General features: G+C 39.0%; 1 protein-coding gene across 2 annotated transcripts; it reads right to left on the bottom strand.

Moving 5' to 3' along the window:
- Window positions 1-290: 290 nt before the first annotated feature.
- On the bottom strand, window positions 291-62157 carry LOC121387845 (tubulin delta chain-like). Of its 2 annotated transcripts, XM_041519074.1 has the most exons (13): window positions 62065-62157; window positions 60303-60449; window positions 52349-52450; window positions 51908-51960; window positions 44953-45031; window positions 41736-41794; window positions 39897-40038; window positions 36293-36448; window positions 18181-18276; window positions 6116-6188; window positions 4491-4632; window positions 2024-2184; window positions 291-1324 (listed from the first exon to the last, which is right to left on the bottom strand). In XM_041519074.1, exons 3-13 carry the CDS (start codon window positions 52423-52425, stop codon window positions 1253-1255), a joined length of 1110 nt encoding a protein of 369 aa, XP_041375008.1. In that variant the 5' UTR covers window positions 52426-52450; window positions 60303-60449; window positions 62065-62157; the 3' UTR covers window positions 291-1252. The 2 variants fall into 2 exon arrangements, with proteins under 2 accessions (XP_041375008.1, XP_041375006.1); XM_041519072.1 differs by lacking the exons at window positions 60303-60449; window positions 62065-62157 and adding an exon at window positions 55289-55635.
- Between the last annotated feature and the right edge of the window lie 59739 nt (window positions 62158-121896).

The following is a 121896-nucleotide window of genomic DNA, read 5'->3' as shown; positions in this document are numbered from 1 at the left end:
TATAACAGACTTCCCTAAGATATAGTGTCATTACAGTGATGTCACTCAGGAATGTAACCGGCCTCGGTGGCGTCGTGGTTAGGCCATCGGTCCACGATCCCAGTTGAGGTATGGGATTTTTAATCCAGATACCCGACTCCCAAACACTGAGCGAGTGCTCCGCGGGTAGGTGTAAACCACTTGCACCAACCAGTGATCTATAACTGGTTCAACAAAGGCCATGGTTTGTGCTATCCTGCCTGTGGGAAATGCAAATAAAAGATCCCTTGCTGCTAATCAGAAAGAGTAGCCCATGTAGTGGCGACAGCGGGTTTCCTCTCAAAATCTGTGTGGTCTGACGCCATATAACCATAAATAAAATGTATTGAGTGTGTCGTTAAATAAAACATTTCTTTCTTTCTTTCTCAGGGATGTAGACTGATTTACATACCAACAAATGATTTTTACACTCAACCGTTTTGTAATTTTATAATAATGTATTTCAAATTTCTTCTCACTGTGGTGTACAATGAATTGTATTCTCGAACAACTATTAACTGATAACAATAATAAAATAGAGCAATTGTTTGAATTAATAATCGACCATGACATTAACAAAGCATTGGTTTTTAAACTACGGTGAGCGTGTTAAGATTTACTGCTGTTGGAAATTTGTGCCATAATTGTACACATGAATTTCAAATTGTTTTTGGCAAGTGATTTATGTTTTGTACATCTGAATCATTTTTAAAATAACATTTTCGTTCCCTGAAGCATATTGTGCAGGTTGCGAGTTTGTTTTCGCAGAGTTTGGGGTAATCAGTGCTGACATTTCATCAACATTAATGCCGTGAATAATTCAGGAATATTTTCTTTTTAGGCTTTCTGAGGAGTCTACGTTATAACTCCTAACAAAATTGTCTTCGTTGCTTTCAAACTGGTCCAAAGCAGCAAGCATATCAATATCTGATTCATCACTCTAACTTTCCCAGTCAACATGAAAATTACCACAATATTTTTAACCGACGTCCGACATTGTTGTTCATAAACAAACCTGTGTATATGAATACATGTATATGAATACATGTGACGTTGGTAACACCTGAAAATTTGCTAGCGGTATAACGATGGTTTTACCACCTGAAATTTTATTAGAGATCCAATCAGATTGGTTCTTACAAATATGTTGAATTAAAATAATGTATATAATAAAGTTTATAGTTATTGCACATGTCAAAAAGTCATTATAATTAATAAGACAGATAAATTAATATCAAGGAGACAAGGCCGTCTGGTACTCATCGATGGTTGACTGTAGAGTTTCAAATGATTCATCAAACATTTCCTGAAAAACAAAAAAAATTATTGTTTACATTTCGTAAACTATAGACGAAATTAATATCCGTAGATATTCGGCATTTAAAAAAAAAAAAATGTTTTTAAAAAACCAGAACATATTCTTCTGTTGTAAGGTGTCGACACTGTGGTAAGGGGGCAGGACATAGCCCAGTGGCAGAGCACTCGCTTGACGCACGGTCATAAAGTCTTAGAGAGGAAACTGCTACATTTTGCCATTAGCTGCTAGGGATCTTTTATGTACACCATCCCACAGACAGGATAGCACATACCACGACCTTCAATATACAACCCAGCAATTAAGAAAATATCCAGAGCAAAAAAAAACTATGGCATTGAAAACAGAAAGGAATAGAGTCGAAGGCAAAAAAAAGTGCTGTGAAGAATTAAAAACTCTACGGTAATTTCTACAGCATTGCTGGTTGCCATGGGTAATTGCAGCTTTTATTATACCAGTTGTGGTGCACTGGCTCGAATGAAAGAAAGATATGTTTTGTTTAATGACGCACTCGACACATTTTTATTTACTGTTATATGGCGTCAGACATATGGGGGAAGGACCACATAGATATCGAGAGAGGAAACTTGCTGTTGCCACCTCATGGTGACTCAAACGAGAAATAGCCCAATGGGCTGTGTGCATCTAAACTTTGTGTATGGTACATTATGAGAAATATTCTATAGCTACCTGAGTAAGGCCGTATCTCCAATACCAGTGTAGATACGCCCCCGCGTCATACATAATCTTCGACTTCTTTATAACAGTGTCCAGATGTTCCACACAACACCCATAGTTGGCTGCTATGGTAACGGATGACGAATCTCTGGTACTGGTCATGTTACTTGTGGCTGAATTTAGAAGAAAAAAAATACAACAGTGATCATACTATGACTTTGGACAGGTATTTTTTGTGACCGTGTAAAGATTTTCTACGATAATCCACATAATCTAATATGGTAATAATGAAGTGGTTTGATGAGAACTTCCAGTCCATTATGTTGTTATATTAATTAGGAATTTTTTTTTTATTATCAACCAATTTTCTATTTCTATAACCTACGTCGAAATTCCACTATTTTCCAAGACCCAAGTCAAAATTTTACAACTCATGACCCAGCTCAAAAAATAATCATCAACCAATTTTCTATTTCTATGACCTAAGTCAAAATCCATGATTTTACAAAAAAAGTAAAGTTTGTTTTATTTAATGACGCCACTAGAGCACATTGATTTTTTTATCTTATCATCGGCTATTGGACGTGAAACATATGGTCATTCTGACACTGGTTTTTTAGAGGAAACCCGCTGTCGCCACATAGGCTACTCTTTTACGACAGGCAGCAAGGGATCTTTTATTTGCGCTTCTCACAGGCAGGATAGCACAAACCATGGAATTTGTTGAACCAGTTATGGATCACTGGTCGGTGCAAGTGGTTTCCACCTACCCATTGAGCCTTGCGGACCCCTCACTCAGGGTTTGGAGTCGGTATCTGGATTAAAAATCCCATGCCTCGACTGGGATCCGAACCCAGTACCTACCAGCCTGTAGACCGATGGCCTAACCATGATTTTACAAGACCCAAGTCAAAATTTCATGACTTTTCATGACCCAGCTCAAAAAATAATCATCAAACAATTTTCTCTTTCTATGACCTAAATCAAAATTCCATTACTTTTCAAGACCCAAGTCAAAATTACAATGTTCAGACCAGTACAATCAAAAGGTATAAATGCAGCTAGGGAGAGGTCAGTATAGAGTCCAAATACAAAAACAATTTACTGTAAACAATATTATATTACAATGTTTTTTGGGGGGGGGATTTCAGGAATGCACACCTTAATGCGTGTTCATGACCTGTAAAATGTTTACTAACAACCACACACTTAAACTGGAAAATAATACACACATGTTGCAACTTGAGGTTTGGCACGAATGACATGCACACATTTTTCCTCCTGGTTTACCAGGGCTATCTTTAGCTATGTAGAAAATTTCGCCAAATTATCTATTAAATGCCAAAAATTGCAGAAACCCAATGCCCAAATATTTTCAATAAAATATCAATTATACACGCACTTCACCAAATTAAAATAAAATTCGCCAGTTTGTGTTTAAAATAAGCAAATGGTGAATTTGGCAAGAGGCACAGCTAGCCCTGTTTACAGGATATACGAACCTGTCCATACGTCCACTGGGAATGGATTCCACCTCACACGGGATATACGAACCTGTCCATACGTCCACTGGGAATGGATTCCACCTCACAGGGGATATACGAACCTGTCCATACGTCCACTGGGAATGGATTCCACCTCACACGGGATATACGAACCTGTCCATACGTCCACTGGGAATGGATTCCACCTCACAGGGGATATACGAACCTGTCCATACGTCCACTGGGAATGGATTCCACCTCACACGGGATATACGAACCTGTCCATACGTCCACTGGGAATGGATTCCACCTCACACGGGATATACGAACCTGTCCATACGTCCACTGGGAATGGATTCCACCTCACACGGGATATACGAACCTGTCCATACGTCCACTGGGAATGGATTCCACCTCACACGGGATATACGAACCTGTCCATACGTCCACTGGGAATGGATTCCACCTCACACTGGGAATGGATTCCACCTCACACGGGATATACGAACCTGTCCATACGTCCACTGGGAATGGATTTCGGGATATACACCTGTCATACACGGGATTCCACCTATACGAACCTGTCCATACGTCCACTGGGAATGGATTCCACCTCACACGGGATATACGAACCTGTCCATACGTCCACTGGGAATGGATTCCACCTCACACGGGATATACGAACCTGTCCATACGTCCACTGGGAATGGATTCCACCTCACAGAGGATATACGAACCTGTCCATACGTCCACTGGGAATGGATTCCCTCACACGGGATATACGAACCTGTCCATACGTCCACTGGGAATGGATTCCACCTCACACGGGATATACGAACCTGTCCATACGTCCACTGGGAATGGATTCCACCTCACACGGGATATACGAACCTGTCCATACATCCACTGGGAATGGATTCCACCTCACACGGGATATACGAACCTGTCCATACGTCCACTGGGAATGGATTCCACCTCACACGGGATATACGAACCTGTCCATACGTCCACTGGGAATGGATTCCACCTCACACAGTTGTACGCTGTCTGAATTTTACTTTTCAGCTTCGGTTGTATTCTGTTGATAGAACTGCTGTCTTGTCCTCTGGCAACCATGACATTGGCAAGACTGCTGAACTTTTAGTTATTAAGAAACGTGTTCTATAATCATGGTAATTAATAATTATACTACAAAAGGGGTACATGTTAAACAAAAGCTGATGGGGAAATGGCAGATATGTGGATAGCCACAAAAGACAAGTACCTGTCTTAGTTGAAGAGACAAGGACTGGGATGTGGAGGTGGACAGAAAAGAAGTTGAAAGATAGGAAGAGTTGCCAGATCAAGAAGAAATAAGATGGAATTCAAAGGAGAGAAAGGCAAGAGGGAAGTGGGATAAAAAAGAAGAAAAGTATTCCATAATCATGGTAATTACATGTATACTACAACATAATGTTAAACTTTGCTTATTTGCAAGGAAGGAAATGTTTTATTTAACGTCACACTCAACACATTTTATTTACGGTTATATGGCGTCAGACATATGGTTATGGGCCATACGGATATTGAGAGGAAACCCACTGTGGCCAATTCATGGGCTATTCTTTTCGATTAGCAGCAAATGATCTTTTATATGCACCATCCCATAGACAGGAAAGTACATATCACAGACTTTGTTGCACCAGTTGTGGAGCACTGGCTGGAATGAGAAATAGCCCAATGGGTCCACCGACGGGGATCAATCCAAGAAAAACACTTACCACCCCCCCCCCCCCAGTTAAAAAGAAAACAATTCAGGTGGGCGGTTTCAACCTCCGAAACCCAAGGCTGCACACATGCCTACATAATCAGAAAAATAACATTGAAAACAGACATATTATTCACCTGCTAATTATCAGAATGATCTCTGCTATTAGAATTTCTTTTCAGCATAATGGTGTGTGGAATACTTCCAAAAACATCGAATTTTTAAAGCAAATGTTCATTTGTCAATAGTCCAAGCTATAGCTAACATAACAGCACAAGACTGGATAAAGCTATTTTTAGCACACAATAACCCACATTGCAAGCCAAACTGAAAATCGGATCACTCCAAGACTTCATTTCGGTGACTATACTTTGGTCGATTCCTGATGTGGTCATTGATTTAATATATAAAGTGTGAAAAGCATTTGTTCAACTTTTTCTTTGGCTGAAGTAGCTCCTCTCCCCTCACCCATCTCTCTCCCATCACCCATCTCTCTCTCCCCTCACCCATCTCTCTCTCCCCTCACCCATCTCTCTCTCTCTCTCTCTCTCTCTCACCCAGCTCTCTCCCCTCACCCATCTCTCTCTCCTCACCCATCTCTCTCTCTCTTGACAATTTCAAAACTTATCTTGCATATCATACTTGATTTTTTTTTTTTTTTTAACATACATGTAGTTTAGCTTAGCAAACACAACTGGGTGTAGAAAATTACGCTAAAAAACCCCAAAGCAGTTGACAGGTCTGAACTGCTTGGGATGGGAAAAAACAAAAGTGACCAGTTCTACAACCCATTAAACCTCAATAGAGCACTCTACCCCCCTAAATCCCCCGCTTCCCCCTACCCCCCACACACCCTCAAGTTCACAAGGATACCAGTTTCCCATGCTCATCATATCGCCTCAGTCTGTATAGTGTTTCTTTTAGTAATTCCTCCCACGACGTCTTCCTGCAAAATAAAACGAGAATTATCACAGAATGCTGCTGGTTATTCCAATATATACTGTACATAAAAGTAGGGGAACTCTAATAAGAATTTACAATTGCCAACATTGTAAGGTATTAGCTGTTGGGAATGGTTATATGATAATAGTGAATTAATTCGGCAAACATTGCAACCGGTAGTTCAGTATTACTGTAGGTTTTATGACCACGAAAGATCTTGAAGGACAACTGGGGTCAGAAGTGAAATTTGAAATTTGAAGTTTTTTTATCAGTAGTGGGTGATATCACCACAATGTGTCAGACATTCATTCAGTCAACGAGGCATACTGCGTATGAGAGTCTCAATGGCTATTTGAGGGAGTTCTGCTAACGTGGTCAGCAGTCTTTGACGTTGATGCACACGTCTCCCTATCAGGTCCCAGACATGTTCAGTGGGGGAAAGGTCTGGGCTCATTGCTAGCCATGGCATTCGATAGATGTTGTGCTGCTGGAGGTGAGCATTGACAATTTGTGCATGGTGAGCATGGGCATTGTCATCCTGAAAAACAAAACGTCGACCCACACGCCTAGCAAACAGGACGACAAAGGGTGTCAGTATGTTGTCCCGGTAGTACTGCCCAGTGACCCTTCCTTGTACAATATGGAGGGGGGTTTTGTCAGTCATAGTGATACCACCCCACACTATAACCGATCAACCGCCAAATCTGTCATGAAATCGCATTGTGACATTGGCATGCTGTTCATTCCGTCGTCTCCAGACCCCACCACGCCTGTCAAGGAAGTCCAAAGTGAATAGAGACTCATCTGAAAACATGATACGTGACCAGTGACGAATACACCAGTTCTGACGCTCCCTACACCATTCACATCTGTGGGCAATTTGACAATTTGTCAAGGTAGGCACAACCCGGGGCCGTCGAGCATGAAGATGGGTTGCATGAAGATGATTTCTAATCGTCTGACCCGTAACTCGGACACCAGTAGCATGATGAAGGTTTACAACAATTTCATTTGCCTTTTAAGCTTGATTTCTTAGAGCCTGGTTATGGATGAATCGATCCTGTACTAATGTTGTTGCCCTGGGACGACCTGAACGAGGTCAATCGTCAACATTTTGGGTTTGTTGGTACCTTTTCCAGTCTGCTAATCACTGACTTTGAAACATTGAAGGTGTTGGCCATTTCACGCTGACATCTGCCCGTTTGCAGCATGCCCGTAGACGCTCATTGCATTGCATACGCATCACAAATTTAAACAATAAAAATAACTAAAAACAAAACAGTAACAACAATGAAAAAGATTGACAGAAATAATGTTCCACAGTGATTAATCGACCTTCCTGGAAATTGTCAAAATCGTGAATGACATCCCACACACGTGTATGGGGCAACTGCATGATGCACATGCAAACTATGCAATGTGTTTCGATGTGTTGATAAACAGACGTGAATGTTCTTTTCTAGGATGTCTGTGGTCAAAATGTATGTTCGGTCTATTAATAGTTGATATTAACATGAGGTTCCCCTACTTTTATTGAAGAGTATATTTTATAAGAAACTATAACGAGTAAGACATATGGGAAATACTTGGTATTGTAGTCCAAACTGAATTCAATGTTATCGTCGAAATGTGGGAATGAATGTCAGAGGGGTAGGATGTAGCCCAGTGGTAAAGCACTCACTCGATGCACGGTCGGTTTGGGATAGATCCCAGTCAGTAGGCACACTGAGCTATTTCTCGTTTCAACCAGTGCACCACTACTGTTGTATCAATGGCTGTGGTATGTGTTACCCTGTCTGTGAGATGGTGCACATAAAAGATCCAGTACTAGTAATGGAAAAATGTAGCAGTTTTCCTCTCAAAGATATAGTCAGCATTACCAAAGGTTTGATATCCAATAGCCAATGATCACTAAATCAATGTGCTCTAGTGGTGTCGTTAAACAAAACAAACAGCTATCTTACTGACTTTATGGGGCGGGATGTAGCCCAGTGGTAAGCACTCACTTGATGCACGGTCGGTTTGGGATCGATCCCTGTCAGTGGGCCCACTGGGCTATTTCTCACTCCAGTCAGTGCTCCACGACTGTTGTAACAAAGGCTGTGGTATGTACTATCCTGTCTGTGGGCCCACTGGCCTATTTCTCACTCCAGTCAGTGCTCCACGACTGTTGTAACAAAGGCTGTGGTATGTACTATCCTGTCTGTGGGCCCACTGGCCTATTTCTCACTCCAGTCAGTGTTCCACGACTGTTGTAACAAAGGCTGTGGTATGTACTATCCTGTCTGTGGGCCCACTGGCCTATTTCTCACTCCTGTGGCCTATTTCTCAGTCAGTGCTCCACGACTGTTGTAACAAAGGCTGTGGTATGTACTATCCTGTCTGTGGGCCCACTGGGCTATTTCTCACTTCAGTCAGTGTTCCACGACTGTTGTAACAAAGGCTGTGGTATGTACTATCCTGTCTGTGGTCCCACTGGGCTATTTCTCATTCCAGTCAGTGCTCCACGACTGTTGTAACAAAGGCTGTGGTATGTACTATCCTGTCTGTGGTCCCACTGGGCTATTTTTCACTCCAGCCAGTGCTCCACGACTGTTGTAACAAAGGCTGTGGTATGTACTATTCTGTCTGTGGGATGGTGCATATGAAAGATGTCTTGCTGATAATCTAAAAGAGTAGCCCATGAAGTGACGACAGAAGGTTTCCTCTCTCAGTATCTATGTGGTCCTTAACCATGTCCAACGCCATATAAATAGAAATGTGTTGAGTTGTTAACTAAAACATTTCCTTCCTTCTATGGATGGGTTTCTTGTTGCAGTCATTCCTCCATGTTGAGTGTTGTTGAGATTCATTCCAACAATACAAACCGAAGAGTTGTGTAATTATGGGTGTAGGGGGCAGTGTTTTTTGTCATTTCTTGACATGGAAGGAAGAAATGTTTTATATATAATGATGCACTAGACACATTTTCATTGATGGTTACATGATGTCAGACCTGTGGTTGAGGACCACACAGATAATGAGAGAGGAAACCCGCTGTCACCAGTCTTGTAGGCGATGTCAACAATTTACCATTTAGGCCAATGTGTCTTGTCAAATTAGATATTCAGTATTAAAAAAACACAAAAACTATGGTAATGAAAACATAAATATTCAGAGTGCTATTAAAGACTGTTGAGAGTGATTCAGAATGACAGCTGTTGAGAATGGATATTGGTACGCAGCCAGGCAGAACATGCAGTACATTATTATCTGTCTACAGTGAAACCTACAACACATTGATTTATTATTCATCGGCTATTGGATTTGTTAATTTTGACATAATATAATCTTAGAGAGGAAAATGAGCTACTTTTATTTTAAATTAGCAGCAAGGCATCTTTTATATGCACCATCCAACAAACAGGACAGTAAAAGTGACTATTTGGATCTTGTTGAAGAAGAGGAAATGTTTCATTTAACACAATGAACTTGTACTTTTTATTGATCATCATATGGTGCCTGAGATACAGAGCCGGTTTAAGGATCCACGGGGCCTGTAGCACAAATAACAGCGGGGCCCACTACCCAGGATATATATTTTGCAACCCCCTTGGGATGAGGGGAAAAATTACCTGGGGAAAATAAATATACACATTACCATAGGGCCCCCTTAAGCATGGGTCCCGTAGCACATACAGATAATGAGAGAGAAAACCAGCTGCTATCACTCCATAAACTACTCGTTTTGATTAGCAGCAAGGCATCTTTTATATGCATCATCCAACAATCAGGATAGTAAAAGTGACTATTTGGATCTTGTAGAAGAGGACAAAATGTTTCATTTAGCATGATAAACTTGACACATTTTTATTTATCATTATATGGTGTCTGATATGTGCTTAAGGACCACACAGATAATGAGAGAGGATATCCATTATCATCACTCCATGGGCTACTCTTCAATTAGCAGCAAGTGATCTTTTATGTGCATCATTCCACAGACAGGGTAGCACATACCACAACCTTTGTTCCACTATCTGGAATGAGAAATAGCCCAGTGGGTCCACCAGTCGGGATTAATGCTAGATTGAGGTAAGTGCTTTACCACAGGGAACGAAGGAAATGTTTTATTTAACGATGCACTCAACACATTTTATTTATGGTTATATGGCGTCAGACATATGGCTAAGGACCTCACAGATATTGAGAGAGAAGGAAGGAAATGTTTTATTTAACGATGCACTCAACACATTTTATTTATGGTTATATGGCGCCAGACATATGGCTAAGGACCACACATATTGAGAGAGAAGGAAGGAAGGAAGTGTTTCATTTAACGATGCACTCAACACATTTTATTTATGGTTATATGGCGTCAGACATATGGTTAAGGACCATACAGATATTGAGAGAGAAGGAAGGAAATGTTTTATTTAACGATGCACTCAACACATTTTATTTATGGTTATATGGCGCCAGACATATGGCTAAGGACCTCACAGATATTGAGAGAGAAGGAAGGAAGGAAGTGTTTTATTTAACGATGCACTCAACACATTTTATTTATGGTTATATGGCGTCAGACATATGGTTAAGGACCACACAGATATTGAGAGAGAAGGAAGGAAATGTTTTATTTAACGATGCACTCAACACATTTTATTTATGGTTATATGGCTTCAGACATATGGTTAAGTACAACACAGATATTGAGAGAGAGAGAAAGAAGGAAATGTTTTATATAACAATACACTCAACACATTTTATTTATGGTTATATGGCGTCAGACATATGGCTAAGTACAAGACAGATATTGAGAGAGAAGGAAGGAAATGTTTTATTTAACAATACACTCAACACATTTTATTTATGGTTATATGGCATCAGATATATGGTTAAGTACAACACAGATATTGAGAGAGAAGGAAGAAAGGAAGTGTTTTATTTAACGATGCACTCAACACATTTTATTTATGGTTATATGGCGCCAGACATATGGCTAAGGACCTCACAGATATTGAGAGAAAAGGAAGAAAGGAAGTGTTTTATTTAACGATGCACTCAACACATTTTATTTATGGTTATATGGCGTCAGACATATGGTTAAGTACAACACAGATATTGAGAGAGAGAGAAAGAAGGAAATGTTTTATTTAACAATACACTCAACACATTTTATTTACGGTTATATGGCGTCAGACATATGGTTAAGTACAAGACAGATATTGAGAGAGAAGGAAGGAAATGTTTTATTTAACAATGCACTCAACACATTTTATTTACGGTTATATGGCATCAGACATATGGCTAAGTACAAGACAGATATTGAGAGAGAAGGAAGGAAATGTTTTATTTAACAATACACTCAACACATTTTATTTACGGTTATATGGCATCAGACATATGGTTAAGTACAACACAGATATTGAGAGAGAGAGAAAGAAGGAAATGTTTTATTTAACGATGCACTCGACACATTTTATTTATGGTTATATGGCATCAGACATATGGCTAAGTACAAGACAGATATTGAGAGAGAAGGAAGGAAATGTTTTATTTAACAATACACTCAACACATTTTATTTATGGTTATATGGCATCAGATATATGGTTAAGTACAACACAGATATTGAGAGAGAAGGAAGAAAGGAAGTGTTTTATTTAACGATGCACTCAACACATTTTATTTATGGTTATATGGCGTCAGACATATGGTTAAGTACAACACAGATATTGAGAGAGAGAGAAAGAAGGAAATGTTTTATTTAACAATACACTCAACACATTTTATTTACGGTTATATGGCGTCAGACATATGGTTAAGTACAAGACAGATATTGAGAGAGAAGGAAGGAAATGTTTTATTTAACAATGCACTCAACACATTTTATTTACGGTTATATGGCATCAGACATATGGCTAAGTACAAGACAGATATTGAGAGAGAAGGAAGGAAATGTTTTATTTAACAATACACTCAACACATTTTATTTACGGTTATATGGCATCAGACATATGGTTAAGTACAACACAGATATTGAGAGAGACAGAAAGAAGGAAATGTTTTATTTAACGATGCACTCGACACATTTTATTTATGGTTATATGGCATCAGACATATGGCTAAGTACAAGACAGATATTGAGAGAGAAGGAAGGAAATGTTTTATTTAACAATACACTCAACACATTTTATTTATGGTTATATGGCATCAGATATATGGTTAAGTACAACACAGATATTGAGAGAGAAGGAAGAAAGGAAGTGTTTTATTTAACGATGCACTCAACACATTTTATTTATGGTTATATGGCGCCAGACATATGGCTAAGGACCTCACAGATATTGAGAGAGAAGGAAGAAAGGAAGTGTTTTATTTAACGATGCACTCAACACATTTTATTTATGGTTATATGGCATCAGACATATGGTTAAAGACCACACAGATATTGAGAGAGAGAGAAAGAAGGAAATGTTTTATTTAACAATACACTCAACACATTTTATTTATGGTTATATGGCGTCAGACATATGGTTAAGGACCACACATATATTGAGAGAGAGAGAAAGAATGAAATGTTTTATTTAACAATACACTCAACACATTTTATTTACGGTTATATGGCGTCAGACATATGGTTAAGGACCACACATATATTGAGAGAGAAGGAAGGAAATGTTTTATTTAACAACGCATTCAACACATTTTATTTATGGTTATATGGCATCAGACATATGGTTAAGGACCACACAGATATTGAAAGAGAAGGAAGGAAATGTTTTATTTAACAATACACTCAACACATTTTACGGTTATATGGCATCAGACATATGGTTAAGTACAACACAGATATTGAGAGAGAGAGAAAGAAGGAAATGTTTTATTTAACAATACACTCAACACATTTTATTTACGGTTATATGGCGTCAGACATATGGTTAAGTACAACACAGATATTGAGAGAGAGAGAAAGAAGGAAATGTTTTATTTAACAATGCACTCAACACATTTTATTTACGGTTATATGGCATCAGACATATGGCTAAGTACAAGACAGATATTGAGAGAGAAGGAAGGAAATGTTTTATTTAACAATACACTCAACACATTTTATTTACGGTTATATGGCATCAGACATATGGTTAAGTACAACACAGATATTGAGAGAGAGAGAAAGAAGGAAATGTTTTATTTAACGATGCACTCGACACATTTTATTTATGGTTATATGGCATCAGACATATGGCTAAGTACAAGACAGATATTGAGAGAGAAGGAAGGAAATGTTTTATTTAACAATACACTCAACACATTTTATTTATGGTTATATGGCATCAGATATATGGTTAAGTACAACACAGATATTGAGAGAGAAGGAAGAAAGGAAGTGTTTTATTTAACGATGCACTCAACACATTTTATTTATGGTTATATGGCGTCAGACATATGGTTAAGTACAACACAGATATTGAGAGAGAGAGAAAGAAGGAAATGTTTTATTTAACAATACACTCAACACATTTTATTTACGGTTATATGGCGTCAGACATATGGTTAAGTACAAGACAGATATTGAGAGAGAAGGAAGGAAATGTTTTATTTAACAATGCACTCAACACATTTTATTTACGGTTATATGGCATCAGACATATGGCTAAGTACAAGACAGATATTGAGAGAGAAGGAAGGAAATGTTTTATTTAACAATACACTCAACACATTTTATTTACGGTTATATGGCATCAGACATATGGTTAAGTACAACACAGATATTGAGAGAGAGAGAAAGAAGGAAATGTTTTATTTAACGATGCACTCGACACATTTTATTTATGGTTATATGGCATCAGACATATGGCTAAGTACAAGACAGATATTGAGAGAGAAGGAAGGAAATGTTTTATTTAACAATACTCTCAACACATTTTATTTATGGTTATATGGCATCAGATATATGGTTAAGTACAACACAGATATTGAGAGAGAAGGAAGAAAGGAAGTGTTTTATTTAACGATGCACTCAACACATTTTATTTATGGTTATATGGCGCCAGACATATGGCTAAGGACCTCACAGATATTGAGAGAGAAGGAAGAAAGGAAGTGTTTTATTTAACGATGCACTCAACACATTTTATTTATGGTTATATGGCGTCAGACATATGGTTAAAGACCACACAGATATTGAGAGAGAGAGAAAGAAGGAAATGTTTTATTTAACAATACACTCAACACATTTTATTTATGGTTATATGGCGTCAGACATATGGTTAAGTACAACACAGATATTGAGAGAGAGAGAAAGAAGGAAATGTTTTATTTAACAATACACTCAACACATTTTATTTACGGTTATATGGCGTCAGACATATGGTTAAGGACCACACATATATTGAGAGAGAAGGAAGGAAATGTTTTATTTAACAACGCATTCAACACATTTTATTTATGGTTATATGGCATCAGACATATGGTTAAGGACCACACAGATATTGAAAGAGAAGGAAGGAAATGTTTTATTTAACAATACACTCAACACATTTTACGGTTATATGGCATCAGACATATGGTTAAGTACAACACAGATATTGAGAGAGAGAGAAAGAAGGAAATGTTTTATTTAACAATACACTCAACACATTTTATTTACGGTTATATGGCGTCAGACATATGGTTAAGTACAAGACAGATATTGAGAGAGAAGGAAGGAAATGTTTTATTTAACAATGCACTCAACACATTTTATTTACGGTTATATGGCATCAGACATATGGTTAAGTACCACACAGACATTGAGAGAGGAAACCCGCTGTCACCACTACATGGGCTACTCTTTTTGATTAGCAGCAAGGGTTATTTTATATGCACCATCCCACATACAGGGTAGTACATACCACGGTCTTTGATATACCAGTCGTGGTGCACTGGCTAGAATGAGAACTAGCGAGCGCATTAACACTAGTTTACATCTCACCCCCAAATACCAGATGGATGCATTTTTAAATAATGAGCCATAAGATAAAAGGTATCTAATGAACATGAGTGTAGTATTGTTTTGTGTGGGTTTTTTTTATGTATTCTCTTTTTTTTTTTACATTAATACCTAGATTTCCATTCCTGCCTAAGATAAAATACCTATCACCACTGCATTTTTTATACATTAATACCTAGATTTCCATTCCTGCCTAAGATAAAATACCTATCACCACTGCATTTTTTATACATTAATACCTAGATTTCCATTCCTGCCTAAGATAAAATACCTATCACCACTGCATTTTTTATACATTAATACCTAGATTTCCATTCCTGCCTAAGATAAAATACCTATCACCACTGCATTTTTTATACATTAATACCTAGATTTCCATTCCTGCCTAAGATAAAATACCTATCACCACTGCATTTTTTATACATTAATACCTAGATTTCCATTCCTGCCTAAGATAAAATACCTATCACCACTGCATTTTTTATACATTAATACCTAGATTTCCATTCCTGCCTAAGATAAAATACCTATCACCACTGCATTTTTTATACATTAATACCTAGATTTCCATTCCTGCCTAAGATAAAATACCTATCACCACTGCATTTTTTATACATTAATACCTAGATTTCCATTCCTGCCTAAGATAAAATACCTATCACCACTGCATTTTTTATACATTAATACCTAGATTTCCATTCCTGCCTAAGATAAAATACCTATCACCACTGCATTTTTTATACATTAATACCTAGATTTCCATTCCTGCCTAAGATAAAATACCTATCACCACTGCATTTTTTATACATTAATACCTAGATTTCCATTCCTGCCTAAGATAAAATACCTATCACCACTGCATTTTTTATACATTAATACCTAGATTTCCATTCCTGCCTAAGATAAAATACCTATCACCACTGCATTTTTTATACATTAATACCTAGATTTCCATTCCTGCCTAAGATAAAATACCTATCACCACTGCATTTTTTATACATTAATACCTAGATTTCCATTCCTGCCTAAGATAAAATACCTATCACCACTGCATTTTTTATACATTAATACCTAGATTTCCATTCCTGCCTAAGATAAAATACCTATCACCACTGCATTTTTTATACATTAATACCTAGATTTCCATTCCTGCCTAAGATAAAATACCTATCACCACTGCATTTTTTATACATTAATACCTAGATTTCCATTCCTGCCTAAGATAAAATACCTATCACCACTGCATTTTTATTTTACCTACATTAATACCTAGATTTCCATTCCTGCCTAAGATAAAATACCTATCACCACTGCATTTTTTATACATTAATACACCTAGATTTCCATTCCTGCCTAAGATAAAATACCTATCACCACTGCATTTTTTATACATTAATACCTAGATTTCCATTCCTGCCTAAGATAAAATACCTATCACCACTGCATTTTTTATACATTAATACCTAGATTTCCATTCCTGCCTAAGATAAAATACCTATCACCACTGCATTTTTTATACATTAATACCTAGATTTCCATTCCTGCCTAAGATAAAATACCTATCACCACTGCATTTTTTATACATTAATACCTAGATTTCCATTCCTGCCTAAGATAAAATACCTATCACCACTGCATTTTTTATACATTAATACCTAGATTTCCATTCCTGCCTAAGATAAAATACCTATCACCACTGCATTTTTTATACATTAATACCTAGATTTCCATTCCTGCCTAAGATAAAATACCTATCACCACTGCATTTTTTATACATTAATACCTAGATTTCCATTCCTGCCTAAGATAAAATACCTATCACCACTGCATTTTTTATACATTAATACCTAGATTTCCATTCCTGCCTAAGATAAAATACCTATCACCACTGCATTTTTTATACATTAATACCTAGATTTCCATTCCTGCCTCAAGATAAAATACCTATCACCACTGCATTTTTTATACATTAATACCTAGATTTCCATTCCTGCCTAAGATAAAATACCTATCACCACTGCATTTTTTATACATTAATACCTAGATTTCCATTCCTGCCTAAGATAAAATACCTATCACCACTGCATTTTTTATACATTAATACCTAGATTTCCATTCCTGCCTAAGATAAAATACCTATCACCACTGCATTTTTTATACATTAATACCTAGATTTCCATTCCTGCCTAAGATAAAATACCTATCACCACTGCATTTTTTATACATTAATACCTAGATTTCCATTCCTGCCTAAGATAAAATACCTATCACCACTGCATTTTTTATACATTAATACCTAGATTTCCATTCCTGCCTAAGATACCTAAAATACCTATCACCACTGCATTTTTTATACATTAATACCTAGATTTCCATTCCTGCCTAAGATAAAATACCTATCATACTGCATTTTTATTAATACCTAGATTTCCATTCCTGCCTAAGATAAAATACCTATCACCACTGCATTTTTTATACATTAATACCTAGATTTCCATTCCTGCCTAAGATAAAATACCTATCACCACATTTTTTATACACTGCATTTTTTATCACCACATTAATACCTAGATTTCCATTCCTGCCTAAGATAAAATACCTATCACCACTGCATTTTTTATACATTAATACCTAGATTTCCATTCCTGCCTAAGATAAAATACCTATCACCACTGCATTTTTTATACATTAATACCTAGATTTCCATTCCTGCCTAAGATAAAATACCTATCACCACTGCATTTTTTATACATTAATACCTAGATTTCCATTCCTGCCTAAGATAAAATACCTATCACCACTGCATTTTTTATACATTAATACCTAGATTTCCATTCCTGCCTAAGATAAAATACCTATCACCACTGCATTTTTTATACATTAATACCTAGATTTCCATTCCTGCCTAAGATAAAATACCTATCACCACTGCATTTTTTATTGGCCCCGAAATTTCTTTTTTGCTTTACACACTGTATTTTCAATGTGCTGAAAATAAAGACTAAAAAACAAAACACCTACTTCTTGCTGTGGTGAAGAAGGTGTATGAATTTGTGAGCAGGCATTGGACAGACCGCACGTAGGAGTTCAAACGGTTCCTGGCCTGAACTGTAACCACTGTGAAGGAAAAGAAAGAAATGTTTTATTTAACGACGCACTCAACACATTTTATTTACGGTTATATGGCGTCAGACATATGGTTACGGTCCACACCGATATGGAGAGAGGAAACCTGCTGTTGCCACTTCATGGGCTACTCTTTTCGATTAGCAGCAAGGGATCTTTTATATGCACCAAAACGCAGACAGGGTAGTACATATCACGGCCTTTGATATACCAGTCGTGGTGCACTGGCTGGAACGAGAAATAGCCCAATGGGCCCACCGATGGAAATCAATCCCATACTGACCACGCATCGAGTGAGCGCTGTACCAGTGGGCTACATCAAGCCCACACTGCCAAGAAAAACAAAAATTAGCATTCATTAACATGTACCGACACAATAGAGCTTAACAATAATTGGGGGGTTGGGGTGGGGCAGGATATTCATATTTACAAAATAAGACTTAACTGCAACATTTGACCATTTGTTTTCACTAGCCGTTGGGTATGGCAATAGTACTTATTTACTAGCCCCCATTGAATATCACTAGCCATGGGAGTGGGGCTACCATAATCTAGAAGCCCTGGCTGAAACATATACAGTGATGTAACAAAAGAAGTGATATCTCCTAGTAGAATATCGCAGGAGATATCACAAATTATAGTACCAGCGATATCTCCTAAGAGAATATTGCAGGAGATATCACAAATTATAGTACCAGCGATATCTCCTAAGAGAATATCGCAAATTATAGTACCAGCGATATCTCCTAAGAGAATATCGCAAATTATAGTACCAGCGATATCTCCTAAGAGAATATCGCAAATTATAGTACCAGCGATATCTCCTAAGAGAATATCACAAATTATAGTGCCAGCGATATCTGCTACAAAAGCCTTTAATGGATGATAAAGTAAACTAGCGTTATACACCTTAATTCCAGTGCAGAACATGGATGCCAAATCATGCCACACATTCTCATATCTCAATAATTGAACTGGCTGCAAGCATATGGCAAAATGACATAATAAGCATCATTAAATGAGAGTTCTTCCTTGTATGGGTATACAAGAGTGTTCTTCCTTGTATGGGTATACAAGAGTGTTCTTCCTTGTATGGGTATACAAGTGTGTTCTTCCTTGTATGGGTATACAAGTGTGTTCTTCCTTGTATGGGTATACAAGAGTGTTCTTCCTTGTATGGGTATACAAGTGTGTTCTTCCTTGTATGGGTATACAAGAGTGTTCTTCCTTGTATGGGTATACAAGAGTGTTCTTCCTTGTATGGGTATACAAGTGTGTTCTTCCTTGTATGGGTATACAAGAGTGTTCTTCCTTGTATGGGTATACAAGTGTGTTCTTCCTTGTATGGGTATACAAGAGTGTTCTTCCTTGTATGGGTATACAAGTATGTGTTCTTCCTTGTATGGGTATACAAGTGTGTTCTTCCTTGTATGGGTATACAAGAGTGTTCTTCCTTGTATGGGTATACAAGAGTGTTCTTCCTTGTATGGGTATACAAGAGTGTTCTTCCTTGTATGGGTATACAAGAGTGTTCTTCCTTGTATGGGTATACAAGTGTGTTCTTCCTTGTATGGGTATACAAGAGTGTTCTTCCTTGTATGGGTATACAAGAGTGTTCTTCCTTGTATGGGTATACAAGAGTGTTCTTCCTTGTATGGGTATACAAGAGTGTTCTTCCTTGTATGGGTATACAAGTGTGTTCTTCCTTGTATGGGTATACAAGAGTGTTCTTCCTTGTATGGGTATACAAGAGTGTTCTTCCTTGTATGGGTATACAAGTGTGTTCTTCCTTGTATGGGTATACAAGAGTGTTCTTCCTTGTATGGGTATACAAGAGTGTTCTTCCTTGTATGGGTATACAAGAGTGTTCTTCCTTGTATGGGTATACAAGAGTGTTCTTCCTTGTATGGGTATACAAGTGTGTTCTTCCTTGTATGGGTATACAAGAGTGTTCTTCCTTGTATGGGTATACAAGAGTGTTCTTCCTTGTATGGGTATACAAGAGTGTTCTTCCTTGTATGGGTATACAAGAGTGTATCTTCCTTGTATGGGTATACAAGAGTGTTCTTCCTTGTATGGGTATACAAGAGTGTTCTTCCTTGTATGGGTATACAAGAGTGTTCTTCCTTGTATGGGTATACAAGAGTGTTCTTCCTTGTATGGGTATACAAGAGTGTTCTTCCTTGTATGGGTATACAAGAGTGTTCTTCCTTGTATGGGTATACAAGAGTGTTCTTCCTTGTATGGGTATACAAGAGTGTTCTTCCTTGTATGGGTATACAAGAGTGTTCTTCCTTGTATGGGTATACAAGAGTGTTCTTCCTTGTATGGGTATACAAGAGTGTTCTTCCTTGTATGGGTATACAAGAGTGTTCTTCCTTGTATGGGTATACAAGAGTGTTCTTCCTTGTATGGGTATACAAGAGTGTTCTTCCTTGTATGGGTATACAAGAGTGTTCTTCCTTGTATGGGTATACAAGAGTGTTCTTCCTTGTATGGGTATACAAGAGTGTTCTTCCTTGTATGGGTATACAAGAGTGTTCTTCCTTGTATGGGTATACAAGAGTGTTCTTCCTTGTATGGGTATACAAGAGTGTTCTTCCTTGTATGGGTATACAAGAGTGTTCTTCCTTGTATGGGTATACAAGAGTGTTCTTCCTTGTATGGGTATACAACAAGTGTTCTTCCTTGTATGGGTTACAAGTGTGTTCTTCCTTGTATGGGTATACAAGAGTGTTCTTCCTTGTATGGGTATATGTTCTTCCTTGTATGGGTAGAGTGTTCTTCCTTGTATGGTATACAAGAGTATATACAAGAGTGTTCTTCCTTGTATGGGTATACAAGAGTGTTCTTCCTTGTATGGGTATACAAGAGTGTTCTTCCTTGTATGGGTATACAAGAGTGTTCTTCCTTGTATGGGTATACAAGAGTGTTCTTCCTTGTATGGGTATACAAGAGTGTTCTTCCTTGTATGGGTATACAAGAGTGTTCTTCCTTGTATGGGTATACAAGAGTGTTCTTCCTTGTATGGGTATACAAGAGTGTTCTTCCTTGTATGGGTATACAAGAGTGTTCTTCCTTGTATGGGTATACAAGAGTGTTCTTCCTTGTATGGGTATACAAGAGTGTTCTTCCTTGTATGGGTATACAAGAGTGTTCTTCCTTGTATGGGTATACAAGAGTGTTCTTCCTTGTATGGGTATACAAGAGTGTTCTTCCTTGTATGGGTATACAAGAGTGTTCTTCCTTGTATGGGAGTGTTCTTCCTTGTATGGGTATACAAGAGTGTTCTTCCTTGTATGGGTATACAAGAGTGTTCTTCCTTGTATGGGTATACAAGAGTGTTCTTCCTTGTATGGGTATACAAGAGTGTTCTTCCTTGTATGGGTATACAAGAGTGTTCTTCCTTGTATGGGTATACAAGAGTGTTCTTCCTTGTATGGGTATACAAGAGTGTTCTTCCTTGTATGGGTATACAAGAGTGTTCTTCCTTGTATGGGTATACAAGAGTGTTCTTCCTTGTATGGGTATACAAGAGTGTTCTTCCTTGTATGGGTATACAAGAGTGTTCTTCCTTGTATGGGTATACAATGGGTATACAAGTGTTCTTCCTTGTATGGGTATACAAGAGTGTTCTTCCTTGTATGGGTATACAAGAGTGTTCTTCCTTGTATGGGTATACAAGAGTGTTCTTCCTTGTATGGGTATACAAGAGTGTTCTTCCTTGTATGGGTATACAACAGTGTTCTTCCTTGTATGGGTATACAAGAGTGTTCTTCCTTGTATGGGTATACAAGAGTGTTCTTCCTTGTATGGGTATACAAGAGTGTTCTTCCTTGTATGGGTATACAAGAGTGTTCTTCCTTGTATGGGTATACAAGAGTGTTCTTCCTTGTATGGGTATACAAGAGTGTTCTTCCTTGTATGGGTATACAAGAGTGTTCTTCCTTGTATGGGTATACAAGAGTGTTCTTCCTTGTATGGGTATACAAGAGTGTTCTTCCTTGTATGGGTATACAAGAGTGTTCTTCCTTGTATGGGTATACAAGAGTGTTCTTCCTTGTATGGGTATACAAGAGTGTTCTTCCTTGTATGGGTATACAAGAGTGTTCTTCCTTGTATGGGTATACAAGAGTGTTCTTCCTTGTATGGGTATACAAGAGTGTTCTTCCTTGTATGGGTATACAAGAGTGTTCTTCCTTGTATGGGTATACAAGAGTGTTCTTCCTTGTATGGGTATACAAGAGTGTTCTTCCTTGTATGGGTATACAAGTGTGTTCTTCCTTGTATGGGTATACAAGAGTGTTCTTCCTTGTATGGGTATACAAGAGTGTTCTTCCTTGTATGGGTATACAAGAGTGTTCCTTACCAAGAGTGTTTGTATGGGTATACAAGAGTGTTCTTCCTTGTATGGGTATACAAGAGTGTTCTTCCTTGTATGGGTATACAAGAGTGTTCTTCCTTGTATGGGTATACAAGAGTGTTCTTCCTTGTATGGGTATACAAGAGTGTTCTTCCTTGTATGGGTATACAAGAGTGTTCTTCCTTGTATGGGTATACAAGAGTGTTCTTCCTTGTATGGGTATACAAGAGTGTTCTTCCTTGTATGGGTATACAAGAGTGTTCTTCCTTGTATGGGTATACAAGAGTGTTCTTCCTTGTATGGGTATACAAGAGTGTTCTTCCTTGTATGGGTATACAAGAGTGTTCTTCCTTGTATGGGTATACAAGAGTGTTCTTCCTTGTATGGGTATACAAGAGTGTTCTTCCTTGTATGGGTATACAAGAGTGTTCTTCCTTGTATGGGTATACAAGAGTGTTCTTCCTTGTATGGGTATACAAGAGTGTTCTTCCTTGTATGGGTATACAAGAGTGTTCTTCCTTGTATGGGTATACTTGTATGGGTATACAAGAGTGTTCTTCCTTGTATGGGTATACAAGAGTGTTCTTCCTTGTATGGGTATACAAGAGTGTTCTTCCTTGTATGGGTATACAAGAGTGTTCTTCCTTGTATGGGTATACAAGTGTGTTCTTCCTTGTATGGGTATACAAGTGTGTTCTTCCTTGTATGGGTATACAAGAGTGTTCTTCCTTGTATGGGTATACAAGAGTGTTCTTCCTTGTATGGGTATACAAGAGTGTTCTTCCTTGTATGGGTATACAAGTGTGTTCTTCCTTGTATGGGTATACAAGTGTGTTCTTCCTTGTATGGGTATACAAAGTGTTCTTCCTTGTATGGGTATGTGTTCTTCCTTGTATGGGTATACAAGAGTGTTCTTCCTTGTATGGGTATACAAGAGTGTTCTTCCTTGTATGGGTATACAAGTGTGTTCTTCCTTGTATGGGTATACAAGTAGTGTTCTTCCTTGTATGGGTATACAAGAGTGTTCTTCCTTGTATGGGTATACAAGAGTGTTCTTCCTTGTATGGGTATACAAGAGTGTTCTTCCTTGTATGGGTATACAAGTGTGTTCTTCCTTGTATGGGTATACAAGAGTGTTCTTCCTTGTATGGGTATACAAGAGTGTTCTTCCTTGTATGGGTATACAAGAGTGTTCTTCCTTGTATGGGTATACAGTGTTCTTCCTTGTATGGGTATACAAGAGTGTTCTTCCTTGTATGGGTATACAAGAGTGTTCTTCCTTGTATGGGTATACAAGAGTTCTTCCTTGTATGGGTATACAAGAGTGTTCTTCCTTGTATGGGTATACAGTGTGTTCTTCCTTGTATGGGTATGTGTTCTTCCTTGTATGGGTATACAAGAGTGTTCTTCCTTGTATGGGTATACAAGTGTGTTCTTCCTTGTATGGGTATACAAGTGTGTTCTTCCTTGTATGGGTATACAAGTGTGTTCTTCCTTGTATGGGTATACAAGAGTGTTCTTCCTTGTATGGGTATACAAGTGTGTTCTTCCTTGTATGGGTATACAAGAGTGTTCTTCCTTGTATGGGTATACAAGAGTGTTCTTCCTTGTATGGGTATACAAGAGTGTTCTTCCTTGTATGGGTATACAAGAGTGTTCTTCCTTGTATGGGTATACAAGAGTGTTCTTCCTTGTATGGGTATACAAGAGTGTTCTTCCTTGTATGGGTATACAAGAGTGTTCTTCCTTGTATGGGTATACAAGAGTGTTCTTCCTTGTATGGGTATACAAGAGTGTTCTTCCTTGTATGGGTATACAAGAGTGTTCTTCCTTGTATGGGTATACAAGAGTGTTCTTCCTTGTATGGGTATACAAGTGTGTTCTTCCTTGTATGGGTATACAAGTGTGTTCTTCCTTGTATGGGTATACAAGAGTGTTCTTCCTTGTATGGGTATACAAGAGTGTTCTTCCTTGTATGGGTATACAAGAGTGTTCTTCCTTGTATGGGTATTCAAGTTCTTTGAATGCACTCGAGCCCGTGCTAGAATACTTGTAGAGACCCTACTTGTAAGATGCTTCCCACTGATAAAATCGTTTAACAACTAAAATGACGGTACACACTAGACACAGGATCTTCTTTATAATGATATTAGTATCTGTATTTTCAATGTGTTTCTATTGTTCTAATCTTTGTAATCTTTGGATTTTGTCTCCCAATAATTTCCAGCAGGACGTAGCTCAGTGGTACAGCGCTCGGCTGATGCGATATCCATCTAGGATCAATTCCTATTGGTGGTTCCACTGGGCTATTTCTCATTCCAGCCAGTGCTCCACAACTGGTGTAACAAAGGCTGTGGTATGTACTATCCTGTCTGTGGGATGGTGCATATAAAAGATCCCTTGTTACTAATGAAAAAATGTAGCAGATTTACTCCCAAAGACTATGTCAAAATTACCACATTTGACATCCAATAGCCGATGATTAATAAATCAATGTGCTCTAGTGGTGTCGTTAAACAAAAACAAACTTCTTATTAAAACATCTGTGTTAGTTACATGTAGCAAAATCCTAACTCGTGACACTCACATTAACACATAGGTTACTGTTTTACAAGCAACGATTAAGGGATCTTTTATCTGCACTTTCACAAAGACAGGACAGCACTAACCACTAGAAACAAAAACTAAAGAAAGTTTGTCCTTCACCTACCATGTAGCCTCACTACAATTCGTGACAATATGTTCCGTAATATGTATGTATCTCTGCACATCTTCAGCACAACATTAATAGCAAGTCATCACCTGCACGTAACTTAAAACTATAATCTCCAGTATATTTTAACGTTTAAGCATTTAAAGACAAGATCACTAAAGAAGGAATTATTATGAAAAATATATTTTACAAATTCAGTTTCAGTTTGTGTTTTGAAATCTGGCAAATGACAGTTTTAAAGCCCAGCATATGGAATCCACAATAGGCTTTTCAAATGAATTTGCATATACATGTATAGTCAAACCTGATAAAGTGGACACCTCTATTAAATAGCTTGTTTTGTTTAACAACACAACTAGAGCACATTGATTACTAAATCATCGGCTATTGGATGTCAAACATTTGGTAATTCTGACAGTCTTAGATTTTGAAAACCTGCTGCATTTTTCCATTTATAGCAAGGGATCTTTTATATGCACTTTCCCACAGACAGGACAACACATACCATAGCCTTATATGTAACACTTATGAGGAACTGGTTGAGCTGGGGAAAATAAAAATAAATGGGTCCACTGAGGTGGTTCGATCCTATAACCCAAGCACCTTAGGCGAGTGCTCTACCGACTGATCTAAAGGCGGACGTAGCCCAGTGGTACAGCACTTGCTCGATGTGCGGTCAGTGTGGGATCGATCCCTGTCGGTGGGCCCATTGGGCTATTTCTCGTTCCAGCCAGTGCACCACAACTGGTATATCAAAGGCCATGGTATGTACTACCCTGTCTATGACATGGTGCATATAAAAGATCCCTTGCTGCTAATCGAAAAGATTAGCCCATGAAGTGGCGACAGCTGGTTTCCTCTCTTAATATCAGTGTGGTCCTTAACCATATGTCTGACATCATATAACCATAAATAAAATGTGTTTAGTGCGTCGTTAAATAAAACATTTCTTTCTTTGATCTAAAGGCTTTACTATTCTCTCAAATCAGCTAATATACATGTAGTACAAACTAAACTGTATAAAGCAGCCACCTGTGTTAAGAGACCATCTTACTATTTTCTCAAATCATCTAATATAGTACAAACTGAACTCTGTAAAGCAGCGACCTGTCTTAAAAGGCCATCTTACTATTTTCTCAAATCATCTAATATAGTACAAACTGAACTCTGTAAAGCAGCGACCTGTCTTAAAAGGCCATCTTCAGTATTCATTAACATAGGTGTGAGGGGGTGGGACATAGCCCAGTGGTAAAGTTTTCCCTTGCTTCTAATGGAAAAATGTAGCTGGTTTTCCTCTCTAATAGCCCAGTGGTAAAGATTTCCCTGGCTTCTAATGGAAAAATGTAGCTGGTTTTCCTCTCTAATAGCCCAGTGGTAAAGTTTTCCCTTGCTTCTAATGGAAAAATGTAGCTGGTTTTCCTCTCTAATAATTATATTATGTCAAAGTTACCAAAATGTTTGACATCCAATAGCTGACGATTAATAAATTAAATAATGTGCTCTAGTGGTGTTGTTAAACAAAACAAACATTAACTTTAAAAGAGGTTTGACTGTATACAGAAATTAAAATATTGGATGTTCCGTCTGGCTGCGTTACAATATCCATTCTAAACAGCTGTCATTTTGAATCACTCTCAACAGTCTTTGTACGACTGTGAATATTTATGTTTTCATTAACATATTTTTTTTTTTATATATATACTGAATATATAATTTAACATGAGGCTCATTGGCCTAAATGGTAAATTGTTGACATCATCTACAAGACTTATGGAATGAATGATACCCATCTTCCAGGGTGGGGTGGGGGGAAGGAGGGTCAGAATAACCAAATTTGTGATTTTGTTTCTGCATGAGTCGAGGACGCTTCCATCACATTTATTTGGAAATTAGGGGTGCAACGATACGGTCAAAACCGTATTGTGATATACTGTGATCCAACAAACCGTATTGCAATAAAGTTGATATTATTTAAATTAATATTTATGGGTTTCCTTAATGAAAGCAGAAGGGATAAACAGTTTAATGAACTTTATTAGTTTTTTTGTTTTGTTCAATGTTGTTGTTTTTATCCCACTGCCCCATTTACTTTTACTCCTTTCAATTCCATCTCATTTCTTCCTGATCTGGCAACTCAACTTCTGTCTTTCAACTTCTTTCACTGTTCACCTCCACATTCCAGCCCTTGTCTCTCCAACCTCTACAGGTGCTTGTCTCTTGTGGCTATCCATGCCACACACCTGCCATTCCCCATCAACTTTTAGCTGTGGGCTTAGTCTGGACCACTTTGGAGAGTGTTCAGTAGTTACTGCTGGCACCCCTACTACCAGCGGTCATTTGTCACACCAGCTTTAATAGCGGCAGAGAATGAGGATGCCAGGTGGGTGCAGGGAAGTAGACAGAGACTGCACCAGTGGAGGAAGTTAAAGGGACATTCCGGAGTTTGCTGTATTGTAAGATATTTCCAACTAACAAAATACCTCTACGATAAACTTACATATTAAATACATTTTCTGGCTTAGCATATCAGTGTCTGTATATTCAATGTGTTTCTGATCATCTTAATATCTGTAAGAAGCCCAAACTGGATTTTGTCTTCAAATAATTTGGTACGTACGAAAAAAAAAGTTTTTAGGAAATAAAATGAAATTCAACCTAGTACCAATATTAGAACGATCAGAAACACGTTTAATATACAGCCACTAATATTTTATGCAGAAAAATACATTTAATATGCAATTACAATCGTCAAAAAGTCTCTGTTAGTCGATAACATCTTAAAAATTGCAGTAAACTCAGGAATGTCCCTTTAAGACAGGCATGGGCGTATGGGGACTCTTTGATTTAGGGGGGCTGGAGGGGTTGATTTGCCAGAAATTTTACCCAGATAAAAACTGCCGTAATTTTTTCCACTGTTTTCCCACTGTTTTGCCCGAATTTGGGGGGGCAATTGTCCCCCCTGCCCCCCCGGGTCATACGCCCATGAAGACAGGTAGGCGATGGTGTGGACAGATTTATTAGGTTTAGTTTTTCATTCAAAATTACCTAATCCATATTTTTCATGAAGACAGTTAGCATATCTGCAACTTGAGGATTCAGTGTCGTCCCCAGCTGTACTGAATAAACTAGGATGCTACCAGGTGTGGCAGGAAGGAAGGAAGTGTTTTATTTAACGATGCACTCAACACATTTTATTTACAGTTATATGGCATCACACATATGGTTAAGAACCACACAGATACTGAGAAAGGAATAATAATAATAATAATGGAAAAACAATAACATAATGTATGTATAAACTGTAACATTTAAAAGGTGATCTTTGCCAAATAGTGCAACAAATAATCATCATGGTGGCATTTGCAGGGTTGAAAATTAACAGTTGCCCGGTCGCCGTGGCTACCTTTATTGGCTACGGGCGACAAAGAATTTTAGAAAGGTAGTCCGTTGGGCGACCATCGATTTTAGGGTCTGGCGAGTATGGTACCAGATAAAAAAGAAAAGACACTGAAACTGAATCGAATGTGACAAAATACACCGCCTCTGTGTTGGCGCGAACTACAGAAGCAGAAGACATGTTCTATATTTTGACAATGCCAGACTCAGCTTCTGTGGCTTTGGGCTGGGTCTTTCTGGAAATAGAGCTCAAAACGTATCGACGACATTGCATATATTTTTAAAATCTGGAAGTTGTCAGCTTATTGGAATGGACTGGATACGCCATAATTATCTAGTAGACCTACTGTTTGACCATTGTTATTCAATGTTATGGTAAAAAGGAACCATACATAATTAGCTTACATTATTCTAGGAAATAATCAAAATCTATCTTATAGTTTTAACTCACACTAACAACAGCACATGCATGCATATAAAAAATACCAATTACATTTTCCATTACTTCAGGTCTTATTCCAAAGGTTAGTTAATTGATTGTCGTCAATATTGCCAGGATTGCTAGAATTGTTATAAAATTTACTAGCCACTGGATCAGTAATCAGTAATCATGGCAGGAAATAAGAACAGATTAGATCTAAAGTGACACCAAGACTGACATGATGACATATCCGTCCACATACTACTGTAATAAACAATAAGTACGTTTTTATGCTTTGTAATATGATACATTGTATATTTTGGAAAAATGTTTTGTTTGGTTTTTCTTTTTGTCACAGATTTATTTTTCTTTCGATATTTATTTTATTAGTAGCCTACTAGCATTTACAATTTGTAGGAAGACAGCCACTCCCAAGGAAATGTCATCCCTCTGGCATCGCCACAAAAAGGACTGCCACCCCAGACTAGTTTATATACTAAACCATGCCCAGTTTTACCTCTATTCTCTTGTAATGCATAATTTATTTATTTTAATTCAGAGACAATGCAAGTCAAGCTGCATACCTGTACTGTTCTAGCATTTTGTCTTCACCCCTGTATTAAATGAGATTTAATATGTATAACTTAATGGTAATTTGTAAAGAAACATTTTTATTTATACTGAATTTCTTTTAAAAAAAAGTATTATTTGAGTTATGGGTTTAAAATGTTTTTATATGAATTTTAACTTTATTCATTATGAAGTTACATGCCAATTCATCAGTTTCGTTTTGAAGCAAACAGTCCATATACGATGAGCACATGGTTATTATTCAATAAAGAATATTCTAGTTTTTAATTTGGCTGTGCAGTTAAATTTGAAAGTGAAAACTGGAGGACTAGTTGAATTTAATTTTCAACCCTGGCATTTGTACGTTTTCGTCTTGAACATGGAATAATAAACAACAAAATATGAAAGAAAACCCCACTTTTGATCACATCAGCGAAAAAACCCAATTGTGTACATTTAATATAATGAAATAAATAATAAACCCCAATTGTGTACATTTAATATAATGAAATAAATAATAAACCCCATTGTGTACATTTAATATAATGAAATAAATAATAAACCCAATTGTGTACATTTAATATAATGAAATAAATAATAAACCCCCAATTGTGTACATTTAATATAATGAAATAAATAAAACCCCATTGTGTACATTTAATATAATGAAATAAATAATAAACCCAATTGTGTACATTTAATATAATGAAATAAATAATAAACCCAATTGTGTACATTTAATATAATGAAATAAATAATAAACCCAATTGTGTACATTTAATATAATGAAATAAATAATAAACCCAATTGTGTACATTTAATATAATGAAATAAATAATAAACCCCAATTGTGTACATTTAATATAATGAAATAAATAATAAACCCCATTGTGTACATTTAATATAATGAAATAAATAATAAACCCAATTGTGTACATTTAATATAATGAAATAAATAATAAACCCCAATTGTGTATTATATAATGCAATGTATCAATTGACATAAACGCCACGGATATAAATACTACCACCCCTCACCCTTAAAGTGAATCACAAAAAGTGGGTGTCAAGCTGCTCATTTCTGAGATAACGGTTAGCGTCTATGACTACCCTAGTTCCGCACAAAATTTGAGTACTTTTTTTTACAGGTACCCCATACATGTTCCAAGCACAAGGCTACTTGACACAGTGGTACTAGATGAAATAAAATTGCATACATTTTTAGCCCAGATGAAACTAATTTTTTTTACAACCAACACACTCACGTTTATAACCAATCACAGGACTCGTGGTGTTCACTTCTCTATCAAAAGTTGGGTGCACCTTGAACTTTGACCCAGCCGGAAGTTATTTGGTTTAGTACTACCTATATATACACTACTCTTTTCGATTAGCAGCAAGTGATCTTTTTTATGCACCATCCCATAGACAGGATAGTATATAGCACGGCCTTGGATGTACCAGTCGTGGAGCACTGGCTGGAGCGAGAAATAGCCCAATGGGCCCACCAACAGGGATCGATCCCAAACCAACCGCACATCCATTGAGCGCTTTACCACTGGGCTACATCTCGCCCCCTAAAAGGTATGAATCTTAACTCCCATATCGGTATATAAAGTACGAGCATTCAGTACTGTGTCCAGTAAAGTTTGCATCGAGCAGATGAAACATCACTGTACACCAGTATAGGGGTTTATTGTTGCAGCATTATTGGAAATGGTCTAGTAGGTATTACAGTTTAAATACTTTTCATTTTAACTTACTTTCGTGCTAATATCCAATTAAGGTTCAGGCACACTGTCCTGGGCACACACCTCAGCTATCTGGGCTTCTGTCCAGGACAGTGGGTTAGTTGTTAAGTGTTAGTGGTTAGTGAGAGAGAAGAGAGTGTAGTGGTCATACACCTACCCACTGAGTTGTTACAACTCACTCTGGGTGGGAGCCGGTACCAGGCTGTGAACCCTGTACCTACCAGCCTCATTTCCGATGGCTTAACCACGACGCCACCGAGGCCAATAGTTTAAATTTATTTCTCTATACATCTCTAGTCAACTTCACTCCTCCTCAGGCACAAACAGGGGACTCAACATTCATACACCATAATGACTTTTACATACTAGTACAGTGAACTCTCTTTATAACGGCCATGTTGGTGCTATACAGGTCTTGCTGTTATATCCAATTTGCTATTATAATGACTTTTACATACTAGTACAGTGAACTCTCTTTATAACGGCCATGTTGGTGCTATACAGGTCTTGCTGTTATATCCAATTTGTTATTATAATGACTTTTACATACTAGTACAGTGAACTCTCTTTATAACGGCCATGTTGGTGCTATACAGGTCTTGCTGTTATATCCAATTTGTTATTATAATGACTTTTACATACTAGTACAGTGAACTCTCTTTATAACGGCCATGTTGGTGCTATACAGGTCTTGCTGTTATATCCAATTTGCTATTATAATGACTTTTACATACTTGTACAGTGAACTCTCTTTATAACGGCCATGTTGGTGCTATACAGGTCTTGCTGTTATATCCAATTTGCTATTATAATGACTTTTACATACTAGTACAGTGAACTCTCTTTATAACGGCCATGTTGGTGCTATACAGGTCTTGCTGTTATATCCAATTTGCTATTATAATGACTTTTACATACTAGTACAGTGAACTCTCTTTATAACGGCCATGTTGGTGCTATACAGGTCTTGCTGTTATATCCAATTTGCTATTATAATGACTTTTACATACTAGTACAGTGAACTCTCTTTATAACGGCCATGTTGGTGCTATACAGGTCTTGCTGTTATATCCAATTTGCTATTATAATGACTTTTACATACTAGTACAGTGAACTCTCTTTATAACGGCCATGTTGGTGCTATACAGGTCTTGCTGTTATATCCAATTTGCTATTATAATGACTTTTACATACTAGTACAGTGAACTCTCTTTATAACGGCCATGTTGGTGCTATACAGGTCTTGCTGTTATATCCAATTTGCTATTATAATGACTTTTACATACTAGTACAGTGAACTCTCTTTATAACGGCCATGTTGGTGCTATACAGGTCTTGCTGTTATATCCAATTTGCTATTATAATGACTTTTACATACTAGTACAGTGAACTCTCTTTATAACGGCCATGTTGGTGCTATACAGGTCTTGCTGTTATATCCAATTTGCTATTATAATGACTTTTACATACTAGTACAGTGAACTCTCTTTATAACGGCCATGTTGGTGCTATACAGGTCTTGCTGTTATATCCAATTTGCTATTATAATGACTTTTACATACTAGTACAGTGAACTCTCTTTATAACGGCCATGTTGGTGCTATACAGGTCTTGCTGTTATATCCAATTTGCTATTATAATGACTTTTACATACTAGTACAGTGAACTCTCTTTATAACGGCCATGTTGGTGCTATACAGGTCTTGCTGTTATATCCAATTTGCTATTATAATGACTTTTACATACTAGTACAGTGAACTCTCTTTATAACGGCCATGTTGGTGCTATACAGGTCTTGCTGTTATATCCAATTTGCTATTATAATGACTTTTACATACTAGTACAGTGAACTCTCTTTATAACGGCCATGTTGGTGCTATACAGGTCTTGCTGTTATATCCAATTTGTTATTATAATGACTTTTACATACTAGTACAGTGAACTCTCTTTATAACGGCCATGTTGGTGCTATACAGGTCTTGCTGTTATATCCAATTTGCTATTATAATGACTTTTACATACTAGTACAGTGAACTCTCTTTATAACGGCCATGTTGGTGCTATACAGGTCTTGCTGTTATATCCAATTTGCTATTATAATGACTTTTACATACTAGTACAGTGAACTCTCTTTATAACGGCCATGTTGGTGCTATACAGGTCTTGCTGTTATATCCAATTTGCTATTATAATGACTTTTACATACTAGTACAGTGAACTCTCTTTATAACGGCCATGTTGGTGCTATACAGGTCTTGCTGTTATATCCAATTTGCTATTATAATGACTTTTACATACTAGTACAGTGAACTCTCTTTATAACGGCCATGTTGGTGCTATACAGGTCTTGCTGTTATATCCAATTTGTTATTATAATGACTTTTACATACTAGTACAGTGAACTCTCTTTATAACGGCCATGTTGGTGCTATACAGGTCTTGCTGTTATATCCAATTTGCTATTATAATGACTTTTACATACTAGTACAGTGAACTCTCTTTATAACGGCCATGTTGGTGCTATACAGGTCTTGCTGTTATATCCAATTTGCTATTATAATGACTTTTACATACTAGTACAGTGAACTCTCTTTATAACGGCCATGTTGGTGCTATACAGGTCTTGCTGTTATATCCAATTTGCTATTATAATGACTTTTACATACTAGTACAGTGAACTCTCTTTATAACGGCCATGTTGGTGCTATACAGGTCTTGCTGTTATATCCAATTTGCTATTATAATGACTTTTACATACTAGTACAGTGAACTCTCTTTATAACGGCCATGTTGGTGCTATACAGGTCTTGCTGTTATATCCAATTTGCTATTATAATGATTGTGAAGAGTTACAATGTAGCTCCCTAAGTTTGGCAACTAATTGTTAATTTTGTTGAATGTGCACATGCTGTATTAAACTTATTAAATTTGTGACAGAGAAACAAAATTGATTAAAATACCAAAAACCCAGATGCACGTTTGTTCCAAGTAAAAGTGTGTCGGAACCCGAATATTCCGTAATAATAAATACTGCTATAATGAGAGTTGACTGTATATGAAGACTATTCCATTTTAGCAATTCTGGAAGTAGAGAACAAATTTTGTTTTAATTGGCTTAATTCTCACATCAGGGCCCTGCCTCCCATTCCCCAGGGCAGGTCAGAATGACCAAATTCATAAATTGTGCCAAGGAAGCTTGCAACAAAATTAGTTTGGAATTGGTCAAGTAGTTTGAGAAAATATTTTTTTTAATTACTTAATTTTTCTCTTTTGTAAATTTATTTCTCTATGTGCCAAGGAAGCTTCCCACAAAATGTGGTTGGATTTTTTTTTTATTATTATTATTGAAAATATATCTTATTGCATAAACAACAAAAGGGTTGGGTACAAGTTTACCAACTTACTAGGCCCTCTCCTATATACATACACTATAATGGCGACAATTACGTAATTATAATATAATAGTAATGTATACATATACACATGTACAAATATATTTGAATAACAATCAAATTGAGGAAAAGAGGGTATTATGTACAACACGATTTTGAAAGAAACTAGAAACGAAACAAAGAAGCAGCTGTGCCTTCAAACCATTAGACTAGTTTAATCAGAACGATGTGTTTGTTTAATCAAATTTTGAACAGAAATAAAAACAAAAAACTTATTATAGAGATCACTTAAGGTATTTCAACCATACAAAATTCAAATTGGTCAAGTGGTTTTGGAGAAGAAATAAGTTTAAAATTTATTATAGAGATCACTTAAGGTATTTCAACCATACAAAATTCAAATTGGTCAAGTGGTTTTGGAGAAGAAATAAGTTTAAAATTTATTATAGAGATCACTTAAGGTATTTCAACCATACAAAATTCAAATTGGTCAAGTGGTTTTGGAGAAGAAATAAGTTTAAAATTTATTATAGAGATCACTTAAGGTATTTCAACCATACAAAATTCAAATTGGTCAAGTGGTTTTGGAGAAGAAATAAGTTTAAAATGTATTATAGAGATCACTTAAGGTATTTCAACCATACAAAATTCAAATTGGTCAAGTGGTTTTGGAGAAGAAATAAGTTTAAAATTTATTATAGAGATCACTTAAGGTATTTCAACCATACAAAATTCAAATTGGTCAAGTGGTTTTGGAGAAGAAATAAGTTTAAAACTTATTATAGAGATCACTTAAGGTATTTCAACCATACAAAATTCAAATTGGTCAAGTGGTTTTGGAGAAGAAATAAGTTTAAAACTTATTATAGAGATCACTTAAGGTATTTCAACCATACAAAATTCAAATTGGTCAAGTGGTTTTGGAGAAGAAATAAGTTTAAAACTTATTATAGAGATCACTTAAGGTATTTCAACCATACAAAATTCAAATTGGTCAAGTGGTTTTGGAGAAGAAATAAGTTTAAAATTTAGCCAGCTTTGATGGGATCTGACCCACTGTCGCCATCTCGATTAAAGGCAGAATGTACCCCACTGGTGAAGCACTCGCTTCATGCGCGGTCAGTCTGAGGATCGATTCCCATCGGTGGGCCTATTGGGCTATTTCTCACTCTAGCCAGTGCACCACGACTGGTAGATCAAAGGCCATGGTATGTGCTATCCTGTCTGTGGGATGGTGCATATAAAAGATCCCTTGCTACTAATGGAAAAATGTAGCGGGTTTCATCTCTATGGCTGTGTTAAAATGACCATATGTTTGACATCCAATAGCTGATGATTAATAAATCAATGTGCTATATATCTCGATTATTATGGTAATCTATCTCTCTGAAAACATCTTACCATTTGGAGAGGAGTGTGTCTGTCGGTAGAAAAACTCCACACAGACTGCCTGCTATGTGTCTGTTGACTGCCTCAAACGAAACACTGCGATCGGTTCCCTTCTCCAGTCGCTTCAACACCTCGTCATTGTACGAAACGATTACACCATCACAGTATCTGTAATTACATAAACAGAACATAAAGAACCTATGCTTAATATATTAATTCCTTCTTATCTATTCACGACTATAGTCGAGATACGAGCCTTTATAAAGCTTGTCACTGTATGAGATAACTACACCATCACAGTACCTGACATTACAAACATCTGGTAATTCTGACAAATAGTCCAGACGATTATTAATAAATCAATATGCTCTAGTGGTGTTATTCTTATCTATTCACGACTGTAGTCGAGATACGAGTCTTTATAAAGCTGTATGAGATAACTACACCATCACAGTACCTGACATTACAAACATCTGGTAATTCTGACAAATAGTCCAGACGATTATTAATAAATAAATATGCTCTAGTGGTGTTATTAAACAAAATAAACTTTAACTTTAACTTTATTTCCTAAATCGGACTATATTATGTTTAACGACATCACTAAATCAGACTATATTATGTTTAACGACATCACTAAATCGGACTATATTATGTTTAACGACATCACTAAATCGGACTATATTATGTTTAACGACATCACTAAATCGGACTATATTATGTTTAACGACATCACTAAATCAGACTATATTATGTTTAACGACATCACTAAATCGGACTATATTATGTTTAACGACATCACTAAATCGGACTATATTATGTTTAACGACATCACTAAATCGGACTATATTATGCTGTTTCAAGGGTGAATGGTGGTGTTTGTGCCTTAAAGTTCAACATTGTACAGTAAAGTTAAAGTCTGTTTAACGACATCACTAAATCGGACTATATTATGCTGTTTCAAGGGTGAATGGTGGTGTTTGTGCCTTAAAGTTCAGCATTGTACAGTAAAGTTAAAGTCTGTTTAACGACATCACTAAATCGGACTATATTATGCTGTTTCAAGGGTGAATGGTGGTGTTTGTGCCTTAAAGTTCAGCATTGTACAGTAAAGTTAAAGTCTGTTTAACGACATCACTAAATCGGACTATATTATGCTGTTTCAAGGGTGAATGGTGGTGTTTGTGCCTTAAAGTTCAACATTGTACAGTAAAGTTAAAGTCTGTTTAACGACATCACTAAATCGGACTATATTATGCTGTTTCAAGGGTGAATGGTGGTGTTTGTGCCTTAAAGTTCAGCATTGTACAGTAAAGTTAAAGTCTGTTTAACGACATCACTAAATCGGACTATATTATGCTGTTTCAAGGGTGAATGGTGGTGTTTGTGCCTTAAAGTTCAGCATTGTACAGTAAAGTTAAAGTCTGTTTAACGACATCACTAAATCGGACTATATTATGCTGTTTCAAGGGTGAATGGTGGTGTTTGTGCCTTAAAGTTCAGCATTGTACAGTAAAGTTAAAGTCTGTTTAACGACATCACTAAATCGGACTATATTATGCTGTTTCAAGGGTGAATGGTGGTGTTTGTGCCTTAAAGTTCAGCATTGTACAGTAAAGTTAAAGTCTGTTTAACGACATCACTAAATCGGACTATATTATGCTGTTTCAAGGGTGAATGGTGGTGTTTGTGCCTTAAAGTTCAGCATTGTACAGTAAAGTTAAAGTCTGTTTAACGACATCACTAAATCGGACTATATTATGCTGTTTCAAGGGTGAATGGTGGTGTTTGTGCCTTAAAGTTCAGCATTGTACAGTAAAGTTAAAGTCTGTTTAACGACATCACTAAATCGGACTATATTATGCTGTTTCAAGGGTGAATGGTGGTGTTTGTGCCTTAAAGTTCAGCATTGTACAGTAAAGTTAAAGTCTGTTTAACAACATCACTAGAAAACATTGATTAATTAATCATCGGTTATTGGATATCAAACATTTGGTAATTCTGACATGTAGTCTTCAGAAAAAACCTGCTACATTTTTTCCATTAGTAGCAACGGATCTTCTAAATACACTTTCCCATACACAGGAGAGCATAAACCAGGCTTCTGAAAATTGCTAGAATGATCGACTGTTTCGTTCACGTGTCACTCACACAAATCTAATTTTACGTAAAGTATATGAAGGAAGGAAATGTTTTATTTAATGACGCAGTCAACACATTTTATTTACGGTTATATGGCGTCATACATATGGTTAAGGACCACACAGATATTGAGAGAGGAAACCCACTGTCACCACTTCATGGGCTACTCTTTTCGATTAGCAACAAGGGATCTTTTATATGCGCCATCCCACAGACAGGTAGGACATACCACGGCCTTTGTTACACCAGTTGGGGAACACTGGCTGGAACGAGATATAGTCCAATGGGTCCACCGACAGGGATCGATCCTAGACCGACCGTGCATCAAGCAAACGCTTTACCACTGGGTTACGTCCCGCCTCTACGTAAAGTACTTACATAATTACATCATTCACATGGACATACGGGTTATGCAAAAGAGACATGAGTTACCTCAATTTGTTTCTGCTTACATACCATGGCCAGTAGTGAGTAAAGCTTGGCGGTATACCGTATATACCGTTTGGTATCGGTATCATGTCAATACCGATTTACCATACCAAGTAAATCTCAAAATACTGAGGTTAATTGTAGTGACTTAAAGTGAGTTTTACAACTGGCACCGTAAACTTTACAGCCGTTCCACAAATAAACTTTACGGTAGTCGTAAGTGCCCCTTTAATGATTAAAATCTTCTTGGCGAAGAAGTGCGAATTAGTTAAATAATAAATTGGTTACCGACTTTTTGGAACATCTTGGGTGTATTCATTGTTATTGGACATCAATTAAGTAACTTTGTCAGTTTATTTGCTAAGCGATAATTGCCAAATGCATAAGACATGAGTGTTATCTCCCGATTAAAATCTTCTTTGTGAGGAAGTGCGAATTAGTTAAATAATAAATTGGTTACCAACTTTTTGGAACATCTTGGGTGTATTCATTGGTATCGGACATCCATGAAGTAACTTTGTCAGTTTATTTGCAAAACGATAATTGCCAAATGCATAAGACATGAGAGTTATTTCGAATGCCAAATTTCATAAAAGGTATTTGGTATATTAGATCCATTTTTACATAAAAAGTTAGCATTGTTCTTAAAAAAGTATCAAATCATTATCTAACTGCCATTTGACATCGACATTAGTGGCTTACAATTGCCTCTTACCTATTGTATATTTTCACCGTAATTTATGACAATAGTAAGCTATGCTGCATCATGGAACGGGCTGGCGAACGTAGAAAAAAAATATCATAGTACAACAAATATAGTTTTAAGTACACATATTTTATTTTATTTTGTCATTAAAATGCTCCATCTTCCGTAATGACATAATGTTCAGCGTGAAATAGATGACAAACACGTAAACGTATGCTCGGTATATCAGCTAGTCACAGACATAAACGTACAATGTTTAAGTGCATATGTTAGCTGTGCAGTTACAGCAAACTTAGGGCCAATATTGCTTCGTGGAACAGGGCCCTGGTGTATACAAACCTCTGTAAGTGAGATAGAGTCAGTAGAGAATTGTAGTGTTGTAGTGGGCTCTCTCCGCTCGCAAACGGTGCTATAGCACAGGACAGGAGGTAGTTCATCGGGTATTCATCTCGCAGACATTCACACAGACGGGACCCTAATCCTGGAAATACACAGAGGTCCCAAACATCAGAGCAGAATGATCACGACAAACAAGCATTCTTTGAGAACTGCTGAAGCAATATACATCCCCTACTGGGCCCCACAAATTTCCTTTCAACTTATTTTTATATGCTTATATCCAATTGAGGTTCAAGCACGCTGTCCTGGACACACACCTCAGCTATCTGCGCTGTCTGTCCAGGACAGTGGGTTAGCTGTTAGTGTTTAGTAAGAGAGAAGAGGGTGTAGTGGTTACACTATCCATCGAGTCATTAAAACTCGCTCTGGGTGTGAGCCAGTACCGGGCTGCGAACCCTGTACCTACCAGCCTTATGTCCGATGACTTAATCACAACACCACTGAGGCCAGGGGTCCACAAATGTTAACTTTGACTTAGTTCAAGGGCCATAACTCTTGTCAAACATGGATGAATTCCAATGTTTGACAATTGCCAAATCCATAAGACATGAGAGTTATTTCGAATGCCAAATTTCATAAAAGGTATTTGGTATATATTAGATCCATAACTCTTGTCAAACATGGATGAATTCCATGTTTGACAGAGTTATGGCCCTTGAATAAATGCTCATAAAAGTCAAAATTGACTTCGCCCCCAACTCTGTGAAAAATGGTTATTTCGCCATGAAAGTCAAACTTGATTTGTAACTGTACATGATAAAGCTATATATAAATTTTCAGGAAAAATATGGACGGACGGACAGACAGACATTGATTAATTAATCATCAGCTACTGGATGTTAAACATTTGGTAATTCTGACTTGTAGTCATCAGAGGAATCACCCTACATTTTTCCATTAGCAGTAAGGAATCTTTTATATACACTTTCCCACATACAGGACAGCATATACCACGACCGTTGATCAGTTGTTGTGCATTGGTTGGAATGAGAAAAAAAACAATCAGTTGAATGGATCCACCAAGGTGGTTTGATCCTGCAGTGCAAAGCACCTCAAGCAAGCACGTAACCGACAGCTGTATCAGGTCCCCAACCAGCATTTAATTAAAAAAAGAAATTATCAATGTTGGGCTAGTAAATAACTACCATTACCATGCCTGATGGTTTGTGAAAATATTTTGGTCAATTGTTGCAGTTAAGTCTATTTTGTAAATTGAATATCCTGCCCCCACCCCAACCACACCAATGTTTGTGTTTTTAAGATCTATCTCCCTCTTTAGGTGATATATATATGATTATTATTAGTATTTAGTAAAATTGTATTAACTTATAGTAAAGTAGGGTTAGTGAATTTTTAATCGTGGCTAAAATATGCATTGTGGCACCTATTTTAAAAGAACTCATTTCTGCACAACCGAAGCATTGCAGTGGACTTGCCCCACTTACACTTGGAACTCAACTGCCCAATCCAAATATTATATTTCTTATAACAGAGTCTATTCCAGTTGATCCATTCAACTGATTGGGTTTTTTCTCATTCCAACTAGTGCACCACTGTGGTATGTGCTTTTCTGTCTGTGGGAAAGTGCATAAAAAAGATCCCTTGCTGCATTAAGAAAAATGTAGCTGGTTTCCTCTGATTACTGCATGTCAGAATTACCAAATGTTTGACATCCAATAGCCAATGATTAATCAATGTGCTCTAGTGGTTTTGTTAAACAAAATCAACTTTAAACTATTCCAGTTAGTTCTGAGCAACTAATGAAATTAATATTTTCACCTGAGCCGGTTCCTCCAGCTAAACTGTGCATCACTACCGTCCCAGTAAAACTGTCACACCTGATAGAAGAAAGGAAGGAAGAAATGTTTAACAACGCACTCAACACATTTTCTTTATTTATGGTTATATGGAGTCAGACTTTTAGGATATTAAACAAGCTTCCGTTTTGCAGCATGTTTATGTCCCCAGTGAAATAATTGTCAATTGTCATGAACTACAATGGGTTTACGATGTTACAGGATCAGGAAAGGAGGTAGTTTCTGTAATAGTGTAATTATTTTAAATAATATAATGTTACAGGATGGGTAGGTGAAATTCTGGGCTTCTAGAATTTTTATAAAATCCACTAGCCATGGGATCAGTGATCTAAAAACCTTACTAGCCACGATTAAAAATTCCCTAGCCCTACTTTACTTTAAATTGATACAATTTTACTAAATAATAGTAAAAATCAGATATGTCACCTAAAGTGGGAGATAAAAACACTAACATTGGGGGGTTGGAGTAGGGGCGGGATATTCATATTTATAAAATAGATTAACTGCAACATTTGACTTCTTTTTTTTTCACTAGCCGTCAGGCATGGCATTAGTAGTTATTTACTAGCCCAACATTGAATATCACTAGCCACAGGAGTGGGGCTACCATAATCAAGAAGCTCTGGAAATTGCAACTTTAATATTACAACTATTATGAGTCTTCAATGTTATAGGATGATATGAGGATATTGTAACTAATATCAGTAATTATTAAAGGTTTACAATGTTTTGGTATGAGTAAGTGAAACTGCAAGCTTAATACTACAAATTTACTACATTTTTGTTACATTCCCGTTGGTGAGAACATCATTCGTTATTTTTGGTAACACATACTTGTTTACACATGTATGTGTGTTAACAATTTCAAGACATACGATTGGCTGCTCCTAGGTGATGACCAGGTCACCAATGCCATACATCCAATGAAAAAACAGCATGATCGAAATTTATTACACTGTGACATATAGTTAAACTGACAATCATTTGTCTGTGATGCGTAAGTTAGCTACAAGTGCAAAGGCTGTAAATGACTTTTAGTCGAACAAAATGTTAAAATTTGCTTAAAACCTGGTTTTTGAGGATATGTAAGAAATATAATAATACATTTGTGTCAGTTAGATACCATTTATCTTACAACTCGTTGTTTAAAAACATATCACTCACTTTTGATCATTAGATACATTTTAAAACAACTTCTTGTAAGATAAATGGTATCTAACTCTATCTCTATATAAACACCACGTTGTGAGATAAATGGTATCTAACTCTATCTCTATATAAACAACACGTTGTAAGATAAATGGTATCTAACTCTATCTCTATATAAACAACTTCTTGTAAGATAAATGGTATCTAACTCTATCTCTATATAAACAACACGTTGTGAGATAAATGGTATCTAACTCTATCTCTATATAAACAACACGTTGTAAGATAAATGGTATCTAACTCTATCTCTATATAAACAACACGTTGTGAGATAAATGGTATCTAACTCTATCTCTATATAAACAACACGTTGTGAGATAAATGGTATCTAACTCTATCTCTATATAAACAACACGTTGTGAGATAAATGGTATCTAACTCTATCTCTATATAAACAACACGTTGTAAGATAAATGGTATCTAACTCTATCTCTATATAAACAACACGTTGTAAGATAAATGGTATCTAACTCTATCTCTATATAAACAACTTCTTGTAAGATAAATGGTATCTAACTCTATCTCTATATAAACAACACGTTGTGAGATAAATGGTATCTAACTCTATCTCTATATAAACAACTTCTTGTAAGATAAATGGTATCTAACTCTATCTCTATATAAACAACACGTTGTGAGATAAATGGTATCTAACTCTATCTCTATATAAACAACTTCTTGTAAGATAAATGGTATCTAACTCTATCTCTATATAAACAACACGTTGTGAGATAAATGGTATCTAACTCTATCTCTATATAAACAACTTCTTGTGAGATAAATGGTATCTAACTCTATCTCTATATAAACAACACGTTGTGAGATAAATGGTATCTAACTCTATCTCTATATAAACAACTTCTTGTAAGATAAATGGTATCTAACTCTATCTCTATATAAACAACACGTTGTAAGATAAATGGTATCTAACTCTATCTCTATATAAACAACTTCTTGTAAGATAAATGGTATCTAACTCTATCTCTATATAAACAACACGTTGTGAGATAAATGGTATCTAACTCTATCTCTATATAAACAACACGTTGTAAGATAAATGGTATCTAACTCTATCTCTATATAAACAACACGTTGTGAGATAAATGGTATCTAACTCTATCTCTATATAAACAACACGTTGTGAGATAAATGGTATCTAACTCTATCTCTATATAAACAACACGTGAGATAAATGGTATCTAACTCTATCTCTATATAAACAACACGTTGTAAGATAAATGGTATCTAACTCTATCTCTATATAAACAACACGTTGTAAGATAAATGGTATCTAACTCTATCTCTATATAAACAACTTCTTGTAAGATAAATGGTATCTAACTCTATCTCTATATAAACAACACGTTGTGAGATAAATGGTATCTAACTCTATCTCTATATAAACAACTTCTTGTAAGATAAATGGTATCTAACTCTATCTCTATATAAACAACACGTTGTGAGATAAATGGTATCTAACTCTATCTCTATATATAAACAACTTCTTGTAAGATAAATGGTATCTAACTCTATCTCTATATAAACAACACGTTGTGAGATAAATGGTATCTAACTCTATCTCTATATAAACAACTTCTTGTGAGATAAATGGTATCTAACTCTATCTCTATATAAACAACACGTTGTGAGATAAATGGTATCTAACTCTATCTCTATATAAACAACTTCTTGTAAGATAAATGGTATCTAACTCTATCTCTATATAAACAACACGTTGTGAGATAAATGGTATCTAACTCTATCTCTATATAAACAACTTCTTGTAAGATAAATGGTATCTAACTCTATCTCTATATAAACAACACGTTGTGAGATAAATGGTATCTAACTCTCTCTATATAAACAACTTCTTGTAAGATAAATGGTATCTAACTCTATCTCTATATACGATAGGGAGAAGTGAATTTCAACTTTAATACTAGCTAGTAACTACTATGAGTTTTCAATACCTCTCTACAACATGTCTAACTGCGTCGATGGTGTTTTCTACAAGTGTGTCATCTCCCTTGCTCTGCAAACCATAATAACCTGAAAATACATTAATTATAATGAATAAAGGAAAGGAATAATTGTTTGACAACACTGCAGCACATTTCAAATGACGACTATTAGAAAAGGAAAAGAATATTCGTTTAACGACACCTCAAAACATTAAAAAAGAAAATTAATATACCTGGTAGCTATTTGGTGTCTAATGTGGTTAATTAAAAACCAAATTGAAGTGGAAACCAGATGCTCCAACATAGGCAACTGATACTCAGCAATATCATTAAGAATAAAAATAACATGAAATGAAATTATAGGCAGCTATTACCAACTGCTATTAATATCATTTGCGCTTCTTTTTTTTCTGGGGTTTTTTATTGCCCCAGATCAATGTGACAATGTCACGATTGGGCAGCCTTGAATCATTGATACAGTATTTGTAACATATATAAAGATATTTTCACAGATATATATATATATTTTTAGTGATTTAAACGTATCTAATTATTTTGTTACTTGCGCTTGAGTAAGTTTTGATCTTAGGAGAAAACAAAGGAGAAGAAAAAACAAGAAAACAGAAGAAGCAATGAACCATTTGAGCTAAACAAGCTGATACTGAATCGATTTATACTATCCGATCAACTTTCGATTACTCAAGTGGTTATAATTATATACGCAAGGAAGGAAATGTTTTATTATACGCACTCAGCACATTTTATGTAGTTATATGGCATCAGACATATGGTTAAGGACCACACAGATACTGAGATGAAACCAGCTGTCGCCATTTCATGGGCTACTCTTTTCGATTAGCAGCAAGCGATCTTTTATATGCACTATTCCACAGACAGGATAGCACATACCATGGCTTTTGATATGCCAGTTGTGGGACACTGGCTGAAACAAGAAATAGCCCAATGGGCCCACTAACAGGGACAATTATATAAACACAAGAAGTAAAAAGTTAAAGGTTGTTTTTAAACGACACCACTAGAAAACATTGATTTATTCATCATCAGCTATTGGATGTCAAACATTTGGTTGTTTTGCCATATAGTCTCAGAGAGGAAACCCGTTACATTTTGCCATTATAGTAGCAAGCAGTATTTCTGCCAGAACGACATTTTTGGGTATGGCGTTATGGAATTGAATGCAACCACAGTTAGTAGGGGGTATGGGGGTCAGGGTTAAGATAAGGATACAGTAATAATAATCGTGTCAAAAGGTTAACTTAAAAAAAAAAAATCTGCAAAATGTTTGGGGTATGGTGCCATACCAGTTTTACCCTCTGGCAGAAACCCTGACAGGGGATATTTTATGTGCACCATCTCACAGACATGGCGTTGTCATGACGTTAGTGTCTCAGACTCTATTAGAATCTCGAGTCTAGACTAAAAGTTTTATAAGCACTAGGCCTGGTCATCACCTAGAATCAACCAGTCGTATGTCTTTAAATTGTTATCACACATATAAGGAAGGAAATGTTTTACTTAATGACACGCTCGACACATTTTATTTACGGTTATATGGTTAAGGACCACACAGATATTGAGGTAGGAAACCCGCTGTCACCACTTCATGGGCTACTCTTTTCGATTAGCAGCTAGGCATCTTTTATATGCACCATCCCACCGGTCGTGGTGCACTGGCTGAACTAGAAATAGCCCAAAGGGCCCACCGGGGATCGATCCCAAACCAACCACGCATCAGGTGAGCGCTTTACAACTGGGCTACAACCCACCCCACATAAGAGCCTGAGGTATTTGAATTATAAGTACCATGCAGTTATTGTTGTGTTCACCGGTTATTCGCTAATTTTAACTTTAATAATTATATAATATACAAACTCTGACAACAACATATTTGTATTATTACACCAATTCCATCTTCTAAACTGGAAGGAAGGAAATGTTTTATTTAACAATGCACTCAACACATTTTATTTATGATTATATGGCATCAGACATATGGTTAAGGACCACACAGATATTGAGAGAGGAAACCCGCTGTCGCCACTTCATGGGCTACTCTTTTCGATTAGCAGCAAGGGATCTTTTATATGCACCATCCTGCAGACAGATAACACATACCACGGCCTTTGATATGCCAGTCGTGGTGTACTGGCTGGAGCGAGAAATAGCCCAATAGGCCCACCGACGGGGATCGATCCCACACCAACCTTGCATCAAGCGAGCGCTTTACCACTGGGCTACGTCCCGCCCCCATCTAAACTGGAGGTACAGTTACAGCTAACATTTTCCCACACAGTCGATTATGGATTTTTATAATGGATCATCACAATGATGGAGCCAAACCGATCAATTTTCAGTTATAATTGATTATTGGAACATAATTTTTGAACAGCTCCAAATAATTATTTCCTCTCAAGTTTCGAATTTTTATCACAGCCTTTTTCATGGCTCTAAATGTCACTAACATTTTTATTCTGAACACATGGTTCTAAATGTCACTAACACATGGAGATCCTTTTAGCACAGTACAGTTACTGACAGCTCAAGGATTATAGATACCATATTTCCTCTAATAAAGGCCCGGGCACTTTTTCACTTCATAATGGTCACAGACCCGGTGCTTATTGGAGACCAGCACTTAGGCGTAGTAAAAAAAATGGTTTGGTTCCGGTTACCCGACCGTCCCTAGATTTTTTGTGCTGACCCTAAACTTTTTTTTTAGCCTCCCCCCCCCCACTCCTTTTTTTTTCACCTGTTTTATTTAATAATCCATTAATATAAATCCTAATTTTCGTCAACAACAACTGCAGAGAGATGCCACGAGATCTGTCAGTCCAAGATCTCGTTACCATAAGACCCGGAACACTTCGCGCAATTTTACTTCCGAAGAGTTCCAAATGAAAAGCTTCCGAGAGCCATTCGGAACTCCTCGTACATTTCCACGAAATATAAGCGTAGCGGAATGTGACGAGGTGTTCCGATTCCTTGAATGTCGTTTCATTTGAAATTGATTTAAATACATGTGTAATATTATTTGATTTAAATGAGCACATTTTTGACATTCTACTCTGTAAATGGAAGACGCCATTGACACCACATGCTCTCGGACGTGTTCTCGTACTCATTCGGAACTACTAGGAACTTGTGAATCCAATCTTCAAAATGTTACGCTAGTTTACTGTTAAAAAGCAGAATGATACAAATTTCCAGTCTATTTTGGTAGGGGAATTCCCTAAAACGTAATCGAACTTCTAGAAATACCGAGTTACGATTCAATGTTAAACATAAAGAGTAAACATGAAAATAGCCGATTATGCTGAAAAGATTACTTAAATTAAATATTTAGACATCAACTCTATCAATATTTTGCATTTGTTTGACAAATAACCCCTGTATTTATTATTAAATATGATGATATCCATGGCATTTGAAATGAACTGGTAGTACCCAAAACCTTAAGAATGACAACTCTTTTCACATTTAATAGCGTCTGCAGTGCTGTAGTTGTGAGGGGGTGTAACCATGTTGTGGATCAGACCTTTAAAAGCAAAAATACAAACCTGTTTTACCTCTTTGTCAACAGTGCAAAGATACTGTGCAGTGTCCTTATGGACGACCAAAAGGGAAACTGTTTTCCTGAAAATAGTTGTTTTCTTTTGATATCTCTGCTATGAGGATAGTTAGTATGGAGATCTTTTTGTTAACTTATTTTGTTAATTTTTATTGACATCTTCGTTGTGTTCATGATGTACATTTTGTTACTGCAATACTGGTAATGAAATAGGCCGGGAAGATCAGTGTTGTTGCTGTAGTTGTGAGGGTGTGTAACCAAGTTGTGGATCAGACCTTTGATATTAAAACTTTTTTCCAGTGAACAAATTATAATGTTATTTTAGTGTTATCGTAGTTTATAACCTTACCGTGTAGTATTAGACTTGGGTGGTGTTTACATTAATACCGATTGTGGTTTGACTAGGTTTCGACATGGGGTTGTGGTTTTTTTTATAGAAAATAATTAATGATTCTCATTAGAGTATGTATTGTCAGTTGCACTGTAACACGAAGAAAGAGCTTTTAATATATTAATCTGCTATACTATTCAGGAAATATTAGCTCGAAAATGGGTGGGAAAAAAATAAGAAGAAAAAAAGTTCTCCCTAACTACCTACCCTATTTGTTTTTGGCATGTAACAGGAACCAAACAATTTTTTTTACTTGGCCTTATTGAAGACCCGGCTTTTATTTTTTTCAAACAGATTTTAGAAATTATAGCTAAAAACTACAAACTTACAATTTTATTTATTTTTAAACTTTAATTTCGAACTGCAATAAAACTTTAAAATTCAACAAAACAATGAACAAATTAATATCATTTGTCCACGTAAAGTGCCTAAATTATGCCAGGGAGTAATCCGTTTTCGGCTGTCTTACCCAGTGTTTATTGGAGTCCAGGCTCCATATTCATAAACGTACTTAAGTGAATGTATGATACTTATCTATGTACTTTAAGTATGTATTTAAGTATCATACATTGACTTAAGTATGTTTATGAATACGGAGCCAATGGCCTAATTCACTAAACCCTCGCAACTTTGCGATGTCGCAGTGCAATGCTAAAAGACTTACAAAGAGGATGCTTTGTTGTCTAGCAGAGGCTAAGATAACTTTATAATTAGGCCCCTGGCATTTGTTTTGTTGCAAAGTGTTACAGACCCGGTGCTAATTAGAGGAAATACGGTATTCAGAAAGTAGCACTTAAAGTTATTTTAATCTCATTAACCCTGGCTTTGTGGTGAATTGTTTTGAGGTCAACGTGTGTGCACTTAATTTGGGTACGATTATTTTAAGCATCTGTATTTTGGGAATAACGTTTATCGCCTTAAATGTAATAGAATCTAAAACCCAGTTTGGCTACTTGTTATCCGAGATGAAATTAATAACAAATGTCTAATAGCTATCTGTGGTGATTTTGGGGAATTGTGGGTGGTCGTTCAAGCAGTGCACGGCTGTCAAAGATGTTTTGAGGAATTACACAAATGTACATGTAGCTGTACAAAAACATCAAACATAAGCCTGACCATATGAATGAAATCCTTACGGAATATTTCAATCAACTTTATTTTTCCTCTGAAAGCTTAAGATGGCATTTAACATGCTGGCACGATAGTCATGTTGTAAATAAATTAGTTTATTGAGCAATACTTGTTTGCACCATATGACCTAATAAAGTTTGTTTTGTTTAACAACACCACTAAATAATGATTTTTGTTAATCATAGACTATTGGATGTCAAACATTTGGTAATTTTAACATAGTCTAAGAGAGGAAACATGCAACATTTTTTCCATTAGTAGCAAGGGATCGTGAAATGGAACGAGAACAAGCCCAATAAACAAAATTTAATTTTAACAAAATTCAATGAAAATTTTAATTTAATTAATTTGTTTTTAATATGCAATGTGATTAACATTCACAGGTACAACTATAAACCACATTTGATTGAAGTAAATAGAAGGAAACATTTTATTTAACGATGCATCAATGCATTTTATTTACAGTTATATGACGTCAAAAATATGGTTAAGGACCACACAGATATTGAGAGAGGAAACCCACTGTCGCCACTTCATGACCTACTCTTTTCGATTGGGGGACCGGCCTCGGTGGCATCGTGGTTAGGCCATCGGTCTACAGGCTGGTAGGTACTGGGTTCGGATCCCAGTCGAGGCATGGGATTTTTAATCCAGATACCGACTCCAAACCCTGAGTGAGTGCTCCGCAAGGCTCAATGGGTAGGTGTAAACCACTTGCACCGACCAGTGATCCATAACTGGTTCAACAAAGGCCATGGTTTGTGTTATCCTGCCTGTGGGAAGCGCAAATAAAAGATCCCTTGCTGCTAATCGGAAGAGTAGCCCATATAGTGGCGACAGCGGGTTTCCTCTCAAAATCTGTGTGGTCCTTAACCATATGTCTGACGCCATATAACCGTAAATAAAATGTGTTGAGTGCGTCGTTAAATAAAACATTTCTTTCTTTCTTTCTTTTCGATTGGCAGCAAGGGATCTTTTATATGCATCATCCCACAGACAGGATAGTGCATACCACAGCTTTTGTTACACCCGTTTGAGGGCTTACCCTGTATATTGCCAAATTAGCCAACTGCTAATTTTGACATAAAATGGCTACAAAAATCAGACTTTGGCTAATAAAATATTCCTCAAATTAACCACATTTTAATGATTTTCAAGGAAATACTCTACATTTCCGAAAAATTGGCTAAACCAAAATGTGTTCCAGTGAGAGCCCTGCTGTTATAGAGCACTGGCTCGAAGGAGAAATAGCCCAATGGGCCCACCAATGAGAATCGATCCTAGGTCAATCACGCATCAGGCGAGCGCTGTACCACTGAGCTATGTCCCGGCCTGAGTAACCACACTGGACTGATATATGACATACAGTTTGAACCTTTAATATTGAAATAAACACAGAGGTTGATGCTGTTTTTGTCGTCATCGCCACTGGAAATGTAACACCAACATTATATATCTCACCTTTTTAATGTGCAAGGGACGGGATGTAGCCCAGTAGTAAAGCACTCATCTGATGCACAGTCGGTTTGGGATCAATCCCTATTGGATGGCCTATTGGGCTATTTCTCGTTCCAACCAGTGCACCACGACTGGTATACAAAAGGCTGTGGTATGTGTTATCATGTCTGTGGATGGTAAAAAAAAAAGATCCCTTGCTGAAATGTAGGTTTCCTCTGATGACTACATGTCAGAATTACCAATGGTTCTTGTGGTGTCGTTAAAGAAAACAAACTTCTTCTGTCGTTGCCGCCAACGGAAAATACCTACATTTATATTTTCGTATTTTTAATGTGCAAAGGTGAAACAAAAACTGTTTAATATGATAATACGTCAACAGTTTAGTGATCACGTACCCATCGCCCAATTCGAGCCTCTTCCTCGTTTTCCAGCTAAAACATTTTTCTTCCTTAAAAAAAAAAAGGAAAGGAATATTCAAACCTTCGTTACTTGCCGTTTAAGGGAAGCAATCACTATCGGTGGAGCACGGGGGGGGGCTGGGGGAGCTCTAAGTCCCTCACACATAATTCTGAATCAAAAATATTATCGGTTGTAAACCTTAAAGCAGAGATGAATTTTACTTGTAGAATGCAGGAAATTGCATTTCAGGACATTTAGTTTTCAATTGTTTAGGGGGAGCATACTCCTGAAACCCCTAGAAAATTGGCTTTGTGCCCTTGATCTTAGTCTCACACACACACACACACACACACACACTGTACAGTATACAATTTTCATATTGCTGTACAAGTACTGTACAATTTTCATATTTAACATATTATGGATTTAAAATTCACCTGACTCGGCTTCTTTGGTTTGCGATCAAACTGTGGACGACTTTTGGTTCACTGTCAACATGTACAGAACGCTGCATCTTCTCTGCATCTACAAACGTTGCACTGTAACAGGAATGAATGAATCATGTGAGTGAGCAACCACAGTGACATACCAGCATGTTAGGGTTAGTTTTTGGTTTTGGGTGAGGTTCCCTCTTTATACATGTATCAATATAATGGGGGGTGGTGGGTAACATGCGGAAATGTTTCCTTTTTCTTTTATTCATGTCCACATGTAATTATTCTACTAAAATTTGGTCTTTAGGTTGCATAGTACCAAAGAAGAGAGTACCGTGTCAAAGTTCGACGTGCACCGTCAAATATTTACGGAGTAAAAGCAGCTGTGGGTGTGATTGGTAGTAATATGTGACATTGATTATTTGTGCAAATTCTATTATCCATTGACAATAAATAAATACACTTTTATTTGTTATACAGTTGTTATGCAGTATATACCAGAGGTTGAAACTAATGCGGGGTACCCCCAAAAATGGAACTGCAATTTTCAGCAAAAATGACGGTTGCTATTAAAAACATAAATTAAATCTCTTAAATGATAAGTGACCCCCCATTTTCTTGCAGCTAGATTAGATGTGAGGTGCCACACTTTCTATTGCTGTACTTCCTGGGTGTGTTGAAACGCTGCTTATATCAGTTTTATTAGTAAACGTTAACATTATCGGCAATAGGAATTGATTTGGTCTAATGGAACCTATAGCATATATTCACTATATTATCATTATTTTATATTGTGTGCCATTTACTGTTATTTGACAGTCATAATTGCTTAATTAGGGTACACTCAGGCATGGGAGTTCATAATGACCTTGACCTTGGCATTAATTTACTGTGCACTGCTGAGAATAGAGTTTGAAAAAAAAGTCTGTGCTGACCAATTGGAGATTTTGGCCCATATTTTTTACTTAAAATATTTTAAAGCTTATTTATCCAAGGTGATGGACATGTCATATAACACTAATCTTATTTAGGATAATAAGTCTAGGCAAGATGAAATAAGCTATTGGTAATCATTTATTTTTAGTTAAAAAATAATGTTAGCTGATATTAGGTTAAGCTTTTAGATTTCCATCAACAATGTGTATTTGAATGCAATTGGCTCTGGAATGACTATATTTAAATAACCTGATTTCTGCTGTAATTTTAACATACTTTTTAGGTTGGTGAATTATGTTTTAGGCAAATATGGGAGTTTTTACAATTGTTTTTGTGAGTTTGGCAAAAACATTAAAATCTACAGAAGTGGGTTCTGTGTAGCCATTTTGCATTCTCTTCTTTATTTGTACACAAATATAAGCTTGGTAATGATAGCTTTAGGTCAGTTCATTAAATCTTGTCCATATATTCAGTGAGTTTTCTATAGTAAAAGGTATTTGAAGTATATACCAAGTACAAGAGCAATTTTGACACATTTGTTAATCTACCTAGGAGTGTGTTAGTATTATCTTCCATTATTACCACACTTGTAAAGCTATATTTTCCAATATTACTATGTAAATGATGTGTTACATTACAGATTGTAGTAATGCATACGATATAAATATTATATTCAGTTAAAACAGAAAATAATTAAAGAAAAATGACTTTCGCACTCTTTTGATGGATTGAATGTGCTTTTTTTATGACAAATAAAAAATAAAGATGTAAAACCCTAATGATAACTCTAGATATGATACATGTCTGTAAGCACCAATCACTGGAGATTATAAATAAAATATCAACAGATATATTGGTAGCTGTCAGTGGATTTAATAATGCATATATAAAAACCAACTAGGCTGATGGGTTTGAAAATATTGCATTCAGTGACTTGACATCCAAGTATAGTCCATACCTTGGGTGTTTACCCCACCATGATGTGTACCACATTAATTTACTACTATTTGTGGATGCAGTGGTGTTCATTTTAGATACCACATGTAATATGCTTTTTTTCTAGTGAAGTTCTTATCATATGCCCATTAAAGTCTTTCAAAACACAGGGTCACTGCAATAAATGAGTTTTAAGGTAATTATTTATTGGAAATGAGAGACTCTGACTATGCATGCACACACTACATATACAACTAAGCATACACAACCAACCCATAGTATGTATCTTCAAGAGTAGTATTTTTATTTATTATTTGTTTTAAATATGTTACATTGCATTTGTATACAACTTTGCATAACACTGATGCTTCCTAAGGTGTACATTAAATCAGGTTGCACTGTAGGAACAACACTTTCAATTATGTTATCACATCATATCAGAACACAGAAGATCCTGATAGTCATGAAAACACCCAATTGGACACTTTTTGAAAAATATATTTTGTTGATATAGGTTGCACAGTACCAAAGAAGAGAGTACCGTGTCAAAGTTCGACGTGCACCGTCAAATATTTACGGAGTAAAAGCAGCTGTGGGTGTGATTGGTAGTAATATGTGACATTGATTATTTGTGCAAATTCTATTATCCATTGACAATAAATAAATACACTTTTATTTGTTATACAGTTGTTATGCAGTATATACCAGAGGTTGAAACTAATGCGGGGTACCCCCAAAAATGGAACTGCAATTTTCAGCAAAAATGACGGTTGCTATTAAAAACATAAATTAAATCTCTTAAATGATACGTGACCCCCCCCATTTTCTTGCAGCTAGATTAGATGTGAGGTGCCACACTTTCTATTGCTGTACTTCCTGGGTGTGTTGAAACGCTGCTTATATCAGTTTTATTAGTAAACGTTAACATTATCGGCAATAGGAATTGATTTGGTCTAATGGAACCTTTAGACACGAGAGAAAGGCCGTGGGTCTCCAACAAAGAGGAGGAAATTACGCCCCAACGTACACAAAATCTGCACGACAACCGACTCAACTGGATAAAATTAAAACCTGTTTTCAGCTTTTTTATCCTGATTAGCAATTTTCCAAAAGCTGCGTCCGACTTGATTTCCGCATTGACCAACATGCAGGAATACCGTCGACATATTTTAGAACCTGTAACATGTACGCAAAGATACCAATTCCGTCGTGTCGCTAGACGTTTGTATTCGGATCAGTTCGTTCAATTCCGTAACATTTGTTGTTGGGTTGTTATTTTTTATTCGGAACTTCTCGGTTCAGAAAACCACGGACGAAGATTAAAAGTTTGGAATAAAATCGGCTACGGATCAGGCTGGTCGTAATATGTTGTTTCGTTTTGTTTTAGGATGTGGGTTTTTTGTGGGGGTTGTTGTTTTTTTTGTTTTTTGTGTGTCCAGGGGGGGGGGGGGGGGGGGGGGGGTATTTTTTTTTTTAGAGTACATTATTATTAATCATCGGCTATTGGATGTCAGACATTTGGTAATGCTGATGTGTATTCTTAGAGAGGAAACCCGCTATATTTTTCAGTTAATAGAAAGTGATCTTTTATATGCACATAAAAGATCCCTTGATGCTTTTATGTGCACTTTCCCTACAGACAGGACATCATACACCACGGCCTTTGATATACCAGTCGTGGTGCACTGGTTAGGACAGGAAAAACAATCAGAGAATGTTAAAAGTTTGTTTTGTTTGACTAGAGCTATAGCACATTGATTTAGTCATCATCGGCTATTGGATGTCAAACATTTTGACACATAGTCTTAATTAGAGAGGAAACCCGCTACATTTTTCCATTATTAGCAAGGGATATTTAATATGCACCATCCCACAGGCAGAATAGCACATACCACAGCCTTTGATATACCAGTCGTGGTGCACTGACTGGAACGAGAAATAGCCTAATGATACCACCGATGGGGATCGATCCCAAACCGATGCATTTGTCTTGCATTTTAAAATGTTATTGACTAGTTGTATATGAGTTAAAGGGACATTCCTTAGTTTGTTGCAAGTTGTAAGACGTTATTGGCTAACAGAGACTTTTTAACGATTGTAATTACATATCAAATATATTTTTTCTGCATAAAATATTAGTGGCTGTATATTAAACGTGTTCATGATCGTTCTAATATTTGTACTGGGTTAAATTTCATTTTATTTCCTAAAAAATATTTTTTCGAAGACAAAATCCAGTTTGAGCTTCTTACAAATATTAAGACGACCAGAAACACATTGAATATACAGACACTGATATTCTAAACAAGAAAATATATTTATTATGTAAGTTTAATCGTAGAAATATTTTATTAGTCGGAAACATCTTACAATGCAGCAAACTCGGGAATGTCCCTTTAAGACGTCACCCAATCTAATTAAAATTAGCTCCACTATTACATGTGGATCTAAAGACAGCCAGTTGGAGCTCATGTCCACCAATCAAAACCTTACTTGCAGAATCCTGCCAGTGATTTAAAACTAACAACACTGCGTAGTCCCCAATGTCCAGGTAACATTTCGTCTGTAAATAATAATTTAAATATTGACCAATCACACTTCGCCTTTTATAATGTTATTTGGGAGCATACAAATTCTAAAAATATCGGGCGAGTTTATTTTAGTGGCCGCAGTACAGCGAACCATACCAATACGTACGGGGTGGGTTATCAGTCTTCAGTTTTACATTACAAATTATTTATTTTATAAAATAAAACATGTTTTAAGGCATTCATAATTCACACGAAACATGTCGTATACCCTCAGGATAATTCGGAATGTTTTCAAATTATTTTTAAATCACTGGTAGGATTCTGCAAGTAAGGTTTTGATTGGTGGACATGAGCTCCAACTGGCTGTCTTTAGATCCACATGTAATAGTGGAGCTAATTTTAATTAGATTGGTAATAGTGGAGCTAATTTTAATTAGATTGGATGTCACCACCACCCCGAATTGCTGTTTCATTGTGTATAAACAGCGGCAAGAAAATATCAAAGTAGCAAAGTACTGGACCTGTGTTTTTAAAATTGCTTTAACCGGCCTCGGTACTGTCGTGGTTAAGCCATCGGACACAGTGTTCGCTCCAATAATTTGATCAGTTGAGGTCGCAGTCCAAAGAATTTTACCACTTTACAAAATTTTATTTGTATTGCAAAACGGTCCGAGTCCAAATCAGTTTTGTCATTATAGATTAATATTAGATTTGTATACAGATCTACATAATTAATATCCCTGTCCGATACGCCTGCCATGATATGCTAAATAGTCATATTTAGGAGATAACTATATGAAGTTTTTAGATTTGCTGGTGTTATTGTCTATTTGATGCCGCAAATGTAATTTTTGTCCACGAAATGTCGAAATTAATAAAGAAATCTCCTAAACGTGACACGAAGCTGGAACAATTGAAAGAAGGAAGGAAATGTTTTATTTAACGACGCACTCAGCACATTTTATTTACGGTAATATGGCGTCAGACATATGGTTAAGGACCACAAAGATATTGAGAGAGGAAACCCACTGTCGCCACTTCATAGGCTACTCTTTTCGATTAGCAGCAAGGGATCTTTTATATGCACCATCCCATAGACAGGATAGCACATACCACGGCCTTTGATGTACCAGTCGTGGTGCACTGGCTGGAGCGAGAAATAGCGCAATGGGCCCACTGACGGGGATCGATCCCCAAGCGAGCGCTGTACCACTGGGCTACGCTTCGCCCCCACCCACCCACCCCCACCCCCAACTGAAAGAGGAACTGAGCCCTGATTCTCCAGGTGTTCGTGTCTTATGCCCTACGAGATGGGCCGTCCGCGCAGCCAGCCTTCAAAGCGTTGTTGACAATTATGTAGCCCTGCAACACCTATGGGACTGCAGTATTCATACATTCAAAGACTTTGAAATGAGATCGAGATTGAATGGCGTAATGTCTCAAATGCAAAAGTTTGACTTCCTTTTTGGACTTTTGTTGGGTGTAGATGTTCTTAGACATACTGATAATTTTAGTAGGACATTGCAGCTGAAGGACAGCAGTTAGCACATTGCCACACTTAACGCTCATGATGACGTATTTGAAAAGTTCTGGACCGATGCATCCACACAGGCCACAATGCTGGGTGTAGAAATGCTGGGTGTAGAACAAGCAACTTTGCCCCGTAAGAGAAAGATCCCAAAACGGCTTGATATATATGATGCCACTCCCGATTTTCATTTAACTGAGAAGGAATTCTATCGTTAAAAGTACTTCAAGGCATTTGACGTTGTTATCAACTGCATTAAGAACCGGTTTGACTAGGACGGCTACAAGACCTACAGGAACGTCCAAGTGGTGCTAAAAAACGCTGTAAATGGAAACGAGTGTGACGAAGAAATCGAGACTGTTGCTGATTTTTATAAAGGTGACATCGACCGTGACATGTTGAAAACACAGCTACAAACCTTCCAAACGCATTACAAGACCTGTCCGCCGGATGGTAAGGCAACAGAACGTGATGCAATACTCAACTATGTACGGAAAATATCGCCCTCATTTCGTGTAGCTTTCTCTGAAATCATGACACTGATCCACATACTTTTGGTGATGCAACCAGCGAACGTTCGTTTTCGGGCTTGGGAAGGGTAAAAACAAACCTACGTACCAGTATGTCGCAGAAAAGGTTAAATCACCGGATGCTTTTGCATTTACATAAGGACAGACTGGACAGCTTGGATATGAAATCTGTAGGCAATGCATTTTGCTGTGGTCACGACAAAAGAGTGTTCAACTACGGCAAATGTTGAGTGCCAGTAATGCAAAACAAAAGCACAAATGGCATATCTGAGACATCATCGGAGTCACACCATCATTAAAAAAAACAACCCAAAAAACAAACAACAACAACATAGGTCATAGAAAAAAACGTGGCATTCAAAACGCTAGTCCGCCGCCCCAATGTCACAATCGTTCCGGCGGCCCTGATTAATCACTAACTATTAACAACTAACCCACTGTCCTGGACAGACAGCCCAGATAGCTGAGGTGTGTGCCCAGGACAGCGTGTTTAAACCTTAATTGGATACAATCACGAAAACAAGTTTAAGAAAGAAAGAAAAAAACGCTTTAGTATCAACAGGCCATATGCATCAAATAACCTGAAATTCCTGAAGGTCATCGGGGAAGGACCACTTTAAAGAAAGGGAGGTAATCACTAACAGCATAATATACTTATATATATATATATATATATATATATACACACACACACACACACACACACACACACATACATACATACGTATGTGCATTTTTCTTTTAATATTTGCGGTACATGTACCATATATTGGGATGAATGACGTCACAAAAGGGAGTGAACGATCTTTGCACATAATGATTATCTGGTGTCGTTTACATGACTACAAATTCAAGCTGAGTTTATTTGAAGTGGTTTTGAGAAATACAACATTTGTGCAGCTATCTACCTAAGCGCAATATTGTGTATATAAAAAAAAATCAAAAGCATATTTAGAACCTCCTTTTTTTACAATATGGCATTAATCGTCCGTCATTGGGCCACTTGAGTTCAAAAACTGCTGCAGACTAAACTATTCCTGAGAAGAAACACGAAGAGGCATAATGATGTTATAACGTGTAATATTAGTGGAGTGGGGAAAACCATGTACGTAACATCATGTTTTTCAGAGCTTGCACACATTGCTTGATGAATCGTCATACGCTTCACTTGGTTGTTGTTGACTTCTTCACAGTGCTATTTCTCGTTTCAGCCAGTGCACCACGACTGATATATCAAAGGCCATGGTATGTGCTATCCATTTAATGTCCCTTCACTGTTTTGGTGTGAATGATGACAGCAGCTGATTTCTACAGAAGCAAACTGGTTTCGGAATCCGTTCATTGCACCATTTCCATCCGCATTCTTTCACCTCCAGTAGATCATTACTTTGTTCCCTAGATCGCCACCTGTGAGTCCAGTTTGGTTATGGAAATTAGCTGACGTCATCATCCATATCAGAGTAAAACAAGAAACCTCAAGTAGGATAATGACTTACATACAGTGGATCAGACACGCTGGCAAAAGCCAAGACGCCGAAGAACGTGACGACACAGGCGAGAGTCTAAACAAAATGAAGCAGGGGAAGTCAGCCAAATATGTGCTGTAGCGTCATCAGTTGTGAAACGATAGTTGAGTTATCAAGCTGACAAAAAAAAAAACTAAATTGTACAAATTGTTGACATGATGGGGATTCCATAAAAAAAAGAAAAAAGAAATACAACATCGAATGTTTAACGACACCACTAGAACACGTCGATTTTTTAATCATTGGTTATTGGATTTCAAATATTTGTTATTCTGAATTTGTATAGTTTCAGAAAGGAAATCATTTTACCATTAGCAACAAGGGGTCTGTTATATGCACTTTCCCACAGACAGGACGGCACACACCAGTCGTGGTGCACTAGTTAGGACAGGAAAAAACAATCAGAGAATGGGTCTACTGAGGTGATTCGATACTACGACGCAAGCCTCTTAGTCGAGCGCTCTACTGACTGAGCTAGATCCCGCCCCCAGTATTGGAGACAGATGCGTTTAGCTAATAGAATTAGGAATTTTAATGCAGGGGTGCACTATTTTTTAATGAAAAAGAGTGAAAGATGTCGATAAATGCTATTTATCTCGCCTTCATGTAAAATTCTTTAATCTCATTGGTTGTTTGCCGTTGGACAAATCCCTTATCCCCCTGTGGGCGGAGCCAAATTCTCTTATACCCCGTCTGTAATTTCCAACAGTTTCCAGCCGCCCCAGTTAATGCTAAAGCAATAATTAGATTATAAATAACATTGATAATCAATCAAGTATACATAATTAATTTTATTTTTACTATAAAATACACTATTTCAATACTTTTAAAAGCTGCAATGTTGAACTCGGCCACCTAATTACGGTCGTGGTGTTATTGTATTAATGCGCGATTAGTTGTTTTTTTTGTTTTTTATTTTTAATATATATATTTTTTTACTACATACATTTCTGATATAAAAAAAAGTTTTGTTTTTTTTTAATTTTTATTAATATCTGTTTCAGACAATTTCGTATTAAAACATTTGAAGTTAAAAACTCATTTATCGATGGAACTATTTTTCGTCACTGGCAAGTGGTTTCGTTCGCGTCCGCGTGGTACGGCTCCGTTAATAAATTGTTAACAATTATTGTCTGGCGTTATTTTGATTATTTGGCTATATGGTTTAACATGTCGGCAAGATAAATTCGTTGTAGAAGCATCTCTCGGGGTATATGGCTTTTTTATGTACCCTCTGTGTGTTCTTTTACCCCCTGTAAAAGAACACACAGAGGGTACATAAAAAGCCATATACCCCTCGTGATGCTTCTACAACTTATAATATTCTTTTCCCAAACGAGATATAAAGATAATTGCTACAATAATTGGATGATGAACCGGGGGAAAAGGAGGAAATTGCGTGAAATAATCCACTTTGTTGATCCAGTAAATGAATAACTGAATGTTGTTGATCTAACACGGTCGATAACTCTTCATGTAAACTCGTTATCAGCTTCTTAATTTGACGATTCCATAAATAAGCGCATCACGAATTTTTTTTTTTAATAAAACAAAAAAAATGCTGAGCTTATTAATAACAGTGATTTCAAACTGGCCCGTTTTATACATCCGTTTTATGCGCATCGTGCCGGCACCGCGCCAAAATAGTGAAATACAGCTTTAACAAGTGGAATATCACGTATATAATTTTATATACATATGCAGCTTTAGGATAATGCTTTTTATTACATACCTGTTCAATCTTATTATACTAATACAAACATCAAATCCGTGCAATAAAATAATCTGTATTAGCACATGTGCAATCCGGACCGGAACGTTTATACGGGGAATCCCCTTTTTGTTTTTACTGCAGTTAGCGTGTGACGTGATATATGATTTACAAATGACGTCACATCGTATTTGAAACATTACACAAGGCTGCCCCAGAGTATGATTCTTAACGTTAAGTACATCCATGAAAGGAGTTTTGATCATAGATTTAACAAAGTGTTGTTATGACGTTAAATTAAAAACCGTTTTTAAAACATAAAAGAAGGTATGTAATGAATACAGAACTTCACATACGTTGTTTTTGCTTCCTATTTATTGCACTCGTTTATTTTGCGAAAGAACGTATGCGCAAAATAAACTGGGGGGGGGGGGGGGGGGGAAGGAAAACATAGGCGTACGGATTCACATTTCTGTAGGGGAGGGAAGGCGGGTGGGGGGGGGGGGCAGACATTGGCTCATATTAACAATACTGCCAAACAGCTATAGAGGGTTGCAAACGAATCACTACGATTTTTTAAATATGGATTACAACTAACATTGTGGATAGAATAATGGAAATACATGTTGAAAGGGTTTCAGGCAAGTTAATTTTGCCCGACTATATCTATCTGAGGATTTGCTCCAGCTCTGGAGGACATCTTTGCCTCCCAAAACACCCCCACCCCCACCCCCACACGCCCCCCTGTCTCGTACGCTTATGGGGGGGGGGGTTGAATAATCGGAAGTCTTGCTGGGGATTACAATTCAGGAGAGTCACTTTAATGGTGATGTATAACCTTCAACTTTTCCCATGTAATTATACCAAAGACGTTGACTGTATACATTTCTCTCTTTTTTTTCAGTAGAAGACGCCCTTTGGACTCGGTGACCTCAACTCAGCTGAGATTTGCCTTAAAGATTGGAGTGTTCTAGCTGTAAACACGTGTGATCGTTACAAATCGAGTTTTCGTGATACCACCGTGCACAATATGATTTAGGTCCCACGTTGTAACATCACATTTGTTAAGCCTATTTTGACGCATTCAAAGTCGTTTGCAAATGGCCATCTTAGCGCAGGTCAGCGGGGTCACGCGAGGTCACGTACGTGATTCGATATTCAGAGCAAATAGTGTCAGTCATTTGGTTATCACAATACGAAGATGACAGTGGATGCGATTATAATGGAGATGGAATATATATGTATGCAAGTGGTGTCAGTTTTGATTTAAAAATAGAATGGTACTTTGAAGAGACGGGGCGGGATGTAGCCCAGTGATCAATCGCTCGCCTGATGCGCGGTCGGTTTAGGATCGATCCCAGTCGGTGGGCCCATTGGACTATTTCTCCTCGTTCCAGCCAGTGCTCCACAACTGGTGTGACAAAGGCCGTGGTATGTGCTATCCTGTCTGTGGAATGCTGCATATAAAAGATCCCTTGCTGCTAATCGAAAATAGTCCTTGAAGTGGCGACAGCGGGTTTCCTCCCTCAATATCTGAGTGGTTCTTAACTATATGTCCGACGCAATATAACCGTAACTAAAATGTGTTGAGTGCGTCATTAAATAAAACATTTCCTTCTTTCTCTGTCCACATGTTGTTGGATTTACCTCCCTCGGTAGAGCGCTCGCCTGAGATAATTGGTTCGCAGCCAGTACCCCCGCGACCACTAGATGCCAGGGGCTAAACTCGCAGTGCAATGCTGAAAGACTTGCAAACAGGATGCTTTGCCTAGCAGAGCCTAAGAGACCTTTGTGAATTAGGCCCCAGTTTATTAATCATCGGCTATTGAATGTCAAACATTTGGTAATTCTAGCACGTAGTTTTTAGTTGAAGTTAATTTTGTTTAACGACACCACTAGAGCACATTGGTTTATTATCATCGGCTATTGGATGTCAAAACGTTTAGTAATTCTAACACGTTTTCTTCAACTGAAGTTTGTTTTGTTTAACGTCACTACTAGAGCACATTGGTTAATTAATCATCGGCTGTTGGATGTTAAACATTTGATAATTCTGACACGTAGCCTTTAAACAAAACCGGCTACATTTTTCCATTACGGATCTTTTATATGCACTTTCCCACAGACATAACAGCACATACCATGGGCTTTGATATATCGATCTTGGGACCCATCGCACCTCAGATGTATGCTTTTCCGACTGAGATAAATTGCTACCTGTGTGTAACAAGTGCAAAACCAAAAAGATCAACGTTTAAAAATATTGAGAACAATCGGCTGAAAGCGTCGAGTGAAAATAAATATTCCTTGTATAGTTATCAGTATTTTTATTAGGTGTTTGCACTTCCGTCACTCAATAACGCATGGTATAAAAACAAAAACAGACTGTGTAGAAATCGGAACTATTTGCTTCCATTTTATTTATAGCGTAACGTAGCTCACTGGCAGAGCGCTCTCCCAACATGCGCGATATGTTTGATGATACATTGCCTTTCCCCGTTCCAACCAGTACCCCACGACTAGTTTATCAACAGGTCGTGGGATGTACCGTCTTGTCTACATGAAAGTGAATATAAAATATCGCTTGCTGCTCTTCGGTAGTAGTAGCTGTAGTTATAGGTCCGTACCCATGAGTGTTACATAGCCTTTTCTGTTTGATGTTTGGCCAAAGAGTTATTAAATATTCTTTTCTTTAATTTCCTATCCAGTTTCTTCAAACCCCGTGGTATTAAGTCCATACACAGGCGGGGCGTAGCATGGCTGTCAGGTGGACATCGGAGAGGATTATTTGTTTTTCCGCACATCAGTATTAAAGGGGCTGTATCAAAGTTGCATAATGGCCGAAATGATTAAAGGCGCAGATCCTAGTTTCAACCTGTGAAACTGGACACCAAGTTTGGTGAATCGACAAACCTTTAACACATCTAAAATTGCAATGAAGTGAAACAAGAGTGTAACATCGAAACAGGAAAATACCCTCTACAACAGACCAGAACTTGACTCCATAGCCGTTACTTCTCAGATGTACGTACCTTTTTAGAATTATAGAAAATGCGTTCCGAGGTGTTCTAAACGCCAGGATGACCGGAAACGCTCGGATGTATGGGAATGGATATTTTGAACAATAAAATATAAGTAATGTTTTGTTCAATCTGATTAAAATTAGCTCTATTGGTCTACCAGTAATTAACCAGTGGAGCTAATTTTAATTAGATTGTGTTTTGTTTCAATCCACAAATACGTATCTAATAATGAAAAATACGCAGTAGAATTTAAGAACTGTCACTTTATTGTAAAGATTATGCCAAATAACAAAATAGCATTTAATGGCAGAAGACAAATGTTGGGAAAGATTTAGAGGATGGCTGACAATTTAAAGGTACTGTCCCGACTTTGATGCCGCTGTAACGTGTTTTCAACCAACAGTCTTTTTAAGAAGTTTGATTTGTTTAACGACTCCACTGGAGTACATTGATTAATCAATCATCGGCTGTTGGATGTCAAACATGTGTTAATTTTGACACGCAGTCATCAGAGGAAACCTGCTACATTTTTCTTAAGGCAGCAAAGGATCTTTCATATGGACTTTCCTACAGACGGAAAAGCACATACCACGACCTTTGACCAGTTGTGGTGCAATGGTTAGAACGAGAAAAAAAAAAGAGTTGAATGGACCCATCGAGGTGGTTCGATCCTGCGACGCAAACACCTCGAGCGAGCACTCAACCGACTGAGCTAAATCCCACCCCCTCACAACCAACAGTCTTTTTAACGACTAACATCACATATTAACTAAATGTTTCTGTTTAGAAAACCAGAAGTTTAATTTGTTTAACGACACCACTGGAGCACATTTAGTAATTAATCATCGGCTATTGGATGTCAAACACTTGTTAATTCTGACACGTAGTCATCAGAGGAAAAGTTTGTTTTATTTAACGACGCCACTAGAGCACATTGATTTTTTATCTTATCATCGGCTATTGGACGTCGAACATATGGTCATTCTGACACTGTTCTTTTTAGAGGAAACCCGCTGTCGCCACATAGGCTACTCTTTTACGACAGGCAGCAAGGGATCTTTTATTTGCGCTTCCCACAGGCAGGATAACACAAACCATGGCCTTTGTTGAACCAGTTATGGATCACTGGTCGGTGCAAGTGGTTTACACCTACCCACTGAGCCTTGCGGAGCACTCACTCAAGGTTTGGAGTTGGTATCTGGATTAAAAATCCCATGCCTCGACTGGGATCCGAACCCAGTACCTACCAGCCTGTAGACCGATGGCCTAACCACGACGCCGCCGATGCCGGTTCATCAGAGGAAACCCGCTACATTTATCCTAATACAGCAAGGGATCTTTTATATGCACCATCCCACAGACAGGATAGCAAATACCACGGCTTTTGATATATGCCAGTCGTGGTTCACTGGCTGGAACGAGAAATAGCCCAAATGGGCCCGCTGACGGGGATCGATCCAAAACCGACCGCGCATTAAGCAAGTGTTTTACCACTGGGCTACGTTCCGCCCCGTTTAGAATAGCAATGTCTATATAAAAGAGCCCGTGCTACAAATGGAAAAATATAGCGGGCTTCCTCTCTAAGACTATATGTCAAAATTACCAAATGATTGACACCCAATAGCCGATGATTAATAAATCAGTGTGCTCTAGTGGTGTCTTTAATCAAAACAAACATGTGTAACTTGTTTATTCATTATATTTCTGTTTTTATTTTCTTAAGTTTCATTTTATTATTATTGTTCCATACGTCCGAAATTGTTGAGAGAGAAAAACAGCCGTTTGGGAAACGGCAAACACTTTAACACCCAAAAACCACCCACTGGGTATACAGATATTAATATTCAGTACAAGAAATGTACATTGTATTTAATGTGGAATTTTATTAGAGGATCTAAAGTTAAAGTTGGTTTTGTTTAACTAGAGCACATCGATCCGTAAATCATCGGCTATAGCCTACTGGATGTCAAACATTTGGTAATTCTGACATGTAGCCATCAGAGGAAACCCGCTACATTTTTCTAATGCAGCAAGGGATCTTTTATATGCACTTTCCCATAGACAGGAAAGCACATACCACGGCCTTTGACCAGTTGTGATGCACGGGTTGGAACGAGAACAGATAATCTATCAGTCAAGAACATTGTACAAAATCAGGACAGTTTCTTTAAGTGGACTATACTGGCTATAGCAAGACATCCGGATCTGTTTGTTTTTTCCAATAAAACAAAGACACACCCTTCTTTTTCCCGTTTTTTTTAAAAACACTATCATACCACGACCGCCTGTAGTAGGGGAGCATAGTAGATGGTTACAAGTGCCTCTGAACAATGCCAGAAGTAACTATTGAACACTTTCCGTAGTGGTTAGACTAAGCCCACAGCTAAAAGCTGATGAAAAATGACAGGTGTGTGGCACAGATAGTTACAAGAGACAAGCACCTGTCGCGGTTGGAGAGACAAGGACTGGGATGTGGAGGTGGGCAGGAAAGAAGTTGAAAGAAAGGAGGAGTTGCCAGATCAGGAAGAAATGAGATGGAATTCAAAGGAGTAAAAGGAAAGGGGACAGTGGGGGAAAATACAACAAAGAACAAAACAAAAACAAAAAACACTATCTTACTTTAAGATTTTTTAAATATAAAGCTTTATACGGCTAAACACATTTGGAATGACCTTTGCCCGAATTATTTCAAGTTCCCTTTGGCTGTAAAGTCTTGGAAGAAATAATAAATGCGTACGTACAAGTTATTTTAGACAAAAATCGATACTGAGTTACTACAAAATATTGTTATGTCCAGAAATGCATTAGGTATAGAGATAGTCATATTTTAATCACAAAAATGGCCAGAAATGCATTAGTTATAGAGATAGTCATATTTTAAGCAAGAAAATGTCCAGAAATGCATAAGTTATAGAGATAGTCATATTTTAAGCAAGAAAATGTCCAGAAATGCGTTAGTTATAGAGACAGTCCTATTTTAAGCAAGAAAATGTCCAGAAATGCATTAGTAATAGAGACAATCATATTTTAAGCAAGAAAAGGTCCAGAAATGCTTTAGGTATAGAGATAGTCATATTCCAAGCAAAACAAATGTCCAGAAATTCATTACTTATAGAGATATTCATAGTCTAATTATGAAATGTAAGTAAATTGTCATTTTAATAATGTAAAATTAAATTGGCTACAGAAGTACAAACTCGGGATAGTCTGTTTAAACATTCTATTCGAGTTATCGCGTGCATATTTTCTATAATTGTTTGTGTGAGAAGAACTGGATTTTTTATAGAAAAGATATGTATATCTTTCTGTGTACTTTTTCTTGGAAAAACCATTGTTTACGTCTAGAGACAGCACATTACATTTGTTTGATATATATACATGTATAATGTTTTAATAGTTTTGATATTATTCAGTTATTATCAACAGATTGTGTGTCACAGTTTGTGAGTAGATTAATGTGAATTAGTTATCATCAAACAATGTAAAATATAGCAAGATGTCACACTTGCATCTGTGATAAAGTACTTCTATCTCTTTTTTTTCTTCTTTTTTGTTAATGCTCAGTTTGAAATATTCCAGAAATGTACTGAATAGCTTATCGTCTGTTCGAAAGCTTGTACAACAGGAACAACTTGTGCAACGTGGTCGCTTTTTCTTTTCTTCTTCTTTTCCCACGTTTCTTCTGTGTTTTATGTTTTTTTCATTATGATTTTTTACGGGGTTTATTCTAGTGTGAGGGGTGTTTTTTGTTGTTTTTTTTTTTTTGGGGGGAGGGTGTATAGGTTTTTATTTTGGAGAGGGGGTGTTGGAAATGTTGTTTTTGTTGTTGTTGTTTTGTTTATGTTTTGTGTGTTGGTTTTGTTGACGTTATTGTTATTGTTGTTTTTGTTTTATGTTCTGGTTTTCATTTGGTTTGTTTTGTTTTGGTTTGGTTTCGGTTTTGTATGGTTTGGTTTTGGTTTGGTTTTTGGTTTGGTTTGGTTTGGTTTTGGTTTTGTTTTGGAGGTTTTTGGTTTTGTTTTGTTTAGTTTTGGTTTTTATTTGTTGTTGTTTTTGTTTGTGGAGGTTTGTTTCTTGTTTTGTTTTGTTGGGTTTTTTCTTCTTTTTTTGTGTTTGGAGGGCGAGTGCTTGGGGGGGGGGGGGAGGGGGTGAACAACAGCAGCAGATTATTCTCATAATTGGTTGATTTGCTGATATGCTCGTGATATAAACCAGACACGTCTGCCTCTTATTCAAATCAATGACATGACGCAGAGGTGTTTTTAATTATCGCCAACGTAGAATGTATATTCCTCGTGACCTGCAACGTATACAGAGGGGATGAAGTGAGCAGTCAGTCATTAGCAGAAAGGCAATTATACGTTTTCAAATAGCGAACCGTAAGAAATCGCTTATTTGGCATATGATATGGCAAGACCAAAGCTACCTCATTAAAAGTGTCTGTTCTGTCGGAGATAACAACGAGCGCGAACTGCTGTTGTTACATTCCATCTTCAGTTGCATCATTATAGTAATACATCGAGGAGAAGAGTTATATAACAAAGCAAACAAAGAAACAGGACGAGGGACAGACGGACGGACAAAAAGAAAGAAAGACAAAGACAAAGAAAACGAAATAAAGAAGATGTTTAAACATAGGCGTACGGGCTCCCATTTTTGTAGGGGGTCAGGCTGAAGATTGCCCGAATTAACCAAAAGTGCCCGAATCTGGACTACAACGTTTACACATATTAGCATTACTGCCAGACAGCTTTATATGGTTGCAAACGAATCGCCACGTATTTTTACATGCATTACAACTAATATTGTCGGTAGAATAATCAAAATACGTGATAAAAAGTATTCAGGCCAGATAATTTTGCTCGAACTTCTCTCTTGTTTTTGCCTGAATTTCAGGCATTTCTCCAGGACTGGAGGGGCAGTTGCCCCCCCCCCCCCCCGTGCCCCCCTTCTTGTACGCTTACATGTTTACAGAACAAATGATGCGACAACATTTTCATTTCAACTTATTTTCGTGCTTATATCCAATTTAGGTTCAAGCACGCTGTCTTGGGCACACACCTCAGTTATCTGGGCTCTTCGTTCAGGACAGTGGGTTAGTTGTTAGTGAGAGAGAACAAGAGAGTGTAGTGGTCTCACCCTCTCACCATTCCCATTATCTTAATATGAAAAACTTTCCAATTTGAGTCGTTAAAACTCGCTCCGAGTGGGAGCCGGTACCGGGCTGCGAACCCAGTACCTACCAGACTTATGTCCGATGGCTTATCCACGACACGACCGAGGCCGGTGACGAGAGGACAAGAAAGCATTAACGGAATTAAAGGGACTACACTGAGGTTGCAACCATTGTAACATATTCCATAATAATACATCGCTTTTCTTACACACCTGTTGTTGAGAACATCATTCGTTATTTTTTATAACACATACTTGTTTACACATGTACGTGTGTTAACAATTTCAAGACATACGACTGGCTGCTCCTAGGTGATGACCAAGTCACCAATGCCATACATCCAATGAAAAAACTGCACGATCGAAATCGATTACACTGTGACGTATAATTAACCTGATAATCATTTGTCTGTGACGCGTAAGTTAGCTACAAGTGCAAAGTCTGTAATTAACTTTTAAAATGTGCTTAAAATCTGGTTTTTGAGGATATATAAGAAATAGAATAGTACATTCATGTCCGTTAGATACCATTTATCTTACAACTCGTTTAAAACCGTATCAAACTCTCTTTCGCTCGTTAGATACATTTTAAAACAACTCGTGAGATAAATGGTGTTTAACGGCCGCTCATGCAGTATTATCTATTTAACAACTAAAGTTACCCTTGGAGTGTAGTTTATTGTTTGGAATATCAGTTTCTGTATATCAAATGTGTTTCTGGTCGTTCTATTGTTTATAGTAGCTCAATTTTCATTTTACTTCCTAATATAAATTTGGTTTTGTATGTGCAAAATTATTTCAAGGTAAAACACAGCACTGTGTGCTACTACAAACATTAGGATAACACGAAACATTGTATATATAGCCACTGACATTTTAAACAAGAAAATGTATTTAATATTTAATTCAGTTGTTAAACGTTAATAGTGCTCTGTTAGTCGAAAATATGTTACGATAACTATAAACTTCGGACAGTGCCGTTAAGAAGAGAGTAAGACTGACAAAGAAAGAATGAAAGAAAGATTTTAAGAAAGAAAGAAAGAAAGAAAAAAAAAAAAGAAAAAATAAAGAAAGAAAGACGGACAAAAGAAAAAAAAAAATTAAAGAAGAAAGACAAACAAAACAATTGACAAAGAAAATAAATAAATTAGAAGTAGGATAAAAGACAGATAGACGAAAAGAAACAAGAATGAATAAAAGAAGAAAGACGGACAAAACAATTCACACAAAACATAAACACATTATAAATTGTCTGTTTTCCGCATCCTTTCTAAAACAAAATAAAGAGGCAGTATAAAAGGCAGACAGACAAAAAGAAAGAAAAGAATGACAGACAGACAGACAAGAAAGGAATTAAAGATGAAAGACAGACAAAACAATTAATTTTTTTTTTTTTTTTTTTATAAAATATCTGTTTTCCGCCTCCTTTCAAAAATAATAGAAAGAGAGGTAGACGAAAATAACGAAAATGAAAATAGATAGAGAAAAAAAAAAGAATTGAGGAAGGAAGACAGACAGAACAAGTGACAAAGAAAAATAAATAAAGTATAAAATGTCTGTTTTGCGCCTCCTTTTAAAAACAAAAGACATCAACTCTGTATCAAATTACTCCAGCCTATCTGATTCCTAGCTAGTTGCTATTTATAATGTTTTAAGAAAAAGACGTGCATTGATGTGATACCTTTTTTAAAATATAAATTGTTCTATACTCGAGAATAATTAACTAGATTATGGTATTTCCTTTGGGACAGGTACTCAAATGACGACCAAATGCGAAGAATTTTGTTTAGCCCAGTCAGAATAAGGTTTCACCTAGAACAAATTGCAACAGAAATTATTTATACTGCAACTGTTCCCTGAACTCTACCTGAACAACATATCAAACATGTACATTGATGTCGGTGGGTCAAATATGCTCATTTGCATAATTTCAAAATGGCCGCCATAACTCATATATGCAAAGACAATGGCAAACTATTCTTAAGATTCAGTGGACAAATACATGGAATTATCAGTGCTGTGACTTAAACGTATTCACACATATTCTTTCAAATTCATTCAGAGATATATGGATGAAAAGGAAAATTCAAGATGGCCGCCTTTGTTCAAAATTGGTACCAATATTCCCCAAAATTACACAAATGTAAGTATATACAATGTACTTTTGTTAGTGTTTACTAATATTGTCAAATTATTAATTAGTTACAAAAGTGACATAAATCATATATTAAGTCCACCGTTAACCTTAGATTGTATTGACTTAAGCTGTCCCACTGATGAAAAACTTGGACAAATAGATATTTTGTTATACATAGACAATTATGCACTGTCATTTTTATTGCACTTTTGGTCAATAAACACGAATCGGTGGAATCTTTTGTTTACGACCACTTTTTAAGACCGGAACTTCAATTTATTTAAAATGGTAGCCACGTTTTGTCACTTTTAGATCAAACACCATCTTGTAATGTAACAATGTATGGGTTCTGTGGGCCGCACACGACGAAAATGACACTTTTAGATAGCATAGACGTCATAAAGAGGTCTTTCCTACATTTTGTGCTCTAAAATATGATTTTTCCTATATTGGTTATCATGGTATTTCACTATTTTGTCAGCATGCAGCTTGTATGAACAACTTGTAACTAGGTCATGTGTAATATCGAAACACCAGTCTACCTCTTTGCTGTTGAAAAATGATGATATGATCCTATAAACCATTTTGTGGACAAAATGTCAATTCAATGATTGGCCATTAACACATTCAATATATGAACCAAGAATCAGAATGAGTAAGCATGACTGAAAGTAATAAAGACATATACTTGAATACCTGTCATCGACCATATAATTCAACATTACATCACTCCATTTGTTCTTAAACCTGATCCTTTAATTGGAAGAAAATACGTGAAGATATTACAAATGTATGCCATCAGAACTGTGTGTAAATATACAGATGGAAATGAAGTGGGCACACAAATTTCAGTTTTGTCTTCAGAAGATAGGCTAATTGATCAACTTAAAGGAACATTCCTGAGTTTGCTGCAATTTTAAAGATGTTATCTACTAACAGAGACTTTTTAACGATTGTAATTACATATCAAACATATATTTTTGCAAAAATATTAGTGACTGTATATTAAACGTGTTTCTGATCGTTCTAATATTTGTACTAGGTTAAATTTCATTATATTTCCTAAAATATATTTTTTCGTACGTACGAAATTATTTAAAGACAAAATCCAGTTTGGGCTTCTTACAAATATTAAGACGATCAGAAACATATTGAATATACAGACACTGATATTCTAATCAAGAAAATATATTTAGTATGTAAGTTTAATCGTAGAAATATTTTATTAGTTGGAAACATCTTACAATGGATCAAACTCGGCAATGTCCCTTTAAGACTACGTTATATGTGGAACTCATTGATTAACAATGTGACATACTACTTTACTTTTGTTTTTAAACACAGATGATATAGATTACCGAGATCTCGGATCACAATGGAGGAATTGTTATTTCCATGTTAATGTAGGTGGTCATCTTTAAGAATGAACGCCATCTTAATATATCAAAATGTAAAATTTGTTTTATTTAACGACGCCACTAGAGCACAATGATTTGTTATCTTATCATCGGCTATTGGACGTCAAACATATGGTCATTCTGACACTGTTTTTTAGAGGAAACCCGCTGTCGCCACATAGGCTACTATTTTTACGACAGGCAGCAAGGGATCTTTTATTTGCACTTCCCACAGGCAGGATAGCACAAAGTATGGCCTTTGTTGAACCAGTTATGGATCACTGGTCGGTTTACACCTACCCATTGAGACTTGCGAAGCACTCACTCAGGGTTTGGAGTCGGTATCTGGATTAAAAATTCCATGCCTCGACTGGGATCCGAACCCAGTACCTACCAGCCTATAGACCGATGGCCTAACCACGACGCCACCGAGGCCGGTCTTAATATATCAATTAATGTATGTCTTTCTAAGTCATTGTGTAGGTTATTACAGACAAAATACAATGAATTTAAAATAGCATTTACTGAGTATATCTCGTTTCAGCACACATACATATGTTTACTAAATTGTAAAATATGTCATGTGGCAGCCATATTTAATTTTGCAAATTAGTCACGTTCCCCTTTTCAAAAATAAATTGTTGCAAGATCACCAAATCTTAGATTATTTTTTAATTTTAAGGAACTGTTATTTCAATGGGAATGTTGGTGGACATCTTCAAAAATGAAAACCATCTTAAATTATAAATAAAGATAGGTCTTTCTAAGTCATCAAGTAAGTTATTATGGGCAAATGCAATCATTTAAAACATCCTTTACTTAATATATCTTGTACTGGTACACATACAAGTGTATACTATTGTAACATATGTCATATGGCGGCCATTTTAATTTATATAAATTAGTCACTTGTTCATTTTTGATATGCTGTCTAGGGTGGTTTTGAGAGTAAGTTACAACAAAAATTATTGATATTGCAAAATTATCAATATCTCGGATCACTTTGGAATTTTAAGGAACTGTTATTTCAATGGGAATGTTGGCAGCCATCTTGAAAAAAAAACATTTTAAATAATAAATTAAGGGAGGTATTTCTAAGTCATAAAGTATGTTATTACAGACAAAATACAACGCAATTAAAACATCATTTACTAAATATATCGTTTCAGCACACATACATGTGTATACCGTTGAAAAATATAACTGTGGCTGCCATATTTAATTTATGCAAATTACGTCACTTTCCACCACCTGCATCAATGTACATCTTTGATATGTTGTCTCCATATGTACCGCTTGAAACTGGCAGACACTGATGAATGTCCATGTCAAACAAGACCACGGTCCCGAGAGCACATCTTGCAATTCTGATTCCTCTGCGATGAAGGTAGAAGGAAATGTTTTATTTAACGACGCACTCAACACATTTTGTTTACAGTTATATGGTTAAGGACCATACAGATATTGAGAGAGGAAACCCGCTGTTGCCACTTCATGGGCTACTCTTTTCGATTAGCAGCAAGGGATATTTTATATGCACCATCCCACAGACAGGATAACACATACCACGGCCTTTGATATACCAGTCGTGGTGCACTGGCTGGAGTGAGAAATAGCCCAATGGGCCCACCGACGGGGATCGATCCCAAACCGATCGCACATCAAGCGAACGCTTTACCACTGGGCTACGTCCCCCCCCCCCCCCCCCCCCCTCTACGATGAAGCCAGGATAAAGCACTGGCCGAACGGAGCAACACTGGTTTGTCAAGCTTTGGGCTTCCAAAAAAGACTGGACAGAGACAGCGTTTTTTAATCACCAAACTCTAAATCTAAAGCATGATCAACTATAGCTTGAACGCAGAAGAAGAAGAAGAAGAAGAAAAAGATACGTTGTCCAGGATGGCTTTGAGAACAAATTGCAACAAAAATAAATTCTGTTGCAATTTGTTCTAGGTTAGGCCTTTTTTAACCTTAGATTGACTGGACTATTTTGCATGCAGTGCAGTTTTTCAATGATGTTATGAAGCTATTTTTAGATAAAAATCAATATTACGATGTCGTCAATTTAAATTTTATTTTATGCTCTCTGATACGTAGTGAGTGTGAAATAGACGGGACGGCACATACCTTCCCTTCGATATTTCCATTCTCTGATTGTGTTTTTCCCGTTTCAACCAGTGTATCACGACTGGTATATCAAAGGCCGTGGTATGTGCTGTCATGTCTTTGAGAAAGTGCATATACAAGACCCCTTGTTCCTACTGGGAAAATATAACGAGTTTCCTCTAGACGTACATGTCAAAATTAGCAAATGTTTTACATCCAATAGCTAATGATTAATTATTCAATGTGCTAATCAAAACAAACTGAAAAAAGCTTAAAGTTAAGGTTCAAGTACGCCGCTCTGGCGCGCGCACACACACAGACACACACAACACACACACACACACACACGCACGCACACGCGCGCACACACACACACTCAGCTATCTCAGAAGTCGGTGTAGTGGTTTTACACCTACCAATCGGACCGCTCGTGCTCGCTTTGGGTGGGAGCCGGTACCGAGCTACGAACCTGTACCTACTAGCCTTTAGTCCGATGACGCAATCACCGAGGTCGCTTATAAAGTCTCGAGGTCGGGACGTAGCCCAGTGGTAAAGCGCTCCGTTGTTGCGCGGTCGGTTTGGGATCGATCTCCGTTGGTGGGCCCATTGGGCTATTTGTCGTTCCAGCCTTGCCTCAACTATTATTCTATGTACCCCTATGGGCGCGTTGAGAAAAGTTTTGTTGTTTTGCTTGTGTGTGCGCGCGCGCGTGTGCGTGCGTGCGTGGGTTTTTTTAAAAATTATTGTGGGGTTTTTTTTATTGTTGGGGGTTGGGGGGTCTTCTTTCTTTTGTTTCGCTATGTTTATTTTGTGGTTCTTGTATGTTTGTTTTGGGGGGTTTTTTTTGTGGGTTGTTGTCTTTTGGGGTTTTGGGGGGGTTTTGTTGGGGGTTTTGTGTGTTTTTGTGTGGTTTTTGTTGTTGTTGTTTTGGGGTTGTTGGGGGGGGGGGGGGTTGTTGGGGTTTTTTTTGGGGGGGTTGTTGTTTTTTGGAGGGGGGGGGGTAAGGGGGAAAGGTCACATGCACTAATTCGTGAAAAGGTCAAGATCCGCCTTTGAACTCCCAATATATATAAACCGCCATTTATGACATGTAACACGTCGCCGCCATCTTCCGACGTCATTGTACGAGTATTATATATGTTTGTGTTATAGCACTGAATCAAAAGTAATAAATCCATATGTTTAGTACTTCGTTTTCTTTCTCTCCATCAGTCCACTTAAATCAACACAAAGTAATGGCCTTCCTTAAAATTACATAAATTGCCTGTCACGAATATGTGGATATGGAGATGATTCAGGGTTGTTTGAACGCGGTCACTGTTGTCCTGTTCAATTAGTTAAAGGGACATTCCTGAGTTTGCTGCACTGTAAGATGTTTCTCTTAAAGGGACATTCCTGAGTTTGCTGCACTGTAAGATGTTTCTCTTAAAGGGACATTCCTGAGTTTGCTGCATTGTAAGATGTTTCTCTTAAAGGGACATTCCTGAGTTTGCTGCACTGTAAGATGTTTCTCTTAAAGGGACATTCCTGAGTTTGCTGCACTGTAAGATGTTTCTCTTAAAGGGAAATTCCTGAGTTTGCTGCACTGTAAGATGTTTCTCTTAAAGGGACATTCCTGAGTTTGCTGCACTGTAAGATGTTTCTCTTAAAGGGACATTCCTGAGTTTGCTGCACTGTAAGATGTTTCTCTTAAAGGGACATTCCTGAGTTTGCTGCACTGTAAGATGTTTCTCTTAAAGGGACATTCCTGAGTTTGCTGCATTGTGAGATGTTTCCGACTAATAAAATATTTCTACGATTAAACTTACATATTAAATATATTGTCTTATTTAGAATATCAGTGTCTGTATATTCAATGTGTTTCTGGTCGTCTTAATATTTGTAAGACGCCTAAACTGGATTTTGTCTTCAAATAATTTCGTGTGTACGAAAAAATAATAGTTTAGGAAATAAAAATGAAATTTAACCTAGTATAAATATTAGAACGATCAGAAACACGTTTAATATACAGCCACTAATATTTTATGCAGAACAATATATTTGATATGTAATTACAATCGTTAAAACGTCTCTGTTGGTCAATAACATCTTTAAAATTGCAGCAAACTCAGGAATGTCCCTTTAATGCCTAGGTGTTTGCTAATATTACCTTTTATTCATATAACCCGAATAAATTTATTTTCATTTCACCCGTTGGTGAGAACATCATTTGTTATTTTTTATATCACATATTGTTGACACATGTATCGGTCTGGGATCGATCCCCGTCGGTGGGTCCATTTGGGCTATTTCTCGTTCCATCCAGTGCACCACGACTGGTATATCAAAGGCCGTGGTATGCACTACCCTGTCTGTGGGATGGTGCATATAAAAGATCCCTAGATCTGCTAATCAAAAAGAGTAGCCCATGAAGTGGTGACAGCGGGTTTCCTTCCTCAATATCTGTGGTCCTTAACCATATGTCCGACGCCATAAAATGTGTTGAGTGCGTCGTTAAATAAAACATTTCCTTCCTTATACGTGTGCGTGCGTAAGACTTTCACATGTTCATGTACCACGTAGGTTTCGAGCACGTCCGCCCCAGGGTTCGGTCTCTGGAGGCCAGTTGGTACTTAAAAGGAAATATTAAATTAACTATCACTGGATTTTTTGCGCCACTCCCCTAGTGGGGGGGTGGGGGTGGGGGTGGGGGGTGGGGGTGGGGGTGGGGGGTGGGGGGGGGGGGGGGGGTGGTGTGTGTGTGTGTGGAGGTGATGGGATGCCGGGAGTTAGGGCATTATTTGGGGCTATATGCGTAGGCGGTTCGGCCTTAGGTTTTGTGTAAGGCCGGCCTCCTCTCCCTCCCGACCCTCACCTGGTCACACCAATGTTTAAAATATGACTGGCAGCTCCTTTCCTCTTAACCTCCCATGGGCTTAATGAATATTATTTAAGAATTATTATTAATATTAGACCAGCCCATCTAAATTTGCGCCGAAAATATATTATATTAATAATTTATATAGGTTAGGAATGTTGATATTTTTCTTTAAGCGCGCAGCCAAAACTTTTTAACCCCAATTTTCCCCTTTTTATACATGTACCTTTGGCGTTAATATTCAAAATTTCCCCTATTTGTTAGGTTATCCCTGTCCCGAGTCAGACCCCCGATCCTATCGTGGTATATGGACACGTTAAACAAGTTACTAAACTAAGCTAAGCTGCAGGCTTATAAAACGTTTAGAGAGTAGACTCGAGACTTTAATAGTCTGAGACACTAATATCATGACAACGTCATACAAATTGTATGCGTGTGACGTCATTAGAGATTGAGTTTTATAAGCACGGGCCCAGGTCGCCAATGTCATACCATCCAATGACCTACAGGTTAACCTGAAATTGACCTTTATGTGACGCATAACTTTTTTTATTTTTAGGATATATGTAAGAAATACAATACCACTTTCGTGTCCGTTATTTAAAAACATATCCAATGGTATCTGGATCGAATCACCTCGGTGGATCCAATGAGCTCATTGGCTTTATCTCTTTCTAGCCAGTGCGCCACAACTGGACAAAGGTCGTGGTATGTGCTTTCCTGTTTGTAGGAAAGTGCATATAAAAGATCCCTTGCTGCATTAGGAAAAATGTATCGGGTTTCCTCTGTGTTAAAATTACCAAATGTTTGACATCCAATAGCCGATGATTAATTAATCGATGTGCTCCAGTGGTGTCGTTAAACAAACTAAAACTTTAAATAAATGGGATCTAATGGCCACTCATGTAGTATTCTCTCTATATAATCCTTCATCTAAACGGCACGAAGGTTAATTATTTCAATTTAAAACAAATCTATGTATGTTTTCAATGCAAATTCGTTCTTATGCCAAGACATAAAACTATTTGCGAAACTAAAGTCATCATTCTATAGTGTGTTTTAAACTAATAATCCTTCAGAAGTGCAGGCGTAATTCTGGATATAACTGTGAAGTAAACAGCTTTATGTATTGATAGTAGAAAGAACTTGCATTCAGCTTATGTATTGATAGTAGAAAGAACTTGCATTCAGCTTATGTATTGATAGTAGAAGGAACTTGCATTCAGCTTATGTATTGATAGTAGAAAGAACTTGCATGCAGCTTTATGTATTGATAGTAGAAAGAACTTGCATTCAGCTTATGTATTGATAGTAGAAAGAACTTGCATGCAGCTTTATGTATTGATAGTAAAAAGAACTTGCATTCAGCTTATGTATTGATAGTAGAAAGAACTTGCATTCAGCTTATGTATTGACAGTAAAAAGAACTTGCATGCAGCTTTATGTATTGACAGTAAAAAGAACTTGCATGCAGCTTTATGTATTGATAGTAAAAAGAACTTGCATTCAGCTTATGTATTGATAGTAAAAAGAACTTGCATTCAGCTTATGTATTGATAGTAAAAAGAACTTGCATGCAGCTTTATGTATTGATAGTAAAAAGAACTTCCATGCAGCTATATGTATTGACAGTAAAAAGAACTTGCATGCAGCTTTATGTATTGATAGTAAAAAGAACTTGCATTCAGCTTATGTATTGATAGTAGAAAGAACTTGCATTCAGCTTATGTATTGATAGTAAAAAGAACTTGCATGCAGCTTTATGTATTGATAGTAAAAAGAACTTGCATTCAGCTTATGTATTGAAAGTAGAAAGAACTTGCATTCAGCTTATGTATTGATAGTAAAAAGAACTTGCATGCAGCTTTATGTATTGATAGTAAAAAGAACTTGCATGCAGCTTTATGTATTGATAGTAAAAAGAACTTGCATTCAGCTTATGTATTGATAGTAAAACGAACTTGCATTCAGCTTATGTATTGATAGTAGAAAGAACTTGCATTCAGCTTATGTATTGATAGTAGAAAGAACTTGCATGCAGCTTGATGTATTGATAGTAGAAAGAACTTGCATACAGCTTTATGTATTGATAGTAGAAAGAACTCGCATGCAGCTTTATGTATTGATAGTAGAAAGAACTTGCATTCAAGATTATTGATATAGAGAATAATACATGAGTGGCCGTTAAGCCCAGTTCTCACTTGAACGATTTTTCGTACAATTGCGGTGCGACTAAAAGATTGTACAGCCGTGCGATTCCCGTACGAATTACCTAGGCTTTTATGGGGTCTGGGTTTGCGTTTATGAGTATGTAAAAACAAATACTGAATGGGAAATAAATATAATATTGGCAAAAACCTTGAGCTCTCAATAATTGAACAGGACAAAAACTAACGTATGACGGGGACCTGACATTTTGGCGCCAAAAACGGACTTGAACATTATCATATAAATTGAAAGCAAGAGTTTCTGTCTTTCTTTTTTACTTCTAAAAATGTCACAATACAAGACGTTATTCTCTCTTTTGTGCTTTCTTTTTCTTTCTTTCTTACTGAAACATACATACATGTGATTGCGTGCGTGCGTGCGTGCGTGCGTGCATGAGTAAGACTAACTTAGAAAATACAAACTTACACAGGATAGTGTTCACTGAACCGTAGGGTTCCTAGCCTTAAAGAACATACATACATGTGGTGGCATGAACTCATGCAGGGTTCATAGCCTTAAAGAACATACATACATGTGGTGGCATGAACTCATGCAGGGTTCATAGCCTTAAAGAACATACATACATGTGCTGGCATGCACTCATGCAGGGTACATAGCCTTAAAGAACATACATACATGTGGTGGCATGCACTCATGCAGGGTTCATAGCCTTAAAGAACATACATACATGTGGTGGCATGCACTCATGCAGGGTTCATAGCCTTAAAGAACATACATACATGTGGTGGCATGAACTCATGCAGGGTTCATAGCCTTAAAGAACATACATACATGTGGTGGCATGAACTCATGCAGGGTTCATAGCCTTAAAGAACATACATACATGTGGTGGCATGCACTCATGCAGGGTTCATAGCCTTAAAGAACATACATACATGTGGTGGCATGCACTCATGCAGGGTTCATAGCCTTAAAGAACATACATACATGTGGTGGCATGCACTCATGCAGGGTTCATAGCCTTAAAGAACATACATACATGTGGTGGCATGCACTCATGCAGGGTTCATAGCCTTAAAGAACATACATACATGTGGTGGCATGCACTCATGCAGGGTTCATAGCCTTAAAGAACATACATACATGTGGTGGCATGCACTGATGCAGGGTTCATAGCCTTAAAGAACATACATACATTTGGTGACATGCACTCATGCAGGGTTCATAGCCTTAAAGAACATACATACATGTGATGGCATTCACTGATGCAGGGTTCATAGCCTTAAAGAACATACATACATGTGGTGACATGCACTCATGCAGGGTTCACAGCCTTAAAGAACATACACACATGTGGTGGCATGCACTCATGCAGGGTTCACAGCCTTAAAGAACATACACACATGTAATGGCATGCACTCATGCAGGGTTCACAGCCTTAAAGAACATACACACATGTGGTGGCATGCACTCATGCAGGGTTCACAGCCTTAAAGAACATACATACATGTGGTGACACGCACTCATGCAGGGTTCACAGCCTTAAAGAACATACATACGTGTGATGACACGCACTCATGCAGGGTTCATAGCCTTAAAGAACATACATACGTGTGATGACACGCACTCATGCAGGGTTCATAGCCTTAAAGAACATACATACGTGTGATGACACGAACTCATGCAGGGTTCATAGCCTTAAAGAACGTACATACGTGTGATGACACGAACTCATGCAGGGTTCATAGCCTTAAAGAACGTACATACGTGTGATGACACGAACTCATGCAGGGTTCATAGCCTTAAAGAACGTACATACGTGTGATGACATGCACTCATGCAGGGTTCATAGCCTTAAAGAACGTACATACATGTGATGACACGCACTCATGCAGGGTTCATAGCCTTAAAGAACGTACATACATGTGATGACACGCACTCATGCAGGGTTCATAGCCTTAAAGAACATACATACATGTGATGACACGCACTCATGCAGGGTTCATAGCCTTAAAGAACATACATACATGTGGTGGCATGCAGGGTTCATAGCCTTAAAGAACATACATACATGTGATGGCATGCACTCATGCAGGGTTCATAGCCTTAAAGAACATACATACGTGTGATGACACGCACTCATGCAGGGTTCATAGCCTTAAAGAACGTACATACATGTGATGACACGCACTCATGCAGGGTTCATAGCCTTAAAGAACGTACATACATGTGGTGACACGCACTCATGCAGGGTTCATAGCCTTAAAGAACGTACATACATGTGGTGACACGCACTCATGCAGGGTTCATAGCCTTAAAGAACGTACATACATGTGGTGACACGCACTCATGCAGGGTTCATAGCCTTAAAGAACGTACATACATGTGGTGGCATGCACTGATGCAGGGTTCATAGCCTTAAAGAACCTACATACATGTGGTGGCACGCACTGATGCAGGGTTCATAGCCTTAAAGAACCTACATACATGTGGTGGCACGCACTGATGCAGGGTTCATAGCCTTAAAGAACCTACATACATGTGGTGGCATGCACTCATGCAGGGTTCATAGCCTTAAAGAACCTACATACATGTGGTGGCATGCACTCATGCAGGGTTCATAGCCTTAAAGAACCTACATACATGTGGTGGCATGCACTCATGCAGGGTTCATAGCCTTAAAGAACCTACATACATGTGGTGGCATGCACTGATGCAGGGTTCATAGCCTTAAAGAACCTACATACATGTGGTGGCATGCACTGATGCAGGGTTCATAGCCTTAAAGAACCTACATACATGTGGTGGCATGCACTCATGCAGGGTTCATAGCCTTAAAGAACCTACATACATGTGGTGGCATGCACTGATGCAGGGTTCATAGCCTTAAAGAACCTACATACATGTGGTGGCATGCACTGATGCAGGGTTCATAGCCTTAAAGAACCTACATACATGTGGTGGCATGCACTGATGCAGGGTTCATAGCCTTAAAGAACCTACATACATGTGGTGGCATGCACTGATGCAGGGTTCATAGCCTTAAAGAACCTACATACATGTGGTGGCATGCACTGATGCAGGGTTCATAGCCTTAAAGAACCTACATACATGTGGTGACATGCACTGATGCAGGGTTCATAGCCTTAAAGAACCTACATACATGTGGTGGCATGCACTGATGCAGGGTTCATAGCCTTAAAGAACCTACATACATGTGGTGGCATGCACTGATGCAGGGTTCATAGCCTTAAAGAACGTACATACGTGTGATGACACGCACTGATGCAGGGTTCATAGCCTTAAAGAACCTACATACATGTGATGACACGCACTCATGCAGGGTTCATAGCCTTAAAGAACCTACATACATGTGGTGGCACGCACTGATGCAGGGTTCATAGCCTTAAAGAACCTACATACATGTGGTGGCACGCACTGATGCAGGGTTCATAGCCTTAAAGAACGTACATACGTGTGATGACACGCACTCATGCAGGGTTCATAGCCTTAAAGAACCTACATACATGTGATGACACGCACTCATGCAGGGTTCATAGCCTTAAAGAACATACATACATGTGATGACACGCACTCATGCAGGGTTCATAGCCTTAAAGAACATACATACATGTGATGACACGCACTCATGCAGGGTTCATAGCCTTAAAGAACCTACATACATGTGATGACACGCACTCATGCAGGGTTCATAGCCTTAAAGAACCTACATACATGTGGTGACACGCACTCATGCAGGGTTCATAGCCTTAAAGAACCTACATACATGTGGTGACACGCACTCATGCAGGGTTCATAGCCTTAAAGAACCTACATACATGTGGTGGCATGCACTGATGCAGGGTTCATAGCCTTAAAGAACCTACATACATGTGGTGGCATGCACTCATGCAGGGTTCATAGCCTTAAAGAACCTACACACATGTGGTGGCATGCACTCATGCAGGGTTCATAGCCTTAAAGGACGTACACACATGTGGTGGCATGCACTCATGCAGGGTTCATAGCCTTAAAGGACGTACACACATGTGGTGGCATGCACTCATGCAGGGTTCATAGCCTTAAAGGACGTACACACATGTGGTGGCATGCACTCATGCAGGGTTCATAGCCTTAAAGGACGTACACACATGTGGTGGCATGCACTCAGGCAGGGTTCATAGCCTTAAAGGACGTACACACATGTGGTGGCATGCACTCAGGCAGGGTTCATAGCCTTAAAGGACGTACACACATGTGGTGGCATGCACTCAGGCAGGGTTCATAGCCTTAAAGGACGTACACACATGTGGTGGCATGCACTCAGGCAGGGTTCATAGCCTTAAAGGACGTACACACATGTGGTGGCATGCACTCAGGCAGGGTTCATAGCCTTAAAGGACGTACACACATGTGGTGGCATGCACTCAGGCAGGGTTCATAGCCTTAAAGGACGTACACACATGTGGTGGCATGCACTCAGGCAGGGTTCATAGCCTTAAAGGACGTACACACATGTGGTGGCATGCACTCAGGCAGGGTTCATAGCCTTAAAGGACGTACACACATGTGGTGGCATGCACTCAGGCAGGGTTCATAGCCTTAAAGGACGTACACACATGTGGTGGCATGCACTCAGGCAGGGTTCATAGCCTTAAAGGACGTACACACATGTGGTGGCATGCACTCAGGCAGGGTTCATAGCCTTAAAGGACGTACACACATGTGGTGGCATGCACTCAGGCAGGGTTCATAGCCTTAAAGGACGTACACACATGTGGTGGCATGCACTCATGCAGGGTTCATAGCCTTAAAGGACGTACACACATGTGGTGGCATGCACTCATGCAGGGTTCATAGCCTTAAAGAACGTACACACATGTGGTGGCATGCACTCATGCAGGGTTCATAGCCTTAAAGGACGTACACACATGTGGTGGCATGCACTCATGCAGGGTTCATAGCCTTAAAGGACGTACACACATGTGGTGGCATGCACTCATGCAGGGTTCATAGCCTTAAAGGACGTACACACATGTGGTGGCATGCACTCATGCAGGGTTCATAGCCTTAAAGGACGTACACACATGTGGTGGCATGCACTCATGCAGGGTTCATAGCCTTAAAGGACGTACACACATGTGGTGGCATGCACTCATGCAGGGTTCATAGCCTTAAAGAACGTACACACATGTGGTGGCATGCACTCATGCAGGGTTCATAGCCTTAAAGAACGTACACACATGTGGTGGCATGCACTCATGCAGGGTTCATAGCCTTAAAGAACGTACACACATGTGGTGGCATGCACTCATGCAGGGTTCATAGCCTTAAAGAACGTACACACATGTGGTGGCATGCACTCATGCAGGGTTCATAGCCTTAAAGAACGTACACACATGTGGTGGCATGCACTCATGCAGGGTTCATAGCCTTAAAGAACGTACACACATGTGGTGGCATGCACTCATGCAGGGTTCACAGCCTTAAAGAACGTACACACATGTGGTGGCATGCACTGATGCAGGGTTCACAGCCTTAAAGAACGTACACACATGTGGTGGCATGCACTGATGCAGGGTTCACAGCCTTAAAGAACGTACACACATGTGGTGGCATGCACTCATGCAGGGTTCATAGCCTTAAAGAACGTACACACATGTGGTGGCATGCACTCATGCAGGGTTCATAGCCTTAAAGAACGTACACACATGTGGTGGCATGCACTCATGCAGGGTTCATAGCCTTAAAGAACGTACACACATGTGGTGGCATGCACTCATGCAGGGTTCATAGCCTTAAAGAACGTACACACATGTGGTGGCATGCACTCATGCAGGGTTCATAGCCTTAAAGAACGTACACACATGTGGTGGCATGCACTCATGCAGGGTTCATAGCCTTAAAGAACGTACACACATGTGGTGGCATGCACTCATGCAGGGTTCATAGCCTTAAAGAACGTACACACATGTGGTGGCATGCACTCATGCAGGGTTCATAGCCTTAAAGAACGTACACACATGTGGTGGCATGCACTCATGCAGGGTTCATAGCCTTAAAGAACGTACACACATGTGGTGGCATGCACTCATGCAGGGTTCATAGCCTTAAAGAACGTACACACATGTGGTGGCATGCACTGATGCAGGGTTCACAGCCTTAAAGAACGTACACACATGTGGTGGCATGCACTGATGCAGGGTTCACAGCCTTAAAGAACGTACACACATGTGGTGGCATGCACTGATGCAGGGTTCACAGCCTTAAAGAACGTACACACATGTGGTGGCATGCACTGATGCAGGGTTCACAGCCTTAAAGAACGTACACACATGTGGTGGCATGCACTGATGCAGGGTTCACAGCCTTAAAGAACGTACACACATGTGGTGGCATGCACTGATGCAGGGTTCACAGCCTTAAAGAACGTACACACATGTGGTGGCATGCACTGATGCAGGGTTCACAGCCTTAAAGAACGTACACACATGTGGTGGCATGCACTGATGCAGGGTTCACAGCCTTAAAGAACGTACACACATGTGGTGGCATGCACTGATGCAGGGTTCACAGCCTTAAAGAACGTACACACATGTGGTGGCATGCACTGATGCAGGGTTCACAGCCTTAAAGAACGTACACACATGTGGTGGCATGCACTGATGCAGGGTTCATAGCCTTAAAGAACGTACACACATGTGGTGGCATGCACTGATGCAGGGGTCACAGCCTTAAAGAACGTACATACATGTGGTGGCATGCACTGATGCAGGGTTCATAGCCTTAAAGAACGTACATACATGTGGTGGCATGCACTCATGCAGGGTTCATAGCCTTAAAGAACATACATACATGTGGTGGCATGCACTCATGCAGGGTTCATATCCTTAAAGAACATACATACATGTGGTGGCATGCACTCATGCAGGGTTCATAGCCTTAAAGAACCTACATACATGTGGTGGCATGCACTGATGCAGGGTTCATAGCCTTAAAGAACCTACATACATGTGGTGGCATGCACTGATGCAGGGTTCATAGCCTTAAAGAACCTACATACATGTGGTGGCATGCACTGATGCAGGGTTCATAGCCTTAAAGAACCTACATACATGTGGTGGCATGCACTGATGCAGGGTTCATAGCCTTAAAGAACCTACATACATGTGGTGGCATGCACTGATGCAGGGTTCATAGCCTTAAAGAACCTACATACATGTGGTGGCATGCACTGATGCAGGGTTCATAGCCTTAAAGAACGTACACACATGTGGTGGCATGCACTGATGCAGGGTTCATAGCCTTAAAGAACGTACACACATGTGGTGGCATGCACTGATGCAGGGTTCACAGCCTTAAAGAACGTACACACATGTGGTGGCATGCACTGATGCAGGGGTCACAGCCTTAAAGAACGTACAGACATGTGGTGGCATGCACTGATGCAGGGTTCACAGCCTTAAAGAACGTACACACATGTGGTGACATGCACTCATGCAGGGTTCATAGCCTTAAAGAACATACATACATGTGGTGGCATGCACTCATGCATGGTTCATAGCCTTAAAGAACCTACATACATGTGGTGGCATGCACTGATGCAGGGTTCATAGCCTTAAAGAACCTACATACATGTGGTGGCATGCACTGATGCAGGGTTCATAGCCTTAAAGAACCTACATACATGTGGTGGCATGCACTGATGCAGGGTTCACAGCCTTAAAGAACCTACATACATGTGGTGGCATGCACTGATGCAGGGTTCACAGCCTTAAAGAACCTACACACATGTGGTGGCATGCACTGATGCAGGGTTCACAGCCTTAAAGAACGTACACACATGTGGTGGCATGCACTGATGCAGGGTTCACAGCCTTAAAGAACGTACACACATGTGGTGGCATGCACTGATGCAGGGTTCACAGCCTTAAAGAACGTACACACATGTGGTGGCATGCACTGATGCAGGGTTCACAGCCTTAAAGAACGTACACACATGTGGTGGCATGCACTGATGCAGGGTTCACAGCCTTAAAGAACGTACACACATGTGGTGGCATGCACTGATGCAGGGTTCACAGCCTTAAAGAACGTACACACATGTGGTGACATGCACTCATGCAGGGTTCACAGCCTTAAAGAACATACATACATGTGGTGGCATGCACTCATGCAGGGTTCACAGCCTTAAAGAACATACATACATGTGGTGATATGCACTCATGCAGGGTTCACAGCCTTAAAGAACATACATACATGTGGTGGCATGCACTCATGCAGGGTTCACAGCCTTAAAGAACATACATACATGTGGTGGCATGCACTCATGCAGGGTTCACAGCCTTAAAGAACATACATACATGTGATGGCATGCACTCATGCAGGGTTCATAACCTTAAAGAACATTCAAATTCAAACACTTTTACCTGCCATTTGTAGAATTTCAAAGACTTTTAAACAGTGGTCAAAGACAACAGAATGCGAGAAAAAAAAAATCACCTTGAGCTTTTGTACATGCATCATGACGGATTAAACATTGTAACTGTAAAATATCAAGTGCATGCAGCTGTAAAATATATCATCTTTACTTTGGTTATGATTTGTGAGAATTTAAAGACTTTTAAAGACATTTATTTATAATTTCAAAGACTTTCAAAGACCAAAATATCATTTTTTCAAATTCAAAGACTTTCAAGACATTTAAAGACCGCTACGAACCCTGTCAAGAATCACTGTAAAAACAGTGATGATATCAGGTGTTCGCGTAAAATGAGCATATCCTGATCCACCGGTGGGCCCCGTCATGAGCACAGCATCAAGTCCATAGTTCGCTATGTTCGGGATATTTTAAAGGTCCGTATTTGCACCTTAATCACTAACAATCAATCTTAATCCCCTTTCAGCCGCGTGTGCGGTGGGGTGAGGGGGGGGGGGGGGGGTTAGGGTCGAAAGCAATATCTGTTGTGTCTGCTTAATATAATATTCACCCAGGGGACCTCATAACAACGTGACTCTTTTTTTCTCACTTATTTTTTATTGTAATTTAGTTTTTTCTTGACAACATTTCCCCACTGTTCAAAATTATCATTTTTTATTTTTTTTTATCGCATTCTTTAATCTTGAGAGGCGCGTCGTTGAATGCCGACAAGTTAAGAGTAACAGTCATGTTTTGTGCAACGTAATGAGAACCAGTCTACTGAATAATCACTCGACTGCAGTGCGCCGCATTTCTGTTATGAGTGACTGCAGACTTCATCCCAACTAACAAAGAACAATATTCTGTACTCAGAATGGACTACAGAAAAACGGTAACCGTTTTTTTGGCGCCAATTGTCACATATGAAAACTAATCAGCCTCGATGATCGTAGTAATTTGAGACTGGTAGGTACTGGGTTCGTATCTCAGTACTGGACCAGAAGCGTCAGGCCTAGCAATCTTACAGTTCGAGACACACAAACACACACTGCAGGAAGAAACCAGTCAACCCACAACATTGTTGAAAGGGGAGGGGTGTTATCGGGTTTCTTCCTGTAGTGTGTGTATTAGCGGTTAATATTTGAAATATTTGTTATAGGTGAATTCGAAAATGATCAATGTAGTTTTATCTAACGTCAAATATAGGGATATTGTTGTATTAGAGCGGTAATCTTTGCCTACGCGATCATAACCGTCCAGATTCCTAGCTACCTCCCTCTTCCTCCCTCCTCTCTTCCTCCCACCCCACGTCTCTCTCTCTCTCTCTCTCTCTCTCTCTCTCTCTCTCTCTCTCTCTCTCTCTCTCTCTCTCTCTCTCTCTCTCTCTCTCTCTCTCTCTCTCTCTCTGTCTGTGTGTGTGTGGGGGGGGGGGGTCTCTTTCTCTCTCCCTCTCCCTCCGTCCTTAGGCAGAGATTCCGTGTTTTCGGTATAGAGTTATCTCTGACTGAGAGAGCGATCATAACCGTCCAAATTTCCATCTATCTCTCGAATGACAGAGTACCGTACTCGGGATAAGAGGCATAGGCTGGGGTGGGGTCTGTGGTTCGGACGAATCCACCCTCCCCCTTGAGACTAAAACAGTTTTACAGTGCAATATATAATTTAGATCTATTTAGAGCGTTTTAATAAATTTATTGATTTTTTTTTTAAATAATGTAATATCAAGACGAAGCCGCTATCAATGTGTCCTGATTAAAAATACATTTCCAATGATACAATTACATTTTATGATAGCTTTATGTTTTACCCCTCCCAACCCCCAAAGTAGATTTTCATACCAACTGGCAATTCAAGATTAGCAAATACGTCACAAACATCATATTTTCTTTATTTAAAAAATGTTTTGCTTTGGGCTTATATAATAAATTAAGGTACGAAGATACTAATGTTATTAACATAGGCTACAGGCCTGTAGAAACGTACTTGACAGGTTGTCCGAAGTGAACAATAGACTGTCAAGACAAAACAAACAAGCAAACAAACAACATCCCAATTTTGCGTTCGGCAATAATAATTTTCTCTGAATCTTTTGATAATTGAATTTCTCGCTACCACGACTGGTACATCAAAGGCCGTGGTATATGTTATCCTGTCTGTGAGATGGTGCATATAAAAGACCCCTTGTTTCAAATCCTAAAGAGTAGCCCATGAAGTGGCGTCAGCGGGTTTCCTCTCTCAATATCTGTGTGGTCCTTAACCATAAGTCCGACGCCATATAACCGTAAATAAAATGTGTTGAGTGCGTCGTTAATTAAAACATTTCCTTCCTTCCTTTTGACAATCGAAGAAATCCCAAGTGGTGTCTCTAGTGCAAATTCTTTGCTATTATCACAATGTAACATTCAAAACTATATTGAAATGCAATTTTACCTGTGCATGTACAGAACAGAACAGAACAGAACTTTATTCACTCAGAACACCATTGGTGTTACATTTGAGGTGATTTATAAACATTTCGACAGCAAGTATACTGCTTAAAATAATAACAGACACGGCGGAAGCAAATTGACATGGGGGGGGGGGGGGGGGGGAGGGAGCTGACTGAGATCGAGGAAAGCAAAGTTTCTAGGGGTTCGGGGTATACTCCCCCGTAAAATGTTGAAAATGAGAGAAACTGAAATGTAATTTCTTGCATTCTACAAGTAAAATTCATCTTTGCCTTAAGATTTACTACCAATAATAGTGCCTGACTAATAAAATCAAAGATTCAAATAAATAAATTTACAACGCATAGTTAATCACTTTGACACATGTACACAATAATATGCATGTAATATAATCAAACTTACAACGCATAGTTAATCACTTTGACACATGTATACAATAATATGCATGTAATATAATCAAACTTACAACGCATAGTTAATCACTTTCACACATGTACACAATAATATGCATGTAATATAATCAAACTTACAAATAAGTAACTTACGAAATATAAATGTTTTAAACACGTCTTTAATCAAATTAATAAATGTACGTAATGCCGTTATATGTACGATTCAATTAATTGTTATTCCGTCACTTGACATTTAAGCAATAACTGAGCCTTTAGTTAATTAGGGGCTAGCAATAAGACCAATTAGTGTCGAAATAAATTACAGTAACATGGACGCTATGGATTTCAATTGTTGATCTCAGCTTAACAGCCAAGGACTATAAACGATGGTAATTACGTGTTGACAAATAGGTCTCTTGTAAATATTAGTTTTTTATGCATAAAAAGAACAGACCTAAGGACAGCTCTGTTGTTCGTACTCTTGAGGTTCTCAGTGGCAATGTCAGCTCTATCGGGAGACCTGTGTGTCATTCACCCAAGATGAGGTTCTCAGTGGCAATGTCAGCTCTATCGGGAGACCTGTGTGTCATTCACCCAAGATGAGGTTCTCAGTGGCAATGTCAGCTCTATCGGGAGACCTGTGTGTCATTCACCCAAGATGAGGTTCTCAGTGGCAATGTCAGCTATATCGGGAGACCTGTGTGTCATTCACCCAAGAGCTGAGACCTATAGTATTATGTGTATTAGTACGTTGTAAACAATATTTCATGTTGGAAAGGAAATACAATTTGCAAGCCAACTTGTGACTTACGTTATTCATTTAACATTCCGGTAAAACAACACAAAGGAAAACCTACACTGTGTTATTATTTGCATTACCTCCCTCTCTCTTCCTCATCCCTTTCTCTCCACCCCTACCCCATTCCAACTCACCCCCAATCCCACCCCCAGTCACTCACTCACTCACTCTCTCTCTCTCTCTCTCTCTCTCTCTCTCTCTCTCCCTCTCTCTCTCTCTCTCTCTCTCTCTCTCTCTCTCTCTCTCTCTCTCTCTCTCTCTCTCTCCCTCCCCCCCCTCTCTCTCTCTCTCCCCCCCCCCCCCCCACACACACACGCACACACAAACAAACTTTAACCATATCTCAAAATAGCTGTCCTGGACAGATAGCCAAGATGGTTGCTGTGTTGTGTGCACGGAACACAGCGTGTTATAATATTAACTGAACGGAAATAAACCAAACAAACAACTAAATGATATATGTACTGCTTTGGTAGGTTGGTATATTGAACATCAGTTTTATAGAAAACATCAAAAAAAGGAAAGGAAAAATGATTTGATCTGCTTTCTAATCATTGGATTATTGACTCAGCACAGCACGTCAGTGTATATAAAAGAATACTACTACTTTCCATACGCAAATAAAATTACATTTCCTGTAGAAAACGAGTAAATGATAGATTGTTATGGCTTTCTATTATCTCGATATCCGTGACACTTCGTCCTTTGTCTATTTTAATGCTCTGTAATTAATTTTTATTATTATTCTTTGGCTGTGAACCCCGTGAACTGAATCTTGATAATGAACCAAATTGTGAAACAAAAGTCGTCTAAAATATTATATCTCAGTCGGTTGAGCGCTCGCCTGAGGTGCTTGCGTAGTAGGATCGAACGACCTCGTGGACCATTAAGTTGATTTGGGTTTTTTCTCGTTCCAACCAATGCACCACAACTGGTCAACGGCCGTGGTATCTGCTTTCCTGTCTGTGGGAAAGTGCATATAAAACATTCCTTTCTGCATTAGGAAAAATGTGGCGGGTTTCTTCTGATGACTACGTGTCAGAATTACCAAATGTTTGACATCCAATAGCCGATAACTTTCTAAAATATTATTATTGTTGTTATTTATACTTATTTTCGAGCTCATATCCAATTAAGGATCATAGCACGCTGTCCTGGGCACACACACACACACGCACACACGCACGCACACACACACACACACACACACACACGCACACCTCAGCTATCTGGGCTGTCTGTCCAGGACAAAGAGTTAATGGTTAGTGTGTTAGTGGCTAGTGAGAGAGAAGTCGGTGTAATGGCCTTACACCTACCCAATGAGTCGTTAAACTTGTTCTGGTTGGGAGCCGGTACCGGGATGCGAACTCAATACATACCAGCCTCAAGTCCGGTGACTTAACCACTACACCACCGATGCAGTCTTCTAAAATATTGTAAGGTAGGTAAGGTCTGGTCGGCCTCGGTGGTGTAATGTTTAAACCATCAGACATAAGGCTGGTAGGTACTGGGTTCGCAGCTCGGTATCAGCTCTCTCAAAAATATACAATAGCACCAGCCATCATTTTGATCAGTGATGCATCGTATTTAGTAATTTATAATTACTTACGACCACGACACAAAGTAGCCTATATGTATTAAATATTAACTATCAATATTTGGTCATATAGAGAAACTACACTACCGTTAAATACGTAGACCGTGCTGACGGGTTTCTTCCTGTAGTGTGTGTACCAGTGGTTACTATCTTAAATATTTGTTATCGGCGAACTCGAAAATGATTAAGGCTCAGTGGTAAAGCGCTCGCTTGATGCGCAGTCGTCTAAGGTCGATCCCCGTCAGTGAGCCCATTGGGCTATTTCTCGTTATGTACAGCAAGTGCTCCAAAACTGGTGAACAAAGACCGTGGTATGTACTATCCTGTTTGTGGGATGGTGCATATGAAAGATCCCTTGCAGCTAATTGAAAAGAGTAGCCCATGAAGTGGCAACAGTGGGTTTCCACTCTCAATATCTGTGTTCCTCAACCATATGTTAGAGCGGGAAACTTTGTCTACCCGGTGATAGGCAGCCATTCCGTATTTTCGCTACACAGTTATCTCTGGCTGAGAGAGCGACCATCTATAACCGTACATTTGGACCAACTGTCTGTCTAGCTCTCAAACGTTTCATTTCAACTTATTTTCGTGCTTATATCCAATTAAGGTTCAAGCACACTGTCCTGGGCACACGCACACACACACACACACACACACACACACACACACACACACACACACACACACACCTCAGCTATCTGGGCTGCTGTCTGCCCAGGACAGTGGGTTAGTGGTTAGTGAGAGAGAGTCTAACACCTACCCACTGAGTCGTTAAAACTCGCTCTAGGTGGGAGCTGGTACCGAGCTGCGAACCCTGTACCTACCAGCCTGTAGTTCGATGACTTAACCATTGCGCCACCGAGGCCGGTTGTGTAGTGATCTTACTCTCAAAAGACAGAGTACGCGGGCTAGACAACCGTTAAAAAAAGAAATTTGTTTTGTTTAACACCACTAGAGCACATTGATTAAGTAGTCATCGGCTATTGAATGCCAAACATTTGGTAATTCTGTCTCGAAGGCATCAGAGGAAACCCGCTACATTTTTCCTAATGAAGCAAGGGATCTTTTATATGCACTTTCCAACGGCCATGGAAGCACATGCCACGGCCTTTGTCCAGTTCTGGTGCACTGGTTGGAACAAGAAAAAAAACCTAATCAGCTGTATGGATCCATCTCAAGCGAGCACTCAACCGACTGAGGTAAATCCCAACCCCAGACTACCGTAAACACACAACTGTAAATACCCACTGTACAATAATTCCTCATATGCTGTCGTCTGACGGCCTGAGTGTACCGAAATAAAGTTTCAAAATTTCAAGTTAACTTACATATAATACAAGTGCGTCTGATTGGCCTATTATTTCAAGATTAACGATTGCAGTTTTGATTGCTTTTGAAAGCACAGCCCGTCTAGGAATGGAAATTGTTCGATAAATAATAGTTTAATAGTATAGTCTATGTTTGTCTATGAGTGTCTGGTGATTGTAGGTACAGTTTTTGCTGATGAAAAGCTTTATTGAACGAACGGAATTTAAAGGAAATACATTGATAAAATAGGTGATAAAGCAGGGCCGTAGCTAGCGGGGGGGGGGGGGGGGGGGGGAGGGGGACAGTTGCCCCCTCCCAGAAAAAAATCCGGAAACATTATAGACACTTAGAGAAAATTCTCTTGTTAAAGGTTTAAACTGTTTAAGGAGTTATAGACTATTAACTAGTCAGTTGCCCCCATCCCCGACCCCACCCCCAAACAAAAAATCCTAGTTACGGCCCTGCAAATGCCTTTAGGTAAGTAGTCCACCAAATAGTGTATGAGCGGGCCACAATTAAACTTTTACAGTTAACACTAACTGTTCTGCCATTGGCGATAAATGTGACAGGGTTCGAAGTTTGATTTGTTTAACGACACCACTAGAGCACGTTGATTATTAATCATTGGCTATTGGATGTCAAACATTTTGTAATTTTCACATATAGTCTTGGATAGGAAAGCCGCTTAATTTTTTTTTAATTAGCAGCAAGGGATCTTTTATATGAACCATCCCACAGACAGGATAGCACATACCACACTGGCTGGAACGAGAAATAGCCCAATGGGCCCACCGACGGAGATCGATCCTACATCGTTTTTGCAGATGAAAAGCTTAACCGAACGAACCTGTAGGGCTTACCAGAATTTAAAAGTAAATACATTTATTACCCCAGCGGTCACTCATAACTGGGAAAATATTTTCCATATTTTCTCAGTGAGAAATATTCTGCATTGGTTTAACGAATAATATTATTGGGCAATTTGATGCTTACAAACCAATGACTTTGTCGGTACTAAATATGACGTCATTACGATTTGACAAACCCAAAATGACGTCAAGTAGTTTAAAGAGTTTGCGTTTACGGGTCTCTGTTTTTGGTGTTAAATAATAACAAAATGTCATTTTAATGCAATTCATTATAGAGTTTGAAGCAGAATAAAGAGAACTTGTGTGTTTTTTTAATTATCTATGAACGTGATCAAATTACAACGTTATAGTAATTCTCAGAACAGTGCGTATTTAGTGGTTTACATCATTTCTATACAGGTTGGCCTTCGTGCATGTGCGTGGAAAATAAAGGTTTTTAGAAGAAAAAAAAATAGCTGAGGTATTAAATAGAATAACAAACTCGGTTCCAGTTATTATCAAATTTATGTCCCTCGTGAAATAATTTTCATTTGTCACTCGCTAAAGCTCGTGACAACTGAAAATTATTTCATTCGGGACATAAATTTGATAATAACTGGTAACTCGTTTATTATCCTCTATTGATAAAATAGGTGACAAATTTCTCTAGGTAGTTATTCATTAAATAATATCTGAGCGGGCCAAAGTTAAACTTTTACCCCGGCCTCGGTGGTGTCGTGGTTAAGCTATCGGACATATGGCTGATAGGTACAGGGTTCGCAGCCCAGTACCGGCTCCCATCCAGTGCGAGTTTTAACGATTCAATGGGTAGGTGTAAGACCACTACACCTTCTCGTCTCTCACTAACCACTAACAACTAACCTACTGGCCTGGACAGACAGCCCAGATAGCTGAGGTGTGTGTCCAGAACAGCGTGCTTGAACCTTAATTGCATATAAGCACGAAAATAAGATGAAATGAAATTAAATAAATAAACTTTTACAGTTAAAGCTGCCAGTCCTGCGATTGTAGCAGAATTCGTTGTCGTAAAATGTGGGATTGTTTTGTTTGGGTTTTTTTTTTTTTTTTTTTTATCTGGCCAGTATATTCCCGTGAAACACGCGACGAGTCCTACTAAACATATGATAAGAATTTTTGTGCGGAACTAGTGTAGTCAGAGATGCTTCTCACTATGTCTGGAATGAGCAGTTTACCTCCAGATTTTTTTCTTCTGATTTACTTCTTCGGTGAGGAGTGGTAGTAATTATAAAGTTTAAAGTTTGTTTTGTTTAACGTAACCACTAGAGCACATTGATTAATTCATAATCGGCTAATGGATGTCAAACATGTGGTCATAGAGTGGAAACCCTCTACATTTTTCTTATTGCAGCAAGGGATATTTTATAGGTAGTACTAAAGCAAATAACTTCCGGCTGGGTCAAAGTTCGAGGGGCAGGGAACTTTTGATAGAGAAAGTTGTGGTGCACTGTTTGGAACGAGAAAAAAATATATCAGCCGAATGGGTACACCGAGGTGTTCGATCCTGCGACGCAAGCACCTCAAGCGAGCACTCAACCGACTGAGCTAACTCCCGTCCCTCGTCTGAAATGAGCAGATTAACTCCAGGGTTGTTGTTGTTGTTTCTGATTTACTTGTACAGTGAGGGGTGGTAGTATGTATGTATATCCATTGTGTATAACGTGTTTAGTGAAATGTTTGTGTATCTGTTTTAGCCATATATTCTACTATAATTCTATGTGTTGTGATTTGATGGTATACACTCTTTAGAGGCATTTTCTCGTTTCAACCAGTGCACCACAACTGGTCAAAGGTCGTGGTATGTGCTTTTCTGATTGTGGGGAAAGTGTATATAAAATATCCCTTGCTGCATTAGGTAAATTGTAGCGGGTTTTCTCTGAAGACTAGGCGATGATTAGTTAATCAATGTGCTCTAGTGGTGTCGTTAAACAAAAACAAACTTTAACTTTAGAGACATAATATTCTATATCAAAAGCAAGCCCATAATGTTTTGTGAAATCAGATTTAAAAAAAAAAAAAAGGTCAAATCATGGTGCAATAAATCAATTAAAATATTGTCTGTGCAGAATAAATAAACAAATAAAATTAGTAAAAAAAAAACCCAAAAACCCCCCAACAACGTCGATATCATTTCGTGAGTCATCGGATACAAACCGAGCCCACCACCACTGCAATGATTATCTGATCTGTTTTTGCGTGCCTGCCTCACAGGCAGCTAACGGTCACGGTTAGCGAGACTCGTGCCATCATAAGCTTTTGACGTCTGCTCGCGGCTAACAATTGCATAAACACCACATCAGATGATGGATTCCGCAGCCCTGCGGGTTTCTGTTCTTTTTCTAGGAGTCTCAAAAATCTCGTCTATGACCCGAAGGTCAGATGATGTTTTTCAAGTCAGGGTTTGGTCCTTTCTTGAGAACGATCCATAACATTTAAAGAGGCGGTAGTTCGCCGGAAGCGACGCGTGAAGAGCGGCTAGATTTGACGGACAGCGTCTTAAAGGTATAATGTGTGGCAGATTTGAATATCGATTTACTGAAACACGGAGGAGCATCTAGATTCCGGCTTTACGAACAATAACGACTGAATTAATCGTTAGAAATCGGTAGTGTTCGTAAACTAGGATGATGAATAAATTAATTTATGAGACTAGCACCATAGTTGCAAATCAAACGTAGTGAAATTATTTTCCAAAATATAGGTTACCAATTTGTAACCCTTTATCAACCATCAACACCATTTATATGTATATGTTATTATGCGCAATATTTTAAAGAACCGATTTATGTCACTGACATAAATTTAAACCACCGTAAATAAAAGAATTGATTTATTAAAGTAATTATGATTGACCGGGATTTTTATATCAAGGGATATAATTTTTGAAATTCTCGCCACTAATTTTAAGATTGTTTCTTTCATAGCGCACACAGAATCTCAAACTTTGATACATATTGCTATTATAAACAAGACTGACTGATGCCATAAATAAAATTAATAAATTGCAAAAAAGATTTAATGAGCATAAATCATTTTCAGTCTAGATTTTGCCTCATATTTGACTAAATACAGTTATGGGCCAAATGTTTTCAGTGTGACAGTTGTAACCCAGAAGTATAATTGTAATACATAAACATGATAATTTGGTACGTTTACAATGTGAAAATGAAAGACAAGTATGTACTTAAGATATACATTAAACATAGGTATTGCAACTTGTTCACATATGAACATTTATAGTTCACATTTATAAAACTATAATTACCAAATTATTTTTCACCGACAGCCCATAACGACTCCATACTAACGTCTCTTGATTTAGTTGGTTTGTTAATCTCATAACAAAACACCTTCAAAACGTGAATTGATACGTTAGTTAACAATGTTTATCATTAGTTCAGTATATTGTCATTAAAATTAAAATGCTAACACTTTGGCAGGAACAACATATGTACTGTGGCCAGAAGGAATGATGGCTAATTAGTTTTAAAGTTAATGTCGACTATTAAATTATAATAAAATTGCACTTTTCAATGCTTCCTGTATGTCATATTAAAAATACTCTACACCAAATAATTGTTGACCTACCCTGGATTTCTGACATAGGGTACGGAGAATAAAATTACATGTATGTACCCCAAAATATAATATGTAATAAAAATGGATATATTTTGTTTTAATTGTTAGATACATTATAGTAAAAGAATTGCTGTTTAAAATTTGTAAAAGTGCATGAAATAAAATGTCCAATAAAAAACATTTCAAACCCATAACCATTTAATTTTTATTACGCACCGTCCAATTATTTTCTGGTAGAAAGCCTGTTACCTTTGGCAGAGGTTGAAACAATTCGTCGTCTAATTTATCGACTGTTACCAGTAAAATATTATAATTAATCACTTTTGGCATCTAGCAATTTAAAGCAAAATTTACAATAGTCACCATTTGGAATAAGCATCATATATTGTTTGTTTTTGTTTTACCTGTAATATATTTTCACCAGGACTTCCTTCTTCCTCCGTGGATGATTAAAGAAAATAGCACTGGATATATTGTAATTATTTTTATTTTATTCCAATATATAACAAATGTGTTTTATGTCAGTATGTGGAGCAAACTACCTGAAACAGTTTGTTTGAAATCATGATTACAAAATCCTAGACAAAAGGAACTGGCTCTAACCTCAGCCTCTACATATTATCTACATTTGTACAGGCCTGTAGGAACGATATTTGAAGTGTATGTGTGTGGGAGGGGATACATTCTCTAGTGAGGGATATACGCTAGATTTTTATCTTTATATCATCTTTATTTATGTAGAGTAGTGAAAATTTAAAACATACATTTTCGTCCTCAAGTGTGGGATGGAGAACAAGCCCCAAGGCCCGCCCTTCCCTACTTCCTACGGGCCTGATGTATTTTATATTAATAAATAAAAAGACTACATAATGATATCGTCGATAGGACATATTAGTTGTAAAGTGATTGTCAGTATGTGGCAACATTATAATATTTTCCAACATTTTTGTGTTTCTGTGCCCGGCTATGGACAGTTTCGGCAGACGGGTAACACTTAATAATTAAAAATTCACGGTTTAACCAAACACATTAAAACTTGGAGGATAGCTAGTTAATATAACAAAGAAAATTGTGCTAATTTTAGTTTCTTGTTAAATTATTATATCTTGCTTTGGTAAGGAGGAGACACTTTTTTGAAAATTTCCGAAATCGGCCTCTGGAATATCCATTGACGTGTCATGTTTACATCTATGCTAAAAAGATTTATGATGAAATATTATTACATTTTGTGTGTTTTTCTTCTAATTAGGTCCATTTGTTTCAGTTTACATTAAAAAAAAACATTTAGCAAATTATGTTTAAAAAATGCTTGTTGTATGCTACATGTAGACGGGAAAAAAGTGAAAACAATTGCATCTAGAAAATAGGGCAGCTACGTTAACGGTGTAATATCTAAGCATACTAGAACAGTATTCAGTGAAGATTATTGTCAAACGTTTATCTGCATATGAAGAAACGTAAAAAAATAATTGAAGCTAGAAAGAGGACAGCTACGTTAAAGGTGTACTATCTACAAAATGTAAATAATAAAACACCGAAGGATTACACTATAAAAGGGCATTCAGTGACGATTAAGGAAGGAAGGAAATGTTTTATTTAACGACGCACTCAACACATTTTATTTACGGTTATATGGCGTCGGACATATGGTTAAGGACCACACAGATATTGAGTGACGATCAGTGACGATGAACGTCAAAAGTTTACATGTAGATGAAAAAAGTACTATAATTGCAGCTAGAAAAAGCGAAGCTACATTAAAGGAGTAATATCTAGAAATTGTCAAAATTAAAGTTTAAAGTTTGTTTGTTTAGCAACATCACTAGAGCGCATTTATTTATTAATCGTCAGCTTTTGGATGTCAAACATTTGGTAATTTTGAGTCTTTCTACAGAGAGGGAACATTTGTCCATTAGTAGCAAGGGATCTTTTATATGCACCATCCCACAGGCAGGATAGTACATGCCAGTCGTGGTGCACTGGCTAGAATGAGAAATAGCAATATGGGTCCACCGACAGGGATCGTTCGTAGATCCGACCGGGCATCAAGTGAGTGCTTTACCACTGTGATACGTCCTGTCCTCCTCGCTACGTCTGTGTCAAAATGACCAAATGTTTGACATTCAATAGTCGATGATTAATAAATCAATGTGCTCTAGTGGTGTTGCTAAACAAAACAAACTTTAAACTTTAACGTCTAGCTTCACCGAAAGCAATAGTAGAAGTGTGTCCTATCTGACACTTATATGTCAAAATTACCAAATGTTTGACATCCGATGATTAGTGGCATTGTTAAACAAAACAAACAAACTTTAATTAACGTCAAAAGTTACAATGCGAGATGAAAAATAACTATTGCATCTAGAACGAGGGGAAGCTGTTTTAAAGGCGCATTATCTGAAGTATTTACATGGGGAAGCTGTTTTAAAGGCGCATTATCTGGAGCATTTACGAGGGAAGCTGTTTTAAAGGCGCATTATCTCGAGAATTTACGAGGGAAGCTGTTTTAAAGGCGCATTATATGGAGTATTTACGAGGGGAAGCTGTTTTAAATGCGCACTATCTGAAGTATTTACGAGGGGAAGCTGTTTTAAAGGTGCACTATCTGAAGTATTTACTAGGGGAAGCTGTTTTAAAGGTGCACTATCTGGAGTATTTACGAGGGGAAGCTGTTTTAAAGGTGCACTATCTGGAGTATTTACGAGGGGAAGCTGTTTTAAAGGTGCACTATCTGAAGTATTTACGAGGGGAAGCTGTTTTAAAGGTGCACTATCTGAAGTATTTACGAGGGGAAGCTGTTTTAAAGGCGCACTATCTGGAGTATTTACGAGGGGAAGCTGTTTTAAAGGTGCACTATCTGGAGTATTTACGAGGGGAAGCTGTTTTAAAGGCGCATTATCTGAAGTATTTACGAGGGGAAGCTGTTTTAAAGGTGCACTATCTGGAGTATTTACGAGGGGAAGCTGTTTTAAAGGCGCATTATCTGAAGTATTTACATGAGGAAGATGTTTTAAATGCGCACTATCTGAAGTATTTACGAGGGAAGCTGTTTTAAAGGCGCACTATCTGGAGTATTTACGAGGGGAAGCTGTTTTAAAGGCGCTTTGTTTGCAATATTTACACGCGGTCACGTATGTCTGCCATATTAATAAAACATTACATTCTTCTGGAAATGCGAGATGATAGCTCTAAAGCTCCTTGATCCTTCTACACTGTCACTGATATATCTGTCAATTTTGTCATCTTTTTATCTGCTTAAGAACGGTAGACATTTCTGAATTCATTTCGTAGAGTATAGTCACCTACAACCCTGACCCACAATCGGACAGGACGTAGCCCAGTGGTAAAGCGATCGCTTGATGCACGGTCCGTTTATGATCGATCCCTGTCAGTGTGCCCATTGGGCTATTTCTCCTTCCAGCCAGTGCACCACGACTAAAATATCAAAGGCCATCGTATGTGCTATCCTGTGTGTGGATAGGTGCATACAGAAGATCCATTGCTACTAATGGAAAAATGTATCGGGTTTTCTCTCTGAGACTACAATGTCAAAATTACCAATTGTTTATATCGAATAGCCGATGATTAGTAAATCAATTTTCTCTAGTGGTTTCGTTAAACAAAACAAACTTTAACTGACCGACAACCAGATCGTTATTGTTATTGTTATTTTACCTAGAGTGGACTAAAGTTAAAGTTTGTTGTGTTTGATTGAAATGAAATAAAATTAAATGAAATGGTTTATTTAACGACGCGCTCAACACATTTTATTTACGGTTATATGGCGTCGGACATATGGTAAAGGACCACACAGATATTGAGGGAGGAAACCCGCTGTCGCCACTTCATGGGAAACTCTTTTTGATTAGCAGCAAGGGATATATGAATCATCCCACAGACGTTATAGCACATACCACGGCCTTTGATATACCAGTCGTGGTGCACTGGCTGGAACGAGAAATAGCCCAATGGGTCCACCGACGGTGATCGATCCTAGACTGACCGCGCATCAATCGAGCGCTTTTCAATTGGGCTACGTCCCGCCCTTGGAGTGAAGTAGACGTTTGTGTTGGAGAATGGTCGAAGTTTTGCTGAATTTTAACGCATCATTATTATTAACTTGGATGTGTTTGTAAAACATATAAAATTCAATGTCATCAAACTGGGTCACGCTCCAAACGGTCCTCAAACTACTTCTATAAAAAGTTAAAAGTTTGTTTTGTCGAACGACACCACTTTGATTAAATCAGTGGTAAAAGTGCTCGACTAATGCGCGGTCGGTCTAGGATTGATCCCCGTCTGTGGGCCTGTTGGTTTATCAAAGGCCGTCGTATGTGATATCCTGTCTGTACGTTGTTGTTGTTTTTTGTCTAACTCTCTTCCCCTTCTCTCTCTCTCTCTCTCTCTCTCTCTCTCTCTCTCTCTCTCTCTCTCTCTCTCTCTCTCTCTCTCTCTCTCTCTCTCTCTCTCTCTTTCTCTCTCTCCCTCCCTCCCTCCTTCTCTCTGTGTGGGTGTGTCTCTCCCTCCGTCTCTCCCTTCTCTCTCTCCTCTCTCGATCTCTCTACCTTCCTCTCCTTCTCTCCAAAGAGTCGACTAAAATAATAATATGTTAAACACCAACGAGCCGTAGATTAAAAATGAGTTGAAATATCATTAAAAAGCAACAACAAAACAAAGCCAACAACATTGATTCTAATTTTCTTATTGGCTACAGAAAACTCGAGTTCGACAGGATTTGGAATTCGGTCACCCAACACAAAAACAATGGTAATCACGTTCATCTACCAGAAAGCGCTCTTTCATTCGACACCTACAGAGTAAATTAGCATACGCCTTTGCCGTCCGTTCAGATGACACCTTTTCAACGACAAAGCTCAGAGATATTATAATAGATTAATTAGGTCCCTTGGTGCGGCTATAATTGTCTACTATTTAACTAATTGCCAGTCTCTTGTCTCTCTCCGTGTCTTGCTATACGAGTTGACGATATGCTAGCGAGTATTATTGTCAGCTATTTTAATGCCTTATATCAAATTAGTAGCTATCGTGACTGTCTAGGAAATATGGTTAATCTTTAGTGGTCAAGAAATCCTTGTGGCATGTTCACACCCACGCACACCCACCCACGCACACCCACGCACGCACACCCACGCAAACAAAAAGGTGCACGCACACACACACACACCACATACATGCAGTTATAAGGACAGAAACACACATTTATGCACACAGTTACATACACGCACACAAACAACAAGCCACCATGACTGGTACATCAAAGGCTATGGTATGTGCTATCCTGTCTGGAATGGTGCATATAAAAGATGCCTTGCTACTAATGGAACAACGTAGCGGGCCCTATGGGCAACCTAGGGAGACACCACTGCATCTTGGAGGTCTAATTAACGAGCTACTTTCGATTCACTAATGTCAAAACCTATACTAGCTCTGCCCTAATTACTTTTTGACCGACCGTTCAAAATTGCGGCAAATTTCCTCAACCTTTTCTCTTTGGCATATAACTGCTCCATTCAAAATTCCATAGCACCACCCCCCACACACACACACCCAGCCACCCCACCCCCACCGCCACCCCCACCCACCCCATACCCCCCAGCCTGCTACCGACTTGGTCGGGCTGCTGGTGCTCCCTTGCACCTGCCAGTGCAGGCGGTCCCTCCTCTCCCCCCCCCCCCCCCCACCTTTCCTGTCATGGACGGAGGAGCCGGCCAAGGCCGGCTCTTGTGCCCATGACAGGCGTGCGCTACAACAGCTTGTTCTGAATGTGCACGTAAAACCCTATGATTGCCAAATGTTTGACATCCAATAGCCGATGATTAATAAATAATTGTGCCCTAGTGGTGTCGGTAAACAAAACAAAACAAACAAATCACAAGCGTACACCACACACTCACACACACATACATACATGCACACAAACATATATAACACACACCTCTATCTCTCTCCATTGAACGAATGACGACACACACACACACACACACACACACACACATACACACACACAGACATACACACACACATACGTACGTACGTACGTACATACATACATACATACATACATACATACATACATACATACATACATACATACATACATACATACATACATATATATATATATATATATATATGGATATACTGTATAATGTATGAACAACACTAAGTACTTTATATATTAAAAATGTATTAGATATCTGGCGGTAAAATAAGATACCAACAACAGCGATTTTATAGCACACTATTGGGTATCAGGTCAGGTCATGTCATAGGGTTTTACGTGCACATTCAGAACAAGCTGTTGTAGCGCACGCCTGTCATGGGCATAAGAGCCCGCCTTGGCCGGCTCCTCCGTCCATGACAGGACAGGTGGGAGGAGGGGAGAGGAGGGGCCGCCTGTACTGGCAGGTGCAAGGGAGCACCAGCAGCCCGATCAAATCGGTAGCAGGCGGGTGAATTATTAGGTATCTCGCACGTGATGTTTTATATACGACTCGTCTCAGGGAAAAACATAACGCGAATAGTTTTACACGAGTAAAACTCGTCATTCTTCTTTCTTGGTTTGTGTTACCATAGTAACCGTAGCAACATCAGACAATGCGATGAAGAATGAGAATTTTGAGCGATCCATGTCTGCAATAGAACAAAACAGAACTTTACTTTCACTCAGATCACCTTACGGTTTTCTTTTCTAGACGAAGCAGTTATTTTTCTGTTGTTTTTGTTTCTGTTATAATTTAAATTTAAAAATAAACATTTATTTCTTCCTTCTTCTTTTTTTTCTCTTTTTATATATATATATATACAGTGTTTCATGAGTGCATGTCATCACAACTATATTTAATGCATTGATCTTTGTCCTGTACTAGGGTCTCCACGAGTACTCAAGTACTCGGGCAAGGGCCGAGTCTAACAAGACTCGAGTATCTGTACAAGTGAGCCAATGTAGGACATCAGCAGTAACTAATCAGCAATACAAGTTACACAATAACTATATGATCACGTGCTAGTTTCTCTTCAACCGCTTTCTAAATGCAATAAAATGGCATGGTTTGGCATTCATGTTCAACGCACCGGCCTTGATGGCGTCGTGGTTAGGCCATCGGTCTATAGGCTGGTAGGTACTGGGTTCGGATCTCAGTCGAGGCATGGGATTTTTAATCCAGATACCGACTCCAAACCCTGAGTGAGTGCACCGCAAGGCTCAATGGGTAGGTGTAAACCACTTGCACCGACAAGTGATCCATACCTGGTACAACAAAGGCCATGGTTTGTGCTATCCTGCCTGTGGGAAGCGCAAATAAAAGATCCCTTGCTGCCTGTCGTAAAAGAGTAGCCTATGTGGCGACAGCGGGTTTCAAGTAAAAAAACCGTGTCACAATGACATATTATGTTTGACGTCCAATAGCCGATGATAAGATAAAAAATCAGTGTGCTCTGGTGGCGTCGTTAAATAAAACAAACAAACTTTACTTTCATGTTCAACGCTGGAATGAACATGCATAATGATATTATACTTTATTCCTTAGTCTCATTATCATCTAGTGTAAGTGTCACGCACTCGGGTCTGGGTCGAGTTTGACCCTCGAGTACTCGAGTACAATATGCTGTAAGTGTCGGGCACTCGGGTCTGGGTCGAGTTTGACCCTCGAGTACTCGAGTACAATATGGAATGAGTGTCACGCACTCGGGTCTGGGTCAAGTTTGACCCTCGAGTACTCGAGTACAATATGCTGTAAGTGTCGGGCACTCGGGTCTGGGTCGAGTTTGACCCTCGAGTACTCGAGTACAATATGTTGTAAGTGTCGGGCACTCGGGTCTGGGTCGAGTTTGACCCACGAGTACTCGAGTACAATATGCTGTAAGTGTCCGGCACTCGGGTCTGGGTCGACTTTGACCCTCGAGTACTCGAGTACAATATGCTGTAAGTGTCGGGCACTCGGGTCTGGGTCGAGTTTGACCCTCGAGTACTCGAGTACAATATGCTGTAAGTGTCGGGCACTCGGGTCTGGGTCGAGTATGACCCTCGAGTACTCGAGTACAATATGCTGTAAGTGTCGGGCACTCGGGTCTGGGTCGAGTTTGACCCTCGAGTACTCGAGTACAATATTCTGTAAGTGTCGGGCACTCGGGTCTGGGTCGAGTTTGACCCTCGAGTACTGGAGTACAATATGGAATGAGTGTCGGGCATTCGGGTCTGGGTCGAGTTTGACCCTCGAGTACTCGAGTACAATATTCTGTAAGTGTCGGGCACTCGGGTCTGGGTCGAGTTTGACCCTCGAGTACTCGAGTACAATATGGAATGAGTGTCGGGCATTCGGGTCTGGGTCGAGTTTGACCCTCGAGTACTCGAGTACAATATGCTGTAAGTGTCCGGCACTCGGGTCTGGGTCGACTTTGACCCTCGAGTACAATATGCTGTAAGTGTCGGGCACTCGGGTCTGGGTCGAGTTTGACACTCGAGTACTCGAGTACAATATGCTGTAAGTGTCGGGCACTCGGGTCTGGGTCGAGTTTGACCCTCGAGTACAATATGCTGTAAGTGTCGGGCACTCGGGTCTGGGTCGAGTTTGACCCTCGAGTACTCGAGTACAATATGCTGTAAGTGTCGGGCACTCGGGTCTGGGTCGAGTTTGACCCTCGAGTACTCGAGTACAATATGGAATGAGTGTCGGGCATTCGGGTCTGGGTCGAGTTTGACCCTCGAGTACTCGAGTACAATATGCTGTAAGTGTCGGGCACTCGGGTCTGGGTCGAGTTTGACCCTCGAGTACTCGAGTACAATATGCTGTAAGTGTCGGGCACTCGGGTCTGGGTCGAGTTTGACCCTCGAGTACTCGATTACAATATGGAATGAGTGTCGGGCATTCGGGTCTGGGTCGAGTTTGACCCTCGAGTACTCGAGTACAATATGGAATGAGTGTCGGGCATTCGGGTCTGGGTCGAGTTTGACCCTCGAGTACTCGAGTACAATATGCTGTAAGTGTCGGGTACTCGGGTCTGGGTCGAGTTTGACCCTCAAGTACTCGAGTACAATATGCTGTAAGTGTCGGGCACTCGGGTCTGGGTCGAGTTTGACCCTCGAGTACTCGAGTACAATATGCTGTAAGTGTCGGGCACTCGGGTCTGGGTCGAGTTTGACCCTCGAGTACTGGAGTACAATATGGAATGAGTGTCGGGCATTCGGGTCTGGGTCGAGTTTGACCCTCGAGTACTCGAGTACAATATTCTGTAAGTGTCGGGCACTCGGGTCTGGGTCGAGTTTGACCCTCGAGTACTCGAGTACAATATGGAATGAGTGTCGGGCATTCGGGTCTGGGTCGAGTTTGACCCTCGAGTACTCGAGTACAATATGCTGTAAGTGTCGGGCACTCGGGTCTGGGTCGAGTTTGACCCTCGAGTACTCGAGTACAATATGGAATGAGTGTCGGGCATTCGGGTCTGGGTCGAGTTTGACCCTCGAGTACTCGAGTACAATATGCTGTAAGTGTCGGGCACTCGGGTCTGGGTCGAGTTTGACCCTCGAGTACTGGAGTACAATATGGAATGAGTGTCGGGCATTCGGGTCTGGGTCGAGTTTGACCCTCGAGTACTCGAGTACAATATGCTGTAAGTGTCGGGTACTCGGGTCTGGGTCGAGTTTGACCCTCAAGTACTCGAGTACAATATGCTGTAAGTGTCGGGCACTCGGGTCTGGGTCGAGTTTGACCCTCGAGTACTCGAGTACAATATGCTGTAAGTGTCGGGCACTCGGGTCTGGGTCGAGTTTGACCCTCGAGTACTGGAGTACAATATGGAATGAGTGTCGGGCATTCGGGTCTGGGTCGAGTTTGACCCTCGAGTACTCGAGTACAATATTCTGTAAGTGTCGGGCACTCGGGTCTGGGTCGAGTTTGACCCTCGAGTACTCGAGTACAATATGGAATGAGTGTCGGGCATTCGGGTCTGGGTCGAGTTTGACCCTCGAGTACTCGAGTACAATATGCTGTAAGTGTCGGGCACTCGGGTCTGGGTCGAGTTTGACCCTCGAGTACTGGAGTACAATATGGAATGAGTGTCGGGCATTCGGGTCTGGGTCGAGTTTGACCCTCGAGTACTCGAGTACAATATGCTGTAAGTGTCGGGTACTCGGGTCTGGGTCGAGTTTGACCCTCAAGTACTCGAGTACAATATGCTGTAAGTGTCGGGCACTCGGGTCTGGGTCGAGTTTGACCCTCGAGTACTCGAGTACAATATGCTGTAAGTGTCGGGCACTCGGGTCTGGGTCGAGTTTGACCCTCGAGTACTGGAGTACAATATGGAATGAGTGTCGGGCATTCGGGTCTGGGTCGAGTTTGACCCTCGAGTACTCGAGTACAATATTCTGTAAGTGTCGGGCACTCGGGTCTGGGTCGAGTTTGACCCTCGAGTACTCGAGTACAATATGGAATGAGTGTCGGGCATTCGGGTCTGGGTCGAGTTTGACCCTCGAGTACTCGAGTACAATATGCTGTAAGTGTCGGGCACTCGGGTCTGGGTCGAGTTTGACCCTCGAGTACTCGAGTACAATATGGAATGAGTGTCGGGCATTCGGGTCTGGGTCGAGTTTGACCCTCGAGTACTCGAGTACAATATGCTGTAAGTGTCGGGCACTCGGGTCTGGGTCGAGTTTGACCCTCGAGTACTCGAGTACAATATGGAATGAGTGTCGGGCATTCGGGTCTGGGTCGAGTTTGACCCTCGAGTACTCGAGTACAATATGCTGTAAGTGTCGGGCACTCGGGTCTGGGTCGAGTTTGACCCTCGAGTACTGGAGTACAATATGGAATGAGTGTCGGGCATTCGGGTCTGGGTCGAGTTTGACCCTCGAGTACTCGAGTACAATATTCTGTAAGTGTCGGGCACTCGGGTCTGGGTCGAGTTTGACCCTCGAGTACTCGAGTACAATATGGAATGAGTGTCGGGCATTCGGGTCTGGGTCGAGTTTGACCCTCGAGTACTCGAGTACAATATGCTGTAAGTGTCGGGCACTCGGGTCTGGGTCGAGTTTGACCCTCGAGTACTGGAGTACAATATGGAATGAGTGTCGGGCATTCGGGTCTGGGTCGAGTTTGACCCTCGAGTACTCGAGTACAATATGCTGTAAGTGTCGGGTACTCGGGTCTGGGTCGAGTTTGACCCTCAAGTACTCGAGTACAATATGCTGTAAGTGTCGGGCACTCGGGTCTGGGTCGAGTTTGACCCTCGAGTACTCGAGTACAATATGCTGTAAGTGTCGGGCACTCGGGTCTGGGTCGAGTTTGACCCTCGAGTACTGGAGTACAATATGGAATGAGTGTCGGGCATTCGGGTCTGGGTCGAGTTTGACCCTCGAGTACTCGAGTACAATATTCTGTAAGTGTCGGGCACTCGGGTCTGGGTCGAGTTTGACCCTCGAGTACTCGAGTACAATATGGAATGAGTGTCGGGCATTCGGGTCTGGGTCGAGTTTGACCCTCGAGTACTCGAGTACAATATGCTGTAAGTGTCGGGCACTCGGGTCTGGGTCGAGTTTGACCCTCGAGTACTGGAGTACAATATGGAATGAGTGTCGGGCATTCGGGTCTGGGTCGAGTTTGACCCTCGAGTACTCGAGTACAATATTCTGTAAGTGTCGGGCACTCGGGTCTGGGTCGAGTTTGACCCTCGAGTACTCGAGTACAATATGGAATGAGTGTCGGGCATTCGGGTCTGGGTCGAGTTTGACCCTCGAGTACTCGAGTACAATATGCTGTAAGTGTCGGGCACTCGGGTCTGGGTCGAGTTTGACCCTCGAGTACTGGAGTACAATATGGAATGAGTGTCGGGCATTCGGGTCTGGGTCGAGTTTGACCCTCGAGTACTCGAGTACAATATGCTGTAAGTGTCGGGTACTCGGGTCTGGGTCGAGTTTGACCCTCAAGTACTCGAGTACAATATGCTGTAAGTGTCGGGCACTCGGGTCTGGGTCGAGTTTGACCCTCGAGTACTCGAGTACAATATGCTGTAAGTGTCGGGCACTCGGGTCTGGGTCGAGTTTGACCCTCGAGTACTGGAGTACAATATGGAATGAGTGTCGGGCATTCGGGTCTGGGTCGAGTTTGACCCTCGAGTACTCGAGTACAATATTCTGTAAGTGTCGGGCACTCGGGTCTGGGTCGAGTTTGACCCTCGAGTACTCGAGTACAATATGGAATGAGTGTCGGGCATTCGGGTCTGGGTCGAGTTTGACCCTCGAGTACTCGAGTACAATATGCTGTAAGTGTCGGGCACTCGGGTCTGGGTCGAGTTTGACCCTCGAGTACTCGAGTACAATATGGAATGAGTGTCGGGCATTCGGGTCTGGGTCGAGTTTGACCCTCGAGTACTCGAGTACAATATGCTGTAAGTGTCGGGCACTCGGGTCTGGGTCGAGTTTGACCCTCGAGTACTCGAGTACAATATGGAATGAGTGTCGGGCATTCGGGTCTGGGTCGAGTTTGACCCTCGAGTACTCGAGTACAATATGCTGTAAGTGTCGGGTACTCGGGTCTGGGTCGAGTTTGACCCTCGAGTACTCGAGTACAATATGCTGTAAGTGTCCGGCACTCGGGTCTGGGTCGACTTTGACCCTCGAGTACAATATGCTGTAAGTGTCGGGCACTCGGGTCTGGGTCGAGTTTGACACTCGAGTACTCGAGTACAATATGCTGTAAGTGTCGGGCACTCGGGTCTGGGTCGAGTTTGACCCTCGAGTACAATATGCTGTAAGTGTCGGGCACTCGGGTCTGGGTCGACTTTGACCCTCGAGTACTCGAGTACAATATGCTGTAAGTGTCGGGCACTCGGGTCTGGGTCGACTTTGACACTCGAGTACTCGAGTACAATATGCTGCAAGTGTCCGGCACTCGGGTCTGGGTCGACTTTGACCCTCGAGTACTCGAGTACAATATGTTGTATTTGTGGACGCCCTTACCCTTTAACAGTATTTATTAAGTAAACGGGGCCCTGTTTCATAAAGCATCGTAAGCCTAGTTTTACATGTAAACGTAAATCTACGACTAAAACACGATTCTTATTACTATCATAGTACAACAAATATAGTTTTGAGTATACATATTTCATTTTCTTTTGTCATTAAAATGCTCCATCTTCCGTAATGATGTTGTATCCGGGTGTTTTAAACTACATTCAGTACACGCATACTCTTTTAAAACACTGTTCACATAGTTTTATTCTGTGAAATAGATGCCAAACACGTGTAAACGTATTCTCGGTATAACTGCTAGTCGCAGACGTAAACTTACGATGTTTAGTGAAATTGGTCTGTGAGTGGCAGTCCTGTCTGGGCTGTGAAAGAGAGATATATCATCCAGTAAACAGTCCTTGGTTTTTGAAAATTATAGGCGAGTGGAAAATCGCACACCTCAATATGCTAAGGCGAGTGAAAAATAGGCAGTGGCAATTGGATTTTGATTGGTACGTCTACAAAATTGTCTATTAAACCAATATTTCCCGATTTGTTCAACAAAGAGAAATACCAGTTTAACGACTGCATGGAAGCCACTGCTATGTTTTTAATTTTTATTGTTATAATAAAAGTACCTTCCTATCAGCTAAATGAGCTATGAAAACTTGATTATTGTAAACAGTGGAAATAAATACACCCATCTATTTTACGTGCGCCGGTTGTTGAGTGTAACGTGCGCTGTTTTTCACACTCGTCAGATTGAAATTACGTGCGCTGTACGAGTGCGATCGCATCCACAAGGACTGCAGTGAAGGTCCTCCTCGGTAGTGGCTGTCCTCCTATAGATGAGACACTATAGACAGAGATCCATGGAATCATGCACTATTTTGCCAAAGGCCCAATTACTCTGTGTTGTGCAGAGATATGGTTCTAATTCTGATACATCGGCCTCGGTGGCGTCGTGGTTAGGTCATCGGTCTACAGGCTGGTAGGTACTGGGTTCGGATCCCAGTCGAGGCATAGGATGTTTAATCCAGATACCGACTCCAAACCCTGAGTGAGTGCTCCGCAAGGCTCAATGGGTAGGTATAAACCACTTGCACCGACCAGTGATCCATAACTGGTTCGACAAAGGCCATGGCTTGTGCTATCCTGCCTGTGGGAAGCGCAAATAAAAGATTCCTTGCTGTCTGCCGTAAAAGAGTAGCCTATGTGGCGACAGCGGGTTTCCTCTAAAAAAGTGTCATAATGACCATATGTTTGACGTCCAACAGCTGCTGATAAGATTAAAAAAATCAATGTGCTCTAGTGGCGTCGTTAAATAAAACAAACTTTTAATTCTGATACATAGTCTAATAGAGGAAACCCGCTACATTTTACCATTAGTAGCAAGGGATATTTTATATGCACCATTCCACAGACAGGACAGCACATACCACGGCCTTTTGGTATATCAGTCGTGGTGCACTAGCTGGAAGGGAAAATGGCCCAATGGGGACCGATCCTAGACCGACCGCTTATTAGGCGAGCGCTAAAAATACCACTGGGATACGCCCCGTGTCGTCCCTCGACATACCCAGTGTCCAACAACGGGTGCAGCAAATATACTCAACCCAATCAAATAAGGCTCAACAGACGTTTGGTTATTCTTTGCTAATCTCAGCAAGTTTTCATCACTGGTAACTTGTAAACGCAGAATAATGCTAAAATAAGACTGTCAACTGGCACGACGAATTTGGCCAACTCGACGGTTGCATTGTAATTTTCCCAACTCCCGACTTACGACGTTTGCGTTTATATACATAACTAATGGGTTATACGACGAGAATCGAGTTGTGAGATCGCACCGGCCTCGGTGGCGCAGTTGTAAAGACGTCGCACTACAGGCTGGTAGGTACAAGGTTCGCAGCCCGGCTCTAACCCAGAGCGAGTTCTAAAGGGCTCAGTGGATAGGTAGCTACACCCTCTTCTCTCTCACTAACCACTAACCAACTAACCCACTGTCCTGGACAGACAGCACAGATAGCTGATAGGTGTGCCCATGACAGTGTGTTTGAACCGTAATTCGATAAAAGCACGACAATAAGTTGAAATGAAATGTAAGATCGCACAGACTAGCAACTGGAAATTCGTAGAAGTAGTGAGGGCAGAAAGTTGGCCAACTTTGTGCTGGTAGTTGGTAGTCCGACACTAGCACTCGTTGGTTCGTAACGACGCTAGTCATTTCGTTCGCTCTAAATTGCTGTTTAAATCTTTAAGTTTAACAACACGCATGTTGCACATTTTGCCCGAATATCTGTATCATGTTTGCTCAAATTTGAGGTTTTGCTCCAGCACCGCTTGATGCGCGGTCGGTCTGGGATCCATCTCCGTCGGCGAGCCCATTGGGCTGTTTCTCGTTTCAGCCAATGCACCACGACTGGTATATCAAAGCCCGTGGTATGTGCTATCCTGTATGTGGCAACTGCCCCGCCCCTGTCTCGTACGCTTATAAGCATACCATAACAACGTTGACATCTTAAAAATCTTTATTTTTTAAAACAATATTTCAAGAAAAATGTCGAACATATATAATGACCCTTAACTATTTTTGTTGAGTATACAAAAAAAAATACAAAAACAAGAAAAACAAACATAATAAACTAAAATAAAATATTCCGCAGATAAAAACAGATGCTGACATTTACGTGAACACGGTGAGAAGTAAATCCTTTTCCAATCTACTTAAAATGACATGCGGATGCTTCCACGAAACATTATGATGGAAATCCTTACAAGAAAATTCATCAAGATAAGATATATTTTCATCAAGTTGGGGGAAATAATTAAGCCATGGCCATTTTATTTTTGCAATAGTATGGCTTCTTTGATCATGCAACAGTAAATGAAATGTGTATTTTTCATATAATGTTCATTTCATGTGAAATTCTAATTTGCATCTCTTTTTGTTGTTGTTGTAATTATCTGTATTTCCTTTATTAGACATCCGCAGTACGCACTGACCTTCTTAACCGCTAGGGGGCGGGGCGTAGCCAAGTGGTAAAACGTTCGCTTGATGCGCGATACATCTGGGATCTATCCCCGTCGGTAGACCGCGATATGTGCTATCATGTTTGTCGGAAAGTGCATATAGGTAGGTAGGTAGGTAGGTAGGTAGGTAGGTAGGTAGGTAGGTAGGTAGACAGGTAGGCAGGTAGGTAACTAGTTTAACGTGCTCATATACCACTGGGGTTTCGAACACGTCCATCCAGAGTCGGGACCTCCAATAGGATTGGGGGCCTGACTCGTGACTGGACTAGTGTATATAACAGATACCTTGCTACTAACGGAAAATGTAGCGAGTTTCCTCTCTAAGACTATATGCCAAGATTATCAAAATGATTTTACATCCAATAGCCCATGATAAATACACAAACGAGCACTAGTGGTGTCGTTAAACAAAAACAAACTTTAACTCTTATATTCAGTTACGGTTACAAGCATGCTGTCCTGGGCACACACGTCTGTTATCTGGACTGTCTGTCTAAGACAAGGGGTTAATGGTAGCTGTTAGTGATAGAGAAGTCGACCAACAGAAAGGATGGAAGGAAATCTTTTATTTAACGACTCACTCAACACATTTTATTTACGGTTATATGGTTTCGGACATATGGTTAATGACCACACAGATAATGAGAAAGGAAATCCGCTGTCGCCACTTCATGGGCTACTCTTTTCGATTAGCAGCAAGACATCTGTTATATGCACCATCCCAGAGACAGGATAGTACATACCACAGCCTTTGTTACACTAGTTGTGGTACACTGGCTGGGACGAGAAATAACCCAATGGGTCCACCGACGGGAATCGATCCTACATCGACTGTGAATCAGGCGAGCGCTGTACCACGGAGATACGTCCAGACTCCACAAGACCAATACATGCTACTTCAAATCAATGCTACCTCCTCAAATCAATGCTACTTCCTCAAATCAATTCTACCTCTTAAATCAATGCCACGTCATAAATCAATACTACCTCCTCAATACGAGAGAGAGACGGGGGCGAGAGACCGAAGAGAGGCACAGACAGAGTGGAGAGACAGAATGGAGAGAGAGAGAGAGAGAGAGAGAGAGAGAGAGAGAGAGAGAGAGAGAGAGAGAGAGAGAGAGAGAGAGAGAGAGAGAGAGAGAGAGAGAGAGAGAGAGAGAGAGGCAGAGAGAGAGAGAGAGAGAGAGAGAGAGAGAGAGAGAGAGAGAGAGAGAGAGAGAGAGAGAGAGAGACAGACAGACAGAGACAGAGAGGCAGAGAGTAAGAGAGACAGACAGACAGACAGAGGGAGTGAAAGTCAGAGAGAGAGGGGGGAGGGAGGGAGAGAGACAGAGAGAAGAGACACAGCAAAGAGAGAGAGAGAGAGAGAGAGAGAGAGAGAGAGAGAGAGAGAGAGAGAGAGAGAAAGAGAGAGAGAGAAGAGACACAGCAGAAAGAGGGGGAGGGAGGCTGATAGAAACACCGAGAGAGGAGACACAGCGGAGAGTGGGGAGGGAGTCTGATAGAAACACAGAGAGAGGAGACACAGAGAGGGGAGGGAGGGGAGGGAGAGAGCAGATCTGTCATAGTACGAATACATGACTGTGCGCTAGACTGTTATTTCATTAGCCATAGTGTACTGACGTGTAGTAGGCGTTAGGTTCGTACATAGCAAACAGCACAGATGGCTAGACAATCACCTCGCCTTCACAAGTCGAAGTGATAAAAAAAACACACACAACAACCATGACAACAGAAACCCGCCCTTGTGGTTAATCCATATAACTTAATCGAACTTAAAGGTTGTAGTGGTGGGGGCGCGACGTAGCCCAGTTGGTAGAGCTCTCGTCCGAGGTGATTGGTTTGAAGGACCCATTGCTTTATAGGTTTTACATGATTTTATTTGTCATCTGATGTTTAATATCGGTATGGTGGTTTTTAATTTTAAATTATGTATTTTGATTTAACCTAATCTGATTTAACCTAATCTATGTTTCAATCTAAATTGGATTGTAACATAATATCCCTGGATCTACCTTTTAACTTGAACTTATAACTTGCACTGGCTACCCGCATACAAACTGCTGCTGAAATGGCAACTTATAACTTACACTGGCTACCTTTCTACAAACTGCTGCTGAAATGGCAACTTATAACTTACACTGGCTACCTTTCTACAAACTGCTGCTGAAATGGCAACTTATAACTTACACTGGCTACCTGAATACAAACTGCTACTGAAATGGCAACTTATAACTTACACTGGCTACCTGAATACAAACTGCTGCTGAAATGGCAACTTATAACTTACACTGGCTACCTTTCTACAAACTGCTGCTGAAATGGCAACTTATAACTTATTCTGGCTACCTTTCTACAAACTGCTGCTGAAATGACAACTTATAACTTATTCTGGCTACCTTTCTACAAACTGCTGCTGAAATGACAACTTATACCTTATTCTGGCTACCTTTCTACAAACTGCTGCTGAAATGGCAACTTATAACTTATTCTGGCTACCTTTCTACAAACTGCTGCTGAAATGGCAACTTATAACTTATTCTGGCTACCTTTCTACAAACTGCTGCTGAAATGACAACTTATAACTTACACTGGCTACCTGCATACAAACTGCTGCTGAAATCGCAACTTATAACTTACACTGGCTACCTTTCTACAAACTGCTGCTGAAATGGCAACTTATAACTTATTCTGGCTACCTTTCTACAAACTGCTGCTGAAATGGCAACTTATAACTTATTCTGGCTACCTTTCTACAAACTGCTGCTGAAATGGCAACTTATAACTTATTCTGGCTACCTTTCTACAAACTGCTGCTGAAATGACAACTTATAACTTACACTGGCTACCTGCATACAAACTGCTGCTGAAATCGCAACTTATAACTTACACTGGCTACCTTTCTACAAACTGCTGCTGAAATGGCAACTTATAACTTATTCTGGCTACCTTTCTACAAACAACTGCTGAAATGGCAACTTATAACTTATTCTGGCTACCTTTCTACAAACTGCTGCTGAAATGGCAACTTATAACTTATTCTGGCTACCTTTCTACAAACTGCTGCTGAAATGACAACTTATAACTTATTCTGGCTACCTGCATACAAACTGCTGCTGAAATGACAACTTATAACTTATTCTGGCTACCTTTCTACAAACTGCTGCTGAAATGACAACTTATAACTTATTCTGGCTACCTGCATACAAACTGCTGCTGAAATGGCAACTTATAACTTATTCTGGCTACCTTTCTACAAACTGCTGCTGAAATGACAACTTATAACTTATTCTGGCTACCTGCATACAAACTGCTGCTGAAATGACAACTTATAACTTATTCTGGCTACCTTTCTACAAACTGCTGCTGAAATGACAACTTATAACTTATTCTGGCTACCTGCATACAAACTGCTGCTGAAATGGCAACTTATAACTTACACTGGCTACCTTTCTACAAACTGCTGCTGAAATGACAACTTATAACTTATTCTGGCTACCTGCATACAAACTGCTGCTGAAATGACAACTTATAACTTATTCTGGCTACCTGCATACAAACTGCTACTGAAATGGCAACTTATAACTTATTCTGGCTACCTTTCTACAAACTGCTGCTGAAATGACAACTTATAACTTATTCTGGCTACCTGCATACAAACTGCTGCTGAAATGGCAACTTATAACTTACACTGGCTACCTTTCTACAAACTGCTGCTGAAATGACAACTTATAACTTACACTGGCTACCTGCATACAAACTGCTGCTGAAATGACAACTTATAACTTATTCTGGCTACCTGCATACAAACTGCTGCTGAAATGGCAACTTATAACTTACAATGGCTACCGAATACAAACTGCTACTGAAATGGCAACTTATAACTTACACTGGCTACCTTTCTACAAACTGCTGCTGAAATGGCAACTTATAACTTATTCTGGCTACCTGCATACAAACTGCTGCTGAAATGACAACTTATAACTTATTCTGGCTACCTGCATACAAACTGCTGCTGAAATGACAACTTATAACTTATTCTGGCTACCTGCATACAAACTGCTGCTGAAATGGCAACTTATAACTTATTCTGGCTACCTTTCTACAAACTGCTGCTGAAATGACAACTTATAACTTATTCTGGCTACCTGCATACAAACTGCTGCTGAAATGACAACTTATAACTTATTCTGGCTACCTTTCTACAAACTGCTGCTGAAATGGCAACTTATAACTTTCACTGGCTACCTTTCTACAAACTGCTGCTGAAATGGCAACTTATAACTTACACTGGCTACCTTTCTACAAACTGCTGCTGAAATGGCAACTTATAACTTATTCTGGCTACCTGCATACAAACTGCTGCTGAAATGGCAACTTATAACTTACAATGGCTACCGAATACAAACTGCTACTGAAATGGCAACTTATAACTTACACTGGCTACCTTTCTACAAACTGCTGCTGAAATGGCAACTTATAACTTATTCTGGCTACCTGCATACAAACTGCTGCTGAAATGACAACTTATAACTTATTCTGGCTACCTGCATACAAACTGCTGCTGAAATGACAACTTATAACTTATTCTGGCTACCTGCATACAAACTGCTGCTGAAATGGCAACTTATAACTTATTCTGGCTACCTTTCTACAAACTGCTGCTGAAATGACAACTTATAACTTATTCTGGCTACCTGCATACAAACTGCTGCTGAAATGGCAACTTATAACTTACACTGGCTACCTTTCTACAAACTGCTGCTGAAATGACAACTTATAACTTATTCTGGCTACCTTTCTACAAACTGCTGCTGAAATGACAACTTATAACTTATTCTGGCTACCTGCATACAAACTGCTGCTGAAATGGCAACTTATAACTTACACTGGCTACCTTTCTACAAACTGCTGCTGAAATCGCAACTTATAACTTACACTGGCTACCTTTCTACAAACTGCTGCTGAAATGGCAACTTATAACTTACACTGGCTACCTTTCTACAAACTGCTGCTGAAATGGCAACTTATAACTTACACTGGCTACCTTTCTACAAACTGCTGCTGAAATGGCAACTTATAACTTACACTGGCTACCTTTCTACAAACTGCTGCTGAAATCGCAACTTATAACTTACACTGGCTACCTTTCTACAAACTGCTGCTGAAATGGCAACTTATAACTTACACTGGCTACCTTTCTACAAACTGCTGCTGAAATGGCAACTTATAACTTACACTGGCTACCTGCATACAAACTGCTTCTGGCTACCTGCATACAAACTGCTGCTGAAATCGCAACTTATAACTTACACTGGCTACCTTTCTACAAACAGCTGCTGAAATGGCAACTTATAACTTACACTGGCTACCTGCATACAAACTGCTGCTGAAATCGCAACTTATAACTTACACTGGCTACTTGCATACAAACTGCTGCTGAAATGGCAACTTATAACTTACACTGGCTACCTGCATACAAACTGCTGCTGAAATGGCAACTTATAACTTACACTGGCTACCTGCATACAAACTGCTGCTGAAATGGCAATTTTGGGCGTAAG

This window comes from Gigantopelta aegis, chromosome 13 (genome assembly GCF_016097555.1).
Source record: "Gigantopelta aegis isolate Gae_Host chromosome 13, Gae_host_genome, whole genome shotgun sequence".
Classification (NCBI taxonomy): Eukaryota; Metazoa; Mollusca; class Gastropoda; order Neomphalida; family Peltospiridae; genus Gigantopelta; species Gigantopelta aegis.
This window is presented reverse-complemented; position numbering and strand designations above follow the sequence as displayed.

Excerpts from the sequence above, each read along its gene's own strand:
- LOC121387845 (XM_041519072.1), bottom strand. The coding sequence starts at position 55,383 with ATGTCGACGGTATTCCTGCATGTTGGTCAATGCGGAAATCAAGTCGGA. Across the intron at positions 45,032-51,907 it reads AGGCTCGAATTGGGCGATGG|GTTATTATGGTTTGCAGAGC; the intron begins GTACGTGATCAC and ends ATGTATTTTCAG. Across the intron at positions 1,325-2,023 it reads GGAGATACGGCCTTACTCAG|GAAATGTTTGATGAATCATT; the intron begins GTAGCTATAGAA and ends TTTGTTTTTCAG.